This window comes from Akebia trifoliata, chromosome 9 (genome assembly GCF_017979445.1).
Source record: "Akebia trifoliata isolate Shusen 1 chromosome 9, ASM1797944v1, whole genome shotgun sequence".
Classification (NCBI taxonomy): Eukaryota; Viridiplantae; Streptophyta; class Magnoliopsida; order Ranunculales; family Lardizabalaceae; genus Akebia; species Akebia trifoliata.
The window spans coordinates 2,678,897-2,823,075 of NC_141383.1; the positions used below are offsets into that span (position 1 = coordinate 2,678,897).

The window sequence follows — 144,179 nt, forward strand, 5'->3', positions numbered from 1 at the left end:
AATATTGCATATCCAAGTGAATCATCCTTGTAACTTTAGGGATACTTTGTGGTTCTCAAGATAGAAAAGACATAGATGACATTAACAACAAATATTAAATCCAAAAGTCTAAATTTTCATTTAAATACCTGTTTCCTTTTCTTCAAGTAAGCAGAGAAAACCTCCATCAATCTCTTCATCTGATTCGATGATTACTCTCCATTCCCTATCCTGCACCACCAATGTTAGTGTACATGCAAACTTACAAAAGTTGTACAGATGGTATTTTATGTCTTACTCCATAGCATTCCAAAATATATGAAAATATAGAAACCCTAACAACAAAAAGTGAAATCGATCAAACAGAAATGCGAACAAGATTGGAAACTCACCGGCCGACAACATAAATCACAGCCATTGTAACGAACATAGAGAGCATGAGAGCAGAAACTCGGGATCGGATAACCAAACCATTTAATCGGTTATTCGATCCCCTCATTCACATCTTGATCGATCGAAAATGCTTCAATTTTTAGAGCTAGATCTACTAATATCTAGAGTTGGAAAGAAGTTCTGGAAAAACAAATCTGATAACTAGTGTTCGAAAGAAGTTCTCAATTGAGATCGTCGATCAAATAGAGTGGGAGATGAGATCTATCAAGGGAGACAGATCGATCAAAGAGAGAGACTGTGAGAGAGAGAGATGGAGAGGTCGATCGATCAAGAGAGCGATTGAGAAAGAGAGAGAGAGAGAACGATGTCCGATCGAGAGAGAGAGATTGTGAGAAAGAGATATGGAGAGGTGGACCGAACGATGACTGTGAGAGAGACAGGAATTTTGTCAAAATCCGAAACCAATCCGAACCATGTGCACCCCTAGCCGACAACATAAATCACAGCCATTGTAACGAACATAGAGAGCATGAGAGCAGAAACTCTGGATCGGATAACCAAACCATTTAATCGGTTATTCGATCCCCTCATTCACATCTTGATCGATCGAAAATGCTTCGATTTTTAGAGCTAGATCTACTAATATCTAGAGTTGGAAAGAAGTTCTGGAAACAAATCTGATAACTAGTGTTCGAAAGAAGTTCTCGATTGAGATCGATCGATCAAATAGAGTGGGAGATGAGATCTATCAAGGGAGACAGATCGATCAAGAGAGAGACTGTGAGAGAGAGAAATGGAGAGGTCGATCGATCAAGAGAGCGATTGAGAAAGAGAGAGAGAGAGAATGATGTCGATCGAGAGAGAGAGATTGTGAGAAAGAGATATGGAGAGGTGGACCGAACGATGACTGTGAGAGAGACACAGAGAGAGAGAGAGACAGTGAGAGAGAGACACAGAGAAGGAAAGAGAAATGAGATCGAGAGAGTAAGAGTGAAATCGAGCGTGAGATTGGAAACGTGGTCCGAAGGCCGCGAAATTTGGGTATCAAAATTTGACGGGCTGGGCCCAACAATTTTTTTGTTTAAAATTGGGGATTTTCACGTAATGACCCTTTCGTCGTTTTAATAAAACTTTCACTTATAAAAAAGAAAAGATGTACCCTTTGATAATGACAAGAAGTTGTTTCATATTTGCTGACCCCCCCAAGGCTTTGAGGAGGAGGATGAACAAGTTGTGTCATACTGTTATATGTTTTAGGCCTAGAATTTACATGTGGTCCTCTAACTTAGGATATGATGAATTGTTCATTTGGAGGGGCATAGTATCTGTCCGAATGATTCGATATGTCTAGTAATTTCGTTCATTTGAATTATAGATTTGTAATTTCAGATTTTATGATTAGAAATTTCCTATTGGTACTATTTTGAACTATTGAGTTATAATACCAATAGTTGGGATAAGGCACCATTCATGATGATTTAGATGGGACACACAAGAGATGACTCATGAGTTGAACAATATTGGATTGTAGGCAATATTTTCTCTTTATAATTTCTTTGTCTTGACTTTTTATATGTTAGTGTCAAGAACTTCTTCTTTGAAATTTAGATGGGACAGACAAGAGATGGCTCATAGGTTGAACAATATTGGATTGTAGGCATCTCACCTCTTAGGTTTTCTTGTTTCTTAATAATTTTTTAAAATACTTTGAACAATTATCCTTTTCAACATCTTTTATAGATAAATAAGGCATGTGCGAGTCTGTTTTGCATGGCTAACCTTGTGCCATATTACCAATGACTATTTTTCTTCATCTTCATCTTTATTTACTTGAGTGGGTTTTCTACTTTTAATGGAAAAATGTTCGATATATATGTTAAGGCCTATCTTGTTTATCATTTTGAATTACATTGGTCCAAGTGAGGTGAATTTTCTATCTTATATTGGTGTCCTTGTTCACATGGATGAGAATTCACAAGTAGGTTAATATGTTTCTTGTATCTATCTCTACTTCTTTCATCACCAATTTAACGTTGATAGCTCATTTGAAGATCATGTAATTTGTGTGCATGTGTGCATGGGTGTTGTGCATAAAGACCATGTTAAGTGCATGTGGAGGAAAGAATCCTCCCTTGTATGCTGATGAGTTTTCTGTCAGGAGTCTTCATGAAACTCACTGATAAGTTATAATGTCGTCATTTAGCTCCAAGTCCCCTTGATATATGTTATTAATGTGACATCATGTGCTTGGAAAGATTCTTATCAAGTGTCTGTAATGAGCCTCATGGTTCAATATTTAGATGCTTCCCATTCTTTTTTGGGCTAGTAAGTGACGTGGAATTATTGCATCAAAAGTATCAGGGGTTGATTATAGAATCTTTTTTGTTTTCTTGCACTGGTATTCTTACCCTTTCTTTTGAGATAACAGGCAGACTCATTTCTTGGTCCAACACTCATAAATATGCCACACTGAAAATGATCATGGTAGATCACTTGATAAAAGTCGGAGTCTAGATTAGCATATTTTTGTCAGGCTTTTGTTGTGGTAGTGATGAGACTGGAGGTCAGGATGGGTACTCTGTAACTTGGGTTTCTATAAGATGATTCACTACTAGACCATACTCTTTTTTCCCCCACATGCTATTACATGTTTATTTCAATAATAAGCTCAAAGTTTTATTAAGTAATTTATCTGTGCGTGGCAATTTTAACTAGACTCTTCAAAAATTATTTGACATATACAATTATTTAAAATGCAGAATTTTAGGCATATCATAAAGGAGTTCAAATGTTTTAATCGGTACTGTTTTAATCGGTACTGTAATATTTAATAAAAATGTAGGGTCCATCATGAATCATTCTCAAATCATGAGATTTAGAAAGAAATTATACGGTTTGTTAACATTGATAAAATAACAAGAATGTAGTTAAGTAAGCTAATATATTATCTACTCTAATTGAAAATCAATCATATAACAACACAAGTGCATGGATATTGGTCTATATCATCCCACATTATTTGGGTGTTTGATTATCAAGTTATATAGTGAAATGAAATTTGTACACTGGTTGTACTTGAGTCTTGCCTGATTAGTAATAAAAGCAAAAGTTCAGACGTAAATCTTCATAATCTAGTTCAGATATATGGGGTATCCTGGGGAATTTGTAATTTGGGGATCAACACTCTTCTCGAATTATTTGAAGTGTAGAGGAGTAAACAAAGATCCAGAATTGTACACCTGTCTTCCCGTGAAAGAATATATACAGTAAAAATGTTGGTACTGCTGCTAATTGATGATGATTCTTGTACAAAGAGTTCACCATGATTATTGATGATAAGGATGACAATAGTGATGATAATAGCTTTCTTGATGATTTCTATCGGTTTTATTTACTCTTGTTACTACCATTGGCAGATAGAAGAAAACAATTTAAAGAATGCAAAAGCAGATTGGACACCCAAACAACATGAAGTTTGGGTCGAGATCTGTTATGAATTAGTTAAGAAGGGGAGGAGACTGCATAAAGTACTTGACAAGACCGGTTATGATTTCTTGGTTAAGGAGTTTAATAAAAGAATTAATATTTATTACGATAGAGGGCAAATGAAGAACAAGTGGGATAGATAAAAAGGCATTTGGGGACGTTGGAATAAGATTTGCACGAATACTGATGTCTCTTATGATGTTGATAACGGCATATTAAATGCAAGTGATGAGTGGTGGGATGGGTGGTTAGAGGTACATTTCTTGTTAATTTGTCCTTTTATTTATTTTAAGATTTTTGTCTCTTTATGTAAAATAAGATTTTTTATTTTTTATAGCATCATCCAAAAGATTCAATATTTCGAAAGCAACCTCTAAAGTTTGCGAAACAATTAGATTTCATCTTTGGAGGCACATATGTCACTGGTAGCCGGATGTGGTCACCTACATCTGGTACAATGCCATCTGCATCAGCACCTCAGGATGAGAATCTTGATGCGGATGATCTAGATGATGTCATGCTGACCCAACATCCAGAGTCTCAGATACCTCTAGACTTTACTCCTGATGATGCTGATGAGTTTGAGGATGATTCTACTCCTATTGTACCCCCACCCACAAACCACGTTTGACGTAGAAGTGGAGATACTTTACCACCTCAAAGTCGTAGGCAGAAGATGACTACTGCTATGATATGGCTGATATTATCGATTCAAATGATGATTTCACCAATACTGTCGACTCAAATGTTTTAAGTATGGTCACTACAAGAGGTGTCCTAGGTTTTTCATTTTATTGCGACAATTTCTTAAATAAGGAGTCACATAATAATAGTCAGTTAAAGGGGATTGTTTTGTGCGAAAAACACTGGATGATAATCGTGCGACGTGTTATTCATTATTTAGAATGGAACGACACATATTTTTGAATCTGTGTAGTCTTTTGGAAGTTCGAGATCTACTGAAGATAGAACGCTACATTATTATTCAAGAACAACTAGCGATGTTTTTATTAATAATAGGACATAATTAAGAACAAAGATTAGTTACAAATAGTTTTGATCACTCAGTTCAATCGATTAATAAGTATTTCAACAAAGTTCTTTTAGCTATGATGAACTTATCGATGTCCTTAATTGTACCTCCCGACTTCAATGAAGTCTCTTCGCACATCCGTAACAATCCTCGTTTTTGACTATATATATATATATTTGAAAAATACTTGTTTCATTAATGTTTATATATTAATATACCTTAAAAATATGTAGGATTGTATTAGAGCAATAGACGGGACGAATGTTAGTGCATTTGTACCAATAGCGGAACAAATACGATATCGAGGACAAAAGGGACTCATACAAAATGTAATGGCAACGTGTTCGTTTGACATGTTGTTCACTCATGTGGTGGTTGATTGAGAATGGTCAGCTAATGATTCATGTGTCTTCCTTGAGATATTGAATACTCTTAGTTTAAATTTTTCATATCCTCCACCAGGTATGTATTTAAAATTTTTCAATTATATCTGTTTATATTCAATCTTAGAAATTAATATATTTTTTTGGATAATAGGTAAATACTATTTGGTAGATGTTGGGTACCCACTCATGGATGGTTATCTCGCACATAATCGAGGTGTTCGATACCATCTACAAGACTATAGGAGATCACGGACAAATGGTCAAAATGAATTATTCAATCATTTACATTCTTCACTTTGGAACATGATTGAACGAACCTTTGGGGTTTTGAAAGTAAAATGGCCAATCTTGAAGTTGAGGCATTCATATAATTTGGACAAACAACGAAACATTGTTATTGCCTGCATGACATTACACAATTTTATCAGAAAATATGTTATCGTCAATGAAGAATTTGCTCGATTCGAAGAAGAAGGATCAACGAGAGTAGAAGAAAATGTCATCACTAATCAAGAGTATCAAGTTCCCCCATTAGTAGGTCGTCAGAACCAACAAACAATGAAAATACATAGGGATTTAATAGCTGATGCCATTTTTATTGGCAATCATTGATGTATTTTCATATTCTGTTTTTTTATTTTGTATTGTAATTATATTATAAATACTGTTAAACAATGTTGGAATAAAGATTATATTATTTTTAAGTATATTTCGAAGATTCTATGCTTATTTATTTATTATCTTTGTGTATGATGAATAGCATTGATGGCAAACTATACGTATCTACCATGTTGTTCATGTAGTCGAGTGATGACATTAGTCACAGTTAAAACAAAAGAAAATTATGGGAGGATGTTTTATAGCTGTCCATCTTGGCAAATAATATGATATTGATGTTAGTGTGGGGTGCATATTTATATTTGGTGACATCGATATTAATTCATGTGTTATTTTACTTTATAGAGACATGCAGGGTCTTTTCTGTGGGTAGATGAAGTTGACATTATCAATGATAATGTTCCTCAAGATAAAGTAACGGAGTTAAATAATTAAAATAAAAAATATATTTTGTATGCATTTGTTGGATGTATATTTTTTATGTTTTTATTTATTTCAGTTTTACTTATTATATTAACTATGATTATTATGTTTAAATGATGTCATAATCTAAATGTGATGGTTGTGGATGTGTTATGTAAAATGTGAAATTTGGATTGAATATTATGCAAGTATTTTGTTTATCAAGAAAATTTCATATGTTCAATGTCAATAGGAGATGTTGTCGAAATTTTTATAGAATTTTATTATATTTATCTATATTTAGTGTAATTATATATTTATAGGGGTATTTTAGTAATTTTTTATGCATTCTGCATACATTATGTTGGATTGTGTATTATGCAGGTATTTTGTTTATTAGGAAAAATTTATATGTCTATTTTTAAGAGGAGATGCTACCGAAATTTCTATACAATTATAAATTTTTCTATAATTTTTTTTAGAATTATAAATATTTTAAAATTAAAATAATTATTTTTTTAATTTTTTATATAATTTTATGATATTTATATATATTTAGTGTAATTATATATTTATAGGGGTATTCTGGTAATTTTTATGCATTCTGGTTGCATTATCAACCTTAAGGGCATTCTGATCATTTTACCCTACTACAATAGATTTTAGAAGCTGTATCAAACAGTAATTACCAGATTCTAGTCAACAGTATAGCAGTTTTAAAAAACTCTATCAAACAAGTTTTTCAGCTTTTCAGATTCTGACAGCAGAATTTGGCAGCTGAATCAATCGCCCCCTAAATTAGTGGGTGGTGACATTAATTACACTTCGGGGTTTTTAATTTGGTGTATTGGTTGGGTTTGTATATTTAATCAAAACTAGCACCACGGTTCCTTTCAAATTTCATGAGGAACAATATGGGAAGAAGACTACCTAGAGACCCAAAAAGAAAGGTACAAGAGTAATTATATTGTTGCCCCAAAGTGTAGTGAAATCTACCACAAAGAAGGTTTGCAAGCGATGCCAACTTCTATGCATGGTGGTGTCTTACACCTATGTGCATTTGGGAAAAAAAAATGAATGTAGGGGGTGAACAACCCCAAATATTAAAAAAAAATTATCATTAAATATTAATTAGTAATTAATCATTGGGCCAAAAGGAAACATACATCATTCTCAAGGTGATAACAAATGCATATTGATGAAGACGTGAGATTTGGAAGATCTGTCACACTAGATTTATTAAGATCTAATATCTTCATCGAAGTAAGCCCAATATGATTAATTAACACAAACGTTCTTTTGAAAAAAAACATGGAATAGGAGTGTCAAGTATGAGCATGTTACGTAATTCACCCTAATGTAGAACATTTTATTTTATTTTCTATATTAGCATCTCAGCATTGTATTTCCTCAATCACAAAATTAGTAGTTGAGAATTCAATATAAAACCAAAGTCAATGGAAAATTGACTTTCAAGATTAGGGTGTTGTTTTTAATTTTCGGAACAAAAGAATTCACATGTAGTTTCTAGAACTATTGAAAGAGATTAAACCTGATTAATCTGTACCAATAGAATGTAATAAAACACATGTGCTTAATCCTCTAGTAGGTTTGATTATGTCTCAATCAATTTTAATTATTGGGAATGTAAAACTCATTATTGACACAGTTTTAGGCACATAAATTTTGAAGAGGCCTTTACAAATTTTATCAATAAAATTGAAGTTCCTAGAGTTATAAATGGCTCTTGCATCCAAATTGAATCCATTAACTGGGAATGTGCCTCTTACAAATTTTTGGGTTTTGAGTTTTCGTAGATAAAGCCTATGATCCAATAATTCTAAGTGATCCATATTAAATATTGGGTCTTATACTTAAATAAATGAGTTTAAGCCCACCAATAGTCCATAAAATCCCTAAAATTGGATTTGGAAAAGTTGAGCCTTTAAACAAGTCAATCACATCTGTTTAAGTTAGGATATAATTAGAGATTTAAATTATCTTTAAGTTTATAAATACCAAAGCCTCTTTTATTGACAGACGGGGGGGGAGGGGAGGATCACTTTCTCTCAAAAGACAGAAGCTCTCATTTTAGAGAAGAAATTCTCAAGTCATCCTCGAGAGACAAAGCAAAGCTCTTCAAGTAAAACTCGAACTCCAATTCAAGAGAAGATTAAGCTCAAAAGCCCTTCTTTAGAATCTAAAAAATCATTTTTAGTCAATAAAGTGTGAAGTCCAAAGAGAAGAAAATCTATACGAACTTATATAGAAGATCAAGCTCAATAGTTATTCTTCATAAATCAAGAAAATCTTCTCAACCGATAAAGCGCTAAGTTTGGAGAACAGAAAATCTACAAAAGCCTATGAAAATCAAGCACAAAAAAACATAAAATTTCATACAACAATCACTAATCTTTTCATAAAATGTCATTAGTTTATCCATTAAAATCACTAATAAATGACCTAACTCCTAAAATAATTCATAATATGTAAATATTTATTTATTTATTGCATAGGGATTTGGTTCTCGGTTTGATTTGATTCTATACAAGCTTGATCCAAGAACCAACCCTAATTGATCGGTTCTTCATTTTTCGTAATTTGGAACTGAATCACGACTTTTTCCAACCCGAACAAAACCACCCCAAATCTATCAATTTTATTTGATTCTCAATTTGAACCAAACTAAGTTGCACTGCTAATGACACCAAGTGCTTTTGGCGTGTTGCTACTTCAAAGTTACTACCACATCTAGGATGTAACATTAAAAGAGGAAGCCTTGGTAATGGGTTAACTAACGGCCCAAGAAGAGTGATCACCTCGCCTCACTGCAAAGTGGATCAGCACAAAGGTCGAACAGAAAGGGACACTACTTGAAAAATGGCATAAATTCGATGGACCTTGACGTCAAATTTATCCATTTTTTCACACATGGTGTTTAAAAGGATTGCGTCGAATTTACCCCTTTTTTCACGTAGGGAATGATTTCAAACCAAATGAAGTACAAAGTTCACCTATAAGAACATCCAATTTCTTTGGAATCCCTAGAAATATACCCCCATCTCAGTTGTATGTTTGATGCCTCTTCGCACTAGGAGTTTCCTATTAACTACATATTTTATTTATTATTATTTTTTAAAGAAAACAAGGAAATATTATAAAATAAAATAATTCACATTGCAAAGGGGACACAACACCCTTGGAATACATAACTTAAATCCTAGAGATCCTATCATATCTCAAACACAAGCTTCATTTATAGAAGGGCATCACCACAGCATCACCACCATAGAGAAGAACACACTACAACCACTCCATCTAGGAGCATGAAAGCTCCTACATATAAGCTTCCACAAACGTAGATTAATTATATATGAAAGCTCAATATCTTTTATTGCAAAGCCAACATCATCATTGTCATTGGTTGCGACTTATTTTTATTCCTTGACAATATGAGCGTCGATGCCCTTGCAGACCTTAGCGAACAAATCCATATAGTGATGTGGAGTTGGGACCTTGTCATGTACGTTATCAAATTCCACAGCTCACCTGACAACACACACATCACCTTTGAAGTCACATGAATTTCGACATTGAAACAGTCGTAATGACTCTTGAGATCTCCTTCCAAGACACTTAAAACAATTGACCTTTTTTGTCATCAATGGATGTGGTCTTCTCCTTGACAAACAATAGTTCATCTCATGTGATCAAATAAACAAAGCCAAGCCAGAGAAGTTTAAAATCTAATAAAAATCATCAAAGAACTTGGCGTGTCAACTTTTACTTATAATACCCCCATCCTTTGAAATTAAATGGTTGTTTCCATATAATTTGGTGTGTTATAAGCAAAAAATTGGCATGTTAATAGTATCTCTGTAAAGATTATGGGCACGTGTAGTTCAGACCCAAGTAAATTTATGAGACATTGTATTATATTACTCATCTGGCATTGGGATCGTCTAGATAAGTAGTCATGAAAGTGAACTACCAGTTGTCAGAAATATATTATAATCAACAAAAACAATATGAAAAAAATAAATCAATTATGACTGCAAAAATCATGATGATGTGTAGGAGGAAAAATGTGGGAGACAAAATTTGTCTTACACTGACTTAAAAGTTTGGATTGAGCTGATTTTTTCCCTAACCCCATCAAAAATGATTTACAAATTAATATTAAAAAAATGACAGTTCACAAAACATTAATTAATCCAATATGAAATTTTTATGTCATATACAACAAACATTGTCTCCCTAGCATTGTCTGTTGAACGCTCCCTATATATACATATTAAGAATTTTAGTACAGTAGAAAACTTTCCCTTTATGTGAGATGTAAGAGTAAGAAATATTCTACTAATAAGAATATAGTCAATTTATTTTTTTTTACCAATGAAAAATCATTAAACTATCTATTAATTTGAGCTCCGAGGTGTTCTTAGTTGGTACTCGTGAGTAAATTTTGGTTCTGATCCTAATAGGTATTGGTTAATTCTCAAAAATTAACCCAACTTATTTTTTATTAGTAAACCTGTTTTTTAATGAGAAGAGTAAATTGTACTCCCGGGATTTGATCCCTAATGATGTTTGGTATCATCACCAAAGGCTTTACCATCTAAGTTAACTAGCACCTGGTCGCAACTTTACCTTTACATACTCAAATAAAAAAATAAAAAATAAAAAATAAAAAATAAAAGAGAAGAAAAATAATTTGTTAGTGTATTTGAATACTTAAGTAAGGTAGACCTTGATTTAGTGTCATCTTACCTATGACATATTTCCATCTCCTTCAATTATTTCAACACTCTTGTCTCAGGATGGATCTTTGTGAGGTCCATGAGATTGTGCTTAATCAATCGATAGTACTTGTCTACAGGGCACTTGACATCTAATTTGATCTCAAACTTATGAGTCATTATCTTTGGATATCTCTCAAATTGCTCCTGAGTTGGATATATATGGTACAACTTCAGTTAAATTTATGGGTGAAAGTGATAAGGTTGAAAATGACAAATGACAATACTTATAATGGACCACGAATATCAAAATGAATTATTAAGAACCGAACCAATTTTAGATAAAATCTGGTAGGACCTGGTCAAATTGTCGGTCCAATCTGGTTTTAAAAAAACTACTTCAAACTTATCCAAGTAAACATTTAATGAAATACCCAAACTGACCTTTAACCTTATGAGGTTAATAAAAACACATTGAATAATGAATTTTGGACTTGTCAAGTGTATACACACTTTGGAGATAAAATGATAAATCCATTCCATCTGAGCACAAACTCAGATTGCTAATAGGATATATGTACATTACAATTGAATCCTTGGAATTAGATATTTAACTAATAGGTCTTTGCCACAAATTTTCAATGGATAATTCCTCCTTCAATAATCAATATCCCATACAGAAACCTTGGTGAATTTATTCTAGTATTTAGCCCTTAGTCTTTGTGCATGTCATGGGGACTCTAAGATGATCAATGTATAATAGAAGAAACTCTTTTTTGAAATGTAATATATATTACATATTCTATCAAATAAAATATGTATTTATTGATTAATCAATGATCAAAATTCACTTGATTGTGATTTTGTTTCTCATGATTATCCTTTTTGCAATCTTGAATATTCTCCAAATTAATGATTGTTAATTCCTTGTTTAATACTTATCCTCATCTTAGTAGTTCATCGGTTACAAAATTAATGTCATATGTAATCTATGATTGTGAACTACTATTAATAAAATCAAAGTTAACGGATTGCTACTAAATTATAGATAAGTTTCTTAGATCTAAGGAATTTCTAAACTTCGCCCATGTTATAAGCTCAATTCGTTTTTTATTGTAGATTTCAACAAGAACGGTATGCGCAATCAATCAATGTACTAATAAGCGTCTGCGCGTTGAGTGCATGATAAACATGTTATATCTTGAAAATAAAATATCAAACATCAAATGCATACACTCTAACAACGTGGTAGCCATATAAATGAAATCCCAACTTCATTCATAGCCATGAAAATTTTAAGAGAAAATGTATTATATAACTAATTCTCCCATTTCAATCCCAAGTTGATCACTTAGCTATATTATAATTTTATCTAAAGGACCATATGATGTCTCATACCTCATCAACCATCTCATGATTAATGAAACTTCCATGGATATTCTAGTGTGAAAAATAAAATTGAATAATAAATGAATTAAATAAACTCAAAAATATTTTATTGATTAATAAAACAATTAAAAATGACTTTTCAAGGCATTATTCCAATAATCAATTGATCCAACAATATCTGCTAACACTCTAGATCATTGTGTTTCAGAAAAAGAGAGAGAGCTTGTATTTGTTGCAACTCCAAAAAGTTGAGGCTTAACTTTCCACCCCAGGCACAACTTGGTTCAGTTTGAGATCAAATTGTAACCAAACCAACATAGGTTGGTTCCACTAAATAAGAACCAGAACCAAACCAAATTCAATTGAAACAAAACCAACCCAAACTGAACTAAAGTCGGTTCTATTTGGTTCAATTCTACAGATTGTCAATATTTTATAAATTGTAAGTAATATTTTTAAATGAAAAAAATAAACATATAATAATCATAAAATTTCATACAATAATTACTAATCTTTCTATAAAAAGTCATTAGTTTATCCATAAAAATCACTAATATATGTCCTAACTCCTAAAATAATTCATAATAATAATAATAATAATAATAATAATAATTATTATTATTATTATTATATATTTTTTAATTTATTTATTGCATAAGAAGGGTTCGGTTCTCGGTTTGCACAATGTGAAAAAAGCACAAATTTGACATCCATGGACCGTCAAATTTCTTAAAATTCGATGGACCAAGAGGTCGAATTGGCGTTGAATTTTTCATTGTCAAATGTTTTTTTTGACGGGTCTGAACTGTCAAATTAATGAAGGATGAGAGAAATTCGACAGCTCTTAGCCGTCAAATTGGGGAACATCAAGAATTTCGACAATCCTAGACAATCAAAATTCAGTTTCTAAAATTTGTAAGTCTTGACCCGTCAATTTTTTCTGTCAAATTTTCCAGTTTTCACTTAGTGTTGGTTCGGTTCTATACAAGCTTGATCCAAGAGTCAAACCAAATTGATTGGTTCTCCATTTTCGTAACCCAGAACCAAACCGCAACTTGTTCCAAACCAAACCATACTACCCCAAAGCTATCAGTTTGGTCCGATTCTCAGTTTGAACCGAACCAAGTTGCACACCTAATGACACCTAGTGCTTTTGGCGTGTTGGTACATAAAAGTTACTACCACATCTAGGGTTTAACATTAAAAGAGGAGACCCTGGTAATGAGCTGTCTAACAGCCCAAGAAGAGTGAGCATCTCGCCGGTGAACTCTGAAAGAAGGGTATCAAAAAGAAAGCTAGTGCAAAGTGGATTAACACAAAGGTTGACCAGAAAGGGACACTACTTGAAAAAAGGGGTAAATTTGATGGACCTTGACATCAAAATTTTTTAGTATTTAACGTAGTGTTTAAAAGGGTCACGTCAAATTTACCCCTTTTTCACTTAGGTAGTGGTCTCAAACTTTTCTAATTGAACTCAAATGGAGTACGAATTTCATCTATAAGAACATCCAATTTCTTTGGAATCCTGAGAAAGATACCCTCATCTCAGTTGTATGTTTGATGCTTCTTCATTCTAGGAGTTTCCTATTAACCACACAGTTTCATGTTTATTTAATTATTATTATTTTTTAAAGCAAACAAAGAAATATTATAAAATAAAATAATTTACATTGAAAAGGGGGCATACCACCCTTGGAATACATAACAGACACAACCCTCATTTATAGAAGGGCATCACCACCATAGAGAAGAACACACTACAACCACTCCATTTAGGAGCATGAAAGCTCCGACATATAAGCTCCTACAAACATAGATTAATTATATATGAAAGCTCCACATCATTTATTGCAAAACACATCGTCATTGTCCTTGGTTGAGACTTATTTGTGTTCCTTGACAGCATGAGCGCCGATGCCCTTGCAGATCTTAGCGAACAAATCCATATAGTGATGTGGAGTAGGGACCTCGTCATGTACGTTATCAAATTCCACAGCCCACCCGACAACGCATCCATCACCCTTTGGAGTCACATGAATTTCGAGATTGAAACAGTCATAATGATTCTTGAGATCTCCTGCCATGGCACTTAAAACAATTGACCTTTTTTCGTCATCAATGGATGTGGTCTTCTCCTTGACAAACAAAAGTTCATCTCCTGTCATTAAATAACCAAAGCCAAGCCATAGAAGTTTAAAATCTAATAAAAATCATGAAAGAATTTGGCACGTTAACTTTTACTTATAATACACCAATCCTTCAAAATTAAATGGTTGTTTCCATATAATTAGGTGTATTATAAGCAAAAAAATTGGCATGCTAATAGAATCTATCTATATATATTATGGGGAGATGATAATACAGATCCAAGTGAATTAATGAGTCATTGTATTATATTACTTACCTATCATTGGGATCATTCCAGATAAATAGTCATTAAAGTGAGCTACCAGTTGTCAGAAATATATTATAATCAACCAAAACAATATGAAAAAAATAAATCAATTATGACTGCAAAAATCATGAAGATCTGTAAGGAGAAAAAGTGTCTTAAAAGTTTCGATTAGGCTGATTTTTTGCAAGGGTGATCTCTAACCAAATCAAAAGTGATTTACAAATTAACAGTAAAAAAATGACAATTCACACTTCTAAATCACTTTTGATGTGATTAAAAATTTCAAATTGGGCTGATTTTTTGTGAGGATGATTTCTTCACCATAAAGAACCTCCTCACAAAACATTAGTTCAATCTGAAACTTTTAAGTCATATAGGACAAACATTGTCCTCCTACCGTTGACTGTTGAACGCTCTCGATATATATATTTTAAGAATCTTATCTGATAGGTATCGGTCAATTCTAAAAAATTATCCCTAACTTATTTTTTATTTATTTTTTTAATGAGTAGAGTAAATGTACTCTCAGGATTTGAACCTTGATAATGTCTAGTATCATCACCAAAGGCATTACCAACTAAGCTAACTAGCACCTAGCCACAACTTTACCTTTACATACTCAAATAAATTAACAAAAAATAAATAAATAAATAAATTGTTGGTGTATTTGAACACTTAAATGGGGTAGACCTTAATTTGGTGTCATATTACCTAGGACATATTTCCACAGCCTAACAGTGCCCAAACTCTTTCCATCTCCTTCAATTATTTCAACACTCTTGTAAATCTCCGGATGGATCTTTGTGAGGTCCATGAAATTGTGCTTAATAAACCGATAGTACTTGTCTGCAGGGCACTTGACATCTAATTTGATCTCAAACTTATGAGCCATTATCTTCAGATATCTCTCAAATTGCTCCAGAGGTGCATATATATAGTAGAGCTTTAGTTAAATTTATGGGTGAAGGAGATAAGGTCGAAAATAAAAAAATGAATATAATTATGGTGGACCCAAATATCAAAATGAATCATTAATATTAATTTCTTTGTGATCGTCAGCTCAACTATCCATTTCACCTAATCAATATAATACATCTTATAACTTTTAAATAAATTTAAATGTTTCACATGTTCAATTTATAATTATCTTAGAGCTTTCAAGATGCCTATAATGTTTATCACTGACCAAGAGGGATCAGATGTCCTTCTCAAACAGACAATTAATGCAAATAGATGACGAAAAAAGATTTGGAAGATTTTTCAAAAATATGTAATTCATAATTTAGAGGATTGTTGATAGAATTTATTTATTTTTTCATATCAGGAACAAAAAAGATATCATATAATTTATAGGATTATTGATATATTTTTTTTTCATATAATTTCTTCTTTGATTAGTTGATTTCTTCTTGTCAACTTGCTCGTGGATGGAACCTTATTGTAAATGAACCACGTATATTTTGTGTTGTGGTTGTGTTCTTTTATCTACTTTCTTTATTGTTACTTGTATTTTCTTTGCAAAATATTCTTACAGTTTGATTGTTGCAATTGATTGACTTGTTCTTAGAAGGGATTAATTCCAATAATCGGGCTTCCATGTGTGGTTTGGGATTTAGCCACAACAATATATCTCTAATATTTTCACCAAATCTAGTTCTAGAGGGGTTATTTTTCTAATTGTGTATTTTTATTTTATTTTCCCTCACTAAGAAATTAAAACTGGAAAATGGATGAAACATTGCAAGAGTGATCTGTAATTATAAAATATATAGAAGTAGTAATATAATAACAATACTTTTAACAATCTTCTTTTGAGTGGTAGAAGATGATCTGTGCTCATGAGCCCACAGTTATGTTGCAATACGTCAACTGTCGACCATAAGCTCTATATCCAACTCCAATAGGAGTCATAGAAAAAAAATTTATGTGAATTTAAATTCACCGTGAAATGAGCAAGACGACAAATATTTTATGTGCATACATTTTGAGTCTATTGACAAACACTAAATTAGTGGGTGGTTGACATTAATTACACTTAGGGGTTTTTTATTTGGTGTATTGGTTGGGTTGGCATATTTAATTAGAACTAGCACCACAGCTCATTTCAAATTTCATGAGGAACAATATGGGAAGAGGACTACCTTGAGAATTAAAAAAGAAAGGTACAAAAGTAATTGTTACCCCAAAGTGTGGTGAAATCTACCACAAAGAAGGTCTGCAAGCGATGGCGACTTTGCATGGTGGTGTTTTGCACCTATGTGCATTTAGGAAAAAAAATGAACGTAGTGGGTGAACAACCCTAAATATTAAAAAAAAAACTATCATTTAATATTAATTAATAATTAATCATTGTGGCTGAAAGGAAACATATGTTGTTGTCAAGGTGATAACTAATGCATATTGATGAAGATGGAGATTTGTAAGATCTTTCACACTAGATTTATTAAGATCTAATATCTTCATCAAAGTGCCCCCAAGATGATTAATTAACAGAAATGTTCTTTTGAAAAAAGAAACATGTAATAGAAGTGTCAACTATGAGCATGTTACATATAATTCACCTTAATGTAGAAAGTTTTGTTTTATTTTCTACATTAGTATCTCAGCATCGTGTTTCCTCGACCACAAAATTAGTAGTTTAGAATTCAATATAAAATCAAAGTCCAAGAAAAATTAACTTACAAGATTAGGGTGTTGTTTTTAATATTAGGAACAAAAGACTTCATATAATTCATATGTAGTCTCTATAACTATTCAAAGAGATTACGCCTGTGCTTAATCCATATAGCTAGGAACAAAAGACTTCATAAAACATGTGTGCTTAAGCCTCTTATTTGCTTGATTATGTCTCAATCTGTTTTAATTATTGGTGATATGAAAACCCCTTGCTAACACAGTAAAACTCAAAATCGTACTATGTTAGGACGGGGTTTTACGTTCTTACATTTGCTATTGGAAATGGCATCACTTCTTGGGCTTAAATTTCATAAAGCGGACACTGATGACCCGACATTGTGAAACGCTGACCCAGGAACTATGGGCCCCAAAAGAAGCGTAGCAGAGTGAAATCCGCCAGAGTGTGGTCTGTCGCGGAGATCGATTGTTGTGTGTATTGCTGTGTTACAGCTGATTTTGAAAATAAAAACTAAGGGTATGTTTGATTGCATGGAAAGTCACTTTCCATGAAATTTGAAATCCATGGAAAATTAGTTGTGGAAAATAGGTAGGGTTGGAAAATCAAATTCCATTGTTTGATTTCACTTGGATAAAATCATGGAAAAAATATGAGAAGGAAGAAAAAGAGGAGAAGGAAGAAGAAGATGAGAGGAGAGGGAGAGGAAGAAGAAGATGACGAGGAAGAGGGAGGGGGGAGGATGTGGCGACGACGACGATGACGACGACGGCGACGGCGACGAAGAGGTGACGGTGTCGGTGACCGCGACAGTGACGACGGCGACGATGGCGACGACGGAGGTAAGTGACGGCGATGGTGACCACGGCAATGACAACGACGGCGAGGTTAGTGTAATGGTGGTGGTGGTGGTGGTGGTGGTGGTAGTGGTGGTAGGGAAGAATTGATGATGGAAAATATGGGTGGATTTCATTTTCCCACCCATATGGGTGGGAAAGTGAAATCCATGATTTAATAGACTTTTTGAATGGGGTGGAAAATGAATTTCCATTTCCATGTGCAATCAAACACTTGAAAAATGTCATTTTCCATGGAAATTGATTTTCCACCCTATTTTCCATGTGCAATCAAACATACCCTAAATGTTAAGGATATGATGGAAAATTAAAAAATGAATGTCACGAGGGTAGAACCCTGAATATGAAAATTGAATTATTATTAGATACTAAGTAAAAAATTTATCATTGAGATCAAAACGAAGCATACATCGTTCTCAAGCTGAACTAATGTTATTGACTAAAGTAGTGATGTACAAATTACCCATTACCAGACAACAATTCTGAAACCGAATCAAAAAATCAGAACCGAACCCAAATGGACTTAACCAAAATGTTTTGGTTTACAACCTTGGGAAACGGACCGACTCCAAACCAAAAGCAGAGCTGAACGCCTTAAAACCCAAAATTTTAAAAATATAAATATGAAATATTTTCCCCCCACACTACCTTCTATCTTTATAGTTATATAATTGGAAATAAAGTATCTATTTTATAATAGAAAATAGTTACCAATCAAATGAAAGTTTCTTTATATATAGGATTTGTACAATAGATTACAAAGTCACTATTTTATGTAATTTATCCTAACCAATTAGGATAAAAAAAGTTCTATCTTCATATTTTATATTTCATACAATATACAACAAATAATTATTTTATAATAATATATGATTATCAATAAAAAAATTGTGTTTTTATCTTTATATTTTATACTTTATACAACACAATAACCATTTTTCTTTCTACTTATATATATATATATATATATAGGATACACATAAATTTACTCATAAAACTACAACGTGTTTTGTTTTATATGGGCAAAAAGGTTCGGAATGAGCTGATGTTTTGTGAGGATGATCTCTATGGTGAGGAGAACATCCTTGCAAACAATCAGCCCATTCCAAAACTTCTAGCCCAATGTTTACAAGTTAAAAAATTTTGGACGGTCCATTTTTTGTTAACCACTTTTGATGGAGTTAGAAGTTTTGAAATGGGCTGATCTTTTGCGAGGATGATCCCCTCATCATAGAGATGATCCTCACAAAAAATCAGTACATTCCAAACCTTTTTGCCCTATAAGACAAAAACGTTGTAGCTTTATGAGTAGCTTTATGTGTCTACGGATCATTACCCTATATATATATATATATATCAGAGGCCCTAAATAGAGCCAAACAAATTTTCAAGGTATGGGTTAGAAGTTTCAGAATGGACTGATTATATGTGAGGATCTCTATGATGAGATCATTCTCACCAAATATCAGCCCATTTCGAAACTTCTTAGAGATCATCCTCACCAAATATCAACCCATTCCGAAACTCATAACCCCATAAAAAGATATTTATAAAAATCGAACGGTCCACGATTCTTCAACTTCTAAACAAGGGTAGGCAATTTCAGAATGAGCTGGATTTTGGTGAGGATGATCTTTTCACCATAAAGATTATCCCCACAAAAAATCAGCTCATTCCAAAACTTCTAACCCCTATTTTTAAAAATGTTTGGCACAATATTTGGCTCTCTTTAAGGCTTCTAACACTTCCCTATATATATATATATATATATATATATATATATATATATATAGGGGGGCGTTCAATGGCCAACTTTTTGGCAAAACATTTTTCAAAACATGAGTAAGAGGTTTTGGAATGGGCTGATTTTTGGTGAGGATGATCTCTACGGAGAGGAGATCATCCTCACCAAAAATCAGCCCATTCCAAAACTTCTAACCCATGTTTACAAGCTGAAAAATCGTGGACCGTCCATTTTTTGTAAACTGTTTTTGATGGGGTTAGAAGTTTTGGAATGGGCTGAGTTTTTGTGAGGATGATCTCCTCACCGTAGAGATCATCCTCACCAAAAATCAACCCATTCCAAAACCTCTAACCTATGTTTTGAAAAATGTTTTGCCAAAAAGTTTGCTAAAAAGTTTGCCCTTGATCGCTACCCATATATATAGATATATATATATATATATATATATATATATATATATATATGGGAAATGTTCAGCACCCTAAGTTTTACCACACACTTTAACAAACGTTTTTTGTCCTACATGGGTTAGAAGTTTTGGAATGAGCTGATTTTTGGTGAGGATGATCTCTATGATTAGAAGATCATCCTCCCCAAAAATCAGCCCATTCCGAAATGTTTAGCCCCATGTTTACACGTTGAAAAATCGTGGACCGTCCATTTTTTGTAAATCAATTTTGATTGGGTTAGAAGTTTTGGAATGAGCTGATTTTTGGTGAGGATGATCTCCTCGCCATAGAGATCATCCTCACCAAAAATCAGCTCATTCCGAAACTTCTAACCCATGTAAGACAAAACGTGTTTGTTAAAGTGTGTGGTAAAACTTAGGGTGCCGAACGGGACCTTATATATATATATATATATATATATATGGGTCCCTTTCAGCAACAAACATTTTGACAAACATTTTGGCAAAACATTTTTCAAAACATGGGTTAGAGGTTTTGGAATGGGCTGATTTTTGGTGAGGATGATCTCTACGGTGAGGAGATCATCCTCATAAAAAATCAGCCCATTCCAAAACTTCTAGCCCCATGTTAACTGGTTGAAAAATCGTGGACCGTCCATTTTTTGTAAACCATTTTTGATGGGTTAGAAGTTTTGGAATGGGCTGATTTTTGGTGATGATGATCTATTCCCTGTAGAGATCATCCTCACCAAAAATCAGCCCATTCCAAAACCTGTAACCCATATTTTCAAAAATGTTTTGCCAAAATGTTTGTCAAAATGTTTGTTGCTGAACATTTCCCTATATATATATGGGAAATGTTCAGCACCCTAAGTTTTACCACACACTTTAACAAACGTTTTTTGTCCTACATGGGTTAGAAGTTTTGGAATGAGCTGATTTTTGGTGAGGATGATCTCTATGATTAGAAGATCATCCTCCCCAAAAATCAGAAGATCATCCTCACCAAAAATCAGCCCATTCCGAAATGTTTAGCCCCATGTTTACACGTTGAAAAATCGTGGACCGTCCATTTTTTGTAAATCAATTTTGATGGGGTTAGAAGTTTTGGAATGAGCTGATTTTTGGTGAGGATGATCTCCTCACCATAGAGATCATCCTCACCAAAAATCAGCTCATTCCGAAACTTCTAACCCATGTAAGACAAAACGCGTTTGTTAAAGTGTGTGGTAAAACTAAGGGTGGCGAACGGGACCCTATATATATATGGGAAATGTTCAGCACCCTAAGTTTTATCGCACACTTTAACAAACATTTTTTGTCCTACATGTGTTAGAAGTTTTGGAATGAGCTGATTTTTGATGAGGATGATCTCTATGATTAGAAGATCATCCTCCCCAAAAATCAGCCCATTCCGAAATATTTAGCCCCATGTTTACACGTTGAAAAATCGTGGACCGTCCATTTTTTGTAAATCAATTTTGATGGGGTTAGAAGTTTTGGAATGAGCTGATTTTTTGTAAGGATGATCTCCTCACCATAGAGATAATCCTCACCAAAAATCAGCACATTCCGAAACTTCTAACCCATGTAAGACAAAACGCGTTTGTTAAAGTGTGTGGTAAAACTTAGGGTGCCGAACGGGACCCTATATATATATATATATATATATATATATATATATATCAGCAACAAACATTTTGACAAACATTTTGGCAAAACATTTTTCAAAACATGGGTTAGAGATCTTGGAATGGGCTGATTTTTGGTGAGGATGATCTCTACGGTGAGGAGATTATCCTCACCAAAAATCAGCCCATTCCAAAACTTCTAACCCATGTTTACAAGTTGAAAAATCGTGGACCGTCCATTTTTTGTAAACCATTTTTTATGGGGTTAGAAGTTTTGGAATGGGCTGATTTTTGGTGATGATGATCTCCTCGCTGTAGAGATCATCCTCACCAAAAATCAGCCCATTCCAAGACCTCTAACCCATGTTTTGAAAAATGTTTTGCCAAAATGTTTGTCAAAATGTTTGTTGCTGAACATTTCCCTATATATATATATATATATATATATATATATATATATATATATATATAAATTAAAGGGTCCCGTTTAGCAACAAACATTTTGGCAAAACATTTTTCAAAACATGGGTTAGAGGTTTTGGAATGGGCTGATTTTTGATGAGGATGATCTCTACGGTGAGGAGATCATTCTCACCAAAAATCAGCCCATTCCAAAACTTCTAGCCCCAGTTTACAAGTTGAAAAATCGTGGACCGTCCATTTTTTGTAAACCATTTTTGATGGGATTAGAAGTTTTGGAATGGGCTGATTTTTGGTGATGATGATCTCCTCACCATAGAGATCAGCCTCACCAAAAATCAGCCCATTCCAAAAGCTCTAACCCATGTTTTGAAAAATGTTTTGCCAAAATGTTTGCTGAACATTTCCCAAAATTAAAATCAAAGTAACTATTTTATTATAATAAATAGTTACCAAATGGAAAACAATTAAATGTTTTATCTTTATATTGTATTCTTTATATATATACACATAATAGGCAATAGAATAAAAAAAAAGGAGTTGCTATTGCCACACCAACTATGTGCATTCTTTGGTGATTTATATAGGAATTTGTATGGCATTGGTAAAAGTTGTTGTGGCAATAGTAGTTCTCTAAAAAAAATTGCATTGAATTTATTTTAATGGTAATAATATATTTTAAAAAATTATAAAGTAAACTATATAAGTTATTGTAAATCTTACAGGGGTGTCAATGGGTCTGTTCCGGTTCGGTTCCTAAGGAACTTAGAACCATAACAATTATACTTAGTTCTATTTTGGTCCTTGTCGATCTAGATCAGGTTCCAAAATAAATGGACCTAGACTTGGAATCACCAAAAATCATGGGTACCCATCGATTTCGGTTCTTAACAATCGAATGAGAAAAAAAGTACTTCAAATCATTATAAAATATTTTTCCTTTAAAACAATTAACATATAATCAGCAAAATGATTTACTTAGTTATAATTTATTATATTTAAAATACAAATTAATAATTAATTTCAACAAAAAAAATTTATCTTAATTAAAAGTACTAAATTTTTAGAAGAGTAACCCATTTTAAGCTCCAATCAATAATTTATATGAAAAATTGAAAAAATTTATATAACATGCATTTATTTTGAAATAAAAAAATAACTTAAATCATATATTGTATGGAAAGAAATGAAAAAATAAATTGGTTCCGGGTACCCATTGGATAGAACCTAACAGTTCTGGTTCCTATCGGTATGGTTCCATTTAAAACCCGGCTCTAATCAGTTCCAATAAAAAAAAGGAATCGGAACCAAGGTTTTCGATTCCGATTTTGGATGGGTTTCGGTTAAATGGGTACCCATGTATATAATTTAAACAAAAAAACGGTTTACCTGAACCCAAAATCAAAACTAGACCCGAAAAAATTGGTTTGGTTCAATTTTGGCTGCTCCCATTAGAAAAAAATCCAAACCTGAATCGAACACGAAATTTTCAATTCGATTTCGATTTCAGCTATACCTGGATCGATCCCAAAAATTTGGTTCAGTTCTATCCGAATGTACATCCCTAGAATAAAGTTTTCAATGTTCCAATTAATAAAATGATCGTTATTGATAAATATGGAAGGAGTGTCTCACTACTCACAATAAACTACATAAAGCCCAATCAATTATCCAAATTTCTAGTCATGTTAAAGACCCTCACTCTAATAGTATGATGGGACAAAGCCTGAATTTATGATTATCAATCAGGAGAAAGGTAATTGGAATTTGTATAACAAGAAAAAAAAAAAAAAAAAAGCTTACATTCAACAGCCCAATACAATCAAATTTCATAAAATTATCAAGGCATCAAAATTTTCTTTGTCGAATATATATAGGGTAGCATTCACTGGCCAACTTTTTGGCAAAACATTTTTCAAAACATGAGTTAGAAGTTTTGGAATGGGCTGATTTTTGGTGAGGATGATCTCTACGGTGAGGAGATCATCCTCGCCAAAAATCAGCCCATTCCAAAACTTCTAACCCATGTTTATAAGTTGAAAAATCGTGGACTGTCAATTTTTTGTAAACTGTTTTTGATGGGGTTAGAGGTTTTGGAATGGGCTGATTTTTGGTGATGATGATCTCCTCACCGTAGAGATCATCCTCACCAAAAATCAGCCCATTCCAAAACTTCTAACTTATGTTTTGAAAAATGTTTTGCCAAAAAGTTTGCTAACAAGTTTGCCATTGAACGTGACCCATATATCTATACATATATATTTGTCAAGCCAAAACTATCAAATTAATGGAGGATGGGAGAAATTAGACTGCTCTTAGCCATCGAATCTGGAGAACATAAAAAATTTCAATGGCCCTAGGCCGTCAAATTTAGGTTTCTAAAATTAGTTGGCGTTGTCCCATTCAAATTTTCAATTTTTACATAGTGTTGATCGTGGTACTCTTACACACAATAATTTAAGCAAAAATATTAAGGTTAACTTTTTATTAGATTATTTATTCGTAAGCTAGACTTGAACCCACAAGGTCAAAGTTGCATTGCAATACATTTATGGTTCACCATAAGCTACAAGTCCAAGCCCATCCCCATCCCCCTTAGTATTTGAGTCCTATAAAATTTTATTTGCAAACTTAAATTCACTGTGAGGAATAGTTGGGATGACAAAAATGTCTTATGATAGCTTTTTGGCCATTGAAAAATGAATTGTGGTGCCCCCAAATTCAAACACAAATTCTCATGATTCCATGCTAGAATCGAAAGCACTCAAATATACACTCCCCGCAATGATAATAATATAAATAAGTAATATGGTAATAACATATAATATTGTTGTTGAATAATCTAATAATCTAAAATATAAGTGCGTTAAAAATAATTGAAATGTAAACTAAAACTCAAAAATCTGCCAAAAATAGAAGTTGGCAAAACCTCACACTAACATCATCCATACTCTCAAAATAAATGAAATAGAAGATTCATAATACCTAAACTGAAATAGATCTAGTAAAAATAGTTTTAGTTCTCACTTAGAAATAGACTCTAGTCATTGATATGCCCAATTAGATGACACTCTGGTGGAGCATCCTCTAATTACTCCTCGACTATGGGAGGATCTACAAGAAATGATATGGTATGTAATAGGGGAGTTACCAAGTAGATAAATCACTATCTTAGACTATCAGTCTTCTAACATGGGAAAAATTCATTCTAATACATTTAAAAAATTATGCAAGTTTTAAGTGTAAACAATATAAAAGTAACTTAACAATACCATGCTAGAAATATAAAATAGAAATTATTTTTAGCAGTTTGCATAATAAATTCTGATTTGACAAAGGTAAAGCATAAAAAGCAGTATAAATACAATCAATGGTATTGTAATTGCTAAGAGTATTGAAAACCATGAATGGATACCTCTCAATTAAGATCCGAATATGTTCTAAACTTCATCGATGTGGAACCTCATCATTAGTTCTTGATTTTGTGGCTGGTATTTATCACAATTGGATAACCATTTATTTGGTTTCAGTTGTCCATTGATTGTGACTATAAGGTACATGTCCTTTCATGAAATGTCAATATGCTCAACTACTCTATAGACTGTTAATGGTCATTGAGTAGCTATCTTCATCTAATCCTATGAAGTGAATATATGGTTCTCTAAGATGTCTCTCCACTTTCACAAACTATAATTACATCACATAGTTCATTGATAAAGATAAATAGGAATATCCTATATCTTAGTTGTGATACTACTCCCCTATGCACCCCCATACTACATAAGAGCTTACCATCGCAACTATTCATAATAGGATAGTATGTCACTTCAGACGTGATATGATAGACTATCCCTTAACATTTTCACAAGCTCTTTAACGAATCCCAAAATAGTAATGTATAAGTATTATTATTTTTTAAATAAAATAGAAATAAAACATACAAGGGTGTGGAATGGACATCTGGTTCCCTTACCATGCACTAACCAAACCCATAAAATAAAATAATTTTCATCTCCTCGCTATAATAAAATCATACATAAACAAGTAATCATATTATTGTGATAATAGAAAGTAAAAGTTAACACTCGAGTATTCACTTGCCACCACACGCAAACAATGAGAGTCCACATTCTCGTTTGTAACATCAAGATTATGCATTCCTTCAAAATTTCAACATTTAACCAATTTTTACTTCTTAATTCCCATAAAATCTTGTACACTCTTTAGAAAACAAAAGTAAAATTGTAAATTAATTTAAATACCAAAAATCATTTTATATAAATCATTTTTAAAAATAAATGACCAAAAATTGTATATAAAAAAAAAAACAGGGATAAATTGGTAGCCGAGACATTTTTTGTCAATGGCACCAATTTTGGGCAAGTCTGTCAATGATACAAGAATTTTTTGTCGATGGCACTGATAGAATGTGTCAGTTGTTGATCAGTGGCATCGATAACATCTTCTCCAAAACCAAAGTTTTCAAAAGGTAATGATTTTTTTTATATCCAAGTTTTGATTTTTCTTGTATTCAAATACAAACAATTTTTTAGATGTGGGTTTAAAGATAAATCATCAAACTACAAAATCGTTCATGATTTTTAAGAAAATTATTTTTCCTAATGTTTAGCAACATATTATATTTTTTGTTTGGAAAGCTATGATGTTCTAAAACTACAATTATTAATAAGATCCAAAATTTCCCTACCTTAGATCTAAGTCAAGTAATCATCGAAAAACGCATAAAATCTGGTTCATTATGAAGCTTTCTTTTCCAAAGTAATCGAAAGTTCTAACTTTTCGTAATCTCTCGAAGCTGATGATGAATCGAAAGTTTTCTTCTCCTACGACACCTAACAGAAACTCTAAGTAGATGGTAATCAAATCGAAAGGTAGAAGAAGGCTAAGGTATTCCTTGAAGTTGGTATTTATAACATCCAAGGGACATAATGGTCATTAATATAATTATTTTCTTTTGTTTAATAAGTTTATGTCTCGAACTCTGATTTTTGCTATTTTATAATCTATTTTGATTAATTTTTTTATGCAGATCTAATTGTATAATCGGATTTGTCAAATTTTAATTTTATAAAAAATCTTATTTGTTTGACTTACGAATTTCTTCGAGATACGCATAAAAATCTAGGGTATTACATTTTCCCCCTGTTCGGTGCAGACTATTAATAAAAATAAAAGAGAACAAAATACTAAAAACCTTGGTAAGCAATGATCAATCCATAGAGACAACATTAATTCACAATTTCAAACTTACAAACGATCACAGTTCAAAGTATAAAAAATTAAAATAAAACTAATCTGAGATGAACGAAAATAGGAATCCCAATGTAAAGAATTAGATTAGTCAAATCCACAAAAATAATTCATCTTATTAATTTATTTTTTTATTTATTATCTCGATCCAATCAATAAAGCTAATGTTATAGTATCGAAAGATAAAATCTATTAAACCCAAATATGTAATCTAAATTCTGTGATTATATTTAATAACACGGAATCAAAAAGTTAAATATAAAATTGCTAACAAAACATAGTTTAACATGAACTTATCTAAGATTAAACTATCAAAATCATGAGAATAAATATTATATTTAATAATTACTACTTAATAAATTGGTATCACAATATAGCATTGAAGCATAATTATAAATAAATAAAATTATCTAAGACGATTTTGTTTCAGCTTCATCGACCTTTCTAATGGAGGTCTAGCTGCAGATCATAGCAAGAATGATGAAAGTAAAATAAAAATTAAAAAGAAAAGAGATTGGGAAGAAAGTTATGCTCTTGTCATTAATTTTGGTTGGAAACTAGCAGAGTATTCATTCTGTTTACAAAATTTTAATAGAAAATAGACTAAAATACAAATTATAAAAGATAAGAGATAATAAAAAAAGATATGATCCCTAAGTTTTTGTTTGATCTCTTATTTATAGAAGTCAGATTAGGATTCCTTTAGAATTCAGAATACTTTCATGTATTACAATGACTAAAACCTAATGTGCTATGTTACAAATCACGCTGTCTCAACATTGCATGAATTTCGAGATGAAGTTCGTTTATGTCATCACGCCGCCCAAGGTGCTCACTGTGTCATGATGTTTATGGGCTCATTGACTTTGGTCTTTGATCCGTAGTCTTGTCTTGGATTTTTAATCGTAATGCATCTCTTCAATTGTCTTGATTCATCTTTTTGAATTTCATGACATTAACCTATTACAAATAAATAATCATGTTAGTTCAAAAATTCATAATTTATTCGAAAACAATAATAATCATGGACTATCAACGTATTATGTCTATTTAGGAGATTTCATATATTATTAAACCTTAAAGTCTATGAAAATAGAGCCCTAGAAACAATTTTATAGGCATTGATCACACTCCAAATTTAGATTTTGCTCATTTCGAGCAAAAATTAAAGAAAACTTAAAATAAAAACTCTACTTTTGCAAGTTACGCTATTGTAATTAGCAAATGTAGTAAGCCCTTAAACCCATAGGCTACCCCAAGTGGATGAATTTGATTTGTAAGGGTTTGCGATGAATATACCCACAAAATTCAAACACTGAATAAAATACATAAATCAAAATCGATGAATCTAATGAAAACATAACGACATTTCACAAATCAGTTAAAGGTTTTTTATGTTTGAGAAGAGTTCTAAGTTTTCATTCCTCATATAAGAAAATTCTAGAAATCAATAACCTAAGTGCCTATACAAATTTTTTGATTTTAAGAACAATTTTTTTTTTAAAACAAGGTTTCACCTCCTAATTGATAAGAATGGTTAGTTCTGCTTATATTTTAACTCAAAACTAGACATCTTGTCTGGGATAATAAGAGGTGTGAATGTTCACTTTAATACCTATGAGGGATTTTATCTATGATATTCCAACTTACTTACGATTTTACCATTGACGACTTTCCCTTATTAAAAACACTGTATTTGGCCTAATTGGATTTTTTTTTTTTTTGCATTTTTTCAATTCTAATATTTTTCCTTTACTTCGGTCTTTTTTTCATTTTTTTTTTTTAAATTTCTTTGTTTTTCTTTTTCAACTTCTTTTCACCCATCACCAATTTTTTTCTTTTCCAAAAAGCTGGTTGCCCTTTTTTAAGGTACCTAGTTTAATCCTATGGTTGTTGTCCAAGTCATACTAACTTCAGTTTTATCTTTTTTCTAACTGGCCAATCAAAATATAAGGAAGTCAAGTTCACTAGACTAAATTTTCCATAAGACTCTAGGCAGAGAAAATGGTAAACTCTTATTCTATGAAATCTAATTTTTCAAATGATTTAATCAGAAATATTGTGATTTTTTAAAGTAATTTTTTTGTGATTTTCTAGTAAGGAACAATAAAAAGGACTCATGATAAAAAATTTAGGACATGAGACTAATATTTAAAATTCATATGTAAAAAATACATACAAATATTTTGAAGAAAATATTTTAAAAATATTGTATATAATTTTTTTTTTCATATATTTTTTTTTGAAAACTTACAAATAAATTAATATTGCAATTGTGACTTAACCCTTAACCTAAATTAAATATTATCCTCAATATAAAACTAGTAAGAAAATAAACATAAATGTTATATCACACCTGAAACAGATTGGGCATTAATGTGCAAAATCTTGATATTACTTATCTAAAAAGATTTAACGTTATAAAAATAATAATTTTCGAAACAGTTTTGCATAAAAGAAGTTTTATCTAAGAATAGAAAAACATCTTAAGTAAGAAAAATGAGAACATCCTAATTTAAGAAAGAAAGACATCATAATCTGAATCTATACTTGGAGCGGCCCGTGGCTTCTTCTCCTCAATATAGGCCAATAAATGTCTCTACTGCTCAATCAACAAATGCGAACTAGTTTACAGATCCTTATAGCATTGGTTGATTTTCTTGAGGTACCTGATCGAGTTAAGACACATCCTCAAACTCTGGCTTATGGTGTGATTTTCCTCAGGTAGTGGCTCGTTTAACTTTATGGATTCGCAACTATGAGGTTATTGAAAAAGAATAGAATAAGAAAGAGATTAGGGTTTGGAGGATATGACAGTGGATATTTTCTGGGAAAATGATTTTTCTTTCTTAGAAAAGCTTGAGAAAATGAGGTTTCCAAGAAAATTACAAAGTAAAAAAAAATTCAAAAAAACATTTAAGAAAAATTCTTGAAATTTTCAACTCTTGTACATCTTTTTAATGAGTTCAACTTGAGATAAAGAATGGAAACTAGGGTCTTACGTGGCGACCAATAATTACAAGAAAACAAAGAAATCCTAACTACACTACTCATCCTAAAAAAATAAAAAGATTAGATTGCCTCTTAGAAAAATTAAGTTTAACGTCTTCAGGCAGACCAATTAAAAGGTCTGATTCTTAAAAATTTTCCTAATATCTAATTTGACGGACATTTTGATTGATTTTCTACACCAGATGTTAATTAAACAGATTTGTATCATCCTAATAACATGAAAATTATTTAGCGAAATGATTAACATTCTACATATGTTCCCAATCATTATTTTTTTGAGATAATTTTCAACCATCAGGTTCTTAAAAAAAAATGGAAATCGTAAGACACCAAAGTCTTTACAATTTTGTAAAATTATTGGTTGGATGGGATGTGTGAGCTGTCTTATTAACCTTCAAAAAGGTTTCACACTTGATAGTGGTCAGATTTTTAGGAGTTGATGTGACTAACAAATCAGAGTTGTTCATTAATTCCTTGTGGACAACATAATCCTTTGATGATGGAGCAATTTTCCTAGTCATACATGCGCAATTATCTTGTTCATTGGGAGTTTGAAACATAACTCTTGGGAGCTATCTCATTTGAAAACTAATCATTCTCTCTTTCTTCTAAGGGCAAGGTTAGTTGATCTACTTGGACTTCCATCATTTCTATGGTTGGAGTTGCAACCTTATTGATTTGTGTTTGGACTTCAATTGATAAGGGGTTATCAGTCATTAATAGAAAATCATTGAATTACTCACAAAAATGGTTCTAATCACTAAGGGTAGTTTGAAAAAATGGTGCATTTTCTAAAATTGAGATATTCTCCTTTTTTGAATTGATTAAATTTCCCTTGTTCTAAAGATAGTGTTAAGTGACTCAATTGAATCTCCATTTTGTTTAAGGCTTGACCAATGTCTTGTTGTTGATTCAGTCATTAAAGACTCTACTGACAAAGATGGGGGAAAGAACGAATATGAGTGATTGAATGCTATCTCTAGCTTTACAACTTTCTATTCAAAGAATCATTAAAAATCAAAGAATTATTAATAATCATAAAATTATTGGGAAATTATGATTTGATTCATCATCGAGGTGTCGTTCATATATAAATTCTCATGGTTATAAAAATAACTACCCTGAGTGAACTCATTCTGCCTAGGTATGGTATTCGAGGAAAACTAATTATCTACATAGTATGGTTGATTGAACAAACTAGGTTTAAGTATCCAATAAGAATTTAAAAATAACGCATATTGGTCTGCGTAACACGAAACATGGGCAGACTTGGACAATACTTGAGAGAATGACCATAATTATCACACAAAGGGCACAAGAGCCATGATTCTCTGTTGAACTCAATAATGACATAAATTATATTTGATATCCCTAAATTGGAGTTTCTATATCTTCTTTTCTCTATTAAACATGCACACACACACAAGCTATCCAAAAATCACACAAAGAAAAGTTACACCTATGTAAGGTACTTAACTCTAGACAGTTTCTAACTATTTCAAAGGGATAGTATAAGCCTCAACCCATTTCTCTTAAATCAAAGTCAATTAGTTCAATCCCTAGATGAGAGGTGACGCACACTGCTGAACAAGGGCACTCTTAAATTACTTTCTCATTTTGAATAGATGTAATCTATTCCCTTCATACAACAATGTATAGTAGGGCAGGATTTTACTTAGACACTAACCTTAATCAAGAAGTGCAATTGGTGCAACTTAATGAGTTTTAAAAATATATATATATTTTTTTATTTCAAAGTTCTTAAATTTCGTCTTTCACAAGCCAATAGTATTCAATCATGTTTTTAGATGCCAAGATCTGAGCTCGCAACCCTTTGTAAGATTTGAAATCTTACTAAGTATGTCAAACTAGTCTGACTCAAGGTTAAGAGGATTTTTAGTCAAAACCACTAATCCACACACGTTCTTTGCCCATACATTTATTTTTTAAGATTTCAAATCTTAAAAAGAATTATTGGGCCCATTATCACCTTGAAAATCCAACAAGAAAACCTTTTAGATTTCATCAAAATATTTATATTAAAAAAAATTATTTCTTGAACTTGATCCAAGGTGTTAAAAAAGGATGGCTACTAAACTCTCAAAACTTAAAATCAAAACTCAATGGTGAAATATAATTAAATTTTTTTCTCAAAGTTTATAAAATTCGTCCTCTACGATCTCATTGCATCGGATCATGGTTTTGAATGTCACAAGGTAATAAGATTAGAAAAGTTTCTTTTTTTTCACTATGGATAGGAGATAATCTTTCTCTCTCATTGCTGATGTCATTTGCACCACATGTCAAAAGGGCTGTTGGTTTGTGAGCTAAAAATACTCAAATAATGATAAAAGGAGGATTTGTTCAGATTTCTTTTACCGATATTTAATGATTATTAAAGATTTGACTAAAATAACCAATTTATGGTTACTTTTAGGATTTCTTAAAAGAGCTGTTATTGCCGCAACAACTTTTGGTAACGCCACACCAATTGTGTGCAATTCTTTGATTATTTACATAAGAATTGGTGTGGCAATGGTAACTCTCTTTCTTTATTGGAAAAGGAAAACACGTTTTTCTTTTTTCTCATTTTTGCTATAGATTTCTAGGACTATAAACTTGAGAGAATTTTGTATGATTGGATTTGATTTGATCCGTGAATGTAGGCACATTACCAAATCACGTAAATCCTTGTGTTCTGTGTGTGTATTCTCTTTGTTGTTTTACACTTTTCAAAAGTATCAATAGGGGTTGAGATGTGACACCGGGACTATCAATAGGGCCGAGACATGATGCCAGATTTTTAAATGACATCATCATCATAAGAAAGGTATTTAAAACTTGACTTCAGTTTTATTATGTTTTCTAACATATAGTAATCTTATTAAACGTATTAGGTCCTAAGGAGGTCCTAAATAGGATTTGTTCTAGAACTTTAGTTTTCACTCTATTTTTTTGGGGACTGGGATATGTCCACACCATTATAATATGTTGTACCCTAAACGTATATGATATAATGACAAAATGCCATATCCCATTAGATATATATAAATAATAAAAATTAACAAATAAAAAATAAAAAAACCACAGATAAAATAATTAATTTTAGTGTGACACACTGATATTCTTTTTTTTTTTCTCTTTGGCGGGCCGCACGTACCAACCACCTAGCACATGTTTAGCAATTAAAGATAGCCACTTTCACGTATGTGGAGGGGCAGATAGATATTCGAAGGTGTGACTTAGTCACCGTTACTATCTTAGCTAACCCATGATGGTATCAGGTTATAACTGCAGTTATATACTGTATTTTCTATGGCATTATGGATTTATTAAAGGTTTGAACTCAAGACCTCTTCCTTTTTGGAGGGAGGCCTTGGCCATTGTGGCCAACACTTGTTGGTTTATTCAAATTGGGCAATTTTGAAGATTCCTTCTAATTTTGGTGAAAATTATAGGTATCTCTATGTTTTATAGCTAATCGTGACATTACTATTTGACTCTAAATTTTCACGAGAGATTACCATATAATGACTGAAATCCCCTTGCCTTCCATTCCCAAATTTCCTTGATCTTCCCCTAAAAATCCATGGCCTTCATCTTATGATGATAGGTTTTAGGAGAAAAAATCGGCTGGGTTTTGCCAAGAAGATGTTATTTATTTATTTTTTAAATCTCAAGACTCAAGGTGTATGCCGTCAATTGAAAACATATAATATATCTCTAATTTTCTGAAAATCTGGTTCTAGAGGGGTCATTATTCTAGTTGTGTGTTTTTATTTTAAAGAAATTAGAACTTGTAAAAGGATGAAACATTACAAGAGTGGTCAGTAATTATAAAATATATAGCTAGAAGTGGTAATTTAACAACAGTACTTTTAACAATCATTTTTTTGAGTGCTAAGTTAGATTTGAGCCCAAGAGCTCAAGGTTGCGTTGCAATACATTGACTGTCGACCATAAGCTCTAGGTCCAACCCCAATAGGAGCCATAGAAAAAAAGTTATGTAAATTTAAATTCATCGTGAAGTGAGAAGGACAGCAAATATTTTATGTGCATACATTTTGAGCCAATCGATCAACAAACACTAAATTGGTGGGACGGTGACATTAATTACACTTAGGTGTTTTTAATTGGGTGTATTGCATGGGTTCGTATATTTAGTCAGAACTAGCACCACGGCTCATCTACCTAGAGAGCCAAAAGAAAGAGTATAAAAGTAATGTTGCCACAGTGTAGTGAAATTTGCCACAAAGGTCACTGCAGGTGATGTCGACTTCGGTGCATGCATGGTGGTGTTTTACACCCATGTGCATTTGGAAAAAAAAATATGAATGTAGTGAATGAACAAGACCAAATATTAAAAAATAATTAATCATTAAATACTAATTAATAATTAATCATTGAGGCCGAAAGGAGACATACGTCCTTCTCAAGTTGATAACTAATGCATATTGATGAAGATGTAAGATTTGGAAGATCTTTCACACTAGATTTATTAAGATTTAATATCTTCATCGAATTGCGCCCAAGATGATTAAATATCACAAATGTTCTTGTAAAAAAAACATGGAATAGGAGTGTCAACTATAAGCATGTTATCCTAATTCACCCTAATGTAGAAAGTTACTTTTTATTTTCTACATTATCATCCTCAGCATTGTGTTTCCTTGATCACAAAATTAGTACTTTAGAATTCAAAATAAAATCAAAGTCCCTGAAAAATTAATTTACAAGATTAGGGTGTTATTTTTAATATCAGGAGCAATAGACTTCATATAATTCATAGTTTCTAGAAGAACTATTGAAAGAAGTTAAACCTGATTAATGGTGCCAGTAGAATATAATAAAACATGTGTTCTTAATCTCTTATAGGCTCAATTATGTGTCAATCAGTTTTAATTATTGGGTGTGTGAGTTCAATGCATGTTCTAGATCACTTCAAATATTCAAGTCATGTGTTTTATCAATCGAAATTCAAACCAAATTTTGATGTCCGGAATCGACTTATGACTTTTAGGATTAATTTTATTTTTAAATTAATGAGAGATATAAAGATCCTTTGTGAAAATTTGGTTTCCATAATCATAACAACGGTTATTCTAGAGGAACTAAACATAAAATCTCAATAGGTCGATTCCAATTTGGTTCCTAAGGAATTTAGAACCATAACCATCATATTTATATCTGTTATGATTCTAACTGGCTCCGGGTCTGATTCCAATATAATTGGAACTGGAGCCAGAACCACAAAAAACAAGGGTACCCATTGATTCCGTTTCTCAATAATTGAATGAGAAAAAAATATTTCAAATCATTATAAAATAAAATAAAAATCCTTCAAAAAAAAAAAAAAAATTGGCATATATATTATCCACAAAAATATTAATTTAGTTATAATTTGTTATAATAAATATATAACTTGATGATTTTTTTTCAAAAATAAAAATTTATATTATTTAAAAGTGATAAATTTTAGAAGAGATGGAACATTTTACGTTCAATCCATAATTTTTTATGAAAAATTGAAGAACTTTATAGAACATATACTAATTTTTAAATAAAAGAATACCGTAAATCATCTATAGTATAAAAAGAAATGACAACATAAATCGGTTCTAGGTCCCCATTAGATAGAACCTAACGGTTCCGATTCCTATCAGTTTGGTTTCATTTTAGATTCGGCTCTAATCAATTCCAATAAAAGGGGAAGTGAAACCGAGGTTTTCAATTTCAGTTCCGGTTCGATTAAATGGGTACCCATTGACACCCCTACATGCCACGCTTGGAATACATATATAACCTAAATCCCAGAAATCCCTATCATATCTCAAACACAAGTTTCATTTATAGAATACATCACCACCATAGAGAAGAACAAGCTACAACCAGACCATCTTGGAGCATGAAAGCTCCAACATATAAGATTCTACAAACATAGATTAATTAAGTATGAAAGCTCCACATCTTTTATTGAAAAACCAACATCATCATCGTCATTGGTTGCAACTTATTTTTATTCCTTGACAATGTGAGCCCCGATGCCCTTGCAGACCTTAGCGAACAAATCCATATAATGATGTGGAGTCGGGACCTTGTCATGTACGTTATCAAATTCCACAGCCCACCCAACGACACAACCATCACCCTTTGGAGTCACATGGATTTCGACATTGAAACAGTCATAATGATTCTTGAGATCTCCTTCCATGATACTTAAAACGATTGACCTTTTTTCCTTGTCAATAGATGTAGTCTTCTCCTTGACAAACAAAAGTTCATCTCCCGAGATCAAATAACCAAAAGCCAAGCCATAGAAGTTTAAAATCTATTAAAAATCATGAAAGAGCTTGCCACTTCAACTTTTACTCATAATACACCAATCCTTTGAAATTAGAGATACTTAGTAAAAGTGACCAACTTTCCGGCTCACTGTTCATTTTAATTAACAAAACATGCACAGTAATGATTTCGGAGATTTTTAAAGTGACTATTCACTTTAAACCTGTGAATAGTCACTTCGTTCTGAATTTTTTTTTAACGAAAACGTGATTGTTCCCATTTTGGTAATTAAAATTAATAGTGAGCCGGAATCATAAATAACTCAGTTTCAGCTCACAAAATAGTTATTCACCCTTGAAATTATATGGTTATTTCTGTATAATTTGGTGTGCTATAAGCAAAAATTGGCATGTTAATAGAATCTCTCTATAAATATTATGGGGACATGATGGTACAGACCCAGGTGAATTTATGTGACATTGTATTATATAACTTATCTAGTAAGTTGGGGTCATTCCAGAGAACATCCTCATAAAACATTAGCCCAGGCCTTTAACTTTTAAGCCATATAGGACAAGCGTTGTCCCTAACGTTGTCTGTCTAATGTATATATATAGATATATTAAGAATCTGATCGTAGAAGGAAACTTTCCCTTTCTTTGAGATTTAAGATTAAGAAATATTCTACATATAAGAATATAGTCAATTTATTTATTTTTACTAATGAAAAATTATTAAACTAACTAGTAATTTGATTGAGATTTAAGATTAAGAAATATTGTACAAATAAGAATATATTCAATTTATTAATTTTTACTAATGAAAAATCATTAAACTAACTATAAATTTGAGTACCAAAGTATTTTTAATTGGTAATTATGAGTAAATTTTAGTATTGATCCTGATAGGTATCGGTTAATTCTCAAAAATTATCCCCAACTTATTTATATATTGATAAACCTGTTTTTTTATGAGTAGAGTAAATTCGGTACTCGTGGGATTTGAACCCTGATGATCTCTGGTATCATCACCAAAGGCTTTACCAACTAAGTTAGCTATCAGTTGGCCACAACTTTACCTTTACATACTCAAATAAACTATAAAAAAAAAAAAAAAAGGAAAAATAAATCGTGGGTGTATTTGAACACTTAAATAGGATAGACCTTGATTTAGTGTTAACTTACCTAGGACGTATTTCCACAGCCTAACAGTGCTCAAACTATTTCCATCTCCTTCAATTATTTCAACACTCTTGTAAATCTTAGAATGGATCTTTGTGAGGTCCATGAGATTTTGATTAATCATTATAGTATCGCAGAAAAAACGATAGCTTTACACCGTCATTTTAAGCGACAATTTCCAATAGTCACTAAATCGATTTTTTTACGCCTTAGATGCAACTCGACTCAACTCATATTTGACTCACTGAATTTCATTCATCACTCTCTCTCTCTCACTCATTCATTCACACTCGCCCACTCAACTGTCTCTCCTCTCTCTCTCTCTCTCTCTCTCTCTCTCTCTCGAATCTGTCTCTGTCTCTCTCTTGAATCTTTTGGAAAGTATATCGATCGGAGTTTGATCGAAAGATCTTCACTCAATCTCTCACTCACGGATTCAATTTGCAAGTTTTAGGCAGAATCAATTGGAGTTTGATCGAAAGTTTTAGGGCTTTGTTCGATCTCCTTCCCTTTGCTTGGTTTGTGATCGAATCTTCAGGTATGTTAAAGTTTTTTATTGAATCTCAGATTTTCTTTGATTAATTTAGGGTTTCAAACGTTTTCTTCATTGTTAAAGCAAGTTTTAGGCTTTTGTTTGATCCCCCTTTCCCTAATCATTTTAAATTACTTTCTATCTCAGAGAAAATCCATATACGATCGCATTTCAGCAATTAAGTTTCAATCTCTCTTGGATTTGACGCGAGTTTTTATTAGGTTTTTTTATCTAATCTTAAGGTATGTTAAGGTTTTTGATCGAAACTCAAATTGTTCTCAATTATTTTAGGGTTTCAGATTATAATTTTAATGTTATTTGCCAAAATGCTATATATTCTCAGATGTTAATTGTTTAATTGATATAATTATAAAATCTTCATCTAATCCTGATTCATTGCTCACATTGATTGTGATGAGATACAAAAGATGAGTTGAAGTAGTTTGGTTCAAATAGAGAGGTTGGATCAGTTTGCTTTACATTGTCTCACCTATACTTGTGATTATAGTTGATCCATATTTGGGTTAAACATAAAGGATTCATTTATCTATTCTAGGGTAATCTTGTTCAGAAGTATATTAATGTGAAAGGGAATGGAGTTCTCATATATGATCCAAAAATATATCTATATATTTATAAGAAGCAGCCATATATAATTTTGTAATTCTCATTAAGCATCTAAATATAAATATTGTATCATTTAAAAGTGGATAAAAACTATAGAAAATAGTGAGTTGTTATGATCAAATCAAATTTTCCATTGTTTTGTTGTGAATGATTCATGTGAGAATATTATGACATGTGTAGAATTTACTCCTTGAATTATAGAGGAAGTCAGCTAAATAGGTATGAATTTTACAAAAATTACTAAACCAGCTTGTGTGCCATCTTGAGATATGCCTGTATAAGCTTCTACCATTATGTTGAGAACACAAACAGTTATGTGATCATGTAAAAAAAAACAGAAAAAGGAGTTACTGAGTGGTGAGAAATAAGAGGGATAGAGAGAAGAAGTCTTAATCTAAAGTTTTTTTCTTCGTTGGATACCCAACTATGAATCTATTTTAGTTTTGTGTAGTTGTGACTCTTTGTTTGGGTTTTTTTTTTTTTTATTGTCTTTGCTTTTGTGTGATCATTAATATATATTTTTGATTGTATTCGTAATGGCTAAGGTGTCCCATTCGTATAATAAAGGTAAGGTGTCTACATGGCACATTTTTGTTAGAGTTTGAAACACCTAGAACTCTTAACCAATCCATCTGAATTCCAACAAAAATGTGCCATGTAAACACCTAATGTTATTATAGGAATGGGATACCGTTCTGGATCACGACTCTTTTAAGTATCTAAAATTTCGTTCACTCAAAAACTTTTCTCCTACCAAGTTTTTATTGTCCGAATCAACTAAGGACATTATAATGCTACCTAACTAAAGTTAAAAAAAAAAAATCCTAATTGCTAAGGAGAGGCCGATGATGAGGATGATTTAAGAGGGAACATCAAAGAAGATTGTCCACATTTCCACCTACTTTTGTAGACAAAGTGTTAGTAACATGATCCTGCCAAATTGTCAGTGATGATGCTTTCTGCCTTGAAGCCATCCAATCAAGGTTAATTATAAAAACATGCCATTTCTTTACTACTTGCACCAAATACAACTTCTTGGGCAAGCACCAATCATGCTTTCTAGTATGATAATACCATCAGTTGCATTGTTTAAATATGTAATGAATACTAGTTGTGCACGACTTGCATACTATTGTACAACTATGTTTAAGATGCTACTTTTGACAGAATTGAAGGGAGAGGAACATGATTCTTTCAAGACACCCAATTTTTTGGGGTTAGGCTGTGATGATGATTTTCAGTCTCTATTATTTAAATTTTAAATACATACACATAAACAAACCACATTTGTATATGCATATATATATAACATCCTTCCTTCATTGTATCATTATGCTATTCTTCTGGTACCAAAATGCCATATATTGGTGAGTTAAGAACTTGAGTGAGGGTAGTGTAGGTTGTTTAAGAATTTATAAGATCTCTCTCTCATACACACACAAACCCCATTGCTTATAATTTTTATTTGTATGCATGCAATATGTGTAAAATGTTCACCTTTGTAAGTCATAGACACATTTTTTTGCACTAGTTATGGATGAATTAATTGCTCATATTGGCGGGAGATTTATCTGTGTATACTTCATGTAGATGTAGTACTGTTTGTTGCTGTGATTGGAGAATAAAACTTGGACTATGAAGGGACACCTTTCGAAAACCGGTGGTTTAAAAATAATTGGACCAATAAAGTGTATGTACAATGCAACATTGGTAAGGTCATGCAAAGTGATATGGTTTTAGTTAAGATTTTGGAAATCTCAGGCCTTATGTACTTTTGGTCCAAGTTGATCAGGAATTTTTTGGAGTTCTCCTTCCAAGACTTTGTTTTTGGATGAGATACTATTTGTAACACTTACACTACTAGAAAAGAGACCTATACCGACGGTTATATCCATCGCTAAACAAAACATATTTTGTTTTATTTAATAATGGAAACATACAATCAAAACTACATCCAATCATCCAAATTAAAAAAAAAAAAATTTTAAATTATTCCATTTTTACTATTAATAATTAAAATATTTCAGCTACATAAGCTCAAACAGAAAGTAATAACACAAAATAACCTCTTATGCTGTACAGCTTATATTTACTGTCCCACCTAGCAAACCCCAATCATGATCATAATGACCAATCATCAAAAAACTTTATCCAAGTTTTAGGGTCCACCTAGCAATTCCAATGGAGTGCACAAGTAGAAGGGATTTTCTTCTTAATTATAACCATAAATATTATTTAATTACCATATAATATTCTAAATAAAAAAATGTCTTTTTTCTTTGTTTAGCATAGAGGAGCCCTATGAGGAGTACCTTTCCTCTTCTTGAGTGATAGAGAGAGCTATGGATGGATTAATAACATTGAGATTTTTATTTGGACAGGATTTTTGAAATCTAATAAGAGAGATTGAAGCCATTTCTTCTACGAATGCTCTTTTGAAAAAGAATAACAAATGGATTTTTTTTTTCTTCAAGAGTTTAATTCAAAGAGGTTTTCCAAAATTAAGATTTTTTTGGTTTAATAAACTACCTAATAATTTGAGAGAAAAAGTGTTTTTTTTAAAAGCTAGAATCTAGATTTTCTTACTGGTATTTGGGTTGGTACCCAACTCCATGGAAAATGGGTTCCACACTCTCATACAAGTATAAAGATATGAAGTGGTCATTGAATTATTGCTCACACCAGCGGTCACTAGCTTGCAAGGGAACTAGCCCCGTAAAAGTGGCCATATAATTCTCCCCCAACAGCAACAGTTCTGACTATCTAACAAGGGTGGGAACTTGGAAAGTTCAACACCCATCTCAATAAGGCAAGGAGTGTGAATCCTGTAGACCCAGGAGTTTGGTAGTTAACTCAGTTCATTGCTCCCTTTTACACACCATGTGGCATATTATTTCAAGTCCACCAAAGTGGTTTGAGTGCATTTGAAAGATAGAAATGAATGCATTCGAAAAATGTATGAGTAACTTTAATAGACGATAAACTAAGATAAAGTTGATTCTGATGGTTTGGGCATGCTTAAAAAAGCCTGATTACACCTCTATGAAAAGAAATATTAAAGTTGGAGGTCTTGAACGAGAAAAAGAAAGATATAAAAAAATGTGGATGGAGATAATAAACCAACTTTCAATAAGAGAAAATTTGACTTCATAACGAGTGGAATGGATGAACATGACCCGTTAACAGACCTTTGGCTTAATGTTTTTTATATTTATTTTTATAACCAACCAATCAACCTGCTTTCTCTAATGCATGTCATAATCCGTTTGGTGTATAATCAATAAACAATGTCAATATCATTCAAGAACAATCCAACAGGAAATGAGTAAATCATCTATTAGACAGTAGTGCTTATCCCTATCATGGGCCACCTAAATCAACTTTCTTTGATCTATAAAGGATATTCTCCTTATTATTGTTGGTCTAGCTAGTACAAATCAACTTAATGTGATAGATGCTTTATGTTTCATTCATGCTTTTTTACAATATTTTTTCATCTTGGACCTGAATCCATCTCTTCTTACACACAGGCTTCTGTGTTTTTATATTAATCCCTTGCATCTCATGATGTGAAATATGTTTGTTAAACATTCAATTATGAGATTCTCAAAAATATTGAGACAATTCACATTGTCTATCTCGCCTAGGTGTTTTAGAGACAGAAATGGCTAAAAGTTAAGAATTTCTACCCAAAAATCCATGGTGTTGTAGATCTACACAGTCTACGAGTGTAACTATTGGACATTATGGTGGCCGACCCTAATTTCTATTTGGACGAAGTCGATGGCTAACATCTCATAGATCTAACCATGTTGTGTAATTTCAAACATCATAAACAAATAATTTAGCAAATGTGGAAGTCATATAATAATGCTCAAATACGAAAAGGTAGAAAGTTAATCGATTAGGTTTTGAGGAATCAACTTGGAAAATAAAATAAAACACAAATAGATTTACCTTGATTTGATCGATGAGAAACCCTAGACCTCTAGTCGAAAATCTGAAATTGTTGAATGAATCGACTACAAATTTTGTTGAACGAATCGATCTCTTCATCCCTAATTAGCTCGATCTCTTCGTCCCTAATCAACTTTCTCCTCGGATCTAATCTTCGTCCCTGATCAGCTCGATCGCCTCAAGATTCAGCTGGATCTCTTTGGATTAAAAACGGAGATAGAGAGTACACATTGATGTCGAAATCCAGAGATTTCATTTGGTTCAAGAAAAATAGAAACGAAGGAAAACAGAGAGCTCGTTCGGTTGGGAAAACAGAGAAATTAAGTGTTTCGTTTACTTAAGGAAAACGAAAGGAGAGGAAAAAAAATCGGGAAAATCAACTCTTTACTAACGAAATCTTTTTTGATCCGTCGCTATAAGTCCTCTACACCGACGGATGCAATTTTACCGTCGCTATATATCAATTTTCCTATAATGTTAGTTTCCGTTGTGTTGTTGCTTCTGTGTTAGCTTTAGTTTGTTCTTTCTTTTCTTTCCCTTGTATGGGGGCTATCTTAGTCTCCTATTTTATTTCATCGTTATTAATACAATCTTTCGTGGAAGTATACAAATTAAGGTAACTAGAAACTTTATCTGGAAACAATAAAGTCATCTATGCTTTATTGAGAATGTTGGGGTAATCAATAAACTTCAATGTTATGGAATAAATGAACCGAACCAAGTTGCACCCCTAGTTTATAGATCCTTCACAAACATGTTCTCTTTGACCAATTTTGTAGTTTTTGGCTCACTGTTGCTTGAACTTTTTATTTATTCTGTTTTTAATTTATTTATTTTTATTATTATTATTATTATTGTTATCAGATTTATTTGCATCTTGGGAAGTATCATCCTCAGCCTTGTATTTGTTTTATTTTCTTAGAAGTTGTTATCTGTTAATGTCTTTTACTGTTAATTGAAAGATGAAAAAGTCCTTGTGATCTGTATCTGTTTGATGTGTGTACAATATGAAACATAGGAGTTATGCTACATGAGAAGTACATGAATGAAGTATTAGGACGTTGTGGTATGGGGCACACAATTACAACTAAAGTAGAAAAGAGAAAAATGAAAAAATAATGAACACCAACATTTTACATGGAAAAATCTCCAAACTAATTGAAGCAAAAAACCATCTGTAAATTATAGAAGGTTTTCACTATTGCAAAAAAATTACAAAAACTTCTATCTATAATTAGGAGAGTACAATTACAACAAACACTCTCTCTTATTATAGGAGAGACACACACTCTAAAAAGGAAATATGAGATTATATCATATGCTTGAGCTCACATGCATTTATATAGGCACATAAGGCAGTTCCAACACAAGGATACATGCATGGCTGTGGTCTTCATGGCGGTGAGCCATCTTGCCAATTTTATTCTCTTATGTCTATATCGTCTTAAAAAAATTGGCTTCATTAAATGTAGCCATTATATTTGACTAAAACTGGCTGCATTAAATGTAGCCACTATATTTGACTTTTCCAACTCTTAACAATTAAGTTGATTTATCCTCTTGCTCTAATATTAAACTCTAGCTCAACGCCCAAAACAAGTCCAAGTTAAATTTGCCTTTCTTAACTGACTTCAGTTAATAAAAGTGATTTTATCTAATAATTTCCCACTTAAAGTCACTTTTGTAATTCTTCTATCTTTTCTACTTACCATTTCCATGCCACTTATGTTTATGCTAGGCCAGTAGAGAATTGACACCAACTAAACTTATCATTGTTGATCAGTTTTGTTAACATATCAGGTAGATTGTCTTTTGTATGGATTTTCTGACTATCCACACTTCCTTCTTGCACTTCTTCTTGTACAAAGTGATATTGTAGTCTAATGTGTTTTGTCTTCGAGTGAAATATTGAATTTTTTGCCTAATGCAGAACGCTCTGACTATCACAAAAAAAAGTGATCTTCTTTTGTTTGTGTCTGAGCTATTTCACTAACGTTTGCAACCATATTGCCTCTTTGCTAACTTGTGTAGTTGCGACGTATTCTGCCTCTATTGTATAAGCAACCACAATAGACTGCAGTTTTGAAACCCAGTTTACAGCTCTTCCAGCAAGAGTAAACACATAACCTGTAGTGGACTTGCTTTTACCAAGATCACCTGTATAATCTGCATCAACATAGCCTCTGACAGTAAAGTTTGATCCTCCATAATATAATGCAGCATTTGAGGTACCCTTGACATATCTCAGGATCCTCTTTGTAGCACTCCAATGCTCTTTATCAGGATTCGCTATGTATCAATTAACTGCTCCCACTGCTTGTGCAATGTAAAGTCTTGTGCAAACCATAACAATCATTAAGCTTCCCACTGCTGATGCGTACAATACTCAAGACATTTTCATCATCTCTGCTTGATTACTAGGACTTATCCTTGAGGATAACTTGAAATTAATAGGAAGAGGGGTAGAAAGTGGCTTACAATCTTGCATATTGAAACGTCACAAGATTTTCTTCAAATAATTTTTCTGAGAAAGTCATATCTTCCTATTATTTATGTCTCAATAAATTTGCATCCCTAGAATTTTGTTTGTTGTTCCCAAGTCCTTCATTTCAAACTCCCTAGCTAACTGTGTCTTTAAGTCTGCAATACGATCTTTGTTGGGGCCTGCTACCAACATGTTGTCAACATATAATAGCAGAATAATGAACTTACTATCACCAAATCTTTTGTAGTAAGCAAAAGGATTTGAACTAAATTTGTTGTATTCAATGCTCATGATGAAGGAATCAAATCTCTTATACTAGCATCTCGACACCTATTTGAGACAGTATAGTGATTTGTTCAGCCTGCATACCAAGTTTTCTTTCCCTTTTTCTTTAAAACCTCCTGATTGGAGTATGTAAATCTCTTCTTCAACTGTAGTGAAAAAAGTAACACACATCGCCAGGACTACTAGAACTATTGTAAGTTAAACAACAGGAAATAATATTTCGTTGAAGTCTATGCTTTCTTTTTGAGCGAATCCTTTTACCACTAATCTAGCACGAGACCGTTCCACTTGGTCATTGCCATCTCATTTGATCTTGTAAACCCATTTGTTCCTGATGGCCTTCCTACCTTGTGGTAGTAAAAAAAGATTCCATGTCTTGTTTTTGTGTAGAGCTTCAATTTATTCTTGCATTACTACCATTTACAGATAAGCTTTTTGGCTTTTTATAGCCTCATGGAAAGTTGACAACTCTCCATCCTCTGTTAGTAAATAGTATGCGACATTTCCCTCTATGATGTACTCTGAGTGCCAACCTGGTTATCTTCTCTCCCGAGTTGACTGTCGAACTTGTGGAGTTGCAAACTCAGCTTAATCTTGTTCTTCGTGTTCTAGTACTGCTTCAGAAGAATCTGGAACTTCTTGTTCTTGTCTTTCTTCAACTTGAACTGTAGTAGTTTCTGGTTTCTTTTTTGAAGTGTTATCATTTTCTTTTCCTTATACCTTATTTTCTATAAATATAACATCTCTGTTGATTATCACCTTACAGGCAGTGGGATCTCACAGGCAGTACCCCTTAACTCCATCAACATACCCTAAGAAAATGCATTTTTTGGATTTTGGATCCAGCTTTGATGTTTCTTGTGCGTTGTACATAACGTACACAGGACTTCTGAATGTATGTAAGCAAGAATAATCAACTGCCTTACCAGTCCACATCTCCATCGGCATCTTTAGATCAATTGCATTTGATGGTGACCGATTGATCACATAACATGCGGTCTTGACTACTTCTGCCTAAAATAGCTTGCCATCCCTGTAGTTTTCAACATCGCTATTGTCCCTTCTAACAAGGTTTTATTCATTCGCTCTACTATTCCATTTTGTTGTGGAGTGCATGCCACTGTAAACTGCCTCTTGATACCTTCTTGTTGATAGAAGTTATCAAATTCATCATCGGTAAATTCTCCTCCATTATCTGTCCTCAAACACATGATCTTCTTTTCAGATTCAAGCTCCACTCGCGTTTTAAATATATTGAAAATTGGAAATACATCTACCTTCTTAATTGGATACACCCAACATCTCTTGAAGTAATCATCAATAAAAGACACGTAGTATCTTACACCTCCTCGGGATAGAACAGGTGCTTGCCAAACATCGGAATGGATCAGTTCTAAAATAACTTTGCTTCTAGCATTAGAACTGCTGAACTTTAATCTGTGTTGCTTACTAGTAACACAGTGCTCACAAAAGGGTAATGAAAGCTTTTTGAGCTTTGGAAGAAGTTTTTATTCAGCAAGGATCTTCAAGCCTCGTTCCGATATGTGATCAAGTTTGTGGTGCCACATCATCATTAATTCTTCTGTCGAACTTGCCGATGCAAAAGATGCTTTTTCTTGCTGTGTTTCTCCTTTAAGCATGTACAAATTTATAGCTATCTTTTCTGCTTTCATTACCACAAGTGCGCCTTTGACTATCTTTATGATCCCATTTTGAATATGGGTTTTGCACCCACTATTATCTAACTATCCCAAAGACAATAGATTTTTCTTCAAGCCCTTCACATGTCGTACTTCCTAGATGGTACGAATTGTACCATCATACATCTTCAATTTGATAGTACTAATACCAACAATCTCCAAGGCATGATTGTCTCCCAAGAACACAGATCCTCCTGAGATAGGTTCATATTGGTGCACCCATTCTCTCCGGGGAATCATATGCCATGTTGCTCCTGAGTCCATAAGCCAGACATCAACGAATCTTCTTCTGTCTTTAGTAACTGTTATTGCCTTGCTATATAAAATTTCACCATCATTCGAAGTGCTTGCTACCCAACCCTAAGCTTTTGAAGACTCAAAACCTTTTTCTTTGGCTTCTTCGTTCTTCTTGAGATGCCAACACTCCTTTTTGTAGTGCCCTTTTTTTTCACAGTGATGACACTTGACATTTTTCTTACTTTTGGATTTTGATCTACTCTGATTTTGACTCCTACTAGGATCACGTTTCGTTGATCTCTCTCTTGTCATCGACAAAGCTTCAGCCTGCTGTGAACTTCCCAATCTATCTTCTTTGCTTTTGCACCGACTTTCTTCTTCAAGAACTGCAACTGTAATATCATCGAAGACTAAAACTTCTATGTTGTTGGTTAAGTTGATGATGAGTTGATCATAAGAATCAGGTAGACTTTGAAGTAGAATTTCAGTACGTTCACCAGTCTCTATATTATGCCCCATTGCTGTGAGCTATGAAAATAAAGTGTTGAGGGTGTTGATGTGGTCAGTCACCATAGTTGACTCTATCATCCGAAGGGTGTAAAGTTTTCTCCTCAAGAAAATTTTGTTGTGTAGTGATTTGGCCTCGTATAATTTTGTCAGAGTATGCAATATCTCTTTTGTTGTCCTTTTCTCCGCCACACTTGACAATACTCTATCAGCTAGTGCTAGGTGCAAATTAGTAATAGCATTACCATCCATCTCGTTCCACTTGCCGTTGTCAATGATCTCATCGGGCCTATCTCCATTTGTCGCCAAGCAGTTATCTTTCCTCAAAACTGCTTTTATTCTCATTTCCTAAAATGAGAAATTATTCCCATTGAACTTTTATATTTCGTACTTCGTCACCATTATTGAAAATACCTCCTTTTCACTAACTAGATCTAATTATAGCACGAAAATCGGCTATAAACTCAGTGCTCTGATACCGTTGTTACAACATTATGGTATGGGGCACACAATTACCACGAAAGTAGAAAGGAGAAAAATGAAAAAATAATGAACACTAAAATTTTACCTGGAAAAATCTCCAAACTAATTAGAGCAAAAAACTACAGTCAAATTGTAGAAGATTTTCACTATTTCAAAAGGATTACAAAAATTTCTATCTATAATAAGGAGAGTACAATTACAATAAACACTCTCTTATAATAGGAGAAACATACACTCTGAAAAGGAAGGATGAGATTATATTACAAAGATAGAATTATATCATATGCTTGAGCTCACATACATTTATATAGGCACATAAGGTGGTTCCAACACGAGGATACATGCACTGCCATGATCATCTTGCCAATTTTATTCTCTTATGTCTATATCATTTTAAGAAAACTGGCTTCATTAAATGTAGCCATTATATTTGACTAAAACTGACTTCATTAAATGTAGCCATTAAATTTGACTTTTCCAACTCTTAACAATTAAGTTGATTTATGCTCTTTCACTAATATTAAACTCTAGCTCAAGACCCAAAACAAGTCCAAGTTAAATTTTCCTTCCTTAACCGACTTCCACCAACAAAAGTGACTTTAAGAAATTAATTTGAAGGTTTGGTGTAGGGGTTCTCTCAGCTAGATCTTGTATCTAATGTCTGTTGCAGTGTCCTTAAAGCCTGAACCTTCTAAGGGGATGCACTTTGATTTTACGCGGGGACTGAATCAGAGATAATATATTTCTAATTAGTCCTTCGGTTTTGGATGCTTGCTTTATAGTCCATTTAGTAATTATTTTTATTTCTTAATGGTCCTTCAACCAGTAGCAGCATATTTACAAATAACTGGAAAAGTAGAGAAGATGTGTGTTTCGCTTTCCATGATAACTTTTGATAACAACAATGGTTCAGATTACAATAGCAGCAAGAGTTCTTCTCTTCTGTGATCAATCTAAAATTATATAATAATTTTTATTGACATAGAGATACTTCTTTCTTTTCCTTCAATTGTAGAAACTTGCTTGATTGAAGTCTCTGTTTACTTTGATTTTGAACGGGATTTGAGTTCATTACTTTTGCTAATCTTTTATTGTGATTTGTATTTCAGGTATTGGAGGACAGACTGCTTATTCGTCAACATGGTCGTATAGAGGATATATTGAAAAACATAAACAAAGAGAGGTTCTTCTCATGTTTTGAGTCTGGAACTTATTGTTTGAAACGTTTGTCTTGCTTAATCATTACTCCTCTTGTGCAATATTCTTGCATTTGTAGTAATTATGAGTATTAATGCTCACGGGGATCTTTCATCCAACAATACTGTTGCAAAGCAAGTGTAAGTAAAAGGTCGAGAGAGGTGTCTGTGAGTAGTAGAGGAAGAAGATGTACGTTTGTTGGTGTAGACAAGCTTGTTAATGGGGTCAATCCTTCCTCCCTTTTCTCTTCTTCTTTCTTTATTCTCTTTTGTTTTCTTCAACCCCTTTTTTCTGTATTTTTTGCTTGTTGTCCGAAAAGGCAAAAGATTTGTGAGAGTGAGGAGGTTTGTGAGAGAAATAAAGGTTTGGGAGGGTGATAGAGATCGGTAGGGACTGTTGTGGTGGCTTGCTGTTAATGGTGGAAAGAGTCTAAGAAAGATGAATTTAGAGAGAGTTGAAAGGGGCTAGTCTTAATGGTGAGGTGTTCGATTGATTGGAGAAGATAAAGATGAATGGGGGATTAAAACATGGCTGAGATGAGGGAGATGGTGAGTGAAAACATGATGGCTAAGATGGTGAGGAAGAGGGTTGCTATTTGGACAATTGAAAAAGGTTGCTGTAATGGCTGAAGAATGAACATTTCAAAAACTTACTTCTTTTTTTTTTTTTTACCAATTTACATATAAATGCCAGAATTCATGAGAATAGGGTTGAAAGAGGTTGATGTAATGGCTGAAGAATGTAAATCCCTTTTTCTAAATTATAAAACTAAAAAATTAATTTGTTTTATATATTATAAATCCAAAAAAATGACTGTCCAAAACAATCGTTTTTTACATAGTCTAAAAGCGTCGTTATTTTCGACTTTTATCAACAGTTGCATTCTAATCATGACTCCTTTTAAAACAATTGCTCTTGCAATGGCAAGAGCAATAATTTTTTTCAAAAACGATTGTCCAAGCCAGTCGTTTATCCCGCATTATGATATAGTGGTACTTGTCTGCAAGGCACTTAACATCTAATTTGATCTCAAACTTATGAGCCATTATATATATATATATATATATATATATATATATAAAAGTAGTGCTTTAGTTAAATTTATGGGTGAAGGAGATAAGGTTGTAAATAAAAAATGAATATAATTATAATGGACCCCAAATATCAAGATGAATCATTAGTATTGATTGGAAAATTTATTTTTTTTGTGATGGTCAGCTCAATTATTCATTTCACCTCATCAATATAATACATCTTATATCTTTCAATAAATTAAAATATTTCACGTGATCAATATCTATAAAATAAACCACAACTGAGTTGGAACAGTTGTGTGTGACATAAACTTTTGTGAGGGATCCACTTTATTACCTTTTACCTTTACACCCACTCAACTTTATTTTCCATCATATTTACGATTTGAGAGAAATTTACACCGCGCCTAAGATTTGAGAGGTTTACACAGCACAGTGATTGGTTGAATTCTATCCCATATTTTTGTACATGGGTTGTGATCTATTTTTCATTGGTGTTTATTGGTTATGCTCTATTTTCATTGGTGCTTAGTGGAAGTTCATTGAATCCCATTTTGGGGAAAATCAAATTTGATTAGATAAAAAGTTCTTGTCTCTAAACTACAGTCCTTGTGTTTGTAGCTTTCCATAAACAAGCAAATTAATTTGTCAGGTGATTTGAAGTATTTGAAAAGGGGTTTATGGGATATATATATGCCCACATAAAACCTTATAAGACAAGTGTCTAAAACTTTCCTAGCTAAGCGACACATCCTACATCAGTCATTTATACCCAAATAAAAATAACTTAGGGCAAGTTTTTCAAATCAGAATGGTCCAACCCAAGATTAGTTCACAAATGGCTTTGCTGTTTTTATGGTATATGTCTAGGTTTTCTATGGTGAAAGGGGCCTATTGGGTCCCTTTCTTTTTGGATAGGTAGCTTGATCTTATATCTATAATGTGAGAAGTTGGGAATCCTATATATTTTTTACCATTAAAACTTTAGGTGAATAAAAATTCCTATGAGGAAAACACAGTTTCCATGGTTGCACGTTTTGTTTGTTTCCCTTAGTTCCTTATGTAACATATTTTGTCCCACATTGGATATGGAATGTAGTGCTAGAATTGTTAAATTAACTACTTGGAATTTTTCTAGACTCTTCATAAAACCTCCATGAAAGTGGTGTTATGTTGTATTATACACTTTAAGTGGTTCTTTTCATTTGAAGAATTAAAACTTAGAAAGTTAGAAGTATAAAACTGTGGATATGGTACAAATACAATGTAGAAAGGCTTGACAGAGTCATAAATTGAACAATTGAGAATTGTTACAAGATTTGTCGTGAGTTATTTTTGATGAATTGATGATGATGATACCACCTTTGGAATTGAATTCAACACAATTGAACAATAAGGTTCTCGAACATGTCACGTCAGGGGTGTCGATTAAGTATGCCACACGGGTAAGTTATATTATCACAATTCAATAAGGTGAGAAAGGATTATGCTGAAAATGGCCCCTTCACTTACAAGGGTGTCACACCCAGGAGATCAACTAGCCCAAAAGTTAGCCAATCAGATGCCTTAACCATCTGATAAGTGGACTTTTCTAGATCAAACAAAGTTTTCCTTTTTGAATGGCTAGGATCTTCTGGTGCATGCTGCTGAAACAGACTTTGGTACCCTAATCATCATGCATCTAGAGGGAAGATTTAGAATTATCAGTTTTGTCTTTGGTTTTGTCATATTTGGATCTGTTTGGCTTGGAAAATATTTTGAAACTTTAAGAAATACTCATATTAGGATGTGAGGACAGGACACGGTGTCCTCCTTGTCTCTAACAGAACATACATGTGCCACGGTACCCATTGATAACAACTTGGTACTCGCAAGCACTATGTGAAAAAAGCCCATATTTGACGGTCTCTACCTGTCAAATTTTGAGAAATTTGATTAGCCATCCCATCAAATATGCCCGTCAAATATTTTATTGTAGAATTTTTTTGTTTTTTTGATGGCCCTGAACTATCAAATTCTTGGAGAATGAGCTTAAAAATAAAAAAATAAAAAAAAAATCCATAGAGTATGGTCGTCAAATATGGAGGTTTAACAAATAATAGGACGGTCCTCTAATTCACCAATCACAATAGAAAAAATAGTAATAAAAAAATCAGAAAAATAAAAAACAAAAGAAAAATCATAAAACAAACTCCAAATTAAACTAAACAGCTCAAAATTCATATTATATATTGAAATTCCATTATTAAACAAGCTCTAATTAAAGCAATTGGGCACTTATAACTGAAATTGTGTCACATAATTTCTTAGAAATAAAATACAATTAGAAGCAAATGGTCACGATGCCTTTGATCTCTTCTAGCTCTCTCCGCTCTATTGTGTCCGCCTATTTTCCTCAAGGTTTAAATTTCCCTTATAAAATATAAGAATAAATTTACCATTGAAAATGAAAAAAAGAAAGTTATGCATCAATCCAAAGTAATGAAAATTAGCAATACACATGTGAACGATAAGCAATTCATCAATATGGACTGGCTGCAGCTCCATTCCCATCCCCATCCTGATCATGGGTTGATCAATAATTCTTGCATTAATATCATCAGTAGCAACCAACCAGTTGATCACTTGTGGTGTTGGTGGCGGTAGTCTTCTCTAGTAAATGAGAAACCAAAGCAAAGAGATGGCACATGTGATGATCCCAAAAACACACACCCATTTGATGATAATTGGAGAAAGGGTCATTAATACTGAAATTAAGAAAGTAAGTCATCCAAACACTCTGCCTATTTGTTGGAGGAATTTGGAAAGAAATCTTAATTTGTGTTCTAAAACATCCCAATCAAAGAAGCAAAAAAAGGCAAGTGAAAGGGTTAAAGAGAGAAAATAGAAAGACAGAGGAATGTCACCATGATGTAGTGCATTTTAGAAGTAGATACCGAGAAGAGAAATGGAAGCTTGATAAGAACATACCATTATAATCTCTCCATATTTCTTCACATTATACTGTGGCTCCTCTTCTTGAGTTGCAGCTCCAGCCGCAACTCCAACTTCTGCATATGGAGAGTTATAAGCCTCTCTCTGCATCTCGATGTCAATAAAAACAAAAGGAAATGATGGCTCTTGAAAGCTGTTATTAAGAAGGGAATAAGGAAATGAAACGAAATTCCAAAGAATGAGTATCTTTCTAACAATGAGAGAGATGGTGTTCTTCAAGGCCTCCATTTTAGTTATATTTTAATGATTGATAAGAGAACATGGTCAGTTCTATGTTGGGAGTGTCCTAAAGTGCTACAATGGATCAAAATAGAACAATGCAAGTGACAGAGTCAAAGTAATACCAGATCATTAGCTCCATGGCTATCACCATTGCTGGTAGTATAACTCCAAGGCAATGTCACCGCCATCTTTGCCGCAATACAAGACTTTCAGAAAAATTATTTCAGAGGCCTGATTCTCTCCAGATCAAGCTTGGAGAGATCATCAAAAAATAAATATCTTTTGCCAACACAAACAAATATAGACTTGAATTAAAAACTAGAAACTAAAATCTAGATGTCAAGACAAGATGAATTAAATTTCCTCTACATTGAAACTAATGTTGTAGATCTCAAGTTTAAAACAAATTAAATACAAATTGATAACTAAAAACAGTAGATCCAAAGTTCAACAAGCAGCTTGGTGTCTTCTGAATAAGATCAGATTTCTTTGGCAAATAGTTAATTTTATTGGACATCTATGTTAATGTAACAATTATAAAATGTATTATGTGCTTCTGGGCATGGCTGTTTTTAGTGGAATCGGTAACTTGTAGGTGAGGTGGGTTTTAAACACAAGTCTATTATGCCAACATTCACAAACATCATACTCATACTTTTGTTATATAGAGTGTGGCATACTTGGAAGGGTCATTTTCAACCTAGGATATATTTTTGGCACCCGTCGAGTGGTAGATTTAACTCCCTAACTTAGCTTGTACACTACGTGTATTCCTTATGCGTTATTTTGATCAACTACTCAATTGACACCATAAATCTTGTCTCCTTTGGACATGAGTGCATGTGAGTGTACCAATGACTTTGAAACTCTTACCATAACAAAGCTATGCCACATAAGATTGCCATTGCAAGTACTATTATAACAAAGCTATGCCACAAAAGTTTACCCTCAATATATAATAAACAAAACTAAATCAACATGCAAATGTTAGTATTATCGTACTACACTTTATCAAGTATGACACTTTGTACAGGGTATAGACAATGCGATAATATTTTAATCCATGTTCATAGAGTGAAGAAAGAACAGAACTATAATTTTAAATTTAGTGGCAGACATATTTACATGGATTTTTTCCGCATATTTACAGGGGATTGGACCACCTAAGATTAATTCTCCTTATCAGTGACAAACCCATTGCACAGGGAAGGCAATCACCTATAATTTTAAAATGAGTCTTGTTGGAATAACACTAAAATTGACATCAATTCTCACATTGCTGATGTGTAGGTGCACACATAGCCATAGAAGCTTTTCACTCATATATCTCAATGAAAAGCATCTATGGTTCCATACATACATCCATGTCAGTAATGTGAGAATCGATGTCAATTTTAATGTTACTTCAGCATTTTCCTTCCAAAATTGCTCAATGTTAGTCAGAGTTTTTTCCTTTTATTTCTTTATGTTGATAAGTAGTGCAAGCATTTTAAAAAGAAAGTAGTTGTACTCCTTTAGAAATAACTCAAACCATGAATCAAATTTGAGACAATTCATTGTAATTCATGAATGACAATAAAGGGCAGAGTAGCTATCAAAGAAACTTTAGTACTAATGCTCAAGTCAAGAAGTGGAATTATGATTTCTAAATTGGAAATTGAACAAATAATTAAGTACCTATAACATGCTTAAACATACCTATTTATATTTTATAGACTTTTGGCCCTCATCCTCAATGAGACCAAACATTCAAGTGGTTTTTTCACCTTTTACTTTATTATATTCGTAGCTAGTAGCACACCATTCTAATCATAAGGTTGCGATCATAGATTTTACTGAAGGAAATTTTAATTTACATGGTTGAAACTCAAATCAAAGATTTTAAATAAAAATGAGTTTAACAATACTGGACAATGATTGACATATACTATTTAAATGAATACATTTAGAACAACTATGATTGAAAAGCCTGAAGAGAAATGCAAACCAACAAGCTCTTTTTGAATTTTGAATTTTTCTCATGAAAAACAGCAAGAACACCTAAAAATGTGCTTTGGCAAGGTTCATTTCTTCAAACAACTCAAGTAAACTAGTTTTAACTCCAACTCTTCAAAAGAAATCATAGGGAATCTAGTTTCCAACTTAGAGGTTATGCTCATATATTTGCAATGGTTAAGTAAAGAATGAATACTCGTTGTCTAACCAACACCCTACCAGGAACATAGTTTTGTGCATTGATCACATAAACCCCATGTAAATTAATATCATACTACTTTAGTGAAAGCTTGTCAACTGGGGGAAATAATGATGCTATAAAGAGAATGTTCTATAATTCAACATAAACCAACAAATGAAAAGGACAATAGTATAAGTGCCATGCAAAATCCTTAATGCACATACATGTAAGTCCAGTTTCCAACAAATTTTTTTAGCAGTATTAAAAAACTATTTTTATGAATTTCTTGAAGGAGGTAGCATGAATGTAGAGAATAAGGAATAGGGGTCTACCAGATAATACTAATTTGTCATTAGTTGAAGGAGGTTGGATTCCCTGTCACATGAGGAACAAAAAATTATATAAAGTGTACTTGGAACTTTTAAGATATATGTTCAACCAAAACTCATCGTATTTAGAAAATTGAATTGCCAATATAACAAAAAAGCAGCCAACTAATTGTTAAACTGTAGACACCCCATTTTTGCATCTGTCCAATTCGACAATTCGTCAGTCGGTTGTTGTGGATTCCTAATGTTGAGCATAAAAGAACTCAAAGGCTTGTGAGTACTACTTGATTCCTTCTATTTCTAGTCTTTTCATCCCCCCTACTCGTCACGACTCGGCATAAAAATTTACGCACACTTAGGATCGCTACACCTTACACCTGATTTAGCAAGCATGTATGCTTTGGTTTGCTACACAGTTCGACAACTTATAGACTTCACTACACTAGAAAAATATAACTTTGGAACTTAGAAATACTCACACAGTAATTGAAAGAAACCTTACACTAAAATTTGAAAAAATCCGTAAAAAATACCAAAATGATAAAAATACCCTTCATAAATTTTAAATATCTGAAAAGTCTCGAAAGTACCTCCATTACACTCAGAAGGTGATTTCGAGTCAAACGGAACCCAAATCAATGAAAACAGAGAAATTCATAAAAATTTGTAAAAAAATCATCAAAATGATGAAAATGGTGTTGGATGTTGTTGTTAAGCTCTATATCTCCATTTTTGTTTTTGTAATTGAGTGTTTTATCTCAAGTATCTATAAGAATTTTTTATGTACAATCGATACTCGTATATGCTCTTGCTTATCTACAATCTACACTCCAACAGATAGAGAAGGAAATAGTGAAAAATGAATCGTCTTTTGTTAAGGACTCCTCCTACATAGATTCTACTTCTTCCTTGGTGAGGCATGAAGCCCCACCAGTACAAACTCAACAATTTGATGGTTGTGAAGCTCTCCCAACTATATCATAGGTACAATGAATTTAATACTTCAATTCTACATTTTTAGTGCAATGGGTAATAGATTTCTTGAATGCCAATATACTTCAAATGGTCGTCCATCCTTCAAGACCGACGAGTATTAATGTTTGAGTCTAATCTGGTTATGCCTTTAACACGACCTTAATTATTTGAAGAGCTTTAATCTAATATTTTGTCTTTTTAAACTATAGTCATTTGGTTGTTTAGCTGCCACCAAGTCTCTTCTCACTTTTTTTTCCTGTCATCTAGTTGTTATTTTACACTCTAATCCAATTTTTTCACCTTAGTTAAGATTATACCATTAAAGATTCCGTAATTTTTTTCTGTACATTTGTATCATTTTTTGAATCTTGGAGGTTGGTGAAAAGTTGGGTTGTGAAAATAATTGTTTATGGAATTTGTTAGAATAATTCCTATTTAAAAATAAATGAAAAATTCATACCCCCAAGATCATGTTGCTTTAGATGCATTTTGAGGGTGCACATGTGTGATGGCCATACATTCTGTCACCTAGATTTAGATGTAGCACCCTTAGAGTCACCTGGGAGCACCCATGTAACATTATGTAAGGTTCAATATGAAGCCATATCAGCCCCGTGCCAAGGCATATCTATTAGCTTAGTGGCATTTTAGTAATAAGGGAGTATGACCGGTCTCTACTTTTGATGTTTCCTTCTGAAAACTTAGGAAAGACTTAGCGTACTCTTTGTAGGTAGGGTGTCTAGTGCTTCCCAATCCCCGACCTACACCATGTTGACTTGAGCCCTCGTACCAAGCTATGTGGAAGTCCCACGTGTCATAGGATCATCCATTGTATTGTAACATACCTTATTTGCTTTAGCAACTTGTTACTCCGTGTAATCAATATTATATCAACAAAGTTGCCTCCGAACTTTACCTCATGTTGCCCCGTTAACCTGTTTGCTTGCTATGTTTGTGGTGTATAATATTTTTACAGGCTTACTTGTAGATTAGCACCCCCTTACACCGCACAACCTCGCTTCGAAAGAACACGGCCATGATAGTTGGTATCAGACCTCAGTTGTTAGAGCACAATTGATAGCCAAACCACATTGGTTCAGGTTCACGTTGGTTTCAACGCCAAACTCTTCCCCCAATTTCCATTTAGTTCACGCGAACAATGGTAAAATGAGAAAAAAATACCGCAGACCAACCTGCTTCGACCACAATACCACCACGTACAAATAAGAAACGATTGAGGTACTCGAAGATAAGATGGTCCAGCTATCAAGTCTCGTTGATGGTATTGCGTAACTAAATGGTCATCAGAACAAGCTGGAAGAAGAATATGTAATCCTCAGTGCTAGAGTAATTAACCTCGAGGAAGATACTCGAGGATCCCTAACCAACTTACAGAAACAGATCACGGAACTCATTACAAAGGTAGGTCTCCTAGTCAAAGTCGTCAGTAATGATCGGCCTACCACTAGTAATGTTTCTCCCTTGCGCTTGTGAGTCCTCGACACACGCACCTTTAATGGTGTTCATGATACGAAAGAGCTCGAAAATTTTTTGTTCGATATAGAACAGTACTTCCGTGCAGTTCGTCCAGATTCAGAAGAGGTAAAGGTCACGACAGCTTCTATGTATCTTGCAGGTGATGGCAAACTATGGTGGTGAAGAAAGTACTCCGAGATAGAAATATTTCATCGATACATGGGATGGTCTTAAAAGGGAGTTAAAGCACTAGTTTTTACAAGAGAATGTGGAGTTCACTGCCCGTAAAAAGTTGAGGCAACTCCACCAATGTAATACCCCGAGTTTTTAATTTGTATCTTGAGGAAATCTAATAGTAAAATTGTGAAAACATTCTGAAAAAAATACTTATGATAAAATACTCGGATCTTGTTAGGTTCATTTTCAATGAAAACCGACTTCGAAATTGGATTCAAAAATGTTGAAATATGTATTTTAGCCTGTGAGCATGCTCGAATTCGAGTTCGAATTAAAAAGTTATAAAATCCTCGAATTTCTCTTTGAATGAGATTTAAAAGAGTGAATTTTTGTTAAAGTGAGAATCAGGAAAATTCTACCAAATCATTAGGTCCGCAATGAAAAATTATTTGAAATGGAATATTCATTCATCGAATTCCCAGTCCAGGAAACCAATATATCATCGACCATCAAAATAAATAGAAAATTACTAAGATGCGCACAGCCTTACTATAAAAGAAAGCTGACTTTCTTTTAAAGTCATTCTCTTCTTCTCCAAAGAGCCAAACACCAGTATACTCTCAACCCAAGGGTTTTGGTCTATTCTCATCAAGTTATATCGCAAACGAGTCCGAGTTGATCATCGACAAAGAAAAATTAATCGCCCTCACCTTGGACCTTAATTTCCCTTTTTTCTTTCCATACCTCATCAAAATTAGTGAGTGAGCTTGAATACAATTAACTCAGAGCTTCATCCTGTTAGTAGAAGACTCGTCTTCTATTGTAGAAGAGTAAAAGAGTGCCTTCGTTGAGAGTTTTGCAAAACTCTCGTTCGTTTTGCAACCAAGTCAGCCCAACCTCGACTCTCGTGCCATCCGACCTTGATTTTTTGTAGTGGACTCTCACTTCCTAGTGGTAACCGTAGATTTTGAAACATGCATTTAGGAATTTCTATCAAATATGTATGATATTTTTAAATCATAGAAATCTTTTGTTTGATTTTATATCCATATTAGAATTAGAGATTTGATTGTATTTTTATCAAGTTTTATCATTAATTTCATGGGTGGGTTGATTGATTTGAAGAACGGAAGAGAAACAAAAAAAAAAAACGATCGAAAAATTAAAAGTTGGAGCAAACTGGTGCTTGTTGACGGTGCCACCGTTAGACCCAAAAAGTTGGCAAAATAGAATTTTGATTTTTACTCTAGTTTCCCCACAGTTTATACATGTTTTCCTACCCTTTATTTCATTAAAAAAATCTAAGTGCTCTTTAATTTTTTACTTTATACTATAAGTTCTTTAATGAAATTATGATTTTACCCCTCATTTCGAAATAATGGGAATGGTTAAAAGATTCAAATCTTAAAGGATTAAAATCCAAATTTTGATTTTAAGAGCTGATGTTTTCGACAAATTTTCAAAAGTTAATATCTGTCGTATTACTTTGAATTAAGCTATAAGATTTACATGGTGTCAAATCTTATGTTCAAGGCTTTCATTTCCAAAAACCTATTTTCAATTTCAAAAAATTTAAAAATTTGAGTTTCTAACACTTAGCCAAATTTTCACCAGCTTTTCTAGTTTTGACAATTTAACTATGCGCACTTATTGAAACCCCGTTTTAACTAAAATTTGGTAATTTTTCAATTAAAATATCAAAATGAATTTGAAAGCTTAAAAAAAAGGTTTGGTTTGAAAAACTTGAAAAGTGAAAATATCGAAAATATGGGATGTCACACATGTGCACATGTCGAACTGGGCCCGTGATCAGCTAGGATAACAGTTAGGTAGCAGTGCTACACATGGCAGGCTCCCTGAGCTGACACGTGGCTGCGAGTCTGAAAACGACCAAGGGGTGATGTCTGCATTTTACATTGATGTGCTATGTGTAGATTGGTGAACAGATATCCAATGATAATGATTATGGTTGTATGTTTATTTTATTTATAGTAATGCAAGGCGCTGAATTATGTTTCTGTTCAATTATTTATTTTAGGCTAGTGGGCCACAGTTGCATGGTAGGAACTAGATATCCATTCTCAACCTTGTAATGTTAATTTCTCATTTATTTTTAAAGAAAAATAATATATATATATATATATATATATATATATATATATATATATATATATATATATATATATATATATGTGTGAGCTGTTAAAGAGCTTGTAAATGCCTAAAAGAATAATGCATCTTATAATCCGGAGTGATGTACTATCCTAGAATATACAGTAGGGACCACCAAGCTCATACATGGTATGGGACGCGTATGAGAGTGGAGTCACAACTGGAATTTGGGTATATTTTTTTCTATTTTTACTAGTGAACTGATATTGTAAAGGTGGTCGTATATGAATGGAGTTGTACATTTTGGAAATCACGTGCACGCTTGATAGGCATAGACGAAGATGATTAGATCATTAACAATCTAGAGGTAGTCAAGCATTCTGACATATCGAAAAGAGATCTATTACTTACGATCACGTCAAACAGTCAACCTGAGTCAGATAAATAGTTTCGCAAGTGTGGTAAACAGCAACCACCCACAAAATCAAGAACTAATACTTTATTGTGGAATATCATGTCCCGATAGAGAGTGATCCAGTCGTGAATCTCAACTCTCTAGTTCTACTACTCTACCATTGTGTATTATGTAGCTATTATTTTATTTTGAAATATAACTGAAAAACATGCTTGTCATTTCAATGTTGTCAATTATATTTATAATAGAATGAAAATGTGCAGTGAGTATTGATGACTGATGTTATGTGGAACTTTAAATTGTTTAGTTGCTCATCCTTAGCTATATGTATCAGTTAATCGTAGTTTAATTTGTAAAGCTTTACATGTATTAAAATGATTTAGTATGATTACTCAATCACGTTAGGTGAGGTTACTAGTAGGAATTGGTTATGGACCTACTGGGTAACCATTATTACTCATCTTTTTCTTCTATTTTTTTAATCACAAAGCCTGCAGCTGGTGAGGAGAGTGTAAAGCCATCAATCGATAAGCATTTGGTTGGTCAGATCGACTACCAGAGTTCGTTACCTGGTGAACATTGGGACTACTTCCACTAGGAGTCATTTCATCCAGGAAGTGCATATAATTTTTGGGCCGAATAATAGGTCTATGTTAGAGTGAGAAAATTTTTGTAATCCTATATATTTTTACCATTTGCGCAACTCTAATCTAACTCTATGTTGTTCGTAGTTTACCGTCTTCGGCACCTTGTATACTTTTGGCACATTTTATTTACAAGATTTGTTGGTTATTGGTTTATCAGGTTTTGAGTTCCATAGAACCCTAACATAATCAGAAGGAATCATGTCCAATTTTCAAGGTGCCACCTAGTGTAGACACCTCATTTTTGCATCTGCCTAATTCGACAATTTATCATCCGATTTTGGTGGATTCCTAATGATGAACATAAAAGAACTCAAAGCCTTGTGAGTACTGTTTGATTCCTTCTATTTCTAGTCTTTTCATCCCCCCTACTCATCACGATTTAACATAGAAACTTAGGTACGCTTAGGATCGCTACATCTTACACCCGACTTAGCAAGCACGAACGCATAGGTTCACTACACAGTTCGATAACTCAGAGACCTCGTTACGTTAGAAATATATGGATTTGAGACTTAGAAATAATCACACAGGGACTGAAAAAAATATCACGCTAAAATCCCTAAAAATCTGTAAAAATCACAAAAATGACGAAAATACCCTTCATAAATTTCGGATCTTCAAAAAATCTCGAAAGTACCTCCATTGCACTCAGAATGTGATTTCAAGTCTAACGGGATTTAAATCGATGAAAACAAAAAAATTTGTAAAAATTTGTAAAAAATCACCAAATGATGAAAATACCCCTCATAAATTTCTGACCTCTGAAAAATCTCGAAAGTACCTCCATTGCACTCAGAATGTGATTTCGAGTCTAACGAGACTCAAATCGATGAAAACAAAGAAGTTCGAGAAAAATCTGTAAAAATTGCCAAAAAGACCAAAATGCCCCTTAACGTCCAAATACAATTTAGAGATCTCGATCCCTAGGACAATGTAATAAAAATTGAACTCCAATCTAAACTAAAAATAAAACTCAAACAATGCAAATTAAAAAATCCAAACAATTAAAATTAAAATCAAACAATTAAAATTAAAAATCAAACCATTAAAATTAAAATCGAACAATTAAATCCAATCAAAAAATTTTCAAATTAAAAATAATAATAATAATAATAATAATTGACTAACCAAAATAAAAATTTCAAGTAATCAACCATTAAAATTAAACTCAAATTCTATCAAAAAATTTAAAATTTAAAATCGAACCCAATCTAAAATCAAATCAAATCGACCAACAACCAATATTAAAATCAAAATTCAAATTAAATTTTAATCGAATAATTAAAATTTAAAATCAAATTGAAATCAAACCAAATGTAAATTCAAATTAAAACATTAAATTCAAATCAAACTGTCGACAACTTCGAAATTCAAATTTTAATCAAATCAACTAATCAGAATTCAACGGGAGTAAATTACTGTAGTACAAGTAGCGTGGAATCCCCCTCTATCATTCTTTTAAAAAATAAATTAATTAATTGAAAAAAAAAAAAAAAAACTACCCACGTTTTTCTCCTCTTCTTCTCCAACGCACTCCTTCTACCCCACGTCCTCAACCCATTTCTTCTTCTCCAATGAGCTCAACCCTCTCTCCCTCTTTCTTTCCCACTCCTTCTCCAACTCTCTCCATCACTCTCCACTCCATAACCACCTACTCTCCTAACTGCTTCCATCTCTCCTTCTCTTAACTATAAAAGAAAATCAGCAGATTGTAAAAAGGGGCAGTAACAATTAAAAAAAAAAAAATAGCCAACCCTCTTCACGTTTCTCTCTACCAACCCCCTCTATGTCTTCTTCACCTACACTCCATAGCAACCCTTGCTGCAACGTCATTTATCACGACTCCTTTCTCCAACCGTCCCTGCTATACTCCCTCTTCTTCTCCATTAAAAAAATCTGCAACCTCACCTCCATCTCCAACAGCTCAAACCTCCATTAAACACCTACATTCTCATCTCCCTCATCTCTCCATATCTCCCACGCTCTCTCTTGGATAGATTCCCCTACACTCTCAGATATCTCTCTTCTATGTTCCTTCTTTCTTAGACTTTCTCTTTTCTCTGGTTCTGTCAGCAAAAATAAAATAACAAAAGTAAAAAAAAAGGAGCCATTGAAAAAAGGAACACAGCCATCCTCATCAACATCCCAACCCTCTCTCACTCTCTCTACATTCCCTATTTGCTTCAACAGCCCTCCCAACCTCTCTATCAGTCTCTCCACCTCCTCTTTTCCGTGAAAAAAAGCTTGTAGCCATCATCTTCCCTACAAAAACATCAACTACTTGAGGAGGAGGAAGTGTTGATTAGGAGGCTTTTGAATCAAAAAAAAAAAACAGCAATGCTTCATCCATAACAGCCTCACCAACCCATCTCTCTCTCTCTCTCACTACGTGAAAATCCGAAATTTTAACCAAAAAAATCGATGGGCCTGGCCCGTCAAATTTTAATACCAAAATTCCGCGGCCCTCGGACCACGTTTCCCATCCTCGTTCGATCTCACTCTCTCATTGTCTGTCTCTCGATCTCATCTCTTTCTCTGTCTCTGTCTCTGTCTCTCTCACAGTCTCTCTCTCTCACTCTCTCTCTCTCGATCTCATCTCACTCTCTCTCACAATCTCTCTCGATCTCATCTCACTCTCTCTCTCTCTCTGTCTCTCTCTCAGTCTCTCTCTGTCTTTGTCTCACAGTTTCTCTCGATCGATCGACCTTGCTCTTTATATCTCTCTATCTCCATCGATCGACCTCTTCATCTCTTTCTCACAGTCGCTCTCTTGATTGATCGACCTCTCCATCTCTCTCTCTCTCACAGTTTCTCCCTCGATCGATCTCTCTTTCGATCTGTCTCCCTCGATAGATCTCTCTCACTTCCATATCTTTCTGACGTAATCGCAATCGGATTTGAAGTCTCTAGGGTTTCGATTTCTCTCACGCAGTCGGATTGAACTCTCTAAGGTTTCGATTTTGTCACAATCCGTTGTCTTAGATTGGAAGCTGAGTTTCTGCTAAGGTATTCTCACTTTTCTAGGTATGATCGACTGTAAATTCGATGATGATTTGTTGGTTTACTAGTGCGTCTTACGATTAAATCTATCTTCGATTATTTTAGTGATTCATTTTGTATTATTTTGATGGTTTTAATGGTGGATTCTATGAGGATTATGAGAGTTTGGATATGAAATTGTGAGATTATTCTGTTTTGTTGAGGTTTTGAAGGTATATGAAGTGGAAAGTTGGGTTTTTGGTTAATTTTTGTCGTACAATGAACATCTTTTGGTGTTTTCAGGTGTTTGTTGATCTTCTAAAGCAATTGGTTTGATTCTATTTTTTGTTTCTGTGAAATTGGTTTCCAAATGTTGAATTAGATGGTCAAATTCTTGAGAAATTATAGCCATGTAGATTGTAGATTGGAATTTTGCTATAGATTTCATCAAAGTGTATAATCTGCCTGATTTCATGGATAAAAGAGAATAAAAAGAACTGTTGGGGGTAAAAATATATAATTTTTTATTCCCTTGTTAGTCTTCTTTAATGGACACACGTACACACACACACATATTGATTTTATAATTGAAGGTATGGATTAAATGAAATCATTTTTCAAATAAGAATGTAATTATCCTTGTTAATTGATATTGTAAGTTTGGTTATTTTGAGTGAAAGCTCTTGGTTTGTTAGGAGATTAAGATTTGATCCTCTTGACTGGAAAAAAAAATCCAATTGATCACTTTTTGTTTCTTGAATTTTTTTCTTTTTCTCTATTTGAGTTTAGGAGACTTGTGCCTTCATTGCAGTGCAAACTTGAATTGCTTTGTATTTTGACTTAACACATAAAGCAAGCAAATGGGTGGTGGTTGATATGGGGGTAAAAAAATCAGTTCACTATGTTTTCTGTATGTAATTGCCTTCTACTAGGAAGAACTATATATATTCTGCCTGGAGCTAAGGTAACTTGCCTCTCTCTCTCTCTTGTCCTTTTTTGTGTCTCCCATTTGATACAAGTTGTCCCAATGGACTTTGTGATGTGGGATTCTGCAGTCCCTGATCTCTTATATATTTCCTTTACAAGTGGATTAATCATAGGAAACCAGCATTTGTTCTTGAAAAAAATTCAATTTAGTCATACGAGTAGTTCAGTTATTATGGTTAAGCTTCACTTTAAATCTTTCACACTTTTTTCAACTGATAGTTAAACAACTTTGAGAGAAATTTTCCTAACAAGATCAAACAGCTCCCCTTGGATAGACATTTTGACATCAACAATGTCAAAGGGGTATCTTTCTCTGCCTCTTTATTCTATTTGTTTTCTATATATATATATCACAACATATATATCCGCACAAATTGAACATTTTGTATTGCACATTTCACCCTTAACCTTGAGTTCATTTCTCATAGGACTAGGAGTTCTGTTTGTTGATTTTTGGAGAGGAAACCATCCTCTCGAAAAAAAAAACCCAACACTTCTAACCTTGTGACTGCCTATTTCACCTTCAATTTTTTAAAATAGCTCATTGTAACATATCAAACATATAATTTAAAAGAATCTGGACTATTGAAATCCTAATCTACTTTAAGTTCACAATTGATGAGGTTGATAAGTTTAAGAATGAGCTGATATTTGTGATGGAAGTGACCTTCTTAGTGAGGAGAATATTCTCACTAAAAATCAGCCTTGTGAACCAGTCTGTAGTACCCTATGAGATTTTCAGGGAAAACGACACCAGATGATTCTTCCTAGCCTCTAAGTGTGTCACTTGTTTTCCATGACTCCATACATTGGAATGTTTTTGAATTTTCCTCAGGTTTCCTCTTTTAAGTTTAAATTGGTTGTTATTGTTTTGTTTCTTGTGCACAACATTTACTAACTTATATGCTCAAGTGAGATGTCATAGTTTGGGAAAATGGATCATGGGTATTTGGTGCTTTTTGAAACATAAAATGTTTCGTTGAATTATTTTTAGTTATTTACATGATCTAATGAGTACTCTAATTGTGATGATAGTCCAATATGCGAATTTTGGTTACTGGGGGCGCCGGATTCATTGGTTCTCACCTAGTGGATAGATTGATGGAAAATGAAAAAATGAGATACTCTTAATTTTCTTATTTTCATAATTATTTTCTTTGTTTGATTGTTATATATCACCCAAGTGTTGGTTGATATCACTCCCGCATAAAATATTTAGGTAAATAAAAAATAAAACTTGTAGTATGCAAATACTAATGCCAAAAAAGTAGGTAGATGAGTTGATATGTGTCTAATCTTTTAGACAAATGGAGTATCTTTCTTCCATAAGATTTATAGTAGGGGTCTGTCTTCTTTCTCAGGTTATTGTTGCTGATAACTACTTCACTGGCTCAAAGGACAACCTCAAAAAATGGATTGGTCATCCAAGATTTGAGTTTATTCGGTATGGTACTTCCTTCTCTTAACTTATATTTCACTGTACAAAATAGCATATCACATCCAGTTAGAGTATATGCTTTAGTTGTGGTGCCAATCTTATCTTACAAATACAAACATTCCATCATCATATTCTTCTTTTTCTTCTATTGGTAGAATGATGCAGAGGAATAAAAGTGCATTTAAAATTCCAGTTTTATTTAGATTCACTTCAAAAAGATTAAATTAAACTTAGCTGGTGAATAAGAAGATACATGTTCCCACTACGTTTTAACTTTCGTAAATGGTTTTGAGGGATAAATCATCTAGGTTGGATCTAGCAATTCTCTAGAGCTATTTTCTCTGGATTTATTAATGTTTTGTACTTCCTGCTTCTTGTTATTATGTTTCGCTCAAAATGGTTTACTTATATCCTCTACTGTCTTCACCCAAATTAGTGTCATTGTAAGGGTTTTTTTTTTCATCCTTATGTCTCGAGTTTCAGGAATTTTTCTTAAGGTGAATGATTATTTTCTTAATTTTTGCTCATCCCTTGATAATTTTGTATTTACTCTTCTTGTAGACATCACAGAGCCACTGTTAATAGAAGTTGATAAGATATACCATCTTGCTTGCCCTGTTTCCCCAATTTTCTACAAATATAATGCTGTAAAGGTACGCATTTATGTATTTTCTCTTGTACACGAAATGCTAACCCTCTCTAGTTTCCAAATTTAAGCCACATGATTCTATTTCACAGCTCTGTCAGTGCATACATCTTTTGCTGCAATGTTGATTCTTACTTGCAGTAGACTATTTGTTTTTATTTTTTATTTTATTTAATTTTTTGCATGGTGGTGAATTCTGCCTTCCTTTACCACTTTTATGATAAATGTAAATTTATGTCTTTTGCAAGTATCTTTGTGCTTGTGTAGTGTATCATCCAATTTTGATAATGTTGTTGACATGTTACTTCACCCATTTATAAGGATCATAGTATTGAATTTCGACATATTTCCACAAAATATTCTGAACTATTTCCACTTCCACAAGGGCCAATATCAAATTTAGCTGATAGTTTATTTTTGTATACATTTCAATGGCAATCACTATTAATTCATGAAATATCTAGGTGAACAGTAAATTTTGACAGAAATGTTCAAATTTCAGGTATAATGATGTGTTGTCTTGACATTGAAGGATACTATGATGTGTTGCAGGAGTTAGGAGTTGCTATGATGAGGGGAAGCGTGTAGCTGAAACTTTGATGTTTGATTATCATAGGCAGCATGGCATTGGTAACATAACATTAATTATTTGCTACTTCTGTGGTGTCTATAGTTGCAGTTAATTATTTGCTAGCCCCCGTGTACTTATCATTTCTTCCCCCTACAAATACAATAGGCACTATTTTTTCTTTTGTGTGTGTGTAAGCATGTTTTTAATGATAGAAGAAGTATGATGGGAAATGAACGCAGGTGTATGCTATCCTGCTTGCTCTTAACACAACTTCTAGCCCAATTACCAGAACGTGTGGAAAAGGTTTTTTTTTGTTTTTTGTTTTTGTGGCACCAAGTGGTACCTGTCTTTGGAAGCAGAGTTGAAAGCCAAACTTGGCAATTTACAGAAGTTGCTATATCTATTCATGTTTGGAATGCACCACTTAATATAGTTGTAGCTCTCCAACGTCTTTGAGAGTAATAATCCAATGAGTCTAAATTGACCAAAGTCATGGAGTTTTAAGAGTTCTCTACAACTCCAATTTACATTGGATTTGTAATTAAACCAGTTCAATTTTCAGAACTCAAGAGTAGTACAATTTTTATTAATTTTTCAGAACTCACAAGTACAACCTTGAGGAATCAGACATATCCTCAGTGCTCTTTGTTGCCTTGTCTCATTGGGTGGAAAGTGAGTCCTATTAACAGGGCACTGGCCATTCAATTTTGAAAGAATCTAAAATATGCTTTTTAGACATACTCTGAGCAAAACAATGGGGACGCATTGATGGTGTCTTTTATCAGTCAAATACATCAATAGGTCTCTAATTCTGAAACATGGAACCAAATCTCCCATCAATTTGATATATACTTCAAAATCCATGAAACCATTTCCCATGGATGTACCACAGTCGGCTTTGCATGGATAAATTAGGACTGGTAAATACCAATGTAGATGATACAAGAAGAGAAATTGGATTAGTATCTTTCTTCTGGGAAATTAACTGCTACTGACCACCCCTTCCCAGCTTCCCCAAAGAAATGTGGGCTAAGATTTTTGCACACTAGGCTTAACCTTTGCTGAGAAGCCTCTCTCAACCATTTCATTGAGAAAATGTGTTGCCTTAGGGATAGCATTATTTTGGATCAATCCTTGAACCATGATATTGAATGTAACATCATTTGGAATAGAACCCTTCTTTTCCATTGTCATGAACAAATCTTCAGCTTCTTTCAACATTCCTCCCTTAAGAAAACCGTTGAGCATTGTGGTATATGTTATAGTGTCAGGTCGAAGATCTTTGGTTGAAAGATTGCAAAAGAATTCCTTTGCCGCATTTATGTTCCCAGTTTTGCATAAATTATCTATAATGATGTCATAAGTTACAATATCAGCTTTCAATCCATTGTTTTCCATCTCATTAAATAGTTTCATAGCCTCGGAAAGGTAATTGTTTGTCCACAACCCATCCAACAATGTATTGTATGTGATGATATTTGGAATTTGGCCATAAGTTTGCATCTCATTGAAAAGCTCTTGATATTCGATGAAGACTGAATGGGATTTTGACAAATTCATCACACTAAGAACTTTCAATGATCCTTCTAATGGATACCTTGTAGATGATGTGTGTGTGTTTGGAGCAGAGGTTTTTGTCTGCAAGGAAAGAAGTAGAGGCGTAGGAGAGTGTCTCTTGATGATAAAGGGAGCTAGAACTAGTAAGCACACTTGGAAGATTGATAACCTTTTAGATGAAAAAAGATTTAAGCAACGTCATTTGGAGTCTGAAGCATTCATGGCTGGAAATCACGAATGGTATACATACATACATATTAGTACTATTTAATTTAATTTGTTTGCAATTAATTGGTATATATTTTGTAGGAAGATTGAGCTCTATCCAAATGGACATGGTGAGATCTCTCTCTCTCTCTCTCTCTCTCTCTCTCTCCCCACTCTTCTTCTCTCACATTTTGTGTGGAAGATCACCATTAGACAGCAGCAACCATCCACCATTACAGGGACATTTTTCTTTTTATTTTTGCTACTCACCATTTTAAAAAAAAAAAAAAAAAACTGCAACATCTCAAGTTTTTCTGTTGAAAAATCGTTGCTGCATTTTCTCCACTGTTGCCCAACGCTCAATCCATCGCTCTCTCTCTCCCTACTGCAAGTGCTCATAAGTCTATGGGTCATACATGAAGGAATTGATTCGTCGTTCACCGATCAATAGGTAATTTTTTTTATTTTTTTTATTTTCGTTCTTGCTTCATCCTTATTTTTCATGGCATGTTTCTTTGGATGTATTGGCATAATAAGGAGAATTTTTTTCCTTCTTTTCTTTTATTTTTCCATGCATACCGATAGGAGTAGAGGAGTTATGTTTTTATCGTTTATTTGTTTTAGCATATGTTGGTGTGGTTAAGATTTTTTTTTTTTTTTTGTTTATTTTTACATTTCAATAAGGTAGGAGAATATGTATATTGTTAATTTGTTCATGTTTTATTCTTTTGCATGTTGATAAGTTAGGAGTATTTTTTATGCCTCTGTTTCGTTTATTTTTTATTTTTTATTTCTATTTTTTTATTTCTATTTTATTTTTATTTTTATTATTTTTCATTTTATTCTCGATTTCATTGTTTAAATGCCTCCGAATTAATTCATGGATTTTTGGGGTATATGTGACATTAATGGCAACTTTTAGGTTTCCGAAATATTAATGAAGTGATTCGTCCATTTTTAGATTGATTGAATTAACTCGTATATATCAAGTTGGTGGACCGGCTCATTGGGTGTTCATATTATCAAGTAGATTCATCGATTTTTTTTTTTAGCCAATTTGCAAATATTGGAATTGATCAACTCATGAATTTTTGAATACATGAAAAATCAAAAAAATCTATTTTTCAATTCACTAATATCAAATTGGGTTAACTGATTAATATTGGAATTGATCAACTTATGAATTTTTGAATACATGACAAATTAAGAAATTGATTTTCTCAAGGAAAATCAATGAGTCAACTCACTGATTTTCATGTGCATTGGAAACCGAAATTTCCCATGAAATTGAACAATGAGTTGGCCCACTGATTTTAGGACACGTGGCAACTAAAAAATCGTATTTCTTTGATTAATAGTTTGTGAGTTAACCCATTGATTTTATCCACGTGATAATTTAAAAATCGAATCCTTTTGATCAATAAATGTGTGAGTTAACTCACTAATTTCGATGCACGTGACAATTAAAAAATGTTCTTCAATCAAAATTATCGAGTTTAATCACTGAGTTTGTGTATATTGAAAATCTAAAGCTGAATTTTTCCACGAAATGGACGCATGAGTTGATTCACTGATTTTTTGTATGCATTGGATATTTCAAATTGAAATTTCCTATAAAATCAAGCATGTGAGTTAACTTATTGATTTTAATACACGTGACATTTTAAAAATCAAGATTTATTTGATAAAAAATTTATAGATTTAAAAACTCAGTAATTTAATGCACGTAACGGTTCAAAAATTGAATCTCTTTGATAAAATATCGTCAATGAGCCAATTCACTAATCTTATATACATGGCAGTGAAAATCGATTTCATATTGTTCAAAATATGATCGAGTTGATCCATTAATTTTTGGTGCCATGTATGCCTATTAAATCATGGATTTTCTTAATGTGAAATTCGAGAAATCGTGTAATTTTCGTAGCTATAAGATTTGTTTAGTAAATCCAATGCGATTTGATGATGATTAGACCCTAATTTGACTTTTAGTCCTTGAATGTTGACCGTAGGATATTTTTGGATCACAGTAGAGACTGATCACCTTGATCAGGTAGGTTTGGTGCCTAACACCTTCCGAAACCCGTAACTTGACTCCTTACCCATCTCTTATCCGCGGACTGACTCATATCCATTTGGAGTTAATTTTGATTCCTAAACCTAAACTAGGTGGTGAGTGGTGACTCCCTATTCTTTTAAAAATTCTCGAGATACATAGATCGGACCCCTATCCGCTATTTAGCTGACGACCGCGGTGGTCGAGACGATTTCAGTGACGACTCCACTAGGGACATTTAGGGTAAAACTTGACCCGATCCAAGACTATCCTTAGGTTGACTTTTTCCTCGAGTCAACCTAGTTGACTCAATGAGTCTCTTAGATTAGGCTGGATTTTGTCATTTCTTTCATTGATATGTGATTAGATATGTTTAATTGTTTATCTATATTGATTAGATTGATGATTAGATGTATTTGATTTATATGGTTGGATATTTGCGAAAAATGCCCCGGGCGCACTTTGTCCCTTTGCACACACTCACGAGCATGCATACACATATTTACATAATGTCATGTCCTCATAAACCTAGTAGCCGGATCTAAGCAAACCTGGTCCTTGGGGACACAAGAGACGCCCGTGAACGCTACAACTTCAGTACAGTACCTTCGAATATATCAAATTGGAATACCACGTATTGCTTGACCAAGTAAAACTTAAATAGTATATCGGTGTTTCGGGCTGAAGTAACCTAAGCTTTGTCCTAACCTATCCTCAATCATATAGAAAGCCTAGAACTTAGGTGCGGTCCTATTAGGCCACGACTCGAATCGACCATAAATGTTCCCGGGTTGCTTTTCTCTAAATTAATTAAAAGGAAAGTAGGTGAACCGATCCACACCGCTCAAATAGAACCTACAATATCGGTCCAACGCAATAATTGTAATTGAAAATTTGTGTTGGCCAATCATTTTCCAACCCATTAGCCCAATTAGTACGCTGATCTTTTAGATCAATATACGAGCCGATCGAGGTAATTGATTCAATTAAATGTCAATGAGGTGATATATTATTTTTTTTATCTGTTGGGTAGAATCGGTCTGAATGTGGTAACTGAACTTCTTTTTCTAACCAATTCTATTCAATAAATTGGACCTTTCTTTAAATCAAAATGGTTAAATCACATTAAATATCGTACCAAAAAATGGACATGGCTTGTTTTTAAATATGTCAGTAATGAAAGTTAGTTTTTGGTTAGATGGTTTATGGTGATGTACAATTATTGATGGAAAAAGCTTTAGATGCGTTCATCACCGTCGAAAAGTATAATTTTGGTGCATATGGACTTCAAAGCATATTCTCTCTCAAGTCAATAATTGTCAATTGGAATCTCTTATGTGCCGCGGTCAATTTCTAGGACCCGAATTACCACGTATTCCATTTTGGTTCAGTCACATTTTGTCCAACTCATGAAGATTATTGTAATATTATAGGGATAAACACATTGGGTTCGATGATTCGTCTTCCATCGAAATCCAAATTCACAAAAGAACTCTCGAAAGGATTAGGAGTTAAGCCAAAAAAAGTAAGAAAATTCACAGATCACGATTTACTGAACATGCAGAGACTCCTAGAAGTACACCAAACTCCTGAATAAGAAAATCCTGGGGATTTCGCTCCAGAACCTCACAGGAAGGCTAGGGATTTTACTTTATGTCTGGGGGTATTGTCAACATTTTTTCTGGTTTCATTTAGGATGGGTAATCAGTTATCGGGCTTCTTCGCAGATATTACCGGACAACTTAAAAACAAAGTTAACCTAGTCCCCACAATACTCGCCAAGACTTTTGAGGAATTTCGAGGAAGTCCACATTTACTTTATCTATGGTTATGTATCCGACTTCGCATCGCAGAGTTCCCACAAATCAAGGAAAGTAAATGAGAAAAATTCACAAGAAAGAAAACATTGGTGGACTTTGCATCCATAGAAGACTGGAAAGACTGGCTCTCAAATTTGATTACACAATATGTCAATTGGATAGATTGGGATCAAAAATGGATGAAGGCACCGTGCTTGCTTCAAAAGGGTCTGATCATGTAATGCTCACTAGTCTGCTGAATACATCTTTTTATTACCCAAGGATGATACCAAGACAAATAGGATTTCCTTCATGGATCCTAATGCTCCCGAGAAATCGACATCCTATTAAGGAGCTGACTGTACACTTAGTAGAATACATAGCTACCGCTTGGGACCATCGATTACTTATTGAATCAGAAGATCAACAAGCATTCAAGAAGCAGAAAAGAGAAGTAGAAAAGTATATAGGGTCCTAGATCGAGTCATCTTTGCTTTAAGAGGAGAGTCTCCTTATTTCTTTTGTGTTCGTATTTGTCTCATTGGTACGATTTTTAATTAGAAGTCTCTTTTTATATAAGGCCTTAATTAACAATAAATCACCTCATCAGATATAAGTTCGACTAGCATAACTCATCAATTATAATAATAAAAGCAAATGCTATCAAAAGGGACCAATTCATAATTCACCTTTGATGGGATTTCAGGATACTATTGCGCCCAAACTTAAGTGTCCGCCACCTGGTTGGAGTCGAGAGTCAGGTCGTTTGGAAAGAACATCAGTGCCAGGTAAACCATCAAAAATGGCTTCTGAATCTGAACTCGCGAAAATTCGTAAGATCCTAACAGTCTTTGCAATGGATATGAACAACATAAAAATTATGGTAGAAGTACTAGAACAGATCTCTAAGTCAACAAAAGACCAGTCTAACGAACAAAGGGGCAAGGGATCGGAAGGTAGCACAGCTAAGAATCTGGATGAGATTTATGAGCTTGACGAAAATGATGAGCATTTTAATGAGAATCCAATGTTAGCCAACAGAATGACTCAGTTGGAAACAGTCGTGAAGAACATAAAAGGGATTGATGAAATTACCGCAGGAATAAAGGCTTTGAATCAAATCCCTAAGATTCGTCTACCCGAGAAGTTTGTTATGCCAGAAATAGAAAATTTTAATGGAGTAGGCTGCGCAAAAACGCATCTCAAGGTATATGTTACCAACATGTGCACAATGGACCTCAGTGACGAACAAATGACATTATTGTTCCAGCGTACTCTATCAGGATCAGCGCTACGATGGTTAATGTCCAAAGATTCAACTGTAATAGGGACATGGAAAAATATGTCAAGGATATTCTGGCACCAGTACAAGTACAACACTGAAATCGAAATTTCTCGAAGGGATTTGGAATCTACTAAGGAGAAGAGTGGAGAAACATTTACTGATTTTATTAGTCGCTAGAGGGCTAAGGCTGCACAGATGTGGGATAGACCATCAGAAAAGGCACAAGTGGCAATCATCTTGAAAAACCTCTCGCAGGGGTATGCTCAACATTTAGTTGTCCAGTATCTCCCTACATTTGAATCCCTGTTACAAGCTAGAAGCCAACTTGAGGATGCTTTTGCCTTTAGGATCCTTTTCAACTCTTTTGACAACAAAGCCAAAAAACTTTTCACTAATTCCAAACCCAACATTACCCATGCCTATATAGCCAACACGTCCACCACCCCAATTCAACCCCCAGCTCGAACCAATAATCAAGCAAATTCGGGTAGAGCCCCCCTCGACAGTTCACAAATCTAGGGATGACCCTCACTGTAGCCTTCCAAAAACTATTGAAAAAAGGGCTCTTCACCCCTCTCCAACCTCGACCTTTGCTAAATCCCCTACCAACTTCACATAACCCTAACGTCTTTTGCGAATTCCATCAAAGCCCTGGTCATCATACTGACCGTTGCATCTCTCTCCGCCATGTCATCCAAAATCTCATTGATGATAAAAAAAAGTCATCATTCCTACCCCAACACAGCCAAATGTCACTACCAATCCACTACCTACATATCAATATCTGCCAACATTAATATGATTTCAAACACCCAACTATCATTTGACCCAGTCTCTCTCATCCATCCAATCTACGCCAAACCACCCAGTTATCCCCTTATTGGAATAGCCTTCAATAACGAAGTCTATGCCACAAGGTGTAAGCCATTTGATCTAGTTGAATATGAATCATACTGTCTATCCCCACCTCGCTATGATAGCTCATCATATACCAGCTACCTCTTGGCACAAATGATCTCGAAAAATTCATTCTCTATAACAAACGAAAATCCTTACATATTGGTCGAAGAAGACGAGTCATTTCCACTCTCTTATGATGAAGTCAAGCACATGACACGGGGAGGGAGAGTCATTAAGCCACCGGAACTCAGCGCTGACAATCCAACAGCTTTGGCAAGAAAGGAAAAAGTAGACCCCATCTAGGAAACAATTGAAGAGGATGATGTTGTGATCAAACAGCTAAAAAAGGCAGGCGCCAACATTTCCTTTTGGGGTTTGCTCATGGCCTCCACAGCTCACTGGGAAGCTGTTCTCAAAGCATTAAGCGCAGCCCAAGTTTTCCTCGACACATCCCCTGATCAACTAGCTAGTATAGTAGGGGCAACCTACGTCGAGAATAGTTTATCTTTCTCAAACTCAGATCTCCCGAAAGAAGGGCCGAGCCATACAAAGTCACTACATATCACCATTGACAGTAACAGAATGAGAGTCATTCCAGTTTTGGTAGATAATGGAAGCGCACTAAATGTCTGTCATTTGAAGACCGCAACTTGCCTCGGGTTCAAAACAGAAGACTTCAAACCAACTAGCCAAGGTGTTAGAGCTTACGATAATACAAAAAGGGATGTACTAGGGACTTTGCAGCGACGAATATCCACGGGTATAGTAGACTTCCCTGTGGAATTCCAAGTCTTGGATATTCAGTCATCCTTCAACCTATTACTAGGGAGATCGTGACTGTATCAGATCAAGGCCGTACCTTCTACTTTGCATTCGAAGATTAAATTTATCAAGGACGGTTTGGTGATCACACTTCATGGGGATGCCGAAATTATGGAGATTATGAACGAAATAGAAATCAAAGATAAGTCGCTGCCTGAAATTGAACCCGAACAGAAAGAAATACAACTCAGTAGGTTTGAATTTGAAAATATTCATTCTGTTCAGTGGGATAATTCTACAAAAGAGCTCGTTCCTATCGATAATACATTCGGTTTTTGTGTGGCCAGCATGTTCAAAAGCATGAGATTCTTCACAAGCATGGGTTTGGGTCGTAGACAACAGGGGATCAAAGCTGCACCAGTCATTCAAGAAGTAGTTGGGACATTCGGATTGGGGTACGAACCTACAAAGAAGACTGGGCCCGATATTGGAAGATAAGGAAAGATAAGACGAATGCGATGAGGCAAGGGCATGTCATCGATCTAATGAACATGAAGCCTTATCTAAAACCCTGAATGGGCACTTTGTGAAAGTAGGGAAAGATTTCCCTTATTGTGGTTTTCCAGAATCCTTTATCGACCACGTCACGAGTACTCGCCAACCAGGATTTGAGATTTTCTTTGGGATGGGTTAGCCTAACAAGGAAGAAGATAGAGCATCTGAAGAATTCGAAGGAGTAGGTGATTGGCAGACAACCGTAGATTCACTCAATATCGCTCAGATATTTCTCGAAGAAGAAAACGTGTCAGTCTTGTTAGTTAAAAGTGGTGCTCAAAACCCATAGTCTGTAATCAAACCTACAGTCAGGTCTCCTTCCAATTACCATGTTATGAGTCATTTGCTATATGTTGGGTCTAGTCATGATGAGTCTGTCGAGATCGTAGTAAGTCCTGTCACCCCATCTATTTTTAATGAAATAAAAGAAGTTTCTAATTACCCCGAGTGTAATAATGATTTAATTGATAATCTGAATTCGAAGGATGAATCTTCTGATAAAGAAATTCCTATCGAATTAATTAAACTACTTGAACAAGAAGATGAACGTCGGGCTCAACCTGTAATGGAAGAAACAGAACTAGTCAATCTTGGGACTAAAGATAATCCTCCAGAGATTCAAATTGGAGTCACCTTATCTCCTGAGGAACGCGAAGGGATAGTGGATTTACTCATAAACTTCAAGGATGTATTCGCGTGGTTGTATAAGGACATGCCAGGAGTAAGTACGGATATTGTTCAACATCGAATTCCATTGCATCCAGATGCTCGGCCAATAAAGCAGAAACTCTAACGTCTGAAGCAAGAATGAACTTTGAAGACTAAGGAAGAGGTTACTAAGCAGATCAATACTGAATTCTTGGAAGTAGTAGAGTACCCAAAATAGATCGCTAACGTAGTTCTAGTTCCTAAATAAGGTTAGTCCAAAGGATAACTTTTCGTTGCCTCACATAGATATATTAGTCGATAATACAGCAGGGCACGCCATGCTTTCGTTTATGGATGGATTTTCGGGGTACAACCAAATAAAGATGGACCCTCGCGACATGTAAAAGACAGCATTCATCACACAATGGGAAACATTTTGCTACAAAGTCATGTCTTTTGGTTTGAAGAACGTTGGGACTACCTATCAAAGGGTAGCTACGACCTTATTGTATGACATGATACACAAGGAGGTCAAGGTCTATGTGGATGACATGATAGTGAAATCCAAAGAACGATTGGGACACGCCGCTGCACTAGAGAAGTTTCTTAAAGGATCCAAAAATAGCAGTTACGCCGTAACCCTAAAAAATGCGTATTCGGAGTGACCTCTGAAAAATTACTTGGATTCGTAGTCAATCAAAGGGGGATCGAAGTAAACCCTGAAAAAATCAAAGCTATACAAGAAATGACACCTTCTAAGACTAAAAAGCAGAATCAAGGATTCTTAGGCATAATTCAATATATAAACAGATTTATTGCTCCAACTCATTAATGTGTACGAACCTATATTCAAGCTTCTCAAAAAGAACGAACCGACAGTATGGAATGAGCAATGTCAAAAAGCCTTCGACCAAGTTAAGGAGTATCTCTCAAATCCACCCATTTTGGTTCCACCTACCCAGGTGAACCTCTTCTCCTTTACTTGTCAGTCATGGAAGAAGTTATGGGATGCATGTTGGCACAGTACGACAATGACAGTCACAAAGAGAAGGCCATCTACTATATCAGCAAGAAGATGTTAGAGTATGAACGAAAGTATTCAACTCTCGAAAAGACCTGCCTACCACTAGTATGGTCTACTCAAAGGCTTCTGCACTATATCCTCTCTCATTCAGTCATTCTATTATCTTGGATGGACCCCCTAAAATATCTCTTCGAGAAGCCGGCATTGACAGGTAGAACTACACGTTGGTTGTTGTTATCAGAATTCGATATTATGCATGTTATGCAAAAATCTGTCAAGGTAAGAGCAATAGCAGAATACTTGGCTGCTCATCCAGTGGTAGAAGGAACAAGACCTACCGATCAATTTTCATATGAAAACATCCTAAACCTTAAAGAAGAGTCGCGAGATAGAGTATGGCAGTTATACTTTGATGGTGCAGCGAATCAGAATGGATTTCGAATAAGGGCAATCTTGTTATCTCTCGAAGGATGCCACATTCCGATTGCTGTTAAGCTAGCTTTCTCCTATACTAATAATACAGCTGAATACGAAGCATGCATCATTGGGCTCAAGGCTACTTTGAATCTGGGTATCACAGAAATTGAAGTATTTGGAGATTCAGCATTGGTTATACATCAATCGTTGGAATAATGGAAAACTAAGGATGTGAAATTGAAGCCCTATCATGAGTATCTACTAAATTTAGTAAGGAAGTTCAAAGCCATCTTGTTCCAACATCTTTCAAGGGAAGAAAATAGATTCGCTAACGCTCTGACTACTCTTTCTTCCATGATCCATTTGCCTTTAGGCATGGAACTAAGGCCCATCATCGTCAAAATCAAAGATTAACATGCTTATTGCCATCAGGTCGACATCGCTACTTGATTCCCTAACGGAAAGCCATGGTACACTGATATCCATAAAGTATTGGAAAAACAAGAATTTCCAGTTGAAGTGTCAAGCAAAGAACAACAAACCCTACAGAGATTTGCATCCCAGTTCATCCTGTGCGCAGGAAACTTAAAGAAGAAGTCTAATGATGGAATTCATTTTTCATTTGTTGATGAAAATCAAGATGAACGATTAATGGAAGAGTTGCATTCTGAAGACTGTGGACCACATATAAGTAGAAAGATGCTAGCCAAACGAATTATGAGACAAGGGTATTATTGGCCAACAATGGAAACAGATTGTCATCACTTAATCAAGACCTATCATAAATGTCAAGTACATGCTAACCTCATACATGTACCTCCATCTTAGTTAGTTGATTTAACTTCGCCATGGCCATTTTCTATTTGGGGAATTGACATAATTGGGAAAATCACACCTAAAGCATCAAATGGACATGAGTACATTCTTGTGGCCATAGATTATTTTACAAAATGGGTAGAGGCCACCTCATATGTTGTTCTCACTACATCCAAAGTTGCCAAGTTCGTCCAAACACATATTATCAATCGATATGGGGTACCTTCTAAACTGATCTCTGATAACGGCTCACATTTCAAAGCTGAGTTTATTTTCCTGTGTTCAAAATTAAAGATCCGAAACCACAAATCATCACCCTACCGTCCCCAGACTAACGGAGCAGTTGAAGCAGCCAATAAGATTCTCTCAAAACGATCATCATGAAGATGTGTCAATTGCATATGGATTGGTCTGAAAAATTACCATTTGCGCTATGGGCATACCGTACCCCGATACGATCTTCCACCGGAGTCACCCCTTATTCACTAGTGTACGGAATGGAAGCTATCTTACTAGTTGAAATGGAAATCTCGTCCCTTAGGATTCTAATGGAAAGTCAGTTATCAGAAGCAGACTGGGTTCGTCACTGGTACGAAGAGTTGAACTTAATCGATGAAAAATGACTTAGAGCTTTGTACCATGTGCAAGTTTATCAGAGAAGAGTCGCTCGAGCATTTGATAAAAGGGTTAAAGTTCGCGACTTACAAGCTGGAGACCTCGTACTCAAAGAAAATCGAGCACCCATCTTCTATCCTAGAGGTAAATTCAAGCCCAATTGGGGAGGTCCTTTTATTATCAAAGAGATACTACCTGGGAAAGCTGTCAAACTCCAAGATCACGATGGCGTCGAATTACCAAAATCGACAAACCTTGACCAGATCAAGCGGTATTACATTTGAGGAGGCCATCTTCGGTCGAACCAACTTTCCTGTCACCTAGTTAAATATCTCCTTTCTCAGCCCCTTGCAGCCATCTTAAAAATAAAAAAAATCATAAAATCATAAAGCCTTTTTTTTTCTTTCTCAGCCCGATCACCTAACCTAGGGGAGGGAAATGTTCGAACTACATTTTGATCTGATCCCAAAATTTTGGGGTACGTAGGCAACCTGAGAAGTTATTTCAGGCCCGACTAGTTCAAAAAATAAAAAATATGTTCCCCACAAAGAAAAATTGTCAAAATGGGGAAGGAAAAGAAAACTATTTTTAAAGAAATGCCACACAAGGGGCATTCGGGTTCTTGAGCCTCAAGTCTCCTTTCTTTCTTAGCCTACTCCTAAGCCCACCTCTGGATGTCCTCCTAAGTACTGCACGGAAAGGTCGAGGAAAATAACAAGTGTGATCAGACAGTAACTCCAGAAGTTCAAAAAAAAAAAAAAAACCTGTTAAGTTGAAAACTCGAAAAGGTGACTTAGGCAAAATTTAAGACAAGCTCGCAAGGTTAAAAATCTGAAAAGACGGCCTTGGCAACAGTCAGAGCAAGAAAAAAGAAATTGTATGCTCGCTAGATTAAAAACTTAAAAGGGCAATCTAGGTAAAAGGTAGAGCAATCGAAAGAAAATCTCTATTGAGCCGAGAATTTGAAAAGATGAGCCGAGTCAGAACATCAGAAATTTGAAATGACCAAGCTTCAATACCCAGTTTAAGTCAGGCAAAGACTTAAAAGCCACATGTATCTCATTTACGACTGGTTTGGAAAAGTTTACTTTCCTAAGCAAGCCAAAAGGGAAGAACGTGATCTCCAAGATGAATCTCAAAAGTGAATATTTGTTCCCAACAGATGAACCTGACTCATGATCTTCAATAAAATCGAAATTAAAAGTGAATCCTTATTGCATTTGTGGTAATCTAAGACTTTTAATTTTCATATTGAGGGGCACTTCTCCTTTTGTTTGAAAGCATATTTATTTTCCCCCTACATTAAGGGCATGTCATTTCAAAATATATTCAATTATCCCCAGTGTAATGTCTTATCAAACTAGGGCATTTTTTGTTCTGAAGCCTGATCAACTCCAGCCCCAAAGGATATGGAAAATTTGAAATTAAAGGTTCCCCTTTCGATAGCATTTTTTGAAAATCCCTGAGGTTCAAATGTTGACCTGACCATTTAAAAAAAGAAATTATTAAAAAAAAATGATTCCTGTGGAGTGAGATTTTTGCTCCAACATTTTACTCAGACCTGCTCAGATTTTGCTCAGACCCGCTGAGATTCTTTCTAGGATTTTACTCAGACCTGCCGAGATTCTTTCTCCGATTTTGCTCAGACATCGCCGAGGGTTTTCTCGGATTTTTCTCAGACACCGCTGAGGGTTTTCTCGGATTTCACTCAAACCGACTCAGATTTTGCTCAGACACCGCCGAGGATTTTCTCGAATTTTACTCAGACCTACTCAAATTTTGCTCAGACCTGCCGAGATTCTTTCTCAGATTTTGCTCAGACACCAATGAAGGTTTTCTCGGATTTTGCTCAGATATCGCCGAGGGTTTTCTTGGATTTTGCTCAGACCTACTCAGACCTGCTGAAATTCGTCTCAGACTTTACTCAGATCCATTGAGATTCGTCTCAGACTTTACTCAGACCGACTTAGATTTTGCTCAGACCTGCCGAGATTCTTTCTCGGATTTTACTCAGATACCGTCGAGATTCGTCTTAGATTTTACTCAGACCTATTCAGATTTTATTCAGACCTGCTAAGTTTATGCTCAGATTTTACTCAGTTTTATCTAATTTTCTAAAAAACATGCTGCACGAATTTTTATGTTCATCACTACACAATGTCACACCCGTGCACTCGCATTGCATTCGCATTAGTCAAGGAGAATTTTTCAAAATTCAAGGATCTGACATTTTTCCAAAGAAAGGTTATCCTCAAGGATCTGGACACTTCAACAAATTATCTAATCAGACTGCAAAATGGACTGTGCTTAGCTTTGGCATTCGGATGTCGTACTATCTACCACAATAGATTGGGCATCTAGTTTGCTTCCATCCTCTGTCAAAGAGGGGCATCTGTAGACACCCTACTTTTGCATCTGCCTAATTCGACAATTCATCACCCGATTTTAGTAGATTCCTAATGATGAACATAAAAGAACTCGAAGCCTTGTGAGTACTACTAGATTCCTTCTGTTTCTAGTCTTTTCATCCCCCCTACTCGTCACGATTCAACATAGAAAGTTACGCACGCTTAGGATCGATACATCTTACACCCAACTTAGCAAGCACGTACGCATAGGTTCGCTACACAGCTCGATAACTTAGAAACCTCGTTACGCTAGAAAAATATGGATTTGAGACTTAGAAATAATCACTGGGACTGAAAGAAACCTCACGATGAAATCCCTAAAAATCTGTAAAAATCACAAAAATGATGAAAATACCCTTTATAAATTTTGGATCTTCGAAAAGTCTTAAAAGTACCTCCATTGTACTCAGAATGTGATTTCGAGTCTAATGGGACCCAAATCGATGAAAACAGATAAATTTGTAAAAAATTATCAAATGACGAAAATACCCCTCATAAACTTTTGACCTCTGAAAAATCTCGAAAATACCTCCATTGCACTCAGAATGTGATTTCGAGTCTAACGAGACCCAAATCGATGAAAACAGAGAAGTTCGAGAAAAATCTTTAAAAATTGCCAAAAAGACCAAAACGCCCCTTAACGTCCAAATACAATTTAGAGATCCCGATCCCTAGGACAATGTAATAACAATTGAAATCCAATCTAAACTAAAAATAAAACTCAAACAATTCAAATTAAAAATCCAATCAATTAAAATTAAAATCAAACAATTAAAATTAAAAATCAAACCATTAAAATTAAAATTGAACAATTAAATCCAATCAAAAAATTTTCAAATTAAAAATAATAATAATGAAAAAAAAAAATTCGACCAACCAAAATAAAAATTTCAAGTAATCAACCATTAAAATTAAACTCAAATTCTATCAATAAATTTAAAATTTAAAATCGAACCCAATCTAAAATCAAATCAAATCAACCAACAACCAATACTAAAATCAAAATTCAAATTAAATTTTAATCGAATAATCAAAATTTAAAATCAAATTGAAATCAAACCAAATGTAAATTCAAATTAAAACATTAAATTCAAATCAAACTGTCGACAACTTTGAAATTCAAATTTTAATCAAATCAACTAATCAAAATTCAATGGGAGTAAATTATTGTAGTACAAGTAGCGTGGAATCCCCCTATCTCATTCTTCTAAAAAATAAATAAATAAATAAACTAACAAAAAAAAAAAACAACCCACGTTTTTCTCTTCTTCTCCAACACACTCCTTCTACCCCACATCCTCAATCCACTTCTTCACCAATGAGCTCAACCCTCTCTCCCTCTTTCTTCCCCACTCCTTCTCCAACTCTCTCCATCACTCTCCACTCCATAACCACCCACTCTCCTAACTACTTCCATCTCTCATTCTCTTAACTATAAAAGAAAACCAGCAGATTGTAAAAAGGGGTAGCAGCCATTAAACAACAAAAAAAAAAAAAAAAGCCAACCCTCTTCACGTTTCTCTCTACCAGCCCCCTCTCTGTCTTTTTCACCTACACTCCATAGCAGCCCTTGCAGCAACGTCATTTGTCACGACTCCTTTCTCCAACCATCCCTACTATACTCCCTCTTCTTCTCCATTAAAAAAATCTGCAACCTCACCTCCATCTCCAACAGCCCAAACCTCCATTAAACACCTACATTCTCATCTCCCTCATCTCTCCATATCTCCCACGTTCTCTCTTGCACAGATTCCCCTACACTCTCAGGCATCTCTCTTCTATGTTCCTTCTTTCTTAGACTTTCTCTTTTCTCTGGTTCTATCAGCAAAAATAAAATAACAAAAGTAAAAACAAAAGGAGGACGAGCCATTGAAAAAAGAAACACAGCCATCCTCATCAACATCCCAGCCCTCTCTCACTCTCTCTACATTCCCTATTTGCTACAACAGCCCTCCCAACCTCTCTATCAGTCTCTCCACTTCCTCCTTTCAGTGAAAAAAAGCTTGTAGCCATCATCTTCCCTACAAAAACAGCAACTACTTGAGGAGGAGGACGTGTTGATTAGGAGGCTTTTGAATAATAATTTAAAAAAAAACAACAATGCTCCGTCCATAACAGCCACACCAGCCCATCTCTCTCTCTCTCACATTTTGTTTGGAAGATCACCATAAGACAGCAGCAACCGTCCACCATTACAAGGACGTTTTTCTATTTATTTTTGTTACTCTCCATTTTAAAAAAATTAAAAAACTGCAACATCTCAAGTTTTTCTGTTGAAAAACCGTTGCTGCATTTTCTCCATTGCTGCCCAACGCCCAATCCATTTCTCTCTCTCTCCCTACTGCAAGTGCTCATAAGTCTAGGGGTCATACATGAAGGAATTGATTCGCCGTTCACCGATCAATAGGTAATTTTTTTTATTTATTTTATTTTCGTTATTGCTTCATCTTTATTTTTCATGGCATGTTTCTTTGGATGTATTGGCATAATAAGGAGAAATTTTTCCCTTCTTTTCTTTTATTTGTCCATGCATACCGATAGGAGTAGAGGAGTTATGTTTTTATCATTTATTTGTTTTAGCATATATTGGTGTGGTTAAGATTTTTTTTTTTTTTTAAGGGTGAGTTTCCATGTTTTGTTTTTTTTGTTTCTTTTTTTTTTTTACATATCAATAAGGTAGGAGAATATGTATATTGTTAATTTGTTCATGTTTTATTCCTTTGCATGTTGATAAGTTAGGAGTATTTTTTATGCCTCTGTTTTGTTTATTTATTTTTTTATTTTATTTTTTTATTTCTATTTTATTTTTATTTTTATTATTTTTCATTTTATTCTCGGTTTCATTGTTTAAATGCCTCCGAATTAATTCATGGAATTTTGGAGTATATGTGGCATTAATGGCAACTTTTAAGTTTCTGAAATATTAATGGAACGATTCGTCCATTTTTAGATTGAATGAATTAACTCGCATATATCAAATTGGTGGATCGGCTTATTGGGTGTTCATATTATCAAGTTGATTCATCGATTTTTTTTTTTTAGCCAATTCGCAAATATTGGAATTGATCAACTCATGAATTGTTGAATACATGAAAAATCAAAATAATCGATTTTTTCAATTTGCTAATATCAAATTGGGTTAATTGATTAATATTGGAGTTGATCAACTGATGAATTTTTGAATACATGACAAATTAAGAAATCGATTTTCTCAAGGAAAATCAATGAGTCAACTCGTTGATTTTCATGTGCATTGGAAACCAAAATTTCCCATGAAATTGAACAACGAATTGGCCCACTGATTTTAGGACACGTGGCAACTCAAAAATTGTATTTCTTTGATTAATAATTTGTGAGTTAACCCACTGATTTTATGCACGTGATAATTTAAAAATCGAATCCTTTTGATCAATAAATGTGTGAGTTAACTCACTAATTTCGATGCACGTGACAATTAAAAATTTTTCTTCAATCAAAATTATCGAGTTTAATCACTGAGTTTGTGTACATTGAAAATCTAAAGCTGAATTTTCCCACGAAATGGGCACATGAGTTGAGTCACTGACTTTTTGTATGTATTGGATATTTCAAATTGAGATTTCCTATAAAATCGGGCATGTGAGTTAACTCATTGATTTTAATACACGTGACATTTCAAAAATCAAGATTTATTTAATAAAAAATTTATGGATTCAAAAACTCACTAATTTAATGCACATAACGGTTCAAAAATCGAATCTCTTTGATAAAATATCGTCAATGAGCCAATTCACTAATCTTATATACGTGGCATTGAAAATCGATTTCATATTGTTCAAAATATGATCGAATTGATCCATTAATTTTTGGTGTCATGTATGCCTCATTAAATCATGGATTTTCTTAATACGAAATTCGAGAAATCGTGTAATTTTCGTAGCTATAAGATTTGTTTAGTAAATCCAATACGATTTGATGATGATTGGACCCTAGTTTGACTTTTAGTCTTTGAGTGTTGACAGTAGGATATTTTTGGATCGCAGTAGAGACTGATCACCTTGATCAGGTGGGTTCGGTGCCTAACACCTTCCGAAATCTGTAATCTGACTCCTTCCTTATCTCTCTGATTCACGGACTGACCCATATCCATTTAGAGTTAATTTTGGTTCCTAGACCTAAACTAGGTGGCGACTCCCTATTCTTTTAAAAATCCCCAAGATACGTAGATCGGACCCCCTATCCGCTATTTAGCGGATGACCGCGGGGGTTGAGGCGATTTCACCTAGTACCTTGAGATTTGACCTTGGAATTTGTGTTAGTGTTTGGCGAAGCACCAAAACTAGACAGGTACAGTTCACGACTACGTCAAACAGTTTTCTACCTTAATACTTGATATCCATGACATATTAGAGAAAAATAAGTTGTTCTCAGTCCAAGAAAGGCTCAAGCCTTAGGTTCAGACAGAGCTCCAAAGGCAACATGTGCAAGATCTCACATCTACAATTGCCATAATCGAGCGATTGATTGATTATATTCTCACGAAAGGGAACAAACAAAATGTACACCTTCACTCAAAGGGGTACTTGTAGCAACATGTGCACATTAAGATGTCTTCAAATGGTAAGAATAGAGGGCACAGACATAGTTCTAGTCAAGGATCCCAACGGAATTCCTCTCCTTCACAGAATAGAAGTACCTCGATTGCCAAGCACCGCCACAAGCTTAAGTGCATGATATGTGATGGTCCTCACAAGACATTTAAATGTCCATAGCGGAGTAAGTTGAATGCATTATTAGCTTCCCGTAGTGATCCTAGTCACGAGAGTACGAGTAGGCAAGATGATGAAAATTCTCTTCATATGGGAGCTATGCATTTATTGAATGCAATTAAACAGATATCTAAAACTCAAAAAAATCGTCAACGGAAGGATCTTATGTATGTTGATATTGAAGTTGGTAGCAAGACCACCCAAGCAATGGTTGATACAGGAGCTACGCGCAACTTCATTAACCTTGCAGAGGAGAAGCATCTCAATATCCAGTTAGATAAAAGTTCAAGCCACATGAAAGCTGTAAACTCCCAAGCCACTCCTATCCAAGGGTTGACCAAGTCAATGTCCATCAAAATAGGCACATAGAAGGGTAAGCTTGATTGACTCGCAGTTTCTCTTGATGAATTTAAAGTTATCATTTGGATGGATTTCTTACGACAGAACAAGGTTGTACCAATGTCATTCACCAACACATTAGTCATGCTAGGTGAATGTCCAAGCTTCATTCCTGTCTCTATCGACAAGGAAGAGAGAAAGGTGATTTCAGCCTTTCAGTTGAAGAAAGATGAGCAGCCGTACATTGCTACCTTACGAGTTGAACTTGAAGATCAAGATCATAGTTCAACTCCCACACAGGTAATGACAAAGTTTGATGATGTGATGTCGAATGAGCTTTAGAAGGTTCTACTACCACATAAATCGATAGGTCATCAAAATGAACTGCTACCTGGTACCACGCCTCTTACGAGGGGGCCTTACAGGATGAATCCTCTAGAACTAGGTGAGTTATGCAAGCAGTAGAAGAAGTATGGTAGGTCATTGTGACGTGGTGTCGATTATTGAGCATCAAACAAGATCTCTATCAAGAACAAGTATTATATCCAACGGATTCCAACTTATTTAATAAACTTGGAACAACCAAGTACTCTTCAAAGTTGGGTTTGAGATCAAGTTACTGTCAAGTTCAGGTTGTAGATGAAACCTCTCAGTTACTTCACAGGAATGCCATCAAGAATTGGGGTGTGCCCAAAAGCATTGTTAACGTTAGAAATTCAAGGTTCATAGGAAAGTTATGGGACGAACTGTGCAGATTACTTGGGTTTCAACTTGACCTTTCAACTAGTGGGCATCTTCAAACAGATTGACAAACGAAGAGATTCAATTCCATGTTGGAGTATTTGAAGCATCTTGCCAGTGCCAAACCCTACAAGAGACAGAGTCCAAGGACGTATAGGTTTGCTAAACTCTGGTTACCAACAGGTTATGCAACATTCACCCTATCTTCCATGCAAGAAGTCTCAAGTCGTACCATACAAATCCTACACGCAGGATTCCAACACGTATATCTTCTCATTCAGTTATTCAGCCAAAGCGTGTTGTCGACAAAGTTTTTGATAACGTCAAGTCAGCAGCAATTTGAGCTAGCAACAGTAACAACAGTACGTGGAATACCTTGTCACATAGAAGAACATGCTAGAATGTAAAGCTACATAGGAGAGTGCAGAGAACCTGCTACCTTTCAAGTAGAAGATTGAAGGTTTGTCAGGGCTATACAATGAGGACGTCTACAGAATGGGTGGGGGAGACTGTGATGACTATACATTATGTCACCTAGATTTAGGTGTAGCTCATCCTAAAGTCACCTGGGAGCACCATGTAACACTATGTAAGGTTCAATATGAAGTCACATCAACCCCGTGCTAGGGCATATATGTTAGTTTAGTGGCATTTTAGTAATAAGGGAGTATGACCGACTCCACTTTTGATATTTTCTTCTGGAAACCTAGCAAAAGACTTAGCATATTCTTTGTAAGAAGGGTGTCTAGTGCTTCCCAATCTCTGGCCTACACCGACATTTACTAGAGCCCTTGCGCCAAGTGACGTGGGGAAGTCCCGCATGTCATAGGATCATCAGTTGCATTGTAACATATCTTATTTGCTTTTGTAACGTGTTAGTCCGTGTAATCAATATTATATCAACAAAGCTGCCTCCGGGCTTTGTCTCATGTTGGTCTGTTATCTTGTTTGCTTGCTACATTTGTGGTACGATCATTTTTACAGGCTTGCTTCTGATTAGCACCCCTTACGCAGCTCGACCTTGCTTCAAAAGAACACAGCCGTGACAACATGGCACATCTAGCACCCAAGAATTGAACAATTATATTCCTCACTTTGACAAAATGAACATGAAAGCATTGTATCAGAGTTATGTACTTATATATTTGATTAAGTCAAGTCATGTTTGTTGTAGTCTTCATGTTTCTAGAAGCTGATGTTCCCAAACTGTGATGTTTAGCTTCTAGAAAATAAGTTTTCTTTGGGCTACTGTATTTATCATTTTTAGCCAAGGAAACTGATGGGTTTCTTATATCTGTTTCAGGTCTGAGCATTAAACCCAAAAAAATAAAAATAAAAAAGAGGAGAAAAGAAAACTCCAGTTGTTACTTTTCTCAATTTCTTATAACCAAGGTTCATGTCTTAAATCGACATTCAGATTCCCACTGCCTTTGGTGCGTATTTTCTTACTTAAACTAAGACAGGAGCTTGTGTCTCATTTCTAGAGAATATTTTGGGTGTTTGAAGCCCCAACGATAAGTTTTGCTTTCTCCTTTTTGAAAAAGAGAACGAGTTTAAGAATTATACTTTTGGTTGTGATTGTGGCATTCTTGTACGGTGAGGCAGATCCGTTTGTTGAGGCAAATGTTGAGGACTCGGGTGCTGGTTCAAAGGAGTATGTGTACGTGCGAATACAGCAACAAAACAGTAGGAAAAGTTTGACAACAGTGTAGGGCTTGAAGAAGGAATTCACTTACAACTACATTCTTAAGGATCTTAAGGAATCACTACAGTAAAATAGGGCTATAGCGACGGTTGTGACCGTGCTATAGGTACAAAATACCGTCGCTAAAACATCTAACGACAACCAGGGTGGCCAAACGTAGGTACATGAGTTATAGCGACAGCCGCTTTTGGCCGTCGTTATAGAGTATTATTTTTTTTTAAAAAAAATTATTATTTAGCTACGATTTTTGCCGTCCCTATAAAGTATTTGAAAAAAAAAATAAATTTTACACGAACCCCCTCATGTATTGTTGAATATTGGAAATACCCCCATGTTTTAAAATTAATGACTTTGACCCCTATTACCAATATGAAAAGACCCAAATGCCCCTCTTATCTTCAACTTTCAAAAATCTATTTGCCAATCCAAATTCTAATCTACAATTTGAAACTCCTGCAATAAACATTCCAGATGCCACACTATAAGAAAACATAATTGACACAACAATAGTTGGGCCAAGATTGTTTTGCCAGTATATTATGACACCACTTGCATACAAGACAACCTCCATTCTTCATTATCAAATTTGTAAGTTCATCTATTTTGTCTTGTAGAATATAAATAAGAAACTATCAGTAGCGTGCCTCCCTCAAATCTACAATACTTCGCCTTACTTGTCGTGATAACAACACTATTTTGTGGCGATGTTTCCCAAATACATATATACTTGTCTGATTCCATTGTGGATTAATTCCAGTAACTGCAACCACGAAAAATCAAAAAAATAGAAGATCATAAATAGAATTTAAAAAAATCAAAACTTTAAAAGCACAATTGAAGATGAATCTATTGTGCATGAATCGGATCAAGAATTATCTTACAGATCTGAATAGATCCAATTTCTAAGTTAGCTTTATTGCAACAAAATCATTGCAAATATCTTATAGATGAAAATTGATAATCTAGGACTAGTTTAGAAACAAATTACAGTCTAGAATCATACTAATGAAGATGAAATTGAACTATAAAAAGCAAAAGAAATAAATTTACCTCTATAGGTAGATTGGCAGGGAATAGATTAATGGTACCAGGATTATAAATTTCAAAAGAAATAATAAGTTGAAGATCGATTCATATACTAATTTCTCTTATGGGACTTGTCCAACATGGACAACACAAGTTGGATTAGTAATTGAGGAGAGTTTGATAGGATTCAATAGTATTTGGGAGTGAGATTCATGTATTTCGATGAAACTTAGAGGGCTGTGGTTTTGAATTTCTCATGTGGTAATCCATTTGAGCAAAACAACCTCCTTAGTAAGGCTCACAATCTTACTATGTTAGTAAGAAAAGGGTTTTACAAAAACAAAAAAAAAACTACAACTGACAATAAACAGAATAAAGGGATTGATTCATGATACCTCATCAGTTACTTCAATGCACCATTTTTCTAAATAGGATAAGCCTGCTTTTACATACTCCACATCACTGGGTGAGCAGCACAAACGCCGCAAAAGAAGGCTGAGGAAAATGAAAAGAATGTAAATAAGGACACGGTGACAAGAGCAACATAGTTATACTCATTTTTGTTTGGCTAAAATACTACATAACAGATTTAATGGGATCAACAAGAAAATACGAGTTGAACCAATTTACCTATTGAATAGCTGAACATTGATGAACAAGAATACCTGATTGAACATTGAGTGTGCAGCTGCAATTCCAAACTCATGCACCCATTGCAAAGTGAAAATTAGTAGAAATAAATCTTTATATTGAAGATTATACAAGAGTGAAAAGAAAATCCAAACCAATATGGATTGAAATCTCCTAATTTCAGCTTGCCAGCTTAAAGTGTACACATCATCCATCATTAGTTAATTGAAAATACAATTAAGAGAGTGTAGTAGATAAGCTAAGATAGGAAAAAATACACAACTCAAAACATGACCATGTCTTCTAAAGTTTACATTACCTGGACACTTCAAATGGGAGCCATATCCATGTCCAGCATTTTTAACTTAATCTTGATTTTCTTAAGGGCGTGTTTGATTGCATGGCCAACTCTAAGGAAAATAGTACACCGTGGAAAACTTAAATTTAACGTTGTTTGAGATTTTAAAGCCTAGCCCTGCCTAATGCAGGAACCCTTAGCTATCTCTTGAGATTTTAAAGCCTAAAGGCTTGCAAAGAAGAAGCATAACAAATTGCCAGCACTGGAAGTATTTTTTTCACCCAAAAATGGCACAACTAACAAGGTCAACTCTACCAACACTGGAAGTATTTACACAATCATACAGATGGAAAAAAAAAGAATGCTACCCAAATAAGTGCATGACAGTTACTATACAATGGCACACTCAACAATTTAATTTGTAGTTACTGTATATATTTTTTGATAAATAACAAACAACAATATCTCCATTTATAGAAGAACTTATTTCAGTTACCTTGATCAGTTGTGTCCCATTCACATGATAGAATGCCTTCCCATCCACCATGAATTGTGTCCCATTCCTTCCCACAAAACCCATCTCAGGTTCTTTAAAATAATCAAATCTCAAGTCCCCAAAAGACATGTAAATGAAGGCAACACAAGATCTAAAACCAAGAATTGGGTACAACAGCCCAAGTCCTGCCAACATTTTTCTCTCTCTGATGTAGAACCTCACCAAAATAGAAGAAAACAACAAAAGGGTCAAAACTAACAGAGATATTGGTATCTATTCTAAGCTCTAAACCATGAAAGTCTAAAAGCTTGGATACCTAGATCAAGATTTGGTGTCTTAGATCTCTTAACAAATTATGTGACTGAAAAAAAAATTAAAATACTAAATCCAAAACATGTTCAACAACAATGTTTGGTAGTACTCTATATAAGCATTCAACTCACAGGCTAGTCATGTTTAACAAGTTACTTAGTGGTGGAAAGACATTTCTTGTGCCATTTATGTCACTAATCCTCCTACATAAAGAAATTCAACCAAGCATTAACTACTACAATAAATTGCTTAGTCAAAGATTACTTAAAAACATTAACAAAACAATTAAGAGAACATGATATAGGGAAGGATTACTCGCAGCCTATATAATTTGGTCAAAAAAGAAATGGAGATGGGATGTGGAAAATCTACTAATATTTCACTTAATTGTGATAATTTAGTTTACAGATGCTATAAGTTTTAGTACCTCTAGCTTACCTCCCAAAGCCCAAGGATTATCCATTTCAACCATGGAATTGAATTTTTAAATATTTCTATAAAACATATAAGAAAAATATTTTTCATTTCTATGGAGACCAAAAAGAAACAATACTAACATTTTTCATTTACATAATTTTTATAAAGTTTTCTTTTTTGGGAAACTAGGTATTTGGGCCTTTTGAAATTGGATAAATCAAATATCTATAGAACAAGTCTTACTTTTAAAACTTTTTTGGGGGAAAAAATCAGTCTCTCTCTCTCTCTCTAATTATTTTGAGGATAAAAAAAAAAATTTCTTTCTTCTCTTTCACTGGAGAGATCAACAATAGAGGAAGGTTTTTTCAAGGTTAAATCCTAATGGAAGCATTATAACTCGATTAGGGTGTAAGATATGCTATATGGAATCTTAATTGACTATAAATTTACATTGATTTACTGTTGTAAGATAATCTCCAATCCATAACATATCTAGGGCTCAAGTTTAATTATCCATCAAAAATAAATTGAGAAACAGAAATGAACGGCTTGAATTGGAAAAAATTACAGATTCTAGGGTTTCAAATCAAACAAAAATCACAAATTAAATTACTTGTATCAATAAAAAACTAAAGAACTAGGGTTTATCATGATGGAATTGATGAAAACTAATGTTTCTTCTTAAGGACTTACCAATTTGAAATTCTTTATAGATCTTCTATCATTATCTTCCTTTGACTTCAATCGTTCTCAAAATCAACCAAAGAGAATGAGATCCCTCTACCGCCCCTTTTTCTTCTTCTTCTTCTGGTGAAACAAAGATCAAAAGTCAGCTTTAAAATCGAATATGAGAAACGAGTAGGATTTTGTGAGAATAGGAGAAGCATAACTTTGAAATCGACTATGGTGAGTAACCGAGGATGGGAGACGTTGTTTTAAAATCGAAGATTTGGAGAAATCGATGGTCAGAGATTGATTTACAGTCGAATATTTAGGGAAATCGGAGATGAGAGATCAATTTACAATCGAAGATTAAGAGAAATAGAACACAAGAGATCGATTTCCAATTGAAGATTTAAACAAATCGAAGGGGAGAGATCAATTTACAATAAAAAAATTTAGAGAAATCGAAGGTTTCTTCTCGATTGTTCTGTCTTCGTTTGACCACAAGACCAAGTTTTGAATCCGAAACTTGCGTAAAAAATAAAGGAGAACGAGTTTTGATTCTATTAAAACTACTATTAGATAAGGAGACGATTTAACAGATTAAGTAACCACGATGAAAGAGTAAGAGCCGAGAGAGAGAGGAAGAGCCCTTCTTCCTTACTTCCATATATTGACGGTCACATTTTTTTGTTGCTACAGATGGATATAATGAGGGTTTAAATGTGGCCGTCGCTGCAAATTGTTGCTATAGAAGCAATTTCCTGTAGTGAATTCTGCTGCTATGGTACTATTGTCCAGGACCCGGAGCTAGGCCAGGTGTGTTTGACATCAAATACCTCTCTATATCTATGTTATCTTTCGTTTTCCTCCTCCACGTGTATCTAGTGTTTCATGATTTAATGTTTTGTATCAATATTTGATTCCAGGCTGTTCGACTCTAAGGCGATCAGAGGAAGAATGTTTCAACCTTCCTGGTGCAGGTAAGTATTGCTCCCTACAAACCAATTACGATACAGGGACAAGTTTGATTACGCACCCATTTACCATATATTTTGAGGAGTGTTGATTTTTTTTCTTTGGTACAAATAGGCTGGCATTGTGAAGAAAGAACACATCAAGATTCATGGTTTTTGAGCAACAGTTCTCGATTCTTGGTTTGAACTGGATCAAGTTGCACCCATAATGATACATAGAGCTTTTGGCCTGTTAGTACTTTAAAGTTATTACCACATCTAGGGTTTAACATTAAAAGAGGAGGCCCTTGTAATGGACTATTTAATGGCCCAAGAAGAGTGAGCACCTCGCCCGTGAACTCTGAAAGAAGGGTATCAAAATGGAAGTCACTGCAAAGTAGATCAGCACAAAGGTCGAACAGAAAGGGACACCACTTGAAAAAAGGGGTAAATTCGATGGACTTTCACCGTCAAATTTATCCATTTTTCCATGCAGTATTTAAAAGGGTTGCGTCGAATTTACCTCTTTTTCACATAGGGAGTGGTCTCAAACTTTTCTAATTGAACTCGAATGAATTACGAATTTCATCTATAAGAACATCCAATTTCTTTGGAATCCCTAAAAATATACCCCCATCTCAGTTGTATGTTTAATGCCTGTTCATACTAGGAGTTTCCTACTAACTACATATTTTCATTTTTATTTGTTATTATTTTTTAAAGCAAACAAGGAAATATTATAAAATAAAATAATTTACATTGCAAAGGAGGCATACCACCCTTGGAATACATAACTTGAATCCCAGAGATCCCTATCATATCACAAACACAAGCTTCATTTATAGAAAGGCATCACCACCATAGCGAAGAACACACTACAACCACTCCATTTAAGAGTATGAAAGCTCCTACATATAAGCTTCCACAAACATAGATTAATTATATATGAAAGCTCCACATCTTTTATTGCAAAACCAACATCGTCATTGTCATTGGTTGTGACTTATTTTTATTCCTTGACAACATGAGCGCCGATGCCCTTGCAGATCTTAGCAAACAAATCCATATAGTGATGTGGAGTTGGGACCTCATCATGTACGTTATCAAATTCCACAGCCCACCCGACAACGCACCCGTCACCCTTTGGAGTCACATGAATTTCAACATTGAAACAGTCATAATGTTTCTTGAGATCTCCTTCCATGACACTTAAAACAATTGACCTTTTTTCATCATCAATGGATGTGGTCTTCTCCTTGACAAACATGAGTTCATCTCCTGTGATCAAATAACCAAAGCCAAGCCATAGAAGTTTAAAATCTTATAAAAATCATGAAAGAACTTGGCACGTCAACTTTTAATTATAAGACACCAATCCTTCAAAATTAAATGGTTGTTTCCATATAATTTGGTGTGTTATAAGCAAAAAATTGGCATGCCAATAGAATCTCGCTATAAGTATTATGGGGAGATGATGCTACAGATCCAAGTGAATTTATGAGACAGCTTATTACATTACTTATCTAGCATTGGGACCATTCTAGATAAGTACTCATTAAAGTGAGCTACTAGTTGTCAAAAATATATTATAATTGACCAAAACAATATGAAAAAAATAATCAATTATGACTGCAAAAATCATGAAGACTTGTAGGGAGAAAAAAGTGACTTAAAAGTTTCGTTTGGGCAGATTTTTTGTGAGGGTGATCTCTAACCCCATCAAAAGTGATTTACAAATTAACAGTAAAAAAATGATAATTCACAGTTTTAAACCACATTTCATGTGGTTAAGTTTCAAATTTGGCTGATTTTTTGTGAGGATGATCTCTTCACCATAGAGAACATCCGTACAAAACATTAGTCCAGTCTGAAACTTTTAAGTCATATAGGACAAACACTGTCTTCCTAACGATGTCTGTCGAACGCTCCCCGTATATATATATATATATATATATATATATATATATATATATATACATATTAAGAATCTTATTACATAAGGAAACTTTCCCTTTATGTGAGACGTAAGATTAAGAAATATTCTGCTAATAAGAATGTTGTCAATGAAAAATCATTAAACTATTAATTTGAGTTCTGAGGTATTTTTAATTGGTACTTATGAGTAAATTTTAGTTCTGATCCTGAAAGGTATCGATCAATTCTCAAAATTTATCCCCAACTTAGTTTTTATTGATAAACTTGTTTTTTAATGAGTAGAGTAAATCGTACTCCCGAGATTTGAACTTTGATGATGTCTAGTATCATTACCAAAGGCTTTACCAACTAAGCTAGCTAGCACTTGGCCACAACTTTACCTTTACGTACTCAAATAAATTAAATAAAAAAAAGGAAGAAAAATAAATTGTTTTTGTATTTGAACATTTAAATCGGGTAGACCTTGATTTAGTATCATCTTACCTAAGACATATTTCCACAGCCTGACAGTGCCCAAACTCTTTCCATCTCCTTCAATTACTTCAACACTCTTGTAAATCTCAGGATGGATCTTTGTGAGGTCCATGAGATTGTGCTTAATCAACCGATAGTACTTGTCTGCAGGGCACTTGACATCTAATTTAATCTCAAACTTGTGAGCCATTATCTTCGGATATCTCTCAAATTGCTCCTAAGGCACATATATATATGGTAGAGCTTTAGTTAAATTTATGAGTGAAGGAGATAAGGTTGAAAATAAAAAATGAATATAATTATAATGGACCCCAAATATATAAATGAATCATAAATGTTTGTTGGAAAATCTATTTCTTTGTGATGATCTGCTCAACTATCCATTTCACCTGATCAATATAATACATCTTATAATATATATTTCAAATAAATTAAAATATTTCACGTGTTCAATTTATAATATATCTTACAGCTTTCAAGAAACCTATGACGTTTATCATTGAGACCAAGAGGGATCAGATGTCCTTGTCAAACAGACAACTAATGCAAATAGACGAAGAAAAAAGATTTGGAAGATCTTTCAAAAATATTTAATTCATAATTTATAGAATTATTCAAAGATTTTTTTTCTTCATATACTTTCTTCTTTGATTAATGGGTTCTTACTTGTGATTTTCTCGGGGATCTAACCCTATTGTAAGTGAACCAGGTATATCTTGTATTGTGATTGTGTTCTTTTCTCTATTTTCTTTATTGTTATTTATATTTTCTTTGCAAAATATTATTGGAATTTGGTTGTTGAAATTGATTGACTTGTTATTAGAAAGGATTAATTTCAATAATCGGATTTCCGTGTGTGACTTAGGATTTAGCCACAACAATATATCTCTAATTTTCACTAAATCTAGTTCTAGAGGGATCATTATTCTAATTGTGTATTTTTATTTTATTTTCCCTCACTAAGAAACTAAAACTGGAAAAAGGATGAAACATTGCAAGAGTGATCTGTAATTATGAAATATATAGAAGTAATAATACAAGAACAGTACTTTTAACAATCTGTTTTTGAGTGGTATAAGATGGATTTGTCCCCACGAGCCCACCGTTATGTTGCAATACGTCGACTGTCAACCATAAGCTCTAGATCCAACTCCAATAGGAGTCATAGAAAAAAAAATTATGTGAATTTAAATTCACTGTGAAATGAGCAGGATGAAAATATTTTATGTGTATACATTTTGAATCTATTGACAAACACTAAATTAGAGGGTGGGTGACAGTAATAACACTCAGGGGTTTTTAATTTGGTGTATTGGTTGGGTTCGTATATTTAATTAGAACTACCACCATGGCTCATTTCAAATTTCACGAGGAACGATATGGGAAGAAGACTACCTAGAGACCTAAAAAGACAGGTACAAGAGTAATTGTTGCCCCAAAGTTTAGTGAAATCTTCCACAAAGAAGGTCTGCAAGTGATGTCAACTTTGGTGCGTGGGGGTGTTTTACACCTATGTGCATTTGGGGAAAAGAAATGAATGTAGTGAGTGAGCAACCGCAACTAGTAAAAATAAAAATATCATTAAATATTAAATAGTAATTAATCATTGGGGGCCAAAAGGAAACATACATCGTTCTCAAGGTGATAACTAATGCATATCGATGAAGATGTGAGACTTGGAAGATCTTTCACACTATATTTAATAAGATCTAATATCTTCATCAAAGTGTGCCCAAGATTATTAATTAACACAAATGTTCTTTTGGAAAAAAAAAAAAAAACATGGAAAAGGAGTGTCAACTATGGGCATGTTGCATAATTCACCCTAATGTAGAAAGTTTTATTTTATTTTCTAAATTAGCACCTCGGCATTGTGCTTCCTCAATCACAAAATTAGTAGTTGAAAACTCAATATAAAATCAAAGTCCATGAAAATTTGACTTACAAGATTAGGGTGTTGTTTTAAATATTAGGAACAAAAGACTTCCTATAATTCATATGTAGTTTATAGAACTATTGAAAGACGTTAAACCTGATTAATCGGTACCAATAGAATATAATAAAATATATGTGATGAATCCTCTTATATGCTTGATTATGTCTCAATCAGTTTTAATTAATTGGGAATGTGAAACACCTTGTTAGCACAGTAAAATTTAAAATTTAAAATCTTACAATGTAAGGACAGGGTTTTTTATATGTGCTATTGGAAATGGCATCTTGTCTTAGGCTTATATGACGTGGACATGTGATCCGACATTGTGGAAGGTTGACGCAGGAACTATGGATCCAAAAGAAGTGTAACAGAGTGAAATCCGCCATAGAGAAGTGGGCTGTCGCGGACAATCGATTGTTGTGTGTAGCAGTATTACAGCTGTTTTTGAAAATAAAATAATGAATGTCATGTGAGGAGACCCTTGACATGACAATTGATTTATTATTAGATACTACAAAAAATTTATCATTGAGATCAAAAGGAAGATACGTCATTCTCAAGTTGAATTAATGTACAAATTACCCATTACTCAAAAACAGCACCGAAACCGAATCGAAAAATCGGAACCAAACCCAAATGGACTGAACCAAAATGTTTTGGTTTTCAACCTTGGAAAACGGACTGAATCCAAACCGAAAGAAGAACCAAACCCATTAAAACCCAAAATTTTAAAATATATATATATATATGAAATATATAGGATTTGTACAATAGACAACAAAGTCACTATTTTATGTAATGAATAGTAACCATACAAAAAGTTCTAGCTTCATATTTTATATTTCATGCAATGGACAACAAATAATTATTTTATAATAATATATAATTACTAATAAAAAATGTGTTTCTATCTTTATGTTTTACATGTTATACAATACAATAACCATTTTTGTTTCTATATTTATATCTATATATGTATAGGCATTCAGAGGCCTTAAACAAAGTCAAACATTTTTTCAAGATATGGGTTAGAAGTTTCGAAATGGGCTGATCATTTGTGAAGATGATCTCTATCATGAGGAGATCATCCTCACCAAATATCAACCCATTCCAAAATTTCAAACCCCATGAAAAGTGATTTATAAAAATTGAACGGTTCATGATTCTTTAACTTCTAAACAAGGGTAAGAAGTTTCAGAATGAGCTGGATTTTGGCGAGGATGATCTCTTCACCATAGAAATCATCCTCACAAAAAATCAACCTATTTCAAAACTTTTAACCCCTATTTCGAAAAATGTATGGCACAATATTTAACTCTTTTTAGGGCCTCCAAACGCTTCTCTCTCTCTCTCTCTCTCTCTCTCTCTCTCTCTCTCTCTCTCTCTCTCTCTCTATATATATATATATATATATATATATATATATATATATATATATAGCGTTCAATGGCAAACTTTGTGGCAAAACATTTTTCAAAACATGAGTTAGAAGTTTTGAAATGGGCTGATTTTTGGTGAGGATGATCAATGGCAAACTTTGTGGCAAAACATTTTTCAAAACATGAGTTAGAAGTTTTGGAATGGGCTGATTTTTGGGAGGATGATCTCTACGGTGAGGAGATCATCCTCACCAAAAATCAGCCCATTCCAAAACTTCTAACCCATGTTTACAAGTTGAAAAATCGTGGACCGTCCATTTTTTGTAAACTGTTTTTTATGGGGTTAAAAGTTTTGAAATGGGCTGATTTTTGGTGATGATGATCTCCTCACCAAAAATCAGCCCATTCCAAAACTTTTAACTCAAGTTTTGAAAAATGTTTTGCCAAAAAGTTTGCTAAAAAGTTTGCCATTAAACGTGACCCTATATATATATATAAAATCAAAAGTAACTATTTTATTGTAATAAATAGTTACTAAATATATATATACACACAATAGGTATCCATATGTCTTTTGGAATAAAATATTACAGGGTGCCAACTTCCATTCTCAATCGAAGGAATATATACAAAGGTATCTATGTGTCTTTCAATATGATACATAGTTTAAAGGGTCCCGTTCGGCACCTTAAGTTTTACCACACACTTTAACAAACGCGTCTTGTCTTACATGGGTTAGAAGTTTCGGAATGAGTTGATTTTTGGTGAGGATTATCTCTATGGTGAGGAGATCATCCTTACAAAAAATCAGCTCATTCCAAAACTTCTAACCCAATCAAAATTGATTTACAAAAAATAGATGGTCCACGATTTTTCAACGTGTAAACATGGGGCTAAACATTTTGGAATGGGCTGATTTTTGGGGAGGATGATCTTCTAATCATAGAGATCATCCTCACCAAAAATCAGCTCATTCCAAAACTTCTAACCCATGTAGGACAAAAAACGTTTGTTAAAGTGTGTGGTAAAACTTAGGGTGCTGAACATTTCCCTAGTTTAAATAAACAGAGATATCTTAAAGAATAACTCTATCAACAGATGGAATAAATTTTACTAATGCAAGGCATGACAACTCCAAAACAAGGATCACACATTACAATGGGAAACCTGCATTGCAAAGTAATGTAAAAAAAAGGATTAGACTCTACCATGTGTAGCAGTGGCAATGGGTAGTAGAATATCAGTAGATGGATTTGTGCCCACGAGCCCACACTTATGTTGCAAGACGTCGACTGTCAACCATAAGCTCTAGGTCTAACCCCAATAGAAATCATAGAAAAAAATTATGTGAATTTAAATTCACCATGAAATGAGTATGATGACAAATATTTTATGTGCATACATTTTGAGTCTATCGACAAACACTAAATTACAGGGTGGGTGACATTAATTACACTTAGGGGTTTTTAATTTGGTGTATTGGTTGGGTTCATGTACCATGACTCATTTCAAACTTCATGGAACGATATGGGAAGAAGACTACCTAGAGACCTAAAAAGAAGGGTACAAGAGTAATTGTTGCCCCCAAAGTGTAGTGAAATCTACCACAAAGAAGGTCTGCATGCGATGTCAACTTGGGTGCATGGTGGAGCTTTACACCTACGTGCATTTGGGGAAAAAAATAAATGTAATGGGTGAGCAACCCCAACTATTAAAAAATATATATATATCATTAAATATTAAATAGTAATTAATCATTGGGGTCAAAAGGAAACATACGGGTTGTCAAGGTGATAACTAATGCATATTGATGAAGATGTGAGATTTGGAAGATCTTTCACACTATATTTAATAAGATCCAATATCTTCATCAAAGTGTGCCCAAGATGATTAATTAACACAAATGTTCTTTTGGAAAAAAAAAAACATGGAATAGGAGTGTCAACTATGAACATGTTGCATAATTTACCCTAATGTAGAAAGTTTTGTTTTATTTTCTAAATTAGCACCTCAGCATTGTGCTTCCTCGATCACAAAATTAGTAGTTGAGAACTCAATATAAAATCAAAGTCCATGAAAAATTGACTTACAAGATTAGAGTGTTGTTTTTAATATTAGGAACAAAAGACTTCCTATAATTCATATGTAATTTATAGAACTATTGAAAGAGGTTAAACCTGATTAATCGGTACCAATAGAATATAATAAAACACGTGTGCTGAATCATCTTATATGCTTGATTATGTCTCAATCAGTTTTAATTATTGGGAATGTGAAACCCTTGCTAGCACAGTAAAATTGAAAATTCAAAATCTTACCATGTTAGTAATGACGGGGTTTCTTAGAGAAACACGTGCTATCAAAAAAAAAAAAAATGTGTTGACACATTTACCAAAGCATATCACATACTAGTCAAGGTGATCAAGAATGCATCATTGCTAGCTATGCATCTAATAATGCATCCTTGAGGGGGCATTTGTAGGCACCAAATTTTTTAGGAGGCCTTTACAAATTTTATAAATAAAAATCCCTAATTTTATTAATGGGCCTCAAATCCAAATTGAAGTCCATTAAATGGGAACGTGCCTCTTACAAGCCTAGGTTTTGGGTTTTCGCAGATAAAGCCCATGATCTAAATAAAACCAAGTGATCTATATTAAATATTGGACTTTACACCCAAACAAATAAGTTTGGCCCAATAATGATCCATAGAATCCTTAAAATGGGATTTGGACAAATTTAGCATTTTAAACAAATCAATTAAACCTCTTTAAGTTGGGGTATAATTGAAAAGCTAGATTACCTTTAAGTCTATAAATACAAGAGCCTCTTTCATTTAGGGGGGGCTGGATCACTTTCTCTCAGAAGACAGAAGCTCTCCCTCTAGAGAAGAAGAAGTTCTCAAGCCCTCCTCCAGAGACAAAGCAAGGTTCTTAAGAGATCCGGACTCCGACTAAAGAGAAGATCAAGCACAAAGCCCTTCTCTGGAAGCCAAGAAAACCTTCTTAGCCGATAAAGCGCGAAGCCCGGAGAGAAGAAAATCTACAGAAGCCTCTATAGAAGATCAAGAACAAAGCAAAGACAACGTCAAAGCATCCTTCTCAATCGATAAAGCGCGAAGCCCGGAGAGAAGAAAAGCTATATATGTCATCATCACTATTATTTTTGTATTTGACTGTTAATCAGAGGAAACACTGAGATCTGTATCCACTTTTCATCAAAAATCAATAAAATCATTTGCGATTATTTTTTACGGATCTCAAGGTAGATCCGTAGAAATTTATTGTCAACAATAAGTTTTGCTTTCTCTTTTTTGAAAAAGAGAACAAGTTTAAGAATTATACTTTTGGTTGTGAATGTGGCGTTCTTATATGGTGAGGCAGATCCGTTTGTTGAGACAAATGTTGAGGACTGGGGTGCTGGTTCAAAGGAGTATGTGTACGTTCGAATACAGCAGCAAAACAGTAGGAAAAGTTTGACAACAGTGTAGGGCTTGAAGAAGGAATTCACCTACAACTAGATCCTTAAGGATCTTAAGAAGGAATTCTGCTGCTAGTTATGTTACTATTGTCCAGGACCCGGAGCTAGGCTAGGTGTGTTTGACGTCAAATACCTTTCTATATCTATGTTATCTTACGTTTTCCTCCTCCACGTGTATCTAGTGTATCATGATTTAATGTTTTGTATCAATATTTGATTCCAGGTTATTCAACTCCAAGGCGATTAGAGGAAGAATGTCTCAACCTTCCTTGTGCAGGTAAGTATTGCTCCCTACAAACCAATTACGATACGGGGACAAGTTTGATTACACACCCATTTACCATATATTTTGAGGAGTGTTGATTTTTTTTTTCTTTGGTACAAACAGGCTGGCATTGTGAAGAAAGAACACTTCAAGATTCATGATTTTTGAGCAACAGTTCTCGATTCTTGGTTTGAACTGGATCAAGTTGCACCCCTAATGATACATAGAGCTTTTGGCCTGTTAGTACTTCAAAGTTATACCACATCTAGGGTTTAACATTAAAAGAGGAGGCCCTTGTAATGGACTATTTAACGGCCCAAGAAGAGTGAGCACCTCGCCCGTGAACTCTGAAAGAAGGGTATCAAAATGGAAGTCACTGCAAAGTGGATCAGCACAAAGGTCGAACAGAGAGGGACACTACTTGAAAAAAGGGGTAAATTCAATGGACATTCACCGTCAAATTTATCCATTTTTCCATGTAGTGTTTAAAAGGGTTACGTCGAATTTACCTCTTTTTCACATAGGGAGTGGTCTCAAACTTTTCTAATTGAACTCAAATGAATTACGAATTTCATCTATAAGAACATCCAATTTCTTTGGAATCCCTAAAAATATACCCCCATCTCAGTTGTATGTTTGATGCCTCTTCATACTAGGAGTTTCCTACTAACTACATATTTTCATTTTTATTTATTTATTATTATTTTTTAAAGCAAACAAGGAAATATTTTAAATAAAATAATTTACATTGCAAAGGGGGCATACCACCCTTGGAATACATAACTTGAATCCCAGAGATCCCTATCATATCACAAACACAAGCTTCATTTATAGAAGGGCATCACCACCATAGAGAAGAACACACTACAACCACGCCATTTAGGAGTATGAAAGCTCCTACATATAAGCTTCTACAAACATAGATTAATTACATATGAAAGCTCCACATCTTTTATTGCAAAACCAACATCGTCGTTGTCATTGGTTGCGACTTATTTTTATTCCTTGACAACATGAGCGCCAATGCCCTTGCAAATCTTAGCGAACAAATCCATATAGTGATGTGGAGTGGGGACCTCGTCATGTACATTATCAAATTCCACAGCCCATCCGACAACGCACCCGTCACCCTTTGGAGTCACATGAATTTCGATATTGAAACAGTCATAATGATTCTTGAGATCTCCTTCTATGACACTTAAAACAATTGACCTTTTTTCGTCATCAATGGATGTGGTCTTCTCCTTGACAAACATGAGTTCATCTCCTGTGATCAAATAATCAAAGCCAAGCCATAGAAGTTTAAAATCTAATAAAAATCATGAAAGAACTTAGCACGTCAACTTTTAATTATAAGACACCAATCCTCCAAAATTAAATGGTTGTTTCCATATAATTTGGTGTGTTATAAGCAAAAAAATTGGCATGCCAATAGAATCTCGCCATAAATATTATGGGGAGATGATGCTACAGACCCAAGTGAATTTATGAGATAGTTTATTATATTACTTATCTAGCATTGGGATCATTCTAGATAAGTAGTCATTAAAGTGAGTTACTAGTTGTCAAAAATATATTATAATCGACCAAAACAATATGAAAAAAATAATCAATTATGACAGCAAAAATCATGAAGATCTATAGGGAGAAAAAAGTGACTTAAAAGTTTCGCCAATGTTTTGAAAAATGTTTTGCCAAAATGTTTGTTGCTGAACGGGACCCTATATATATATATATTAAGAATCTTATTACAGAAGGAAACTTTCCCTTTATTGGAGACGTAAAATTAAGAAATATTCTACTAATAAGAATATTGTCAATTTATTTATTTTTACTAATGAAAAATCATTAAACTAAGTTTTTACTTGGTTTTTATTGATAAACTTGTTTTTTAATGAGTAGAGTAAAACGTACTCCCGAGATTTGAGCTCTGATGATGTCTAGTATCATCACCAAAGGCTTTACCAACTAAGCTAGTTAGCACTTCGCCACAACTTTACCTTTACATACTCAAATAAATAAAATAAAAATAAAAAAGGAAGAAAAATAAATTATTGGTGTATTTGAACATTTAAATAGGGTAGACCTTGATTTAGTGTCATCTTACCTAAGACATATTTCCACAGCCTGACAGTGCCCAAACTCTTTCCATCTCCTTCAATTACTTCAACACTCTTGTAAATCTCAGGATGGATCTTTGTGAGGTCCATGAGATTGTGCTTAATCAACCGATAGTACTTGTCTGCAGGGCACTTGACATCTAATTTAATCTCAAACTTGTGAGCCATTATCTTCGGATATCTCTCAAATTGCTCCTAAGGTACATATATATATGGTAGAGCTTTAGTTAAATTTATGAGTGAAGGAGATAAGGTTGAAAATAAAAAATGAATATAATTATAATGGACCCCAAATATATAAATGAATCATAAATGTTTGTTGGAAAATTTGTTTCTTTGTGATGATCTGCTCAACTATCCATTTCATCTAATCAATATAATACATCTTATAATATATATTTCAAATAAATTAAAATATTTCACGTGTTCAATTTATAATATATCTTACAGCTTTCAAGAAACCTATGCCGTTTATAATTGAGACCAAGAGGGATCAGATGTCCTTGTCAAACAGACAACTGATGCAAAAAAGACGAAGAAAAAAGATTTGGAAGATCTTTCAAAAATATTTAATTCATAATTTATAGAATTATTCATAGATTTTTTTTCCATATATTTTCTTCTTTGATTAATGGATTTCTACTTATCGGTTTGTTCGTGGATGTAACCCCATTGAAAGTGAACCACGTATATCTTATGTTGTGATTGTGTTCTTTTATCTATTTTCTTTATTGTTACTTGTATTTTCTTTGCAAAATATTCTTAGGATTTGGTTGTTGAAATTGATTGATTTGTTAGAAAGAATTCATTTCAATAATCGGGTTTCCGTGTGTGGCTTAGGATTTAGCTACAACAATATACCTCTAATTTTCACTAAATCTAGTTCTACAGGGATCATTATTCTAATTGTGTATTTTTATTTTATTTTCCCTCACTAAGAAACTAAAACTTGAAAAAGAATGAAACATTACAAGAGTGGTCTGTAATTATAAAATATATAGAAGTAATAATACAAGATCAGTACATTTAACAATCTATTCTTGAGTGGTATAAGATGGATTTGTCCCCACGAGCCCACAGTTATGTTGCAATATGTCGACCATCAACCATAAGCTCTAGCTCTAGGTCCAACTCCAATAGGAGTCATAGAAAAAAAATTTATGTGAATTTAAATTCACTGTGAAATGAGCAGGATGACAAATATTTATGGGCATACATTTTGAATCTATCGACAAACACTAAATTAGAGGGTGGGTGACATTAATAACACTTAGGGGTTTTTAATTTGCTGTATTGGTTGGGTTCATATATTTAATTAGAACTAGCACCATGGCTCACTTCAAATTTCACGAGGAACGATATGGGAAAGAAGACTACCTAGAGATCTAAAAAGAAGGGTACAAGAGTAATTGTTGCCTCAAAGTGTAGTGAAATCTATCACAAAGAAGGTCTGCAAGCAATGTAAACTTAGGTGCGTGGGCGTGTTTTACACCTATGTGCATTTGGGGAAAAGAAATGAATGTAGTTGGTGGGCAACTCCAACTATTAAAAAATATATGTATCATTAAATATTAAATAGTAATTAATCATTGGGTTCAGAAGGAAACATGTGTTTCTCAAGGTGATAACTAATGCATATTGATGAAGATGTGAGATTTGGAAGATCTTTCATACTATATTTAATAAGATCTAATATCTTCATCAAAGTGTGCCTAAGATGATTAATTAACACAAATGTTTTTCTGAAAAAAAATATGGAATAGGAGTGTCAACTATTAGCATGTTGCATAATTCACCCTAAGAGATTAGGGTGTTGTTTTTAATATTAGGAACAAAAGACTTCCTATAATTCTTATGTAATTTATAGAACTATTGAAAGAGGTTAAACCTGATTAATCAGTACCAATAGAATATAATAAAACACGTGTTCTGAATACTCTTATATGCTTGATTATGTCTCAATCAGTTTTAATTATTGGGAATGTGAAACCCCTTGTAAGCACAGTAAAATTCAAAATTCAAAATTCAAAATCTTACTATGTTAGTAAGGACGGAGTTTCTTATATGCGCTATTGGAAATAGCATCATGTCTCGGGCTTATATGAAGTGGACATGTGATCTGACATTGTGGAAGGTTGACCCAGGAACTATGGATCCAAAAGAAGCGTAGCAGAGTGAAATCCGCCATGGAGTAGTGGGCTGTCGCGGACATCGATTGTTGTGTGTATTGCTGTGTTACAGCTGTTTTTGAAAATAAAAAATAAATATTAACGATATGATGGAAAATAAAATAATGAATGTCATGTGGGGAGACCCTTGACATGAAAATTGAATTATTGCTAGATACTAAATAAAAATTTATCATTGAGATCAAAAGGAAGCATACGTCATTCTCAAGCTGATCTAATGTTATTGACTGAATTATTATTAGCTACTAAATAAAAATTTATCATTGAGATCAAAAGGAAGCTTACGTCATTCTCAAGCTGATCTAATGTTATTGACTGAATTATTATTAGCTACTAAATAAAAATTTATCATTGAAATCAAAAGGAAGCTTACGTCATTCTCAAGCTGATATAGCATAATAGGGATGTACAAATTACCCATTGCCCGAAAACAACACCGAAACCGAATCAAAAAATCAAAACCGAACCCAAATGGATTGAACCATTTAGGCCTGTCAATGGATAGCCGAAATCCGAATTCGAATTCGAATTTGAAAAATCGGATATTATCCGAAATTTTCGAATATCGGATTTGAATTCAGATGTATTTTTAAGATTCGAATAGATTTCGGATACGAATTCGGATAACGCTACATCCGATTTGTTAATATCCGATCCGAAATACTTCTCTCGTCTTTTATATATATCTCAACATTAATTGAGACAAGACACTCTGTTTTACTTTATATATATAAAAGACAATCCCTCTCTCTCTCTCTCTTTTATAATAAAGACAAGTCATTTACTCTCTCTCTCTCAAAATAAAGACCAGACATTAATTAAGAAAAGACATGTATGTTTTACTTTTTATATATATATAATGGGAAATGTTCAGCAACAAACATTTTGGCAAAATATTTTTCAAAACATGGGTTGGAGGTTTTGGAATGAGCTGATTTTTGGTGAGGATGATCTCTACGATGAGGAGATCATCATCACCAAAAATCAGCCCATTCCAAAACTTCTAACCCCATCAAAAATGATTTATAAAAAATGGACGGTCCACGATTTTTCAACTTGTAAAGTGGGGCTAAAAGTTTTGGAATTGGCTGATTTTTGGTGAGGATGATCTCCTCACCGTAGAGATCATCCTCATCAAAAATCAGCCGATTCCAAAACCTCTAACTTATGTTTTGAAAAATGTTTTGCCAAAATGTTTGTTGCTGAACGGGACCCATATATAATATATATAAACAATCTCTCTTTTTATAATAAAGACAACTCACTCTCTCTCTCTCTCACTCATAGAGACGAGACAAGACAACTCACTTACACTCTCTCTCTCTTAAATAAAGACAAGATTATCCCCCTCTCTCTCTCTCTCATAAAGACGAGACATCTCTTTTTTTTCTTTTTTCTCTCTCTCAAATAAAGACGAGACATCTCTTCTCTCTCTCTCTCTCTCTCTCAGACGAGACAAGACAAGACATGTGGTGGATAACCTTTCTTCCTCTCTCCCTCTCTCAACTCAAACTGTACAAATACTCTGTAAATAATTTCTATAGCGCGCCTGAGCTTCAATTCAACTAGAATTAGAAATCGTAAGTCTGAGATTTAAGATCAATGGTATATATTAGAGGGAAGAAGGTTTGGGAGCTCGTCGTTTGTGATGGTATACTTTCACTTCAGTATACCAAGCACTTCCCAAACAAGGTCATCAATGGTATAACTTTAAATGATGCATTGATACAATTAGCAATGAATTGGGTGTTTCTTTGCCAGAAAAAATCTTATTTTTCAAGTAATTTTTTACTTTATTTAACTCTTATTTTACTTGTAAATTGACTGTAAAAAATCAAAGATTTTTTTATTATTTAAATTCGAATCGAATATTTTTGAATATCCGATAATTCTTTCGGATGCGAATTCGAATAGTAGTTAGTGATATCCGATCGGATTCAAATTCGAATTCCAATATTACTATTTTTTTCGGATTCGAATTCGGATATAGCACTATCCGATCGGATACCTATCCGTTGACAGCCCTAGTTTTGATTTCCAAACCTTGGAAAACGGACTGAATCCAAACCAAAAGGAGAACCAAACCCATTAAAACCCAAATTTTAAAAAAATATATATGAAATATTTTCTCCCCTCCCTAACTTTTATCTTTATAGTTATATAATTGGCAATAAAATATCTATTTTATATTAGTGTATAGTTACCAATCAAATGAAAGTTTCTTTATGTATAGGATTTGTACAATAGATAACAAAGTCACTATTTTATGTAATAAATAGTAACCAATTAGGAAAAAAAGTTCTATCTTCATATATTATATTTCATACAATAGACAACAAATAATTATTTTATAATAATAAACAATTACTAATAAAAAAATGTATTTCTAACACAATGACCATTTTTATTTCTATATATATATATATATATGGGTAGCCTTCAATGACTAACTTTTTGGCAAAACATTTTTCAAAACATGAGTTAGAAGTTTTGGAATGGGCTGATTTTTGGTGAGGATGATCTCTACGGTGAGGAGATCATCCTCACCAAAAATCATCCCATTCCAAAACTTCTAACCCATGTTTACAAGTTGAAAAATCGTGGACCGTCCATTTTTTGTAAACTGTTTTTGATGGGGTTAGAAGTTTTGCAATGGGCTGATTTTTTATGATGATGATCTCCTCACTATAGAGATCATCCTCACCAAAAATCAGCCTATTCCAAAACTTCTAACTCATGTTTTGAAAAATGTTTTGCCAAAAAGTTTGCTAGAAAGTTTGCCATTGAACGTGACCCTCTATATATATATATATATATATATGGGTCGGGTTCCTACGACACACATTGCGACAACGTGTTTGTCTTATATGGGCAAAAATGTTTGGAATGGGCTGATTTTTTGTGAGGATGATCTCTGTGATGAGGGGATCATCCTGGCAAAAAATCATCCCATTCCAAAATTTGTAACCCCATCAAAATTGATTTACAAAAATTGGACGGTCTATAATTTTTCAACAAAAATTGAACGGTCTAGAAGTTTCATAATGAGCTGATTTTTGGCAAGGATGATCTCCTCACCACAAAGATCATCCTCACAAAAAAAAATCAGCCCATTTTAAACATTTTTGCCCATATAAGACAAAATACGTTGTCTATATGTGTGTTGAAATGGTTGTCGTTTGAACCTGACCCTATATATATATATATATATATATATATTATAATATATATATAGGGTCCCGTTTAGCAACAAACATTTGGGCAAAACATTTTTCAAAACATGGGTTAGAGGTTTAGGAATGGGCTGATTTTTTGTGAGGATGATCTCTACGGTGAGGAGATCATCCTCACCAAAAATCAGCCAATTCCAAAACTTCTAGCCCCATTTTACAAGTTGAAAAATCGTGGACCGTCCATTTTTTGTAAACCATTTTTGATGGGTTAGAAGTTTTGGAATGGGCTGATTTTTGGTGATGATGATCTCCTCACCGTAGAGATCATCCTCAACAAAAATCAGCCCATTCCAAAACCTCTAACCCATGTTTTGCCAAAATGTTTGTTGCTGATGAGGATGATCTCCTCACCGTAGAGATCATCCTCACCAAAAATCAGCCCATTCCAAAACCTCTAACCCATGTTTTGAAAAATGTTTTGCCAAAATGTTTGTCAAAATGTTTGTTGCTGAACGGGACCCTATATATATATATATAGGCATTCAGAGGCCCTAAATAGAGTCAAACATTTTTTCAAGACATGGGTTAAAAGTTTCGGAATTGGCTAATTATTTGTGAGAATGATCTCTATGATGAGGAGATCATCCTCACCAAATATCAGCCCATTCCAAAACTTTTAACCCAATGAAAAGTAATTTATAAAAATCGGACGATCTATGATTCTTTAAATTCTAAATAAGGGTAGGAAGTTTCAGAATGAGCTGGATTTTGGTGAGGATAATCTCTTCACCATAGAGATCATCCTCACAAAAAATCAGCCCATTCCGAAACGTCTAACCCCTATTTTGAAAAATGTTTGGCATAATGTTTAACTCTCTTTAGGGCCTCTGAACACTTCCCTATATATATATAGGGTCCCTTTCAACAACAAACATTTTGACAAACATTTTGGCAAAACATTTTTCAAAACATGGGTTAGAGGTTTTGGAATGGGCTGATTTTTGGTGAGGATGATCTCTACGGTGAGGAGATCATCCTCATAAAAAATCAGCCCATTCCAAAACTTCTAGCCCCATGTTAACAGGTTGAAAAATTGTGAACCGTCCATTTTTTGTAAACCATTTTTGATGGGTTAGAAGTTTTGGAATGGGCTGATTTTTGGTGATGATGATCTATTCCCTGTAGAGATCATCCTCACCAAAAATCAGCCCATTCCAAAACCTGTAACCCATATTTCAAAAATGTTTTGCCAAAATGTTTGTCAACATGTTTGTTGCTGAACATTTCCCATATATATATATATATATATATATTAATTATATATATATATATCTTATATATATATATATATTATATTATATATATATATATAATTAAAATCAAAGTAACTATTTTATTGTAATAAATAGTTACTAAATAAAAAACAAATGTTCTGTCTATATATATATACACAACAGGCAATATAACTTTTTTAAAATTGTTATTGCCGCACCAGCTTTTACTAACACCACACCAATTGTGCGCAACTCTTTGGTGATTTATATAAGAATTGGTATGGCATTAGTAAAAGTTGGTGTGGCAATAGTAGCTCTCTAAAATATTGCGTCAAAAATAATTTTTATGGTAATAATATATTTAAAAAAATATAAAGTAAACTATATAAGTTATTGTAAATCTTTTAAGGATGTCAATGGGTCGGTTCCAGTTCGGTTCCTAAGGAACTGAGAACCATAACCATTATACTTAGTCTGGTTCTGGCCCTTGTCGATCCAAGTCTGGTTCCAAAATAAATGGAATTGGACCTGGAACCACTAAAAAACACAAGTACCCATCGGTTTCAATTCTTTAGAATTGAATGAGAAAAAAACTATTTCAAATCATTATAAATATTTTTCCTTTCAAAAAATTAACATATTATCAACAAAATTATTAACTTAGTTATAATTTATTATACTTAAAATATAAATTAATGATTTTTTTCAAAAAAAAAAAAATTATCTTAATTAAAAGTAATAAATTTTTAGAAGAGTAACTCATTTGAATCTCCAATCAATAATTTATATGAAAAATTGAAAATTTTTATAGAACATGAATTTATTTTGAAAAAAATAATAATAATAATAACTTAAATCATATATTGTATGGAGAGAAATGACAAAATAAATCAGTTCCATGTTCCAGCCGGTACCCATTTGATAGAACCTAATAGTTCTGATTCCATTTTAGACCCAGCTCTAATTAGTTCCAATAAAGAGTGAACCAGAACCAGGATTTTCAATTCCGATTTTGGTTGGGTTTCGGTTAAATGGGTACCCATTGACACCCCTAAAATCATGTATATAATATTTCATTTAAAAAAATCAAATTTAAACAAAATCAGTTTACCTGAACCCAAAACCAAAATTTGACCTGAAAAAATTGGTTTGGTTTGGTTTTGGCTCCTCCCATTGGAACAAAACCCAAACTTGAATCAAACAAGAAATTTTTTACTCCGGATCAAACCCAAAAATTCAGTTTGGTTCAATCCAAATGTACATCCCTAGACTAAAGTTTTCAATGTTTCAATTAATTAAATGATTGTTGTTTATAAATACGAAAGGAAAGTTTCACTATTCACAATAAACTACATAAAGTCCCATCGATTTTTCAAATTGTTAGTCATGTTAAAGACCTTTGTTCTACCAGTTTGATGGGACAAAGCCTGAATTGTTTGATCATCAATCAAGAGAAAGGTATGTAGAATTTTTACAATGTGAAAAAAGCCTACATTCGACAGCCCAATACGATCAAATTTCATAAAATTCAACGGATCAAGGCATCAAATTTTTCTTTGTCGAATCTTTTTTTTTTTTTTTTTGTCAAGCAAAAACTGTCAAATTAATGGAGGATGGGAGAAATTCGACAGTTCTTAGCCGTCAAATTTGGAGAACATAAAAAAAATGTCCATAGCTCTGGCTGTCAAAATTTGATTTCTAAAATTCATGGGCTTTGGCCCATCAAAATTTTCAATTTTCACATAGTGTTGATCGTGGCACTCTTATACACAATAATTTAAGCAATAATATTATGGTTAATTTTTTTATTAGATTATTTATTGGTAAGCTAGACTTGAACCCACGAGGTAAGCTAGACTTGAACCCACGAGGTCAAAGTTGCATTGCAATACATTTATGATTCACCATAAGTTGCAAGTCCAAGCCCATCCTCCTTGGTATTTGAGTCTTAGAAAATTTTATTTGCAAACTTAAATTCACCGTGAGGAATAGTTGGGATGAAAAAAAAATGTCATATGATAGCTTTTTGGCCCATTGAAAAATGATTTGTGGTACCCCCAGATTCTAACGCAAATCCCCATGATTCCATGCTAAAATCCAAAGCACTCAAATACACACTCAATGATAATAATATAAATAAGTAATATAGTGATAACATATAATATTGTAGTAGAATAATCTAATAAATCTAAAATTCAATGTGATAAAAATAATTGAATCATTATAAATTTATTGTAAAATATGAAATCTCAGCAATAAAAGAAGAATTTCATATAGATTGATACAAGTAAGATCAGATTAATGTTACATACATTAATTTTTTCTCTTAGATTTTTTTTATTTTTAATCATTTTTTTATTTGAGTTTTATTGTGGCGTCCCGCCAAACGTTAACACAAATCCCCATGTTAGATCTCGAGGTACTAGGTGGCACCTCGAAATTTCGGCATGGTCTCCTTTGTTTATGTTAGCATTTCAAGGCGTTCAACCTGCACCTGGTAAACGACATACAATCCTACATATATACATACAAAACAGAATACTAGCGGAAGTCTATATACATCTAATAACGTACGATAGATCAAAGTGCGGAAGAAGAAATTTATACACGGGATTATACAAAAATTTCTTACTCTAACAAAATTTATAACACTCAAAATCAAAATCTATATTACTCTTAGACAAATCGACACCAGTAGGGATAATAACCCCAATACTCACCAGGTAATGGACTCTGGTCGTCTATCTGACCCACCAAATGATTCTCACTCGTTTTCTACACCTGTCTCGCCAAGCTTTGAATCTGAAACTAAAAAAAAATGGTGAATAACAATGGTTACCCAGTAAAGAAGAACATAATTTCTACTAATAATCTCTTCTAACATGAATGAATAAACATACTAAATTATTTTAAAATCTGCAAAATTTTACAAAAGAAACTACGATTAACTGGTACATATAGTTAGGGATGAGCAACTAAACATTTTAAAACTAACATTACATCAATTAATAGTACTCACTATATCATTTTCTTTATATACAAATCTAATTGACCCAATAGAAACATTAAACATGCATTTGGTTTTATATATCAAAAAGCAACAGATACATAATACACTATGGTGGAGTATTGGAATTAGAGAGTTCAGGCTGACCGTTTGACGTGACCGTAAGCAATGGGTCTCTTTTCGATGTGTCAAAACGTTCGACTACTATAGATAGTTAGTGATCACTGACTAATCATCTTCGTCTATGCCTATCAGGCGTACATGTGATTCCAAAATATACAAACCATTCGTATACGACCACCTTTAAATTACAAGTTCACTGGTTAAGATAGAGAGGAATAAATCCGGATTTTAGTTGTGACTCCACTCTCATTCGCATCCCATACCACGTATGAGCTTGCTGGTTTCTACCGTACATCCCAGGATAGTATACCATTTCGGATCATATGACGCACTATCCCTTCAAGCATTCACAAACTCTTTAACAGCTCACAAAATAACTACATATATATATATATATATATTATTTTCATTTGAAAATAAAAGAGAAATTAACAATACAAGGTTGAGAATGAATATCTAGTTTCCTACCATGCAAGTGTGGCCAAAGAACCTAAAATAAATAACAGAATGGAAACGTAAATAGCGTTTCGCGCTAATATAAAGTAAATAAACATGCAACCAGTAATATTATCCTTGGATACTCATTCACCAACCTACATACAACACAACAATGTAAAATGCAAACATCACCCCTCGAGTGTGATTCTGACATTTTACCATTTTCATACCCTTTTTTCCTTTTTTTTGAATTTTACAGTTTTCAATCTGTCAAATAAAATATCCATTTTGTGATATTCATTAACTCAATTTGAATTCATTGAATATTAAATCATTTTTTTCTAATTATAAAATTTATTCTCATCAATAATATAAAAAAAATACAACACTTAGATTAAAATGGGGTCCAAACGGTGCATAGGACCCAACTGACAGAAATTAGCCCATTGAAACATCCTACCTACGTATAATTTGTAAAAACAATACAATTAAACATATCAAATATGCAAGTTCTGGCGTGAATTTGAAATAACCGATTGAATTCTATATTTTTGAAAACTCACTACAAATTTTTAATAAAATCATAAATGTAATTTTCACAATCTACGATTACTAATAGAAATTGAGAGTTCCTTACTATCTCTAGGTAGCGGAATTGAAGCAAGTGCGCCGAAATCGAGGCAATCGGCACAGAAATCGAGGTAACTTGTACTTCAAGATAGCTGATTTTTCAAATCGGCCTAGTGGTTTCGAAGACCTCGATGTCGTCGTCCTTTCTCTCTTTTGCGGTAGAAGACGGTTTATCCCCAAAACGGATGAAATTCGAGGTCAAAGTTTCGAAATTCCCGTATATATATATAACTGATTTTTGACGATATAGGGTGAAAGAGAAGATGAAACGAAGGGATCTTAGATGGATTTTGTAGATGTCGAGGCTGCGAACTTTTTTCCCTTCTATGGCGGAAGTTAACGACGAATAGTTTGTGACAAATCCGAGGTTGAAAATTGAAGAAAAAAAAATGAATTTTTTTTTAAATGGGTTAGCTAGTTTGGACGGGTTTGAGAAGATGAAGAAATAAAAAAAAAAATTAAAAATTTTATTTATATAAAATTTGGGACGAAATCGGTATTTTGCCAATTGTTTTAATCGACGATAATTTGATCATCCGAACTCCAAAATTGACAAATGAATACTCTATTTTATCTAATTTTTCGTTCAGGATCTAATGCTATAGTCAATTTTTACAAATTATACCTCTAACAAAAATTTACATTTTTGGCCTGAATGACCCCTAAAATTGATGTCATTTTCGTTTTTGACGATAATTCGATTTTCTATGCTCCAAAAATGATAAATAAATATTTCATATTCAATAATTTTTCATTAAGAACCCAATGGTATAATCAAATCTTAATCATTCTTGCTCTAACAAAAAGTCATTATTTTAGCCTGGTCCGACTCGGTAATCAAGGATTTTGTAACTTTTATGTTCGGACTCACATTTGAGCGTGCCTACAGACTAAAGTATGTTTTTCGATCATTTTGAATCCAATGGTAAGGTCAGATTTCATTAAAAATGATCAGAAACCTTCTCAAATTTTACTCCTATGTCCCATTTTCAAGATTTTCTTAAAATTCCAATATTTTATTTTTCTTGGAGATACGTATTGAAAACTCAGGATTTTACATTTATCATGAATCTAACTTTTTGTTCTTCAATCAAAATGAATTTCTCCACTGTTAGATTTGATCTTTGATTGTTAGTTATGATCTATAGTTATAAATTTGATTTCTAAGTTTTTAATGAAGTTTTTAGTTAAGTTCTAAATTTCTTATTCAGATCTGATTGGGAGACTATTTTAATCATGATGTTGAGTTTGGAGCTTAGAAGAGATTCTAGAATGCAGATCAAGACTAATCACCTTACAACATTACAAGATTGGATCATGGATCCTTTTCCTTGTAATGGGGACATGATCAGCCAAGAAATAATCATTATCCCCCATAAACAAATCAAGTATGAGCTATGGAGGGGGGAACACTTGGGCAAGCAAAACTTGAACCCGTTTGTTTGAACATGACCTTGGGTCAAGTCTAGGCATAGTTATCTTGGTTCAGCCTCGGGTTCAAATAACAAAAAAAATGCCTAACTCAAATCGAGCTGGGTGTAGGAATAAGTATTGGCCATCTCGATTTGCCTGAACTAAAACTTAATATGATAATAATCCAAAAATATTTCTTATCTTGGTTTTTTTCAAACTCATGATTCATATTTCAATATGTATGCTTTTGTTTATCTATATATCAAAATTAATGTGTAATTGTTTTCATTAGATAAATAATTTATTTGTTATTAATGCTTTATTTCAAGTGTAATCTTATTATTTTTCTTGTCTTTTTAAATTTGCTTATAATTTTATGTATATAAATTTTTGAAACCCAATTTTAGGAAAAATAATTATAAATTTTCAGTTCTTTTAATAAAAATAGTTATAAATTTTTATATAAACCTTTACCAATACAAAATTACCTAATATTAGTGAGGAATGTATTAACATGACCAACTTGACTTAACTAGAGTTCGGGTTGAGTATTTCATGTCCGAGGTCAGGTTGTGCAAGGGAGCAGGTGAAAGCACCCTCGATCCACTTATATAGATCCACTTTTTTGATATTTGGGAGTCGCCACCTAGTTTTACGGTCTAGGAATTAAAATATAACTTAAAACAAATGAAAAACTATTGATCTACGAAACGAATGGGTCTAGGGATCACGTTACAGGATTGAAAGGTGTTAGGCACCAATCCCACCAAGTAAACGCCGGTCTCTAATTTCTCAAAAAAATTTACATTGTAAAAATGACCTAAAAAAATTAAAATTAAAACATACCTTTTACACCTAGGTTATTGCGACAGTCGATTTCCTCAAAACTGGCAAAGAGTGTTCCTCGTGTGAATCTTCCTACTTTTTTCTCTATCACTAGATTAACTTTCGATCTCCGAGATGAGGTATTCTCCTCCTATATCTGAATATTTTTTGACTTTTTTTGGTATTTAGAGGGTTTTGGGATGTTTTTCGGGTAAAATAATAAAGTTTGAATGGTAGATAACTTGGGACTTCAGATTTAGAATTTTGGGAAGGCTTGGGAGAGTTTTTGACCTCTCTTTCCTATGATTTTTCTTAACCTACGAATTTAGGTTGGAGAGGCTATTTTTTATAAGATTTTTTATGAGTTTTTCAGTTTTACTAGGTCTCATTAAGTTATTTAATTAGGACTTTGAATCTTACGTAGAATGATAATATTTTTTAGTTTTTGGAGAACCCCCCTCCCCTATGGAGGGTTCTTTATTAAATTATATTTTAATTCTTTGAAACCCTTGGTAGAGGGTTCTTTAATAAATATCATGTAAGCCCCACTTAAATAAATGGGCCACCACTTAAAATTTGACCCATGGGTTTAATTAATTGATTTTGTTCAAATTTTAAATTTAATTTATTAAGATTTCACTTTACGTTAATTAATATTTTAATTATTCGTTTCAGATTTTTGAGTTATAAGGTTTGAAAAATATCATTTTACCCTCAACGAGGGTTTTTAAATTGAGGAGTTGATTTTCGATGTTTTAGAATGTTTTGAAATCAATTTTTTTATAAGGAATTCAATGGAAGTATCGACTTATGTCTCTTACGAGTTTTCAACGTAAAATGATCTTGACCTTATGAGGGGTATTTTTATAATTTTATTAAATTTTAGGTGAAACGATTCATTTAATTTTAATTTGTTGTTTTATGTGGTCGAAAATATTTTCCTAAACGTAATATAGGCTCTAGGGATGTTTTGATATTAGGGGTATTTTGATAATTTAGTCAATTTTAATGATTTTTCTCTTAAAGCTTCTTTTTGTCCTAAGAATAATGATTTCTACATTTTTGGTCATATTTTCTTAGCGTAGCATGGTTTCTAAAGTTTAATTATTTTGAAATATCTTATCCAAATTTATGAAACATATCTAGTAACAATAAAAAATATTGGAATGTTCATTCATCATTGGGAACCGTCGCAATCCGGTTGATGAGTTGATTAATCAGGTAAGTGCAAAAATTAAGTATCTATAGATGCCCCTCTTTGGTAAAGGGTTGAAGCAAACTAGATATCAAATCTATTTTACTAGATAGTACAATATCTGAATACCAAAGCTAGTGACAGTTCATTTTACAACTTGATTTAGTAATTCATCAAGGTATTCGGATCTTTGAGGGTTAAACTCTTCCCGAAATAAAAATTGTTAGGTTTTTGAGCGTGAACTCTTATTGATGGCGTCAGATCCTTGAATTTTAGAAAATTCTCCCTAACTAATGGAACAAATGTGCACGTATGTGCACTTCTGAGATAAATCTCAAATGGTTTGAGCAAAATCTAAGCCAAAACTGAGTAAAATCTAAACATAATCTGAGAAAAATCTCAGCGAGATCTAAAGAAAATCTTAGAAGAGAGAAAAAATGAATGAATCCGAGCAAGAATGAATAAATTTGAGAATGAATGAATAAACCTGGGAATGAATGAATGCCCTATCTTTTATTCTAGGTGAAAGGATGATGAACTATTTTCTGAAAAAAAAAATCAAATATGATATTAGAAGCGCTTCTATTTGAACCTCAAGGTTTTTTAAAAATTTTATGAATTTTAAACTCAAATTTTAACTTTAAACCTCAAGGATTTTCAAAAATTGCTATCAAGAGGGTAACCTTTAATTCGGGATTCCCATTATTTTTTAGGATTAACGTTGATCAAGCTTGAGAACAAAATGGCCTTAGTTTGACAGGAAACATTGCATTGGAGATAATTGAACATAGTTGAAAAAAATAATTGCCCCTAGTGTAAAGGGAAAACTACATGTTATAGAAAAAAAATACCCCTTGTTATGAAGGTTTGAAATATTTGATTACCACAAACGCAATAAAGATTCAACTTTTAATTTTGACTTTCTATATTAAAGATTTTGAGTTAGGCTCAAGAGAATAAAATATATCATTTTGAGATTCATCGTAGAATCTACCCTTCTCCCTCTTGGTTCATTTAGGGAAGTAAAATTTTTTAGATCAATCATAGATAAGATACTTGAGGCATCTGAGTCTTTACCTGGTTTAAGCTGGGTATTGAAACTTAGCTATTTGAACTTCTGATGTTTCGGTTCAGACCTTCTTTTTAGTTTTTCAAACTCAACTAAGATTCTCTTTTGATTTTTGGTTGTTCTACCTTTTACCTAGATTGCCCTTTCAAGTTTTCAATCTAGCGAGCATACTCTAACTTATGCCTAAATTGCCTTTCAGGTTTTCGATTTAGCGCGTTTACAATTTTTTATTTTTTCTCTAATTGTTTCCAAGGACATCTTTTCGGATTTTCAACCTTTCAAGCTTGTCTTAATTTTTTCCTAAGTCGTCCTTTCGAATTTTCAATCTAGCAAGTTTTTTTCTTTGCGAGCTTGCCTTAATTTTTGTCTAAGTCATCATTTCAGATTTTCAACTTAGTAGGTCCCATTCTCCTATTTGCACTTTTAGAGTTACTGTCTGATCATGCTTAGCTACCTTCCTTGATTTTTTTGCACAATACTTAAGAAGGCTTTTATAGATAAGCTTAGGACTGGGCATGAAAATAAAGGAAATTTGAAACTTAAAAACCAAATCTCTCTTGTGTAGTAGTTTTTTCTTTTTCTTTGAATTTTCTTCCCCATTTTGACAATATCTCTTTTTTTGATTTTTTTCTTTGTGGGAGAACATATATTTTTTATTTTGACATGGTCGGGCCTGAAATAACTTCTCAAGTTGCCTACATACCCTAGAATTTTGGGATAAAATCAAAACGTTGTTCAAAATTTTCCCTCCCCTAAGTTGGGTGATTAGGTTGAGAAAGAAAAAGACATTTTTTTTTTGAAAATGATTGCAAAGGATTGAGAAAAGAGATATTGAACTGGGTAACAATAAATTGATTTAGCTGAAGATAGCTTCCTTAAATGTAGTACCGCTTAATTTGGTCAAGGTTTGTTAGTTTCGTAATTCAATTCCATTATGGTCCTGAAGTCTGACAACTTTTTCAAGCAATGTTACTTTGATAATGAACAGACCTCCCCAACTAGGTTTGAACTTCCTTCTAGGATCAAAAATAGGTGTTATATTCTCTTTGAATACCAAATCCTCGACTTGCAAGTGACAATCTTTAACTTTCTTATCAAATGCACATGCGACTCTTTTCTGATAAGCTTGCACGTGGTACAAAGTCTAAGTTGTTTTTCTTCAGTCAAGTTTAATTCTTCATACCGTTGACGAATACAACCTGCCTTTGACAGTTGACTTTCCAACAAGACCCTGAGAGATGGTCATTTCAACTAGTAAGATTGTTTCCATACCATATATTAGAAAGTAGGGAGTGGCTCCTATGGAAGACTGTATTGAAATATGATATGCCCACAGTATGAATGATAACTTCTTTGGCCAATCCCGGTGCGATTGATACATTTTCACGATGATTATTTTAAGACTCTTATTAGCTGCTTCAACAGTTTCATTAATTTAAAAATGGTAGGGAGATGATTTGTGATGTTGGATCTTAAAATTTGAATGCAAAGTGACAACCTTGACTTTGAATTGTGACCCATTATCAGAGATCAATTCCGCGTCAACAGTATGAAGGTGGTAGGGAAATGATTTATGATGCCGAATCTTGAACTTTGAACACAAAGTGGTAATCTCGACTTTGAAGTGTGACCCATTATCAGAAATCAACTCCAAAGGTACCCCATATCGACTTATAATATTTGCTTGGATGAACTTTGCAACTTGAGATACAGTGAGGACAACATTGATACGTTTTGTAACATTTTCTTTAATCTCATCTATATTTTCATTTTATCAGGCTAGTATCTATTTCGTGTCGGACAACACCCAAATTTGCACGTAATAGACAACGCGAACAAGTTTTTTGAAATTTCTAAGTGCATTCTTTTCCACCTCAAATTCCTCTAGGGATAAGATGGTTTCTATCTGAATTTCGTAGGAATTATTTTTTGTTCCAAGGTCAATAACCTTTGCTTTCTCGATTAGAGGTTGAGCACGACGCTTATTTTCTCATTCAGAATGGTGTTCCTTATTTGAGGAATCTATCTTTGAAGATAGATTATTAATTAATTCGTTAACGCGCTCAAGGTATTCAAAAATTTCCTTTATTAAGATGGGGCAACAAACCCCATTGTAGACTTGAAAAATTAACTCGACTCACAGAAATAAAAGAAATAGACTCGATCTAAAGAGAATATGACTTTGCTAAATTAATAATAAAAAAATTGGACTCGAGCTAACCCAAATGACTCATGAAAACTCATGACAAGTACTCACAACGGGCTTGATTACGGATTGAAAACTTGAGACGTTACTTACAATCGGCAGAACTGGGGCATGGTGATCTTTAGGGAATAACTGTGTAATGTTGATAGATTTTGAGGTCATTTCTGACGATTCACTTGGTGTTGATGTTTGTTCTAACTGACCAAACTAGTGACTCTATCAAAACAGTAAACGATTGAGCTTAAGTGCAATGATAACCTGTAACCTCATTGAAAATGAATTTAATCAATTTCAATGTTACCCCCATGATAACATTTTAATGAATCTTGAGATTTATGTGCACTAATCTATTAAACAATTCATTCATGCAATGATTTTTCAAAAGGAAAATACTTTTATTGAACTATTGAAAATTATTGATAAATAATGTTTTCATTGAATAACAACTTTCAACAAATATGACTTAAACTAACTTTTTTTAGAAAAATACATTTCAGTAATTTTTCAAAGTCCATGTAAAAATAGATCTCTTGTAAAAATTCTTTTCTTTTTGTTTGAAAAAATATTTTTCTTCTTTTGAAATGGGATATTAGAATTAAAAAAATGTTTGAATAGTATTTTGATTTGAATAGTCCGGCCCATTGTGATTGTTAGATTGAGATGGACTGAGTCAATATGAATCATTACCATATTAAAAATAGATTATTTATTGGGTTGGTGCACTCAGCTATATGATAACCTTGAGTTAAATTAAATAAAAACTTGATTATCTAAAGGATAAAATCATAATTTCCTGATCTCAACATTTGTAAAGTCTTTTTCTAAAAAAGGCAACCCGATAACACCTACAATAAGTTTGATTTGTGACCTATAGGGAGGTTCCTAGACTCTAGGTTTACTACGTGCAATGCAATTTATCTGGCCACCCTTACGAAATGCATCTATATACCTTCCGAATGTACTCAATTAGACAATACATGGTGACTTAGTTTGATATACTGTATAGGTATGAGTCTAGGGCTGTAGCATTCATAAATGATTTAACATCTCACAAAAGGACTGACCACGCACTACTTTGTGACTTACAATAGGACAAAGGCTCAGGTCACTCCAGCATGGGTGCATCGATATACCTTTCAGGGTTATCTGATCGAACAGTACTGGTGCCCAAGTTTTATATACCATAAAGGTACGTTACTAGAATTGTGATTTTCATAAATGACGTCTCATTTTACAAGGAAATCATGCACGCACTAGTGCCACGTTGGCTATAAGGGACATGCAAGCATACAATGCAAAGTAATTTAAACATGCTAATGGTGTGTGCAAAATAGGGTGGGGTGTGCCTGTGACATTTTTTAGATGAATGGGCCCGTGGGCCAAATCAAACCAACATATGGATGCCACAAAAATATTAAGCAGAGAATACAAAACCCATCACATTAATATTAATATCAAGGTAAGCACATCTCATATGTATATCAATTAAGGTCATGGTATTTTAGATAGTCAACCAATAAGGATATCACAACAATAACTAATCATTGACCAATCATAAGAACAGACTCTTTTTTTTAAATGAACTAAAATAAAAGGACTATTTTTTTTCTATGGTCCAATCAATGATCTCTTTGGACGACCCAAAACAAATCAGGATTTCAATGAATATTGAATTGAGGATAAAATGATAGTTGTCGAGATAGGGAACGATAATTCTTTTTTTTTTTTAGGGACATGCATGGCAAATCTTTTGAGAACATAGGCTAATTTGACCAACTCATAAAGTTTCAAAATTTACCAAGGGTCATTAGGCCAATGTGGTTCATCACATCTATAATCCAATATCACAATTTTTTGATTTGATGGGAAAAAGAATTGGACCAAAAAGGAAAAAAACAAAAGAAAAATATTCAATTTTAAAAATAAGAAACTTAGGTCCAAGGTTTTGAAAATGGGTGATTATGAAATCTCAAAATTTTAAAATCAAAGTTCAAGATGAAAATTAAATTTTTTTTTTATAATTTCTTGAAATTTTCCTTTAAAAAGTTCTTAGAATTTCATCCGCCACAAACAAGTGGCATTGGATCACTTTTTCGGGTGTCACATGACGAGGTCAATGACTCTTAGTAAGAAAGAAACTTTGCTAGGCTAGTAAGACTAGCCCCAAACAAAATTTAATTTTTTTTTTTAATGTTGCTGCCAGCAACACTCACGACCCAACTCACATGTTTTTAATATGCTGCCACCATTACACACACACACAAAATTATACATTGCTAGCACCACAACACTTACAACATAAATAAAAGAATGAAAGTGACATCATCTCAAAAAATATTTTTTTTGAAAATGCTGAAATGACAAAAAGAATTTACTACAATTCTCACAAGTCTGACGTAGGATGTGCACATAACCATAGATGTGTTTCCTTGTGAAACAAGTAAAAACCATGTACCGTTATGTATACATATCCACATCAGAATTTACTACAATTATACATAGCTCTATTTTTTTTTTAATAAAAAATTTCAGTGTTGCTGTGCTGTTAGTAACAACAAAATAAAAATTACAGCAAAAAACTCTTCAACTTATAGGACTCATCCGGCATTAGAGGTGCTGATGGGATCATATCAATACAACTAGATACCAACGTGTTCATTTGATCAAAGAGTCAACGGTGAAAATGAAAATATTGGGTGGCCCACTGGATCAGGTGCAACATCTACTAATGAACCAAATGGGTATCCCTCTCGGCGGTGGTGCATTATTTTGGGCCATTGAGGCGTGTAGGACTACAGTCGACATTTATAATAACCTTTCCTTTATCATCATGAAGCTGATTTGGTTTTCCAAGTTCTGCATGAGGAATGACTCCAGTTTCGACAGAGATGGGACGGTAAGTCAATCTTTTTCAACCATCGGGACGAAGGTCTTGAAAAATATCTCCTTGTATAAAATGTTTTTCTCCAACAGATAGTCCCACCTTTCCTACATTGCAACTTAGGCATTTTATTGAACATCAATTTTGTGTTATTTGATTCGATCAAACTCTTAGCTGCATGTAATTAACTTAGATCACAGATTCACAAACCAATATGAAATTTTAGGTTTCTACTGGAACCAAAGCTCAACCTTCTAACTCCAACCAACTAATCACAAATTCACATTTCCCATACAACTATTTGCAAACCCAAATGGAAATCTTAGTTTATCTTCATCTACTGTGAAAACACCCATATCGAAATCCTTAACAATTATAGAACCAAAACGACTCTAATTCACACAAAATGAGAAAACTTGGTGCAGGTTTAAGACAAGGATAATGTAAACCTACTATATGACATTTGGACCTCAAATGAAGAGGAAGAATAGAGAAACACGAGACATATTAAACCCTAACGAGAGAGAGAGAGAGAGAGAGAGAGAGCTTGCTTTTTTGGTTTTGTCCCTTCTTCAGACACATATGAGAAGAAAGAAAGAACAAAAAGATAATAAATAAATAAATAAATAAAAACTTTTTACTGACAACACACCACGCAATAAATTTTTTTATTATTATTTGTTGTTACTAGCATACCTACTTCCTCTTGTTTTTTTTTTTTTTTTCTTTAAAAAATTTTATTGTCACAAGACAATCGCTCGTACCCTAAAGAGAGTAAAAAAAAATTCACGGCTCAACAACCATCATTCCATCCTCAATTCATTAACATTTTTTTAACCTTGAATTATTTAGGATCATCAAAAAGTGACCCTCGATTGGATCATAGAATACAAAAAAAAAAAAGAAATTAAGAATAAAATACCCAAAAACTAATCAAATGATCCACGAGCCAAAAGAAAAAAAAATTATAAAAACTAAATGAATAAATAAACAAATAATAAATAAATAAATTAAGAAGAAATAACCAGGTCAATTTGGTAATGCACCAATATTTGGGATTTTACTAGTTTGATCCTCAAACTATCCTTAGTGGAGTCGCCACTAAAAGCACCCTTGATCTGCATGTACATATCCACTTTTTTAATATTTAGGAGTTGCCACTTAGTTTTACGGTATAAGAATTGAAACATGACTCAAAACAGTAAAAAAGTATTGATCTATGAAAAGAATGGGTTCAAGGATCACATTACGGGATTGGAAGGTGTTAGGCATCAATCTCACCCCACGAATGCCAATCTTTACTTTTTCAAAAAATTTTACATTGTAAAAATACCTAAAAAATTTAAAATAAAAATATACCTTATTTATCTAGGTGATTGATACGGTCGATTCCCTCAGAACTGACAGAGAGCATTCCTCGTGCGAATCTTCCTACTTTTGTCTCCGTCACTAGATCAGCTTCTGATCTCTGAAATGAGGTATTCTCCTTCTAGATCTAAATATTTTTTGATTTTTCTAGGTGTTTAGAGGGTTTCTGAGTGTTTAGAGGGTAAAAAAATAAGTTTGGATGTTAGGTAAGGATTTAAGGCATCAGATTTAGGGTTTTAGGAAGGCTTGAGAGAGTTCTTTGCCTCTCTTTCCTATGATTTTTCTTAACCTACGAATTTAGGTCGTAGAGGTTCCTTTTTATAAAGTTTTTCAGTTTGACTAAATTTCTTTAAGTTGTTTAATTAAGGTTTTGAATTAGCATTTTGAATCTTTCGTAGAATGAGAATATTTTTCTAATTTTTGGAGAAATCCCCCTCCAATGGAAGGTTCCTTATTAAATTATATTTTAATTCTTTGGGACCCCCGGTGGAAGGTTCTTTAATAAATATCATGTGAGCCCTACTTAAAGAAATGGGCCACCACTTAAAATTTGACCCGTGAGTTTAATTAATTGATTTTATTTGTTTAAAATTTTAAATTTAATTTATTAAGGTTTCACTTTACATTAATTAATGTTTTAATTATTTGTTTAAGATTTTTTGATTTTTAGAATTTAAAAAATTATCGTTTTTCCCTCAAAGAGGGCTTTTAAATTGAGGAGTTGATTTTTGATGTTTTGAAATTAGTTTTTCGTAAGGAATTCAATAAGAATATCGATTTGTGTCGCTTATGGATTTTCGACGTAAAATGATCCTAGACCCTATGAGGGGCATTTTCATAATTTTATCAAATTTTAGGTGAAACAATTTATTTGATTTTAATTTGTTATTTTATGTGTTTAAAAAGATTTTTCTAAGGGTAATGTAGGCTCTAAGGATATTTTGATATTAGGGGTATTTTGGTAATTTGGTCATTTTGATGATTTTTCTTATAAAGCTTCTTTTTATCCTAAAAATGATGATTTATACATTTTTAGTCATATTTTCCTAGCGTAGCGTGATTTCGAAAATTTGCTTGTTTTGCAATATCTCATTTGAATTTCTGAAACATATCTAATAACAACAAGAAAATATTGGAATATTCATCTATCATTGGGAACTGTTGCAATCCGATTGATGAGTTGATTAACCAATAATGCACCAATATTTGGGATTTTTCAAGTTTGATCCTCAAACTATCCCCAGTGGAGTCGCCATTAAAAGCACCCTTGATCTGCATGTACAGATCCACTTTTTTAATATTTAGGAGTCGCCACTTAGTTTTACGGTATAAGATTTGAAACATGACTCAAAATAGTAAAAAAATATTGATCTATGAAAAGAATGGGTTTAAGGATCACATTACGGGATTGGAAGGTGTTAGGCACCAATCTCACCCCACGAATGCCAGTCTTTACTTTTTCAAAAAATTTTACATTGTAAAAATGACCTAAACAATTTATCTACCTTATTTATCTAGGTGATTGATACGGTCAATTCCCTCAGAACTAACAGAGAGCGTTCCTCGTGCGAATCTTCCTACTTTTGTCTCCGTCACTAAATCAGCTTCTGATCTTTGAAATGAGGTATTCTCCTTCTAGATATAAATATTTTTTGATTTTTCTAGGTGTTTAGAGGGTTTCTGAGTGTTTTTCAGGTAAAATATAAGTTTGGATGTTAGGTAAGGATTTGAAGCACCAGATTTAAGGTTTTAGGAAGGCTTAAGAAAGTTTTTTGCCTCTCTTTCCTATGATTTTTCTTAACCTACGAATTTAGGTCGTGGAGGTTCCTTTTTATAAAGTTTTTTCAGTTTGACTAAATTTTTTTAAGTTGTTTAATTAAGGTTTTGAATTAGGATTTTGAATCTTACGTAGAATGAGAATATTTTTCAAATTTTTGGAGAACTCCCCCTCCAATGGAGGGTTCCTTATTAAATTATATTTTAATTCTTTGGGACCCCCGGTGGAAGGTTCTTTAATAAATATCATGTGAGCCCTACTTAAAGAAATGGGCCACCACTTAAAATTTGACCCGTGAGCTTAATTAATTGATTTTATTTGTTTAAAATTTTAAATTTAATTTATTAAGATTTCACTTTACATTAATTAATATTTTAATTATTCGTTTCAAATTTTTTAATTTTTAGAATTTAAAAAATTATCGTTTTTCCCTCAAAGAGGGCTTTTAAATTGAGGAGTTGATTTTTGATGTTTTGAGATGTTTTGAAATTAGTTTTTCGTAAGGAATTCAATGAGAGTATCGATTTGTGTCGCTTATGGATTTTCGATGTAAAATGATCCTAGACCCTATGAGGGGCATTTTTATAATTTTATCAAATTTTGAGTGAAACAATTTATTTGATTTTAATTTGTTATTTTATGTGTTTAAAAGGATTTTTCTAAGGGTAATGTAGGCTCTAAAGATATTTTGATATTAGGGGTATTTTGGTAATTTGGTCATTTTGATGATTTTTCTTATAAAGCTTCTTTTTATCCTAAGAATGATGATTTATACATTTTTAGTCATATTTTCCTAGCGTAACGTGATTTCAAAATTTTGCTTGTTTTGAAATATCTCATTTGAATTTCTGAAACATATCTAATAACAACAAGAAAATATTGGAATATTCTTCCATCATTGGGAATTGTTGCAATCCGATTGAAGAGTTGATTAATTAGGCAAGTGCAAAAAAGGGGTGTAATGTCCGAGGTCAGGTTGTGCAAAGGAGCGGGTTGGTGTTTGTCAAGTTTGGGTTGGACGTGGGTGGATCCCCAACTTGCCCGGGCGACAATCCTAATAACAACACATCACTTTTTCTAAGTTTTTTTATAATCATTTAGTAGTAAACTAAAATAATTTTATTTTGTGTACAAATTCTTTCAAAAATACAAACAATAGTATTGATCTCTAGCCAATGTTATATCATTTCCATTTATCTATTCATTATATCTCACATGTTTGCGGGAACGTGAGATACCGTTTTCATTCACCTATCAATCATATCTCATGTGTTCTAGCCATTGAGAATGCTAGAGTCAATAATCTATCAAACAGTGAAGAACATAGGTTCTCTTTAACAATCCATCAATAAATCATCTATAATCCTAAGTATCTTTCAAAGCATAAAATTTAGAAAAATATTTAAGATTCTAAGATATCATCCAATTCCGCATGATGGTCTTGGTTGAGTAGAAAAGTTTGGAAAATGTGATAAAACAATAAATAGTTAAAGTTGCAGAAAACTGTGACAATTTTGGCTAAATCCCAAAAATATCATTATCCAAAGTTCTTCAAACGAAAAATGATTTTTTGAAAATGGAAGTCTTAAATAAATTATTTGACGTCATGTACTTTTAAACTTAATTTGAAATAAAAGCTTAAAAAGATGGGTGTTGAAAATCTTACAAAAACGTTGAAATTCATATTTTGTCCTTTAACTCAAAAATTAAAATTTGATTTATTTGTTTTTAAGATTTTTAAATATTTTTTATTGAATCCAAATAATTGGCTTTGAAAAGTTGATCTAATAATTTTATACACTGTCAATGCAACATATCAAAGCAAATTAGTCGACTATTCTAAGAAGTAGTGATCATAGATTATGCTTCTTTCCAGCACATATGGTTAATTGTATACAAAGATTAGTATGATCTTGAATGGCAACCTTGGATGTGTATCTCATGTATGGAAAAAGGCATGTGAGATCTTTTCAATCATCTTGTACTGATGTGAGCATTGGTCCTCTATCTAATACTTGTCCATTAACCAATAATCTACACATGAATTTTTTTTTTCTTAAATATAAGTTTTTAAGTTCCATTTTTCTCTATAGAATTCCAAAACAGAGTGTCGTCGAAGTGTTTTTTCAGCTATTTTGTTGAACCTCTACAAGATTGCATTGGTACCTATTATATCTTTCTTTTTCTTGCCAACATATTTAAACCCTCTTTTTGCATTTACTTTTGGCAGAAACTCTTCAATAACGCCAAGCTCAAGTTTTTTACTTCCTTTCTCAAGGATGTGTGAAAACTGTTACACAACTTGCCATTTTCATGAGGCATTGTCGTTAGTGGTATCTATTATCATTTACTTTTTAAGAAAACATGGCATGGTCTTAACTTAAAAGATACACATACTAGATGACCCTTGCTGGCTTATTGGGATGCAAGGATTATCAATCTATTTTGATTTTGGAGTTAGGGATTGGATGGCCCTAGTTGGTGGCTACATTTACTCTCTAGTAAATAAGAGGATAGAGGCAAAGTTGCATCACCCATAGTGGTTCCAAACCACATTGTATATTTCTTACTTTTCTTATTTGGTTTTGGTAAGGAAAGTAGAATTTACGAGTTCATGATAGTCTGTATTATAGTGTCAGCTCTTCTTGCCATACATGGGATGATGTGCAACCTACAAACGTATCATTTAGGCTCCATTGCATACCACTCACAAAGTTAAGTGGGCAGTCTGGTCCCCACCTTCTTAGGGGAGCCCCCTAAAATATGTGTCATTCCATTGGGAAATGATGCAGGGGAAGAAGATGTTCCTTGTTTGTGGAGTGCCATGCACATTGTAATACAAATTCGATATAGTATGGTGCTCTTAAGCATGCCTTCACATTAGTTTATGATATGTATCACTATTGTTCATGAAAGGGCTTTAATAACTATAAACTTATATTTTCTCAATATTTTAAGTATGACAATTACAAGACTTCCATCAAATAGCATATAGGAAAAGAAGAAATTCAAGGTGCCAAATGAGATTAGCTTAGGCTGCAACTATATTCCACAAGCTGCATTGCAGAACATGGCACGTAGTATCTTGGGGTCTTCCAGGGTCCCACATAGGATCTTCTTGTCGAGAGACAACCTAAATTGATGATCCGTTCAATAAGATCTTGCACATTTTTGGTAGGATCATCTAACGGAGTAATTCTTTTATCTGATAGTGGTTTCTTAACTGTAATTCAAAATTTCGAAATTATAAATACCACTGCATCTATGTAGGTTGCAGGTTTGCCAACCAATATCAATTTCTTTCAAGAGCTTGTTAACACCATAGAGCATTTTTAAAGTGGTCTCTTCATTGATCCAAGTAATGCAACAAAAGCTTATAGTGCTGCTACATTTGTTGTGACCTTGGTTGTTGCATGTATTTGCAAAAAAGAACATATAGCTTCAAAGGAGAGTCTCTCTAGTAAGCTTGAGGCCTGAGACTTCTCTAAAGATATTTTTTTAATTCTTCCAACAATGCTTATTAATAGTTGACCTTCTAATGTGGGTAGGAGTTAACAACTTGAACTTATTATGGTATGCTCATCCACCTTTCTGAGTTCTTCACTTTATAAGGAGTATAATGGAGTTTGAGTGGGACAATGAATATGATGGCAATGGTTCAAAGCTTGCCATCACTTATCAACCTAATGGGGACTATTTGATTAAGATAATTCCTATTTTCTATTGGAAGAGATTTTTTGATGGGCTAGCTGTATTTTGTGCTTAATTCATACTAGATGTTATTAGATCTCTCTTATGTTTCTTCTTATCCCCTCTCACTGTTTCGTTAATTTCCATGAACTGCCCTTTGTTTAATCTTAAGTTGTTCTTCTGCATATCTAAATATGTTATGCATGTAACCACAACACATGGGATATATTTTGTTAATGTTGTGTTATATACATTTTCTTTTAATTTTATTACTTTGTAATTTGATCTTCTTTTTTATGCCGTATTCTTTTGAAGTGATGTCATGCGGAACAAAGGGTGCTAATCCACAAGTAAGCCTATAAAAATGATCGTACACCACAAATGTAGTTAGCAAACAAATAAACAAGACAACACGAAGCAAAGCCCGGAGGCAACTTTTTTGATATAATATTGAGATTACACGATGTAACATGTAACAAAAACAATAAGTGTGTTACAAGGAATAGATGATCCTATACACGCGGGACTTCCACACAGCTTGGCTCAAGGCTTCAGTCAACGTGGGTGTAATACCAGATTTCAGAGAAGACAGGTTCTCGTGGGAACCGAATCAGTGGCATGGAAACCATACCAAATAAGTTGGTCCGTAATAGCGAGGTGACAACCATTCTTGTTATATTGGCCTCCTAGGTAATATTTTTATTTCACATTTTGATTCACATATTTAGTTCATGTAGTTCAAGTCCTTGGGTAAATACTTACGAGTCATAAATTTTCTCTTAATGCAAAAAAACATAACTAGGTCGATCCTTGCTCACTAGTTGATGCACGCGTATATGCGACTTAATGGTACTCCCTCATAAATAGGAGACCTTATGCCATGCGGACAACTCTAATGCTTCTTCTCAACAACTCTTTGTATGAAAGCTAGATCAAGATAATGACATCTTAGTAAGAAGACTTTTATTTGTAAACATGGTTGGTTAAGAGTATTGATGGTGAAGTACTTGGTAATTTTGTAAATTATGACCCATTGTAACTTTTTTTGTGTATAAATTAATGTGATAGAGAACCTTGATGTTTTCTATTTGGGTCTATTTTGATTGCGGGTAATAAGTACATAGTAAAAAAACTAAAAAATTAATTTTTTTTAATACTTTAGATATCGGTTTATAACCACTTTAGATATCAGTTTGTAACCGATGTCTAAAGGCTCAAACTTAGGACATCAGCCTAATAGACATTGGATTTTAAATCAATGTCTAAGGTATTTTTTTTATATTAGTGCATTCCCTTTTATAAATACAAATTTTGGAACAGTTTTAGCCGTTCCAAATCCTGAGATTTGAAATGGCTTTCAACCGTTTAAACTCATTAACGATGCCTCGATAAGAGACGGTCTTTCAACCGTTTTAAATAGGTGTGGGAACCATTATAAACCGTTCTTAATTTCCATTTTTGGTGTAGTGTTTACTTACCATAAAAGCTAAAAAACACAAAGAAAGTCCAATATGCAACAAAGAACAAAATATAAAACCTAAGTATAGCATATCCCATTTAAAAAAAATCCTCTCAACTCGATAAAAAATTTGCTCCAAAAGAATAAGAGCCTCAAGATAAAAAAAAAAACACTTTTTGACAAGAATGCTCATGTCCTTAAAACATCCTATTATTCCGCTCTAAGCACATTCAAATAGGGTTACATATCAAATAATTATTTTTTTAATAATGAGATTTTTGACAAGCCAAGTCTCAAACAATGCAAGAATTGAGACAAGGAAGCACAAAGGAGCTTAGAATAAAGAATGAAAGGAAGTCCAAACCTTTCTGGCAAAGGAACAATAGATAAGCAATACCCATTTTATTTACAAAGAAGGTAATAACTGACCGAAGTGAATCCCCTTGTCATAATTTGATCCCTTGTGAGAAATAATGAAATAATGAAATACAGAAGTAAAGATTTCACAAGCGCCTATTAAGGGCATGGAAAGGATAGAGTGAAGAAATGTACAAGAAACTATTCTACAACCAGTGTAATAATAGTACCCCTTCGTCATTCCAGTATCAGTACCAACTCTTGTCAATGTATGATCCAATCAATTTTTCTTGAAATAATCCACTTTGACGTGATTTATAGTGAATGACTAACAATTATAGGTTTATTTTCTTGTAATTACAACCAAAATTACTAATGGGTCATTGGAAAATGGTTCCATTGGGAGGGCCACTAAGATTATTCAAGAGATTTTGGATTGTTGTATATATATATAGGGTCCCTATCCGTGGCCAACAGTTTGGCAAACATTTTGGCAAACACTTTTTCAAAACATGGGTTAGAGGTCTTGGAATGGGCTGATTTTTGGTGAGGATGATCTCTACGGTGAGGAGATCATCCTCACCAAAAATCAGCTCATTCCAAAACTTCTAGCCCCATTTTACAAGTTGAAAAATCGTGAACCGTCCATTTTTTGTAAACCATTTTTGATGAGGTTAGAAGTTTTGGAATGGGCTGATTTTTGGTGATGATGATCTCCTCACCATAGAGATCATCCTCACCAAAAATCAGCCCATTCCAAGACCTCTAACCCATGTTTTGAAAAATGTGTTTGCCAAAATGTTTGCCAAACTGTTGGCCATTGAACGCTACTCATATATATATATTAGATATATATACGTTAGTGACACTAGAATCTGTGCATCCATTTTTCAAGTCAGCAGTGGATCTTACGAGTGGAATGTTTATATCAAAACTACCAACTAGAATGTTGAATCAGCAACAAAAAAAAGTAATAAAGGTGTCTTCGATTTTCCAGTTTCAAAGTGAATCAATGTAGGAGATCAAAAACCCTTAAGCTTGAATTCAAAATCAATTGTATTGCAAGTAATTCGTACAGAGAAATGTAATAAAAAAGCAAAAAAAAAAAAAAGGTAGAACTTTCATTGTATTGCAAGCACTCATATGGTTTCAAGATCATCCAAGTTTTCAAGTCGTCTAAGCCTTAAATCGTCCACGGTGAGGTTTCATTTTTTTTTCTCAATTTTTTATTATCAAAGTCTCAAATCTTTCTTGTTAATTTCAAATCTGTAACAATTATTTTAGATTTCGGAAAGGTGTCAATTCATCGTGTAACAATGCACAGATTAATGTGGCATTGTTATTTGAGACGCAAAGTTAGGGCTTTTAGGAAGATTAAAGCTAATGTTTAATTTATTCGGTCATATGGTCTTGAGAAGAATGGTTTCAATTTAGGGTTTTGATTGAAATTATGTCAGGATTTCTGAAGTAGTGTTATTGACAAAATAAAAACTCTAGGTAAACAGTAAATTTTTTTTTTTTCCTATTTTTAGGATTTCTTTTTTTAATTTGTGTTTCGATGGATTTTGTGTAGTTGTTAGTTTTTAAATCTATCTTAATCTTGATTTGTTCTTCTTTTTGTATTGTGTAGTTTTAAGAATTTAAGAGATTGAACTTTGAAGATTTGGGTAAAGAAATGAGATTTTCAAGTTTTACTTCTAATCTCTCAATTAATTTATATTTGCTTTGATTTCATCATATATTGCTGTTATTTAAACAAATTTCATCATTTCTTACTGTTATTTACACATATTGAAATTTGTATTATTGTTATTTTTATTTGTCTTTTGAATTTCTATTTATTTGAGACTTTGAATCAAAATAGGGTTGAAGTGAGAATTTCTTTGTTTGCGTTGTTTAGATGTGTGAGATTGTTAAAAAAGGTAAAAATAAAAATAAACAAATCAAAACTTGATCTTAACTTGATAGATTATTCCAATTTTCTGTACTTCACATAAAAGTTTACCAACATTCATCACCTTAGCCCAAATATTGGGTTGGAACATGAATCTTATTTTACCATAGTTAGAAGAAGATTTTAATGATAAAAATCAAAAGTTTTGTATAATGGAACAACTCAAATTAAAAAAAATACTTACCAAAATTTTAAAGAAGAAAATGAAATAAAAAACAAATGAATCATAAAATTTCTCATTTTGAGTTGAATTCCCTATACTATCTCACTTATCCAATCTACAAGATTTTATAAAGTTATCGTCCATTGATTTTTAGAGGTTCAAATCTTTTGAAGTATTTTCAATTATATTTTTTCTTATTTCTAAGTCCATTTTAATGTTCTCTCCCTTGTTTTCTTTCTTAATCTTGTGAGCGATTGTTAGATTTGTGTGGATGGTTTATTTTTATATTTTTATATTATTATTTATTTATTTATTTATTTATTTATTAATTCGGGGTGGGGAAGGGAAGGGAAGAATTTAATTATGTTTAACCTTGAGTTGAGTTTTATTAAAATTATCTCTAAATTGTGTTTGATTGGCTTTGATTATTTTGTTAAGTATGTAGAACATAAATGTTTTATTTAATTAGGAATGCTAACAATCTAAACCATAAAGTTTTATTGCGTCAAGTAGGTGGTCTTGTGTATTTGTTCTATTTGTTGATTTAGTTTCTTTTAATAACATCTGAATTATTGTAACATTGTGGCGCCCCGCCAAACGCAAACACAAATCCCCATGTCAGATCTCGAGATACTAGGTGGCAACTCGAAATTTCGGCATGGTCTCCTCTTTTTATGTTAGCATTCCAAAGCGTATAACCTGCACTTAATAAACGATATACAGTTCTGCATATATACACATAAAATAGAATACTAGCGGAAGCCTATATACATCTAATGTCGTACGATAGATCAGAGTGCGGAAGAAGGAATTAATATACAAGATTATACAAAACTTTCTCACTCTAACATAAGTCCTATCATTAGAACAAAATCTATAATACTTTTTGGACAAATCGACACCACTAGGGATAATAACCCCAATACTCACCAAGTGACGAACTCTGACTGTCTATCTGACCCACCAGATAATTCTCACTCGTACTCTATACCTGTCTCGCCAAGTTTCGAATCTGAAACTAAAAAAATGGAGAAGGAAAGGGTGAGTAACAATAGTTACCTAGTAAGGAATAACACAATTTCTGTCAATAACCTCTTCTAACATGAACAAATAAGCATACTAAATCATTTTAAAATATACAAAATTTTACATAAGAAACTACGATAAACTGGTACATATAACCAGGGATGAACAACTAAACATTTTAAAACTCACATTACATCGATCAGCAATACTCACTATAACATTCTCTTTTTATACAAATCTAATTAATCAAATGGAAACAATAAATATGGATTTCATTTTATATATCAAAATAAACAACAGATACATAATACACAATGGTGGAGTATTACAATTAGAGAGTTGGGATTCACGACTGGATCGCTCCCAGTCGGGACATGATGTTACAATTCTTTTCTGGCTTTTAGTTCCTGATTTTGTGGCCGGTCGTTGCACTTACCACGTTTGATTGACCATTTATTCGGCTCAGGCTGGCCATTTGACGTGACCGTAAGTAATAGGTCTCTTTTCGATGTGTCAGAACGTTCGACTACTATAGATTGTTAGTGATCACTGACTAATTATCTTCGTCTATGCCTATCAGGCGTACGTGTGATTCCCAAATATACAAACTATTCGTATACAACCACCTTTACATTACAAGTTCACTGGTAAAGATAAAGAAAAATATCCTAGATTCCAGTTGTGACTCCACTCTCGTACGCATCCCATACCACATATGAGCTTGGTGGTCCCTACCGTACATCCCAGGATAGTACACCACTCTGGATGATATTATGCACTATCCCTTCAAGCATTCACAAACTCTTTAACAGCTCACAAAATAGTTACACATATATATATATATATATATTATTTTCAATTGAAAACAAAAGAGAAATTAACAATACAAGGTTGAGAATAAATATCCAGTTTCCTACCATGCAAGTGTGGCCACACGGCCTAAAATAAATAACAAAATAAAAACGTAAACAGCGCCTTGCGCTAACAGAAATTTAAATAAACATGCAACCAACAATATTATCCCTAGATATCTGTTCACTAACCTGCACACAACACAACAACGTAAAATGCAGACATTACCCATCGGGTGTGACTCTGACATTTTACCGTTTCATACCTTTTTCGATTTTTACAATTTTCAATCTCTTCATAAAATATCCACTTTCTGATATTCATCAACTCAATATGAGTTCATTGAATATTAAATCACATTTTTCAACTATAGAATTTATTTCTATCAATAATATTGAAAGAAAATACAAATTTCATATCAAAACGGGGTCCGAGCAATGCACAAGACCCAATTTATGGAAATAACCTGTTAAAATACCCTACCCACGTATAATTTATTAAAAATACAAATAAACATATCAAACATGCAATTTCTAGCGTGAATTTTTGAAATAACAAAAGAATTCTATATTTTAGAAATACATCCAAATTTTTTTGATAAAATCGTAAGTGCAATTTTCACAATCTATTATTACTAATAGAAATTGAGAGTTCCTTACAATTTGTAAACGAAAGGATCGAAGCATGTAGGCGAAAATCGAGACGGATCAAACTTCGAGATGACTGATTTTCGAAATCGGCTCGGTGATTTCGAAGATCTCGACATGATCATCCTTTCTCCCTTCTGCGGTGGAGGACGATTTGACTCCGAAACGGATGAAATTCGAGGTCGAAGTTTCAAAACTCCCCGTATATGTATACGATTGATTTTTGACGATATGGGTTAAAGAGAAGATGAAATTAAGGGATCTTGGGTGGGTTTTATAGATGTCGAAGTTGTAGATCTTTTTTTCTTCTACGACGATCGTCGACGGCAAGCCGTTTGCGAAAGATCTGAGGTAGAAGATTGGAGAAAAAAATGAATTTTCCATTTTCTATTTGTCGCGGCTGTATGTACGAGTTGGGGAAGATGAGATATATAAAAAAAATTAAATTTTATTTATATAAAAGTTGGGACGAAATGGGTATTTTGTCTATTATTTTGATCGATGATAACTTGGCCATCCGGACTCCAAAACTGATAAATGAATACTCTATTTCGTCTAATTTTTTATTCCGGATCTAATGGTGCAGTCAATTTCTACAAATTATGTCTCTATTAAAATTTTACATTTTTACCCTGAGGTGACCCCTAAACTTGATGTCGTTTTCGTTTTTGACGATAATTCGACTTTTTGGTCTTCAAAAATAACAAATAAATAGTTCATGTTTAATAATTTTTTGTTACGAATTTATGGTATGATCAAATCTTAATAATTCTTACTCTAGCCAAAAGTCACTATTTTAGCCTTGTCCGACCCGATAATCGAGGATTTTGTAATTTTTATATTCAGACTCGCATTTGAATGTGCTTACAGGCTAAAGTATGTTTTTCGATTATTTTGAATCCAATGGTGAGGTCAGATTTCATTAAAAATGATTAGAAACATCCTAAAATTTTACCCCTAAATCCCATTTTTAAGATTTTCTTAAAATTCCACTATTTATTTTTCCTCGAGATACGACTTAAAAATTTAGGATTTTACAAATATGGACAACTATATAATAAATATCAGTTAGATTTGTTGCAAAAATTATACTATTTCTTGCAAGTACCACATAAACTAATAATTAAATATAAAATCGATTTGGAAGAACAACATTTCAATTCCTCCATTCCTAAAATAATGAAAGATGAGAGGGGGAGGGGTGTGTGTGTAATTCCATTGCTTAGGGTTCAATTGTATTATATAGATGTCCAATTAGCAGTTACCAACTAATAAGAAAATATTGTTATTTTTTCATTTCTTGAAGTATTACAATGGAACCAAACCTCTTCGTGGTTGAAAATATTTATTTTTTTCTACTTGATAACATTACTTTGGATTGTATTCACTTGCTTCAATAGGTGACATTTTCAACCAAAGGAGCCGCAATCTCACACATTCTTAATTACCCAAATCTCAAATCTCAATTGATATGCCAAGTTCACAATGTTACGTTACATGCACATACTATTAATTGAAGTTATGCTTTCTTACCATATTTTATTTATATATAAATTTTGGTTTTTTGTTCTAGATGTATATTACTTAAAAAATTTTCTTTGTTCCCTACTTCGCGTAACATTATCTTCTCCCAGGTTGATAAAGAGATAACTAAAATCTACGCACAAATGACTCTTTAGTCGGTGAACACTGTAATCTCAATTTACAGTCAACTTAGGTGGTGTTTGTTTGCGCTATTTTTCAGCGCTTATTGCTGAAAAAAATTAAATTCAGCACTTTTGTCAAAATAGCGCGTTTGTTTACTCGTGCTTATTGCTGAAAATAAGTGAAAAAAATTCAGCACTATTTTGATGCTGAAAAAAAGTGCTGAAGCGGTAAGCACTTCGCTTTTTTCAGCACGGACAAGTATGCCCTTTGTTTTTTTGAGCATGGACAAGTATGCCCTTATTCTTAAAATGATATTACCTCTTATATCCCATGGATAAGTATATAAACACCCACAAATTAATAAACCCACACCATAGCTAAATTATTTTGTCTTATATGG

General features: G+C 33.4%; 5 protein-coding genes, 2 long non-coding RNA genes and 1 pseudogene across 29 annotated transcripts in view; 4 read left to right on the plus strand and 4 right to left on the minus strand.

Moving 5' to 3' along the window:
* The window catches only part of LOC147394068 (uncharacterized), a 972-nt gene extending 746 nt beyond the window's left edge, over positions 1-226 (minus strand). Inside the window, exon 1 of the long non-coding RNA XR_015181883.1 lies at positions 129-226. This is a non-coding gene — a long non-coding RNA (uncharacterized LOC147394068). The remainder of the gene's footprint in view (positions 1-128) is intronic.
* A 3,418-nt stretch (positions 227-3,644) lies between these two features.
* On the plus strand, positions 3,645-4,489 carry LOC147394069 (uncharacterized). The gene is made up of 4 exons (XM_086454546.1): positions 3,645-3,650; positions 3,789-3,929; positions 4,029-4,112; positions 4,196-4,489. The coding sequence occupies exons 1-4, from the start codon at positions 3,645-3,647 to the stop codon at positions 4,487-4,489; spliced, it is 525 nt and encodes a 174-aa protein (XP_086310672.1).
* Positions 4,490-14,293: 9,804 nt separating this feature from the next.
* Positions 14,294-99,469, minus strand: LOC147394070 (major latex protein 146-like). Of its 3 annotated transcripts, XM_086453473.1 has the most exons (3): positions 99,246-99,469; positions 15,532-15,579; positions 14,294-14,583 (listed from the first exon to the last, which is right to left on the minus strand). In XM_086453473.1, exons 1-3 carry the CDS (start codon positions 99,424-99,426, stop codon positions 14,309-14,311), a joined length of 504 nt encoding a protein of 167 aa, XP_086309599.1. In that variant the 5' UTR covers positions 99,427-99,469; the 3' UTR covers positions 14,294-14,308. The 3 variants fall into 3 exon arrangements, with proteins under 3 accessions (XP_086309599.1, XP_086309600.1, XP_086309601.1); XM_086453474.1 differs by lacking the exon at positions 15,532-15,579 and having other exon boundaries at positions 99,246-99,466; XM_086453475.1 differs by lacking the exons at positions 14,294-14,583; positions 15,532-15,579 and adding an exon at positions 97,565-98,105 and having other exon boundaries at positions 99,246-99,459.
* Positions 65,208-71,350, plus strand: LOC147394071 (UDP-glucuronic acid decarboxylase 5-like). 14 transcript variants are annotated; one of them, XR_015181701.1, is made up of 6 exons: positions 65,208-65,850; positions 68,154-68,241; positions 68,792-68,883; positions 69,379-69,506; positions 71,076-71,244; positions 71,314-71,350. XR_015181701.1 is itself a non-coding variant. In XM_086454582.1 (5 exons), exons 1-4 carry the CDS (start codon positions 66,707-66,709, stop codon positions 69,462-69,464), a joined length of 279 nt encoding a protein of 92 aa, XP_086310708.1. In that variant the 5' UTR covers positions 65,858-66,706; the 3' UTR covers positions 69,465-69,506; positions 71,314-71,347. The 14 variants fall into 14 exon arrangements, 2 of the variants coding, with proteins under 2 accessions (XP_086310708.1, XP_086310707.1); XR_015181696.1 differs by having other exon boundaries at positions 69,429-69,506; positions 69,687-71,244; XR_015181698.1 differs by having other exon boundaries at positions 68,154-68,236; positions 69,429-69,506; positions 69,687-71,244.
* Positions 91,721-97,420, plus strand: LOC147394072 (protein translation factor SUI1 homolog; annotated as a pseudogene). Its single transcript, XR_015181361.1, has 5 exons — positions 91,721-91,757; positions 91,930-92,095; positions 96,642-96,690; positions 96,801-96,854; positions 96,964-97,420. The product of XR_015181361.1 is annotated as a protein translation factor SUI1 homolog (transcript).
* Positions 92,655-96,686, minus strand: LOC147394073 (mannan endo-1,4-beta-mannosidase 2-like). 7 transcript variants are annotated; one of them, XR_015181355.1, is made up of 7 exons: positions 96,536-96,686; positions 95,902-96,015; positions 94,923-94,994; positions 94,480-94,684; positions 93,686-93,743; positions 93,451-93,550; positions 92,655-92,789 (listed from the first exon to the last, which is right to left on the minus strand). XR_015181355.1 is itself a non-coding variant. In XM_086453477.1 (5 exons), exons 2-5 carry the CDS (start codon positions 94,931-94,933, stop codon positions 93,501-93,503), a joined length of 324 nt encoding a protein of 107 aa, XP_086309603.1. In that variant the 5' UTR covers positions 94,934-94,994; positions 95,902-96,615; the 3' UTR covers positions 93,076-93,500. The 7 variants fall into 7 exon arrangements, 1 of the variants encoding a protein (XP_086309603.1); XR_015181356.1 differs by having other exon boundaries at positions 96,099-96,615; XM_086453477.1 differs by lacking the exon at positions 92,655-92,789 and having other exon boundaries at positions 93,076-93,550; positions 95,902-96,615.
* A 6,552-nt stretch (positions 99,470-106,021) lies between the features above and the next one.
* Positions 106,022-106,959, plus strand: LOC147394074 (uncharacterized). Its single transcript, XR_015181362.1, has 3 exons — positions 106,022-106,144; positions 106,255-106,308; positions 106,420-106,959. It is a non-coding gene; the product is annotated as an uncharacterized LOC147394074 (long non-coding RNA).
* Positions 106,960-107,023: 64 nt separating this feature from the next.
* Positions 107,024-108,603, minus strand: LOC147394075 (major latex protein 146-like). Its single transcript, XM_086453476.1, has 2 exons — positions 108,404-108,603; positions 107,024-107,563 (listed from the first exon to the last, which is right to left on the minus strand). The coding sequence occupies exons 1-2, from the start codon at positions 108,582-108,584 to the stop codon at positions 107,295-107,297; spliced, it is 450 nt and encodes a 149-aa protein (XP_086309602.1). The 5' UTR covers positions 108,585-108,603; the 3' UTR covers positions 107,024-107,294.
* Positions 108,604-144,179: the final 35,576 nt, after the last annotated feature.

Excerpts from the sequence above, each read along its gene's own strand:
- LOC147394069 (XM_086454546.1), top strand. Across the intron at positions 3,930-4,028 it reads AGACCGGTTATGATTTCTTG|ATTTGCACGAATACTGATGT; the intron begins GTTAAGGAGTTT and ends CGTTGGAATAAG. Across the intron at positions 4,113-4,195 it reads GGTGGGATGGGTGGTTAGAG|CATCATCCAAAAGATTCAAT; the intron begins GTACATTTCTTG and ends TATTTTTTATAG.
- LOC147394071 (XM_086454582.1), top strand. The coding sequence starts at position 66,707 with ATGTTTTCTGTATGTAATTGCCTTCTACTAGGAAGAACTATATATATT. Across the intron at positions 66,770-68,153 it reads ATATTCTGCCTGGAGCTAAG|GTTATTGTTGCTGATAACTA; the intron begins GTAACTTGCCTC and ends CTTCTTTCTCAG. Across the intron at positions 68,242-68,791 it reads ATTTGAGTTTATTCGGTATG|ACATCACAGAGCCACTGTTA; the intron begins GTACTTCCTTCT and ends CTCTTCTTGTAG.
- LOC147394073 (XM_086453477.1), bottom strand. Across the intron at positions 93,744-94,479 it reads ATGGGACACAACTGATCAAG|CTGCACACTCAATGTTCAAT; the intron begins GTAACTGAAATA and ends TTGGAATTGCAG. Across the intron at positions 93,551-93,685 it reads AATGTTCAGCTATTCAATAG|CCTTCTTTTGCGGCGTTTGT; the intron begins GTAAATTGGTTC and ends CATTTTCCTCAG.
- LOC147394070 (XM_086453473.1), bottom strand. The coding sequence starts at position 99,426 with ATGGCTCACAAGTTTGAGATTAAATTAGATGTCAAGTGCCCTGCAGAC. Across the intron at positions 15,580-99,245 it reads GCTGTGGAAATATGTCTTAG|GAGATGGAAAGAGTTTGGGC; the intron begins GTAAGATGATAC and ends AAATAATTGAAG. Across the intron at positions 14,584-15,531 it reads GCTGTGGAAATATGTCCTAG|GAGATGAACTTTTGTTTGTC; the intron begins GTAATATGACAC and ends ATTTAATGACAG.
- LOC147394075 (XM_086453476.1), bottom strand. The coding sequence starts at position 108,584 with ATGGCTCACAAGTTTGAGATTAAATTAGATGTCAAGTGCCCTGCAGAC. Across the intron at positions 107,564-108,403 it reads GCTGTGGAAATATGTCTTAG|GAGATGAACTCATGTTTGTC; the intron begins GTAAGATGACAC and ends ATTTGATCACAG.